We start from the raw sequence: 144179 nt of genomic DNA, 5'->3' as shown, positions 1-144179 counted from the left end.
CATGCTAATATCATACAAATAATGGCCACAATCTGCATACTTCTCCGTTTAATTCTCTTGAAATAAATCATTGATTTATTCCTCCTTCAAAATCTTGTATTGTTTACTTTGTGCTTTGTTTGTCAGGCCATCATGTTAGTCGTGAGCTTTTAGTGTAATTAGGAAACATACCTCCAATGTTGTAACAAATGAAATGATGACTATTGGAAATACTGGATTGAATTAAAATATTTTGAGTTTTTTAAAATTTATATTTATAAGTCGACAATTGAGACCGTTGGTTGGATCATCTGTAAAAAATTTTGCAATCTTAATTTATGAGGGTAGGATAACTATCAAATATAAAGTTTTTTTTGTGTGCTAAAAACCGAAAGATACGGTGCTTTTGTTCTATAAAGAAATGAAAGTATCTCTTTTTTAAAAAATACATTGGTCACCTCGTTCATTATTAAATTGAAAGACAACTATGATATATGATTTCTACCATTTCCTTAAATATAAAAAAATGAAAATTGATTTGTGGTATAAATTATTTTTTTATTTTTTTCATAATAAATCTTGAATCGCTCTTTAGATTATGTTATAATTGTTTTGCTTTTCTCTCTTCATTGTGCAAGACAAAAACAGACCTTTTTGCATTAAGATATTTGATATATTACTAAACGTAATAAATAAAACAAACAACACATAGCTTGTAGGTGACAAAGAAAAGCTTGAGATGAGATTTTTATTCAAACAACAACATGAAGTAAAACAATTATAATAGGTGGTCACTATGGGCTATAGAGAGTTGAGGGATGACAATTTTTTTGGCAAAGCTCCCATGCTATATAACACCTTTGATCATATTGACAACATACGCATGCAAAACCACCTTTACATTTAAATTTCAAGCATGGAATTGCCACTATTTTGTTTTCCTTTTCCATCCTTTCAATATCCCGACCTTTACTTTTTGGACAACAAAAAACAAAACCAAATTAGTATAAGAAAAATATTTTATTTTTTTTTTTTTTTAAGATGAGATTAGCAAGTATTGTCGTTCATCATCTTTTAAATTATATTTGCGTCGTTTGACGAAAGGAGCATATTAAGACCACTTAACTACTTGTTCAATTTTAATTTAATTAAAATAAAAAATTCAAGAGTGTCCAAAAATAATTAACACAATGATGCTTACCATGACTAAGAGTATACAGACTTCCAAGTATTGCTAGCATAAAAACGAAGCATGTGGCTACCATCTTGAGTAAATGAAGTTTAAAGATTCCTATTGAGCCTTTTTATATAGACTTTTTGAATGTTTAGGATTAAAGAAACTTATGATTTCGTTAAAAATTAATTGAATGTAAATCAAAACAATCCATCCACCTTTTTTATAGGAAATTGATGATATATGATAACCATATTAAGCAGTCCATTATGCCTCATATAGGTTTTTGTTTTACCGAACCCTCATGGTGAGAATTTAAAAAGATCTTTAATTTAACCTAGTTATATTGGTTGAAAATCTAAATATTGTATTTCAATATATCTATTAGAGTTTTACATAATTTGGAATTACTTATTTTAGCTACTGGGAAATAATTAGCTATCATCTAGGGCGAAGATTGAATTCTATCAACTTTGATTGTGGTTAATTATTTTAATATGCTTTGATCTATTTGTAGTTTACTAAGGTCTCGTTACTTAATAATATTTAGATATGGAGAAAAGTAGGTGTCCTTGTGTTATATTAGAAAGGAAACCACCCAAACATAATCCAATTAAAAAGATAGATAAATGTTGGTGAATTAAAGTAAGTTTAGATCATATTTTCAAATTTTATCCTAGTCAAGTATATCATACAAGTAAGAATCACTATCATTACTCCCCTAGAGACTTTATAATAAACCATTGTTGAGTCATGTTTTTTTAGCATAAGAAAATTTTTACATTTTGAGCTAGCCATATAGCAAAAAAGTTTCTTAGCTTGAATGACATTGTCATGTTTATTTGTACCTGAGATAAAATAATTTTATGTTTACTTACCAACTTATTTTTTAAAAAAATTATTCTTTGATAAAAAATCTTAGCCAAGAGTTGTAATATGGTATCATATAGAGTCATGGAACAAAATGAGTCATCCTAAAAGCTAATCATTTTTTTGAAGTAATGAAAACAATGATAACTTTACCTTGTTTTGATATAATTTACGATCATTATAGTTTATATTAAATGCATCGATGATGTTCATATTGATATTTTTCCTACAACTATAAAAGAATTTAATAAAGAATATGTCATGTCTAGGTTTTTATATTTTCTATTTGTTTAAAAACCATTAAAATTTCATAACAAATTTTGAACAAATATCGATCCATATTTAATTATTTCAAAAATTATTTTGACTCAATTATCAATAATTTTTTAAAAACAAAGCATTAGTCTTTTCAACTCATCAATTGAGTTATTCTTCATCATGAAAATTTAGGTTTCATCAGTATTAAGAATCATTGAAACAGGACCTAGAAAGCAAAGAAGCTTTTTAGTGTAAGTATTGATTCTATACTCATTGCTAAAAAATATTCAACATTATATTGTGTATATTTACAAAGTGGAGAATGGATCTACCAACTTGATGACCAATTTTGCAAAGAGCAATACATATACATTACAAAATTTTGGAGCAATATATTAATGTTTTTCTTTCGAAGGAAAGTTGCATGGAGAATTAAGGGAGATGATTATCATCAATTGTCCACCTAACATTCAATGTAGAATTTTTTTCAATATGCTTCTTTCTCTATATACATTTTATAAAACTTATAGTTTTTTTTATCCCTCACCTTTAAAGTAATGAATTCCTTGTCATGAAATTTTATTTTATTAGCATTTAGTTGTGGCATTTTAAATTATACAAACTTTTTTACTTTGGACAACTTTCTATCAAAGGGAAAAAAATATAATTATCAGAAACAACAATACCTCTAGCAACATATATTTATATTTCCATTCTAGAAATATTATATGGCACACAAAAAAATTTTTAATTGCATAACTCCATCATACATGATAAAATAAAAAAATTCTTTTTCATACCCAACATTAGGAGAAGCCTTGTGCATTGGGTTCGTCCATTTTATTAGTTATATTATCAAAATATATAAATTGATTAATGATTTATGTTTTATAGAATTTAAACCCCAAGAAAGGAAAAGGTTGGATATTAGTGCTGTAAAGGTCGTGAGCAATGAAACTAAAATAAATAGTCTTCATTCCTCATGTGAAGAAGAGTTGGAACTCTTTAATAATCCTTTATCCTTTCTAAAGTTTGGAAAATGTGGAGAAGAGACCAACTTGCAAGTTAAGGTGGGAGATATTTCAAGCAAAACACATTGTCTATTATACTGACTACTTTTACATGCCAATATCATTCAAACAATGGCCATAATTTGCACACTTTTCCGTTTAATTCTCTTGAAATAAATCATTGATTTCTTCCTCCTTCCAAATCTTATATTGTTTACTTTATGCTTTGTTTGTCAGGCCATCATATAAGTCATGGGCTTTTAGTGTAATTAGGAAACATACCTCCAATGCTATAACAAATGAAATGATGATTATTAGAAATGCTGGATTGAATTAAAATATTTTGATTTTTTACAAGAATTGTATTTATAAGTCGACAATTGAGATCATCGGTTGGATCATTTGTAAAAAAATTTGCAATCTTAATTTATGAGGGTAGGATAACTATCAAATATAAAGTTTTTTTGTGTGCTAACAACCAAAAGATATGATACTTTTGTTCATAAAGAAATGAACTTATCTCTTTTTAAAAAAATATATTGGTCTCCTCGTTCATTATTAAATTGAAAGACAACTATGATATATGATTTCTATCATTTCCTTTAATATAAAAAAATGAAAATTGATTTGTGGTATAAATTATTTTTTATTTTTTCATAATAAATCTTGAATCGCTCTTTAGATTATGTTATAATTCTTTGGCTTTTCTCTCTTCATTGTGCAAGACAAAAACAAACCTTTTTGCACTATGATATTTGATATATTACTAGACGTAATAAATAAAACAAACAACACATAGCTTGGAGATGAAGAAAAAAAGTTTGAGATGAGATTTTTATTCAAACAACAACATAAAGTAAAACAATTATAGAGAGCTGGGGGATGACAATTTTTTTGGCAAAGCTCCCATGCTATATAACTCCTTTGATCATATAGACAACATACTTATTCAAAACCACCTTCACATTTAAATTTCAAGCATGGAATTGCCACTATTTTGTTTCCCTCTTCCATCCTTTCAATATCCCGACCTTTAAATTTAGGACATCAAAAAGCAAAACCATATTAGTAGAAGAAAAAATATTTTATTTATTTATTTTGTTCAGATGAGATTAGCAAATATTATCATTGATCATTTTTCAAATTATATTTACATTATTTGACAAAAGGAGCATATTATGACCACTTAACTACTTGTTAAATTTTAATTTAATTAAAATAAAAAATGTAAGAGTGTCCAAAAACAATTAACACAATGATACTTACCATGACTAAGAGTATGTAGACATCCGAGGATTGCTAGCATGAAAACCATGTAGCTACCATTTTGAGTGAATAAGGTTTAAAAATTTCAATTGAGCCTTTTTATATAAGCTTTTTGAATGTTCAAATATAGTATGAAAGAAACTTGTGATTTCGTTAAAAATTAATGGAATAGAAATCAAAACAATTCATCCACCTTTTTATAGGAAATCGATGATATATGATAACCATATTAAGTAGTCCAATGTGCCGCATATAGGTTTTTGTTTTACCGAACACTCATGGTGAGAATTAAAAAAGATATTTAATTTAACCTAGTTAACAAAGAGGTTAAAAATCTAAATATTGTATTTCAATGTATCTATTAGAGTTTTACATAATTTATAATTACTTATTTTAGCTACTTGGAAATAATTAGCTATCATCTAGTGCGAAGATTGAATTCTTTCGACTTTGATTATGGTTAATTATTTCAAAATATGTTTTGATCTATTTGATGTTTCCTAAGGTCTCATTACTTAATAATATTTAGATATGGAGAAAAGTGTGTGTCCTTGTGTAATATCAGAAAGGAAACCACCCAGAGATAATCCAATTAAAAAGATAGATAAATATTGGTGAATTAATGCAAGTTCAGATAATATTTTTAAATTTTATCTTAGTTAAGCATATCATACAAGTAAGAATCACTATCATGACTCCCCTAGAGACTTTATAATAAACCATTGCTGAGTCATATTTTTTTAGCATAAGAAAATTTTTACATTTTGAGCTAACCATATAGCAAAAAAGTTTATTAGCTTGAAAGATGTTGTCATGTTTATTTGTACTTGAGACAAAATAATTTTATGTATACTTACCAACTTATTTTTAAAAAAAATTATTCTCGGAGCTAAAATCTTAACCAAGAGTTGTAATATTGTATCATATAGAGTCATGGAACAAAATGAGTTATCCCAAAAGCTAAACATTTTTTTGAAGTAATGAAAACATTGATAACTTTACCTTGTTTTGATATAAGCTTACTATCTTTATAAATTCTATTAAATGCATCGACGATGTTCATATTAATATTTTTCCTACAATTGTAAAAGAATTCAAAAGAGAATACATCATGTCTAGGTTTTTATATTTTCTATTTGTTTAAAAACCACTAAAATTTCGTAGAGAATAGTGAATAAATATCAATCCATATTTAATTATTTTGACTCAATTATCAATAATTTTTCATAAACAAAGCATTAGTCTTTTTAACTAATCAATTGAGTTATTCTTCATCATGAAAATTTAGGTTTCATCAGTATTAAGAATTTTTGAAACAGGACCTAGATAGCAAGGAAGCTTTTTAGATGACCAATTCTGCAATAAATTGATTCTATACTCATTGCTAAAAAATATTCAACATAATATTGTGCATATTTACAAAGTATTGAATGGATCAACCAAATAGATGACCAATTTTGCAAAGAGTAATACATCTACATTACATAATTTTGGAGTAATATATTGTTGTTTTTCTTTCGAAGGAAAGTTAAGCGAAGAATTAAGGGAAATGATTATTATCAATTGTCCACCTTACATTCAATGTAGAATTTTTTTCAATATTCTTTTCTTACATACATTTTATAATACTTATAATTTATTTTATCCCTCACCTTTAAAGTAATGAATTCATTGTAATGAAATTTTACTTTTTTAGCATTTAATTGTGGTATTTTAAATTATACGAACTTTTTACATTGGACAACTTTCTATCAGAGGAAAAAAATAATAATTTTCAGAAACAATAATACCTCTAGCAAAATATCTTTATATTTCCATTCTAGAAATATTATATGGCACACCAAAAAATTTTTAATTGCATAACTCCATCATACATTGTATAATATAAAAATTCTTTTTCATACCCGACATTTTGAGAAGCCTTGTGCATTGAGTACGTCCATTTTATTGGTTATATTATCAAAATATATAAATTAATTAATGATGTATGTTTTATATAAATTAAACCTCAAGAAAGGAAAAGGTTGGATATTAGTGCTGTAAAGGTCGTGAGCAATGAAACTGAAATAAATAGTCTTCATTCCTTATCTGAAGAAGAGTTGGAATCTCTTTAATCCTTTATCCTTTCTAAAGTTTGGAAGATGTGGAACAGAGTTCAACTTGCTATCTACGGTGGGAGATATTTCAAACAAAACGTATTGACTATTATACTAACTACTTTTACAAGCCAATATCATCCAAACAATGGCCACAATCTGCACACTTTTCCATTTAATTCTCTTGAAATAAATCATTGATTTCTTCCTCCTTCCAAATCTTGTATTGTTTACTTTGTGTTTTGTTTGTCAAGCCATCATATAAGTAGCGGGCTTTTAGTGTAATTAGGAAAAATACCTCCCAATGCTGTTACAAATGAAATGATGATTATTGGAAATACTAGATTAAATTAAAATATTTTGAGTTTTTTTAAGTATTGTATTTATATGTCGACAATTGAGATCATCGGTTGGATCATCTGTAAAAAATTTTACAATCTTAATTTATGAGGGTAGGATAATTATCAAATATAAAATTTTTTTATGTGCTAACAACCAAAAGATATGATACTTTTGTTCTATAAAGAAATGAATGTATCTCTTTATAAAAAAATACATTGGTAATCTCGTTCATTATTAAATTGAAAGGCAACTATGATATATGATTTCTATCATTTCCTTTGAATATAAAAAAATGAAAATTGATTTATGGTATAAATTATTTTTTATTTTTTCATAATAAATATTGAATCGCTCTATAGATTATGTTATAATTATTTGTCTTTTCTCTCTTCAATGTGCAAGACAAAAACAGACCTTTTCGCAAATTATATTTCATATATTACTAAACGTAATAAATAAATCAAACAACATATAGGTTGGAGGTGAAGAAGAAAAGCTTGAGAAGAGATTTTTATTCAAACAACAACATGAAGTAAAACAATTATAATAGGTGGTCACTATGGGCTATATAGAGCTGGGGGATGACAATTTTTTTGGCAAAGCTCCTATGCTATATAACACCTTTGATCATATAGACAACATACACATTCAAAACCACATTCACATTTAAATTTCAAGCATGGAATTGCCACTATTTTGTTTCCCTCTTCCATCCTTTTAATATCCCGACCATTAATTTTAGGATAACAAAAAGTAAAGCCAAATTAGTTGAAGAAAAATATTTTATTTTCTTTTTTGGTTAAGATGAGATTAGCAAGTATTGTCATTGATCATCTTTTAAATTATATTTGCGTCGTTTGACGAAAGGAGCATATTAAGACCACTTAACTACTTGTTTAATTTTAATTTAATTAAAATAAAAAATACAAGAGTGTCAAAAAATAATTCAAATAAGGATGCTAACCATGACTAATAGTATACAAACATCAAAGGATTGCTAGCATGATAACCAAGCCTGTGGCTAATATCTTAAGTAAATGATGTTTAAAGATTCCAATTGAGCCTTTTTATATAGACTTTTTGAATGTTCAAATATAGTATGAAATAAACTTATGATTTTATTAAAAATTAATGGAATGAAAATCAAAACAATTTGTCTACCTTTTTATAGGAAATCGATGATATATGATAACCATATTAAGCAGTCCAATGTGCCACATATAGGTTTTTGTTTTACCGAACCCTCATGGTGAGAATTAAAAAAGATCTTTAATTTAACCTAGTTAACAGAGAGGTTGAAAATCTAAATATTGTATTTCAATGTATCTATTAGAGTTTTACATAATTTGGAATTACTTATTTTAGCTACTTGGAAATAATTAGCTATCATCTAGTGCGAAGTTTGAATTCTTTCGACTTTGATTGTGGTTAATTATTTCAAAATATGTTTTGATCTATTTAAAGTTTCCTAAGGTCTTGTTACTAAATAATATTTAGATATGGAGAAAATTGGGTGTCCTTGTGTAATATCAGAATGGAAACCACCCAGATATAATCCAATTATAAAGATAGATAAATGTTGGTGAATTAATGTAAGTTCAGATAATATTTTTAAATTTTATCTTAGTCAAGTATATCATACAAGTAAGAATCACTATCATAACTCCCCTAGAGACTTTATAATAAACCATTGCTGAGCCATATTTTTTTAGTATAAGAAAATTTTTATATTTTGAGCTAACAATATAGCAAAAAAGTTTATTAGCTTGAATGATGTTGTCATGTTTATTTGTACCAGAGAGAAAATAATTTTATGTTTACTTACCAACTTATTAAAAAAAAAATTTATTCTCGGAGCTAAAATCTTAGCCATAAGTTGTAATATGGTATCATATAGAGTCATGCAACAAAATGAGTCATCCCAAAAGCTATATATTTTTTTGAAGTAATGAAAACATTGATAATTTTACCTTGTTTTGATATAAGCTTACAATCTTTATAAATTCTATTAAATGCATCGGCGATGTTCATTTTAATATTTTTCCTACAACTGAGAAAGAATTTAATAAAGAATACATCATGTCTAGGTTTTTATATTTTCTATTTGTTTAAAAACAACTAAAATTTCGTAAAAAATAGTGAACAAATATCAATCCATATTTAATTATTTCAAAAATTATTTTGACTCCATTATCAATAATTTTTCATAAATAAAGTATTAGTCTTTTCGACTCATCAATTGAGTTATTTTTCATCGTGAAAATTTAGGATTCATCACTATTAAGAATATTTGAAACATGACCTAGAAAGCAAGGAAGCTTTTTAGTTTAAGTATTGATTCTATACTCATTGCTAAAAAATATTCAATATAATATTATATATATTTACAAAGTGGTGAATATATCTGCCAACTAGATGACCAATTTTGCAAAAAGTAATACATCTACCTTACATAATTTTGGAGTAATATATTGATGTTTGTCTTTTGAAGGAAATTTGAGTGAAGAATTAATGGAGATGATTATTATCAATTGTCCACCTTAATTCAGTGTAGAATTTTTTTCAATATGCTTTTTTTCTCTACATACATTTTATAATACTTATAATTTTTTTTATCCCTCACCTTTAAAGTAATGAATTATGTGTCATGAAATTTTATTTTATTAGCATTTAATTGTGGTGTCTTAAATTATATGAACTTTATTAAATTGGACAACTTTCTATCAAAGGAAAAAAAATATAATTATTAGAAACAACAATACCTCTAGCAACATATCTTTATATTTCCATTCTAGAAATATTATATGGCTCACAAAATTTTTTTTAATTACATAACTCCATAATACATGATATAATAAAAAAATTCTTTTTCATACCAGACATTAGGAGAAGCCTTGTGCATTGAGTTCGTACATTTTATTGGTTATATTATCAAAATATATAAATGGATTAATGATTTATGTTTTATAGAAATTAAACCTCAAGTAAGGAAAAGGTTGGATATTAGTGCTGTAAAGGTCGTGAGCAATGAAATTGAAATAAATAGTCTCATTCCTTATGTGAAAAAGAGTTCGAACCTCTTTAATCCTTTATCCTTTCTAAAGTTTGGAAGATGTGGAGCAAAGACCAACTTGCTAGCTAAGGTGGGAGATATTTCAAGCAAAACGCATTGTCTATTATACTAACTACTTCATACAAACAACGACCACAATCTGTACACTTTTCCGTTTAATTATCTTGAAATAAATAATTGATATCTTCCTCCTTCCAAATCTTGTATTGTATTCCTTATTCTTTTTTATCAGGCCATCATATAAGTAGTGGGCTTTTTGTGTAATCAGAAAACAAACCTCCAATGCTATAACAAATGAAATGATGATTATTGGAAATATTAGATTTAATTAAAATTTTTGAGTTTTTTAAAGAATTATATTTATAAGTCGATAATTGAGATCATCGGTTGGATTATCTGTAAAAAATTTTGAAATCTTAATTTATGAGGGGAGGATAACTGTCAAATATAAAGTTTTTTTTGTGTGCTAATAACCAAAAGATATGATGCTTTTGTTCTCTAAAAAAATGAAAGTATCTTTTAAAAAAAAAAAACATTGGTCACCTCATTCATTATTAAATTGAAAGACAACTATGATATATGATTTCTATCATTTCCTTGAAGATAAAAAAATAAAATTGATTTTTTGTAGAAATTATATTTTATTTTTTCATAATAAATCGTGATTGTGGTTAATTATTTCAATATGCTTTGATCTATTAGAAGTTTACTAAGGTCTCGTTACTTAATAATATTTAGATATGGAGAAAAGTGGGTGTCCTTTTGTAATATCATAAAGGAAACCACCCAGACATAATCTAATTAAAAAGATAGATAAATATTGGTGAATTAATGCAAGTTTAGATCATATTTTCAAATTATATCTTAGTCAAGTATATCACACAAGTAGAAGTTTTCTATCATGACTCCCCTAGAGACTTTATCATAAACCTTTGTTGAGTCATTTTTTTTTAGCATAAGAAAATTTTTACATTTTGAGCTAGCCATTTTGCAAAAAAGTTTAGTAACTTGAGATGTTGTCATATTTATTTGTACCTGAGACAAAAAAATTTTATGTTTACTTACCAACTTATTTAAAAGAAAATTTGTTCTCGGAGCTAAAATCTTAGCCAAGAGTTGTAATATTGTATCATATAGTCATGGAACAAAATGAGTGATCCCAAAAGTTAGCTAAGGTGTAATATTTTAAGTTTATTAAATTAGAAATATTTTGAGTTTATTAAAAATTATATTTATAAGTCGATAATTGAGATCATCGGTTGGATCATCTGTAAAAAATTTGGCAATCTTAATATATTAGGAGAAGATAACTATCAAATATGAAGTTTTTTTTGTGTGCTAACAACCAAAAGATACGATGCTTTTGTTCTCTAAAAAAACGAAAGTATCTCTTTAAAAAAAAAAACATTGGTCACCTCGTTCATTATTAAATTGAAAGACAACTATAATATAAAATTAATATCATTTCCTTGAAGATAAAAAAATGAAAATTGATTTGTGGTATAAATTATTTTTTATTTTTTCATAATAAATCTTGATTCGCTCTTAAGATTATGTTATAATTTTTTGGCTTTTCTCTCTTCATTGTGCAAGACAAAAATAGACCTTTTCGTACTATGATATTTGATATATTAGTAAACGTAATAAATAAAACAAACAACACAGAGCTTGGAGGTGAAGAAAAAAAGCTTGAGATGAGATTTTTATTTAAACTACAACATGAAGTAAAACAATTAAAATAGGTTGTCACTATGGGCTATAGAGAGCTGGGGGATGACAATTTTTTTGGCAAAGCTCCCATGCTATATAACACCTTTGATCATATAGACAACATACGCATTTAAAACCACCTTCACATTTAAATTTCAAGCATGGAATTGCCACTATTTTGTTTCCCTCTTCCATCCATTCAATATCCCAACCTTTAATTTTAGGGCAACAAAAAGAAAAACCAAATTAGTAGAAGAAAAATATTTCATTTTCTTTTTTTGTTAAGATGAGATTAACAAGTATTGTCATTGATCATCTTTTAAATTATATTTGCTTCGTTTGATGAAAGGAGAATGTTAAGACCAATTAACTGCTTGTTCAATTTTAATTTAATTAAAATGAAAAATGCAAGAGTGTCTAAAAATAATTAACACAACGATGCTTACCATGACTAAGAGTATACAGACATCCAAGGATTGCTAACATAATAACCAAGCGTGTGGCTTCCATCTTAAGTGAATGATGATTGAAGATTCCAATTGAGCCTTTTCATATTGACTTTTTGAATGTATCTATTATTGTTTTACATAATTTGGAATTACTTATTTTAGCTACTTGGAAATATTTAGCTATCATCTAGTGCAAAGATTGAATTCTATGGACTTTGATTGTGGTTAATTATTTCAGTATTCTTTGATCTATTTGAAGTTTACTAAGGTCTCGTTACTTAATAATATTTAGATATGGCGAAAAGTGGGTGTCCTTGTGTAATAATACAAAGGAAACCACCCAGACATAATTCAATTAAAAATATAGATAAATGATGGTGAATTAATGGAAGTTCAGATCATATTTTCAAATTTTATCTTAGTCAAATATATCATACAAGTACAAATCACTATCATGACTCCCCTAGAGACTTTATCATAAACCTTTGTTGAGTCATGTTTTTTTAGCATAAGAAAATTTTTACACTTTAAGCTAGACATATTGTATAAAAGTTTATTAGCTTGAATGATGTTGTCATGTTTATTTGTACCTGAGACAAAAGAATTTTATATTTACTTACCAACTTATTTTAAAAAAAATTTATTCTTGGATCTAAAATCTTAGCCAAGAGTTTTAATATGGTATCATATAGTCATGGAACAAAATGAGTCATCCCAAAAGATAATCATTTTTTTGAAGTAATGAAAACAATCATAACTTTACCTCATTTTGATATAAGCTTACGATCTTCATAAATTCTATTAAATTCATCGATGATGTTCATATTGATATTTTTCTTACAATTATGAAAGAATTTAATAGAGAATATGTCATGCCTAGGTTTTTATATTTTCTGTTTGTTTAAAAACCACTACAATTTCATATAGAATAGTGAACAAATATCAATCTATATTAATTATTTCAAAAATTATTTTGACTCAATTATCAATAATTTTTCACAAACAAAGCATTAGTCTTTTCAACTCATCAATTAAGTTATTCTTCCTCATAAAAATTTAGATTTAATCAGTATGAAGAATCTTTAAAACAGGACCTAGAAAGTAAGGAAGCTTTTTAGTGTAAGTATTGATTCTATGCACTCATTGCTATAAAATATTCAACATAATATTGTCTATATTTATAAATTGGTGAATGGATTTGCCAACTAGATGACCAATTTTGCAAAGAGTAATACATCTTCATTACATTATTTCAAAGTAATATATTGATATTTTTCTTTTGAAGGAAAGTTGAGTGGAGAATTAATGGAGATGATTATAATCAATTGTCCACCTTCAATTCAGTTAGAATTTTTTTAATATGCTTTTTTAATCTACATACATTTTATAATACATATAATTTTTTTTATCCCTCACCATTAAAGTAATGAATTCCTAGTCATGAAATTTTATTTTATTAGCATTTAATTCTTGTATCTTATATTATATAAACTTTTTTACATTGGACAACTTTCTATTAGAGGAAAAAAATATAATAATTAGAAACAACAATATCTCTAGCAACATATGTTTATATGTCAATTCTAGAAATATTATGTGGCACTCAAAAAAATTTTTAATTGCAAAAATCCATAATACATGATATAATAAAAAAATTCTTTTTCATACCCGACATTAGAAGAAGCCTTATGCATTGAGTTTGTCCATTTTATTGGTTATATTATCAAAATATATAAATTGATTAATGATTTATGTTTTATAGAAATTAAACCTCAAGAACGAAAAAGGTTGGATATTAGTGCTGTAAAGGTCATGAGCAATGAAACTGAAATAAATATTCTACATTCCTTGTGTGAAAAAGAGTTGGAACATCTTTAATCCTTTATCCTTTCTAAAGTTTGGAAGATTTGGAGCAGAGTCCAACTTGCTAGCTAAGGTGGGAGATATTTCAAGCAAAACGCATTGTCTATTATACTGACTACTTTTACATCCCAATATCACACAAACTATGGCCACAATCTGCACACTTTTCCATTTAATTCCCTTGAAATAAATCATTGATTTCTTCCTCCTTCCAAATCTTGTATTGTTTACTTTGTGTTTTGTTTGTCAAGCCATCATATTAGTAGCGGGCTTTTAGTGTAATTAGGAAACATACCTCCAATGCTGTAACAAATGAAATGATGATTATTTGAAATATTAGTTTGAATTAGAAATATTTTGAATTTATTAAAGAATTGTGTTTATAAGTAGACAATTAAGATCATCGGTTGGATCATTTGTAAAAAAATTTGTAATCTTAATTTATGAGGGGAGGATATCTGTCAATTATAAAGTTTTTTTTTTGTGCTAACAGCCAAAAGATATGATGCTTTTGTTCTCTAAAGAAATGAAAGTTTCTTTTAAAAAAAAAAACATTAGTCACCTCGTTCATTATTAAATTGAAAGACAACTATGATATATGATTTCTATCATTTCCTTGAAGATAAAAAAATGAAATTGATTTGTGGTATAAATTATATTTTAATTTTTCATAATAAATCTTGAATCACTCTTAAGATTATTTTACAATTGTTTGGCTTTTCTTTCTTCATTGTGCAAGACAAAAATAGACCTTTTCGCACTACGATATTTGATATATTATTAAACTTAATAAATAAAATAAACAACACATATCATAGAGATGAAGAAGAAAAGCTTAAGATGAGATTTTTATTCAAACAATAACATGAAGTAAAACTCACATTGGGCTATAAAGAGCCGGGGGATGATAATTTTTTTGGCAAAACTCACATGCTATATAATACCTTTGATCATATAGACAACATATGCATTCAAAACCACATTCACGTTTAAATATCAAGCATAGAATTGCCACTATTTTGTTTCCCTATTCCATCCTTTTAATATCCCAACCTTTAATTTTAGGAAACAAAAAGTAAAACCAAATTAGTAGAAGAAAAATATTTTATTTATTTATTTTTTATTAAGATGAGATTAGCAAGTATTATCACTGATTATCTTAAATTATATTTGCTTCTTTTGATGAAAGGAGCATGTTAAGACCAGTTAACTACTTGTTCAATTTTAATTTAATTAAAATAAAAAATACAAGAGTTTCAAAAAATAATTAACACAAGGATGCTTACTATGACTAAGAGAAAATAGATATCCAAGGATTGCTAGTATGATAACCAAACATGTGGCTACCAAATTGAGTGAATGATGTTTAAAGATTTCATTTGAACCTTTTTATATAGGCTTTTTGAATGTTCAAATATAGTATGAAAGAAACTTATGATTTCGTTAAAAATTAATGAAATGGAAATCAAAACAATTCATCCACCTTTTTAAAGGAAATAGATGATATATGATAACCATATTAAGCAGTCCATGGTGCCACATATAGGTTTTTGTTTTATTGAACACTCATGGTGAGAATTAAAAAAGATTTTTGATTTAACCTGGTTAACAAATAGGTTGAAAATCCAAATATTGTATATCAATGTATCTATTAGTGTTTTATATAATTTTGAATTACTTATTTTAGCTACTTGGAAAAAATTAGCTATCATCTAGTGCAAAGATTGAATTCTATGGACTTTGATTGTGGTTAATTATTTCAATATGCTTTGATATATTAGAACTTTCCTAGGTCTTGTTATTTAATAATATTTAGATATGGAGAAAAGTGGGTGTCCTTATGTAATATCAAAAAGGACACCACCTAGACACAATCCAATTAAAAAGATAGATAAATGTTGGTGAATTAATGCAAGTTCAGATCATATTTTCAAATTTTATCTTAGTCAAGGATATCATACAAGTAAGAATCACTATCAAGACACCCCTAGAGACTTTATCATAAACCTTTGCTGAGTCATACTTTTTTTGCAAAAGAAATTTTTTACATTTTGAGCTAGCCATATAGCAAAAAAGTTTATTAGCTTGAATGATGTTGTCACGTTTATTTGTACCTGAGACAAAAGAATTTTATGTTTACTTGCCAACTTATTAAAAAAAAAATTTATTCTCGGAGTTAAAATCTTAACCAAGAGTTGTAATATGGTATCATATAGAGTCATAGAACAAAATGAGTCATCGCAAAAGCTAATCATTTTTTTAAAGTAATGAAAACAATGATAACTTTACCTTATTTTGATATAAGCTTACTATCTTTATAAATTCTATTAAATGCATCGACGATGTTCATATTAATATTTTTCCTACAATTGTAAAAGAATTCAATAGAGAATACATCATGTCTAGGTTTTTATATTTTCTATTTGTTTAAAAACCACTAAAATTTCGTAGAGAATAGTGAACAAATATCAATCCATATTTAATTTTTTTGACTCAATTATCAATAATTTTTCACAAACAAAGCATTAGTCTTTTCAACTAATCTATTGAGTTATTCTTCTTCATGAAAATTTAGGTTTAATCAGTATTAAGAATCTTTGAAACACGACCAAGAAAGCAAGGAAGTTTTTTAGTGTAAGTATTGATTCTATGGACTCATTGTTAAAAAATATTCAACATAATATTGTGTATATTTACAAAGTGGTGAATGGATCTGCTAAGTAGATGACCAATTTTGCAAAGAGTAATACATCTACATTACATAATTTTGGAATAATATATTGATGTTTTTCTTTTAAAGGAAAGTTGAGTGGAGAATTAAGGGAGTTTATTATTATCTTTTGTCCACCTTACATTTAGTGTAGAATTTTTTCAATATGCATCTTTTCTCTACATACATTTTATAATACTTATAATTTTTTTTATCCCTTACCTTTATAGTAATGAATTCCTTGTCATTAAATTTTATTTTAATAGCATTTAATTGTGGAATCTTAAATTATATGAACTTTTTTACATTGAGCAACTCTCTATCAGAGGGAAAAAAAAAATTATTAGAAACAACAATATCTCTAGCAACATATGATTATATTTCCATTCTCGAAATATTATATGGCACAAAAAATAATTTTAATTGCATAACTCCATCATACATGATATAATAAAAAAATTCTTTTTTCATACCCAAAATTAGGAGAAGCCTTGTGCATTGAGTTTATCCCTTTTATTGGTCAAATTATCAAAATATATAAATTAGTTAATGATTTATGTTTTATAGAAATTAAACCTCAAGAAAGGAAAAGATTGGATATTAGTGATGTAAAGGATGTGAGCAAAGAAACTGAAATAAATAGTCTTCATTCATTGTTTAAAGAAGAGTTGGAACCTTTTTAATCCTTTATCCTTTCTAAAGTTTGGAAGATGTGGAGTAGAGACCAACTTGCTAGCTAAGGTGGGAGATATTTCAAACAAAACGCATTGTCTATTATACTAACTACTTTGACATGCCAATATCATACAAACAATGGCCACAATATAAGTATTGTTGACTTTGTGCTTTGTTTGACAGGCCATCATATAAGTAGCGGGCTTTTAGTGTAATTAGGAAACATACCTCCAACGCATTGTCTATTACTTTGTGCTTTTAGCATCAATGATTTTGACGTCAAAATTCTTCCTAAAAACTGTTAGGATCGGAGCGGCACTAAGAGGGGGGGGTGAATTAGTGCAGCGGATTAAAACTTCGATTTTAACAAAATCTTTCGTACGTTAAGAATGAAACTTGAGAAATTTAACTTGAAGGCATATTCTTAAAGTTGCGCAGCAAGAGTAATAAGGAACTAAAGCAGTAAGAAGATTTGCAGTAATGTAAATGACAATAATAAAAAGCAAACCAGAGATTACGCCGATTTTTAGAGTGGTTCGGTCAAATGACCTACTCCACTTGCGAGGCCCCTCTTCGATGAGGCTCCCACCTTCCACTAGCAAGTCCCTTGAAATGGAAGGGTAAACACCCCTCTTACAACCTTTTACAAGCAGCTCAACCTCTTACAAATTTTCAATAAGAAAGAAGGAGGAGAACTCTCTAGCAAATTGAAAACAAGACTTGCTAAGACTTTCTAAGACTTTTCTCTCAATCAAAATGCTTCTCAAAAGTTGTAACCTCAGCTGAGATTTGAGGGGTATTTATAGGCCTCAAGAGGATTCAAATTTTGGGCTCCAAAATTTGAATTCTCTTAGGGTTCCCGGTGCTGGCGGTTCCACCGCCCAGCCAGGCGGTGCCACCGCCCAGCGCTCGGGTGCTGGACGGTGCAACCGCCCAGCCAAGGAGGTGTCACCGCCCAGCACTCGGGTGCTGGGCGGTGCCACCGCCCAGTTAGGCGGTGCCACCGCCTACAGTGTTTTCAGCCCGACTACAGTGTTTTCAGCCACTAGTTGGGCTTCAATCTTAGCTCTCTAGTTCGCTGGTTTAGCCTAAACCAACTCTGACTTTGGGCCCAGTTGGCCCCTAACCAGGATATAGGATTATCTCTTAATCCTAATCCTAATTACAAGTGGACTACATAACCAAAACACATCCTAAGCAAATTTTCAACCGCGAACGTCGAGTCTTGTTCTGGCGAGCTTTCCGACGAACTTTCTGCCGACGGGCTTCTAGCAAGCTCCCGAACTTGTGATGACTTTAATGAGTAGCCGAGCCTTCTCGGTGATCTCCGTGAACCTCCAACGATCTCTTTGGCGAACTTCCGAAAATTCCGACAGGTTCCCGATTTCTTCTCGGTTGGTTCTGGCAGCATCTCCGACGATTCTTCGGACTCTTAAACGTCCATCGAACTTGACTCCGGTATTCTCGCTTTGTGTTTTCTGGTTATCGTAGTTAATCCTGCACACTTAACTCAATAATATGGATTAGATCAAATAACCCATCAATTGATTTTATCATCAAAATCCGAGATTCAACAATCTCCCCCTTTTTGATGATGACAATCAATTGATGACGGAGTTAAACGTAACTCCCCCTATCTATATGCCATATTATGAGAAGATAAAACATTTGAATTTCATCATTGAATTCAAGTATAAACCTATAAGCTCTAACCGTAGAACTTATCGTTATTCTCATTAAGCATAATGTAAATGCGAAACTTTGATGAAAATCTTTTTCAAGTCGAAAGATAAGAGACAAATTTTACTATGACAAGAGATAAAGATTTTCAACTTGAATTGCATGATTATACATTTTAGACATGCATTCAATATGATCAATCAATCTTACAATATTTTCAAGGATTTTGCAAGGCATATAAGATAATCATCGATCGATCACTTTTCTCAAGGATTTTGCAATTCATATTTTGTCATGCTATTAAGAATGATATAAGTCATCACTTTTCTCCCCCTTTGTCATCAACAAAAAGGAAAATGAGACTTGAAGCACATATTTTGTCATACAACGATTTTATCATTGAAAATTAAGTATGCAAAAATATTTACGCAGAGTTCATTTTAGAGGAAAATTCAGCATGCATTCATATTATCTAATCTCTTCTTCCTATGAATAACAGAAATTGTAGATGTATAAGAGAGAGATTGGGATAAGAAAAAAATTCAAGTAGTAATTTCACGAAGTCAAGATCATAATTCGAATACAAACTCATTCAAATCGTTAAATTCATGAAAATCTCAACATTACTTTTTAATCATCACATAAGGCATTTAAAGAATTTTTGAAACATAGGAGAATGATTAATTTAAGCATACAATGTTTCAATCAAATTCAAGTCATGAATGCCAATACTTTCATATTTGTAAGTATCAATTCATGAATGCCAAAAGATATTATTTGTGATTCCAATTTTGCAAGATCAAGATTATGATTTAGATAAAACTTATTTAAATCAAATCGCTAACTTGAAATTCATTATCAAGTCATCAAAGTCGATTTCGAGATTTCACAACATGTCATATGGAATGAGAGATGGAAAGAAGATGAAAAACTTTACGGAAAATCCAATCAAACAAGTTTATTGTTTAGGGACAATTTAACATACCTAATTCCCTTCTAATGAATTCAAATTGGTCTTCATTCAAGGCTTTTGTGAATATATCCGCTAATTGATGCTTTGTGTCAATGAATTCTAGAACAATATTATTGTTAAGGACATGATCGCGTATGAAATGATGCCTAACGTCGATGTGCTTAGTTCTAGAATGCTGAATTGGATTTTTAGTAAGACATATGGCACTAGTATTATCACATTTTATGGGAATATTTTTAAAGTGAATTCCATAGTCTTCTAATGTATTTTTCATCCAAATGACTTGTGCACAACATGCACTTGCAGCTATGTATTCGGCTTCTGCCGTAGATAGTGCAACTGAATTTTGTTTCTTGGAAGTCCAAGAAACAAGTGCATGTCCTAAAAATTGGCATGTTCCGGATGTACTTTTTCTATCTATTCTGCATCCGCCAAAATCGGCATCCGCATAGGCTATTAAATCAAAATTTTCAGATTTTGGATACCACAATCCTAAATTTGAAGTTCCTTTAAGATACCTAAATATTCTTTTAACACTCTTAAGATGAGATAATTTAGGATTAGATTGAAACCTAGCGCAAAGTCCTACACTAAACATAATATCCGGTCTAGTCGCAGTGAGGTAGAGTAGACTACCTATCATTCCCCTATATGTTTTTTGATCGAAACTTTCACCATTTTCATCCATATCTAACTTAGTCGCAGTACTCATAGGGGTGTTTATTGCTTTTGAATTATCCATGTTAAATCGTTTTAACAATTCTAATGTATATTTGGATTGGTTAAGAAATATACCATCACTAAGTTGTTTGATTTGTAATCCCAAAAAGAAAGTTAATTCACCCATTAAACTCATTTCAAATTCAAGACTCATACATTTGGCAAATGATTCACATAGTGATTCATCCGAAGAGCCAAACACAATATCGTCAACATAAATTTGCACAATAAGAAAATTATTTTCAAAATGTTTAATAAACAATGTAGTATCAACCTTGCCTTTGGTAAAATTATTTAAAATAAGAAAGGAACTAAGCCTTTCATACCAAGCTCTAGGAGCTTGTTTTAAGCCATAGAGAGCTTTAGTCAATTTGAATACATGATTAGGAAGAAGAGAATTTTCAAATCCGGGAGGTTGTTCGACAAATACTTCTTCGGAAATAAAACCATTCAAGAAAGCACTTTTAACATCCATTTGAAATAGTTTAAAATTATTACTACTAGCATAGGCAAGGAGCATCCTTATGGCTTCTAATCGAGCCACGGGAGCGAAGGTTTCTTCGTAATCGATACCTTCTTCTTGGTTGAAACCTTTGGCCACTAATCTAGCCTTGTTTCTAACCACAATACCATTTTCGTCTTGCTTGTTTCTAAAGACCCACTTAGTACCTATGACTAAGTGGTCACTTGGTCTAGGAACAAGCTTCCATACCTCATTCCTCTCAAATTGGTTCAATTCTTCTTGCATTGCAATGATCCAAAAATCATCTTTTAAGGCTTCGTCAATGCATTTAGGTTCAATTTGAGAAAGGAAGGCGGCGTTAGCACAAAAATTTTTGAAAGAAGAACGAGTTTGAACCCCTTTTGATGTATCTCCTATAATTTGCTCTTTTGGATGAGCATCTACATACTTCCATTCTTTTGGTAAAGAAATTTCGGAAGAAGATGCATTCAAATGGCTATTTTGAGGAGAGGGTTCATTTAAATTCAAATTATCAAAACCAAGATCATCATCAAAATCATTTTTCTTTAAATCGGAAATTTCATTAAAAACTACATGAATAGACTCTTCAATTACTAAAGTTCTTTTATTAAAAACCCGAAAAGCTTTAGAAACGGAAGAGTAACCAAGAAAGATGCCTTCATCGGATTTAGCATCAAATTTTCCTAAAGCATCCCTTTCATTTAAAATAAAGCATTTACAACCAAAAACTTTAAAATAGGAGATGTTTGGTTTTTTGTTATTCCATAATTCATAGGGAGTTTTGGATAAGGATGGTCTTATTAGGACTCTATTCATAATGTAGCAAGCCGTATTTACAGCTTCGGCCCAAAAGTACTTAGGTAAACTTTGTTCATTCAACATAGTTCTTGCCATTTCTTGTAGGTTTCTATTTTTCCTTTCAACTACTCCATTTTGTTGAGGATTTCTTGGAGTTGAGAAGTTGTGATTGTACCCATTACTTTCGCAAAAATTTTGAAAGTCACGGTTTTGGAATTCACCACCGTGATCACTCCGAATTGATGAAATCATGAAGCCTTTTTCGTTTTGAGTGAGTTTACAAAATTTAGAGAAACACTTGAAGCAATCACTTTTGTGAGCTAAGAAATAGGTCCAAGTGTATCTAGAGTAGTCATCCACAATCACAAAAGCATATTTGCTTCCACCTAGACTTGTTGTATCAATTGGTCCAAATAAGTCCAAATGGATCAATTGTAATGGTCTAGTAGTGCTAATTTGATTTTTTGGTTTGAAGCTTGTTTTTATTTGTTTGCCTAGTTGACATGCATCGCATACTTTGTCCTTAATAAACTTTAAATTTGGAATTCCTCGTACTAATTCTTGAGATGAGATCTTAGATATTGTTTTCATGCTTGCATGGCCTAATCTCCTATGCCAAAGCCAAGCATCATCATTTACGACGGAGAAGCACATTTCATTACTTAGTTCATCAAGATTGATGGTATAGACATTATTTTGTTTTAAAGCAATCATAGTCATGTTATGATTTGGTTTTTCAATAATGCACATATTTGATTCAAACCTAACGATATAACCTTTATCGCATAGTTGACTTATACTTAAGAGATTGTGTTTCAATCCATCAACTAGTAAAACATCATCAATGGAAAAACTAAATTTGTTACCAATAGTTCCCTTGCCAATGATTTTGCCTTTGTTGTTGTCTCCGAAGGTGACGTACCCTTCTTCTTTGCTAGTGAGCATAGAGAAATGAGATGGATCTCCAGTCATATGTCTTGAGCATCCACTATCGAGATACCATCTCTTGCTCCTAGCTTGTGGGTTTTTCTACAAAAGAGGATGATTTTTAGGTACCCATTTGATTTTGGGTGCCTCAAAAATTGACCCACTAACTTTGTTATTTATTATCGAATCCTTTATAGTTCCTTTAGGAACCCATATTAATTTTTGTGAACTCATTTTCCTAAAAGGACATTTGTAGGCAATATGTCCGGATTTGCAACAGAAGTTGCATTGCATATAAGAGGAAACATGTAATGTAGGTCCTTTTATGAAAGTGGTAGGATTTTGATGTAATCCTTTTACAAATCCAATTCCATTTCTATTTGCGATGTGACCCTTGTGTGCAAGGATCATATCTAATCCTTTGCTACCAACCTTAAACTTGTTTAAGGTTTCTTTAAGAAGCAAATTTTCATTTTTTATTGCTTCTAAATGCTCACACTTAGAGCATGGAGGAGTTTGAATATTATCAAACTTATCTTGTAGCAAAGCATGCTCTTTCTTTAAGATACTTAACTTCTTGCTAACAGTTCTACATTCATCAAATAATTCATGAAAAGCGATAGAGAGTTCTTCAAAAGATAAATCTTCATTAAGTAAATCACATACCTCTTCTCCTAAAGCCATTAGCGCGTAATGAGCAACTTGCTCGGTGTTGGACTCCTCTTCTTCGGATGCGCTTGAATCATCCCACGTTGCCTTGAACGCCTTCTTCTTTGATGTCCTCTTTTTGGCTTGAGGACAATCGTTCTTGTAGTGTCCCGGTTTTTTGCATTCATAGCAAATCACTTGGTCCTTCTTTTGTTCAAATTTATTTTTTGTATTATTTTTAAATCTGTTCTTTCTTAAATATTTTTTAAACTTTTGAGTCAAAAGTGCAATGTCATTGTCACTGTCCTCATCACTTGATGTTCCTTTCAAGTGGTCTTCTTGTGATTTGAGTGCCATATCCTTCCTGTTCTTTGGAAGGGGGTTCTCGAGCTCGTCATGAGCTTGACATGTCATTTCGTAGGTCATTAGAGACCCAATGAGTTCTTCAAGAGGGAATGCTTTAAGGTCTTTGGCCTCTTGAATGGCCGTAACTTTTGGATCCCAACTTTTAGGGAGGGATCTTAAGATTTTAGTTACTAGTTCAAAGTTAGTAAAATCTTTACCAAGAGCTTTGAGTCCATTGATGACATCCGTAAACCGGGTGTACATGTCTCCGATGGACTCACTTGGTTTCATTCGGAAAAGTTCGTAAGAGTGCACAAGGATGTTGATTTTGGACTCTTTCACTCGGCTAGTGCCTTCATGAGTGACCTCAAGAGTTCTCCAAATATCAAAAGCCGAATCACACATTGAAACACGATTAAATTCGTTTTTGTCTAGTGCACAAAACAAGGCATTCATAGCCTTTGCATTTAAAGCAAAAACCTTCTTCTCCGATTCATTCCATTCGCTCATCGGAAGAGAAGATTTTTGAAATCCATTCTCGACAATAGACCAAAGCTCAAAGTCCATAGAAATGAGGAAGATTCTCATGCGAGTCTTCCAATATGTGTAATCCGACCCATTAAACAAAGGTGGTCGTGCAATAGAATGGCCCTCTTGCATGCCGGAGTAAGCCATCTCTCTTGAGTATTAAACCAAATATGAGAGATAACCTTGCTCTGATACCACTTGTTAGGATCGGAGCGGCACTAAGAGGGGGGGGTGAATTAGTGCAGCGGATTAAAACTTCGATTTTAACAAAATCTTTCGTACGTTAAGAATGAAACTTGAGAAATTTAACTTGAAGGCGTATTCTTAAAGTTGCGCAGCAAGAGTAATAAGGAACTAAAGCAGTAAGAAGATTTGCAGTAATGTAAATGACAATAATAAAAAGCAAACCAGAGATTACGCCGATTTTTAGAGTGGTTCGGTCAAATGACCTACTCCACTTGCGAGGCCCCTCTTCGATGAGGCTCCCACCTTCCACTAGCAAGTCCCTTGAAATGGAAGGGTAAACACCCCTCTTACAACCTTTTACAAGCAGCTCAACCTCTTACAAATTTTCAATAAGAAAGAAGGAGGAGAACTCTCTAGCAAATTGAAAACAAGACTTGCTAAGACTTTCTAAGACTTTTCTCTCAATCAAAATGCATCTCAAAAGTTGTAACCTCAGCTGAGATTTGAGGGGTATTTATAGGCCTCAAGAGGATTCAAATTTTGGGCTCCAAAATTTGAATTCTCTTAGGGTTCCCGGTGCTGGCGGTTCCACCGCCCAGCCAGGCGGTGCCACCGCCCAGCGCTCGGGTGCTGGACGGTGCAACCGCCCAGCCAAGGAGGTGTCACCGCCCAGCACTCGGGTGCTGGGCGGTGCCACCGCCCAGTTAGGCGGTGCCACCGCCTACAGTGTTTTCAGCCCGACTACAGTGTTTTCAGCCACTAGTTGGGCTTCAATCTTGGCTCTCTAGTTCGCTGGTTTAGCCTAAACCAACTCTGACTTTGGGCCCAGTTGGCCCCTAACCAGGATATAGGATTATCTCTTAATCCTAATCCTAATTACAAGTGGACTACATAACCAAAACACATCCTAAGCAAATTTTCAACCGCGAACGTCGAGTCTTGTTCTGGCGAGCTTTCCGACGAACTTTCTGCCGACGGGCTTCTAGCAAGCTCCCGAACTTGTGATGACTTTAATGAGTAGCCGAGCCTTCTCGGTGATCTCCGTGAACCTCCAACGATCTCTTTGGCGAACTTCCGAAAATTCCGACAGGTTCCCGATTTCTTCTCGGTTGGTTCTGGCAGCATCTCCGACGATTCTTCGGACTCTTAAACGTCCATCGAACTTGACTCCGGTATTCTCGCTTTGTGTTTTCTGGTTATCGTAGTTAATCCTGCACACTTAACTCAATAATATGGATTAGATCAAATAACCCATCAATTGATTTTATCATCAAAATCCGAGATTCAACAAAAACAACACACACAGTTCAAAATCAATCATTCGCACGAACAACCTAGCTCTGATACCACTGTTGAGAAATCTTGGGAGCGACATCAGATGCACACCAGAAGAATAAGAAAACAAAATCCACGATTCCCAAAGAGATGTTCGTCGTCGTGCGAAGATTGGTACGCAAAATCCGCGAAACTGAAAAACTGCGTATAGAGTAGATTGTGTTACCTAGGGAGATCGTATATCGACACTCAATAGCCCTCGAAAGGTCGACTACCACTGCCAATGACCAGTTGTACTAGATCTGGGATAGCCAAACCTATAAGTCTGGTATCAAAGAGTGGAGCACTTATACAGGACATCCTTGGTGTCTCAAGTCTAAGGACTAGATATACCACTAGGACTACGAAATCGCTGTTTGACAATTAGGCATTATCAACCATCCAAGATTCTGTAAGTGGATCAATCAATGAAATCATTCTCCAATGAGCACCTGTACTATATCCCTAGTGTCCCTACATGAGCAGCTATGAGACCAACTGCATCCATCATATGGACGGGTATACAACACACCATTTTGTTCGGTTATCATGATGTCCCTCTTAAGAAACCTATGACCGGGATTATTTAGGATATGTGTTTAAAGGTGAATCGATCTCATTTTCGTGATCTCATCACGATCCGATTCCCATTGCATAAATCCAAGGACATCACAATATATATGTGCATATATTCAATAGTTATAAAGTGATATATGCCAAAATATAATAAGCAAAAAGATTCTGTATCAAGTCATATGTGCCATCACTCATGTGATTGCCATGCTAGGCACCTATGACTAGCACAATGTACCCAAATTAGTCCCAATTAAGGCATAATTAGCCCCTAATTGAGTTAGCATGATTATATTAGGATCAAGAGCGGCACTAAGAGGGGGGGGGGGGGGGGGGCGGATGAATTAGTGCAGTAGAAAATTCTTCGATTTTGTATAAAGTTTATCTCAATTCAAATCGTTTCGGAAAGATATTGTGCTAGTCATAGGTGCCCAGTAAGCCAATCACGTGAGTGATGGCACGTGTGACTTGATACAGAATATTTTTGCTTATTATATTTTAACGTATATCACTTTATAACTATTGCATATGTGCATATATATATATTGTGATGTCCTTGGATTTGTGCAATGGGAATCGGATCGTGATGAGATCACGATAATGAGATCGATTCACCTTTAAACACATATCCTAAATAATCCCGGTCATAGGTTACTCGAGAGGGACATCATGATAACCGGACAGACTGGTGTGCTGTATATCCGTCCATATGATGATTGCAGCTGGTCTCATAGCTGCTCGTGTAGGGACACTAGGGATATAGTACATGTGCTCATTGGAGAATGAGTTCATCGATTGATCCGCTTACGGAATGCTGGATGGTTGATGATGCCTTATTGTCAGACAGCGATTCCGTAGTCCTAGTGGTATATCTGGTCCTTAGACTTGAGACACCAAGGATGTCCTGTATGAGTGCTCCACTCTTTGATACCAGACTTATAGGTTTGGCTGTCCCAGATCTAGTACAGCTGGTCATTGGGAGTGGTAGTCGACCTTACGAGGGCTATTGAGTGTCGATAGAGGATCATCTACTCTCGGCGTCATGAGAGGAATATCCCATGTTTTCTTGCTCAGACAAATTCCTGGCAAGGGTCATTCGGGTTGAGAGAGAAAGAGTTCTCTGAGAGAATCCGATTAGAGTGAGACTCGAGTAGAAACCATATGGGTCTGACAGCACCATGCTCGATATACGGTCTCTGGGATATTAGATGGATGAGGGACTATAGGTACACGGTAATTGAGGACAGATAGGTCTAATAGATTAGATTCTCCTGTATTGTCTGGGGACTACGGCGTAGTGGCCTAGTACGTCCGTAGTCGATGAGTCGAGTGAATTATTACAAAGATAATAATTCACTGAGTTAGAAGGAGTTCTGACAGGTGTGACTCACAGCCAGCTCGATATTGGGCCTAGAGGGTCACACACATATGGTAGGCATTGCGATGAGTAGAGGTTCGGATATGAGATATCCGACGGAGCCATTGTCTTATTGGATGCAGATCCAATACCCACTAGGGGAGGACCCATTAGGGTTTGATAGGGGACCTCTATAAATATGAGGGATTCAGAGCCTCATAGGCTAGAGTCTTTGCTTGCCTTTCCTATTCTCCTCTCCCTCTCCACCTCAGAGCAGGCCTGGAGTTTTGAGGAGCATCGTCGCAACCCTGCTATGTGGATCACCGCTAGAGAGGAGGACGCTTGACCTCCTTCACCCTCTCCTAAGGATATGCAAGGAAACAGGGATATACGATCTCCTTAGGTAACACAATATACTCTATACGCAGTTTTAAGTTTCGCGAATTTTGCGCACCAATCTTCGCACGACGACGAACATCTCTTTGGGAATTGGGGATTTTGTTTTCTTGTTCTTCCGCTGCACATATGATGTCGCCCCCAAGATTTCCCAACAGTGGTATCAGAGCCAGGTTGTTCGTGCGAATGATTGGTTTTGAACTGCGTGTGTTGTGTTTAGGAAGAATTTTGACGTCAAAATCGTTGATGCAAAAACAAGGAAGGGCAGCAACAGTTGCTGCCCTCGATCTGCGTGCGTGCAGCGCAGCCGAAGGCGGACAGCACAGGGGCTGCGTCTGCAGCAGTCGGCTAGCGGCCTGCTTGCCGCAGGCTTGCGTCCGACGGGGTTGGCAGCCTGCGGGCAGATCGGGCGCCTCTGCCCGCAGGGTGAGATCCTGCTCCCACGGGAGAACCCCCCCCCCCCCCCCCCCCCACAGGGGCGGTCGCCCGGCGGGACAGCATCGCCTGCGGGCGTTGCCCCGCCGACAGAACCGCCCGCGGAGGCGGCGGCGCTTGCGGGGGCGCCCACCTGTAGCGGCAGAGCCGCTAGCGGGCGTGCTGCCTGCAGGCGAGGGCAGCGCCCTCGCCTCGCCGCACAGGCCGCCGCCAGCAGGGTGGCGGCGGCGGCAGCAGTAAGAGGGAATTAGGGTTTTGGGCAAAAAGATAGTTTTGCCCCTATGAATTTGAAAAATTCTAGTTTCTGTCTTTTATCCAGATTATGAAAATACCCTTAGGAATTGAGAAATTCCCTATCCCTGATTTCAGAAAATATTAATTAATTAAAAGATTTAGTTGATTATTATTTTAATTATTATCTACTAGTCCTACATGATGATGATTATTTATACATGTGATGTATGATGTGTGGACGGATGATCATGGACCGTGTGATGTGTGTACTTGTGATTATTATTATTGAGGTATGCGAGCCTCCATTATATTTCTCGTTTATTGCCGGGCCTACGTGCCTATGATTAAGTTGTAATCACATGAGGAGGCGCAGCGGGAGTGTGGATGCGATAGCAGGACCCACGAGACAGACGATCGCGATGCATCAAGATGCATCAAAATGTTGACAGAACCGACGAGGACGAGATGGACGATCACAGGGCATGGAGATGCACCGTTGCACACATAGATCTTGATGTGAGTGATTAGGCCTACTGGCTCGGGCCTAATCATATTAGGTTGTGGTCCATGATCATCTGGTGTGATTGCTTATACACATACTAGATATGTATATATATTTGCATGCGATGTAGATATATATTAAATATGTATATGTGTGACATGTCATATTAGGAGACCAAATCATAGAAACATCTCTCGATAATATTAAGTCGGTAAACGTGAGGCAATTAGATTGACCCACGTGGCCTTCCATCGTTATGAGTAGGAACCGATTCCCGGTGTAGGTTGAGTTAGTCGAGTCCCTCGAGACTCACCTATATCGCGATTCGCTATCTTGCTTACGACATAGAGATGTCATCAGTGACCTGAGGGCATGGTATGCTTGGTCGAGTCCCTCGAGGCCATGGTGATTCGGAGGCCGAACAGGACGGGAATCACAAGGAGTTGTGATCGGCAAGAGTTGCCTACCTTTTAGGCTTAGTGTGATTGGTCGAGTCCCCTCGACGTTATACTAAGACGCTAATTAGATCCTGATCCCCACTATAAGTTTGCCGGAGACTTCCGTTTCACGTGTTGAGGGTGTTGCATGACTCGTTAGTAAAATAGTGGGAGCATATTAAGATAGAAGTCCATATCTTGATAGTTTATTTCTTGTAAAATCTGCATGTTATTCATTTCTGCTGCATCTTTATTTTTAGAAAATGTTGCTTTTCAAATCCCTTACGTGGCATACTTGATGTCAACCGCCTCACTGGTCCAAATTATACGGATTGGCTCCGTAACTTGAGAATTGTTCTCACAGCGGAGAAAATCGTGTACGTTCTTGATACAGTGATGCCTACGCCCGAAGAAGGGGCAAACGAGGATGAGATTGCTCGCTACATGAAGTACATTGATGACTCCACTCTTGCTCAGTGCTATATGTTGGGCTCTATGACTCCTGAGTTACAGAGACAACATGAAAAGATGGATGCCAGATTCATTCTCCTACATGTCCGCAAATTGTTTGAGGAACAGGGAAGGACTCAACGATATGAGATATCCAAGAGCCTTTTTCGTGCTAGGATGACTGAGGGGACACCAGTTCAGAACCATGTCCTAAAGATGATTGAGTGGATAGAGAAACTCACAGGTCTAGGAATGGTCCTAGAGGATAACTTATGTGTGGACATTGTGCTTCAGTCCCTACCAGATTCCTTTTCACAGTTCATAATGAATTTTAATATGAACAAGCTTGAGGTGACTCTCCCAGAGCTCCTCTTGAGGGAGGCAAAGAGTACTATTAAGAAAGAGAAGCCAGTTCTCTACACTGGTGAGACTAGAAAGAAAAGGAGAGCAGAAAGGTCCCTTAAGAAGGGAAAGGGCAAGGGCAAACTGTTGAATCTCGGATTTTGATGATAAAATCAATTGATGAGTTAATTGATCTAATCCATATTATTGAGTTAAGTGTGCTGGAGTAACTACGATAACTAGAAAACATAAAGCAAGAATACCGGAGTCAAGTTCGATGGACGTTTAAGAGTCCGAAGAATCGTCGGAGATGCTGCCGGAACCAATCGAGAAGAAATCGAGAACCTGTCGGAATTTTCGAAAGTTCGCCGAAGAGATCGTCGGAGGTTCACGGAGATCACCGAGAAGGCTCGGCTACTCGGTAAAGTCATCACAAGTTTGGGAGCTTGCTGGGAGTTCGTCAGAAGAAGTTCGTCGGAAAGCTCGTCGGAACAAGACTCGATGTTTGCGGTTGAAAACTTGCTTAGGATGTGTTTTGTTATGTAGTTCACTTGTAATTAGGATTAGGATTAAGAGATAATCCTATATCCTAGTTAGGGGCCAATTGGGCCCAAAATTAGACTTGGTTTGGGCTAAATTTGAAGCCCAACAAGTGAACCGAAGGGTCTGGCGGTGGCACCGCCTCGGCTGGGCGGTGGCACCGCCCAACACTGTCAATGTCTGACAGTGACAAGCGGTGGCACCGCCACTGACAGGCGGTGGCACCGCCAGCATCGGGAACCCAAAGAGAATTCAAATTTTGGAGCCCAAATTTGAATCCTCTTGAGGCCTATAAATACCCCTCAAATCTCAGCTGAGATTACAACTTTTTGAGCAGCAAGTGATTGAGAGAAAAGTCTTTGCTAGTCTTGTTTTCAATTTGCTAGTGTTCACCTTCTTCTTTCTTGCTGAAAATCTATAAGAGAGTGAACCGCTTGTAAAAGTTGTAAGATGGGTATTTACCCTTCCCTTTCAAGAGATTTGCGAGTGGAAGGTGGGAGCCTCATCGAAGAGGGGCCTCACAAGTGGATGTAGGTCATTTGACCGAACCACTGTAAAATCGGCGTAATCTCTGGTTTGTATTTACTTATTGTCATTTATATTACTACAAACCATTTTCACTTTAATGCTATACTGCTTTATCTCCGTCTTACTTATCTCTTCAAGTTAAAACGCAATCGAAACAGTTTTAAATGAAAACATTGCTTTTATCGTATGAAGTTTCCGAAAAGTGTTTAAATCGTGAAAAGTTTATTGCACTTCACCGCTGCACTAATTCACCCCTCCCCTCTTAGTGCCGCTCCGATCCTAACACAAACCAGGTAAAGCAAAGGTTGCTAAGAAAGACCCAGCAAAGGACAAAGGCCAATGCTTCCACTATGGTAAAGATGGGCACTGGAAGAGAAACTGCAAAGAGTACCTTGCAGAGAGGGTGAAATAGAAGCTTGGAGAAGCTTCAGGTACATTCATGATCAATCTCCAATTGTCAGATTTTTGTGATAGTGCATTGGTATTGGATACCAGTATTGCTTATCACATCTACAATTTATTGTAAATTCTAGCAATGCCAAGGGGAGATTGACGAGAGGAATATTGCATAAAGGTTTGTTTATACAAGACACTACTCCACATATCATGAATGTAAGTGTCTAAGAGGAAACGAGATGAGGTGAACAGTGCATACCTATGGCATTGTAGGCTAGGTCATATCCATGAGGGAATGATTCAAAAGTTGCTAAATGATGGATATCTAGATCCATTCGACTATGTGTCATATGCAACTTGCGAGCCTTACCTTTGTGGAAAACTGACCAACTCTCCATTTAGTGGAACTAGAGAGAGAGCCACTGAGCTGTTGGAACTCATACATAGTGATGTATGTGGACCCATGTCAACTCATGCCATTGGTGGTTACTCCTACTTCATTACCTTTACTGATGATTTCTCAAGGTATGGATATGTGTACTTAATGAAGTACAAGTCCGAGGCCTTTGAGAAATTCAGAGAGTATAAGAATGAGGTGGAGAACCAGACTGGAAAGAGTATTAAAACTCTTCGATCAGATCGAGGAGGTGAGTACTTAAGTACAGAGTTTACTTAGTTCCTTAAGGACCATGGGATATTATCCCAATCGATACCTTCTTATACACTTGAGCTCAATGGTGTCTCTGAAAGGAGAAATCGTACGTTATTAGATATGGTACAGTCCATGATGAGTTTCACTAACCTACCCATCTCATTCTGGGGATATGCCCTAGAAACCGCAGCTTATGAGATATGGAAAGGGAAGAAGCCTGATCTTAAGATTGTTAAGATTTGGGGCTGCCCTGCCCATATTAAAAGACACAACCCCGATAAGTTAGAATCAAGGACAAAGCGATGCAAATTTGTGGGATACCCCAAGGAAACTTGTGGGTATTATTTCTATCATCTCGAGGACCAAAAGGTCTTTGTAGCTAAGAGAGTATTGTTCCTTGAGAAGGAACACATTCTTGGCGGAGACAGTGGGAGAATGATAGAGTTGAGCGAGGTTGGAGAACCAAGCTCAAGCACCACTCTACAGCCCAAGTCTGTTCAGGTACCTAATACATAAGTTTCAACTTTACGCAGGTCTGATAGAGTATCCCATCCTCCTGAGAGATATGTGGGACATATTAGAGGAGAGGATGTTGAGGATATTGATCCTCAGACCTACAAGGAGGTTATTATGAGTATAGACTCCGGGAAGTGGCAAGAAGCTATGAATTCTGAGATGGATTCTATGTACTCCAATAAGGTTTGGAACCTAGTTGATGCGCCCGAAGGTATTGTACCCATCGGTTGCAAGTGGATCTTTAAGAAAAAGATCGAAGTAGATGGAAAGGTAGAGACCTATAAAGCAAGGCTAGTGGCTAAGGGGTATCGTCAAAGGCAAGGTGTTGACTACGACGAAACCTTCTCACCCGTAGCAATGCTAAAATCCATCAGAATTCTATTGGCTATTGCAGCACACTATGATTATGAGATCTGGCAGATGGATGTAAAAACCACATTCCTCAATGGGAACCTCGAGGAGGAGGTGTATATGATGCAACCTGAGGGATTCGTGTCAAAAAACTGCCCAGATAAGGTGTGTAGGTTGCTTAGATCCATTTATGGACTAAAGCAAGCTTCCCGAAGTTGGAACATAAGATTTGATGAGGCAATTAGATCTTATGACTTTGTTAAGAACGAAGATGAGCCTTGTGTGTACAGGAAGGTAAGTGTGAGTGCTATTACCTTTTTTGGTGTTATATGTGGATGACATCCTCATCATTGGGAACGACGTAGGAATGCTATCCATAGTAAAGGCTTGGTTATCTAGACACTTCTCCACGAATGACTTAGGGGAAGCATCCTATATCTTGGGGATTAGAATCTATAGAGATAGATCCAAGAGGATGCTTGGCTTGTCCCAGTCCAGGTACATAGAAACCATTATCAAAAGGTTTGGCATGGAAAATTCCAAGAGAGGTCTCATACCGATGAGACATGGGATATCGCTTTCTACGAGTATGTCCCCAAAGACTCCAGAAGAAAGGGCGAACATGAATATGATACCTTATGCCTCAGCAATAGGGTCTATCATGTATGTCATGCTATGTACTAGGCCTGATATAGCGCATGCTCTGAGTGTCACGAGCAGGTATCAGGTGGATCTAGACTTGGAGCATTGGAAAGCAGTAAAGTATATCCTTAAGTACTTGAGAAGGACTAAGGATCTTTTACTAGTATATGGAGGTAATAGCCTTAAGGTTGAAGGCTACACTGACTCAAGTTTTCAGTCTGATGTCGATGATAGCAAGTCGAATTCAGGGTATGTGTACACCTTGAATGGAGGAGTAGTGCGTTAGAAGAGTTCCAAGCAAGATACTACTACTGACTCTACCACAGAGGCGGAGTACATTGCTGTATCAGATGCAGCAAAGGAGGGAGTCTGGTTGAAGAAGTTCGTTACAGATTTGGGAGTCATTCCGGATAGCGAGAAGTCGACTTCCTTATATTGCGACAACTATGGGGCGATTACTCAAATTAGGGAACCCGGGTCTCATCAGAAGTGTTCTGAGGAGGTTCTAGCTTATCAGAGAGATCGTAACCCGAGGAGATGTAGCAGTGGAAAGAATTCCATCCGAAGATAACATTGCAGATCCACTGACAAAGCCGTTGTCTCGGATTGTCTTTGAGCGTCACAGGGGCCTGATGGGGATCAGACACATAGGCGATTGGCTTTAGGTCAAGTGGGAGATTGCTAGTCATAGGTGCCCAGCAAGCCAATCACGTGAGTGATGGCACGTGTGACTTGATACAGAATCTTTTTGCTTATTATATTTTGGCGTATATCACTTTATAACTATTGCATATGTGCATATATATATTGTGATGTCCTTAGATTTGTGCAATGGGAATCGGATCGTGATGAGATCACGATAATGAGATCGATTCACCTTTAAACACATATCCTAAATAATCCCAGTCATAGGTTACTCGAGAGGGACATCGTGATAACCGGACAGACTGGTGTACTGTATACCCGTCCATATGATGGATGCAGCTGGTCTCATAGCTGCTCATGTAGGGACACTAGGGATACAGTATAGGTGCTCATTGGAGAATGAGTTCACTGATTGATCCGCTTACAAAATGCTGGATGGTTGATGATGCCTTATTGTCAGACAGTGATTCCGTAGTCCTAGTGGTATATCTGGTCCTTAGACATGGGACACCAAGGATGTCCTGTATGAGTGCTCCACTCTTTGATACCAGACTTATAGGTTTGGCTGTCCCAGATCTAGTACAGCTGGTCATTGGGAGTGGTAGTCGACCTTAAGAGGGCTATTGAGTGTCGATAGAGGATCATCCACTCTCGGCGTCATGAGAGGAATATCCCATGTGTTCTTGCTCAAATAAATCCTTGGAAAGGGTCATTCGGGTTGAGAGAGAAAGAGTTCTCCGGGAGAATCCGATTAGAGCGAGACTTGAGTAGAAACCGTATGGGTCTGACAACACCATGCTCGATATACGGTCTCTGGGATATTAGATGGATGAGGGACTATAGGTACACGGTAACTGAGGACAGACAAGTCCAATGGATTGGACTCCCCTGTATCGTTTGGGTACTACGGCGTAGTGGCCTAGGACGTTCGTAGTCGATGAGTCGAGTGAATTATTACAGAGATAATAATTCACTGAGTTAGAAGGAGTTCTGACAGGTATGACTCACGGCCAGCTCGATATTGGGCCTAGAGGGTCACACACATATGGTAGGCATTGCGATGAGTAGAGGTTCGGATATGAGATATCCTACGGGGCCCTTGTCTTATTGGATGCAGATCCAATACCCACTAGGGGAGGACCCATTAGGGTTTGACAGGGGACCTCTATAAATATGAGGGATTCAGAGCCTCATAGGCTAGAGTCTTTGCTTGCCTTTCCTATTCTCCTCTCCCTCTCCACCTCAGAGCAGGCTTGGAGTTTTGAGGAGCGTCGTCGCAACCCTGCTGTGTGGATCACTGCTAGAGAGGAGGATGCTTGACCTCCTTCACCCTCTCCTAAGGATCTGCAAGGAAACAAGGATATACGATCTCCCTAGGTAACACAATCTACTCTATACGCAGTTTTAAGTTTCGTGGATTTTGCGCACCAATCTTCGCACGACGACGAACATCTCTTTGGGAATCGGGGATTTTGTTTTCTTGTTCTTCTGCTGCGCATATGATGTCGCCCCCAAGATTTCCCAACATATTGAACGTAAAACTTTCGTAAGAATGTAAGAAGAAGCTCAAGGAGGTTTGTAGTAAAGTAAATTGCATAAAAGAAAAAGCAAACCAGAATTTAAAGTGGTTCGGTTAATGAGACCTACGTCCACTTCGGATTCCTCCTCCATCGATGTCACTGGCATCCACTAAAGGCCTTCCTTCAATAGGCGAAGACCAACCACCTTTTACAGCTCATTCTTCTTTTTTCGGGTTTAGAAGACAACCCTTACAAGTCTCACTCCTCTTTCTTGGATGGTTACAAGGCTAAGAGAGGGAGGAGGAGAACCCTTCTCACTTTTACAACACTTTTCACACCTCAAGCACTTAGAGTTTTTGATATATATAATAGCACTTTGTTACCCTTTCATGCAGAAAAGGGTGGGGTATTTATAGGCCCCAATGACTTTCAAAACTGGAGCCAAAAAGTATCTCATCCCAGATTTCTAGGGTACTAGTGGTACCACCACCATTATTGGGTGGTACTACCACCTGCAGTCTGATAATAGGCAGTACCACTACCTGATAGAGCTAAGAGACCGAGCTATGGCGGTACCACCGCCTGACAAGGGTGGCACCACCGCTTGATAAGGGTGGTGCCACCGCTGGTAGCATTAACTATCGGTGGTACCACCACCCAATCTAGGCGGTACCATCACCCAAACCACCTAGGGGACTGGGTCACCAAGCGGTGCAATTGCCGGCCATGTCTTCAGCGGCTGAATGGACTGTTCAATCCGGCCCAATTAAGCTCTATTAAGGGCCCAATTGGCCCATAATTAAGTTAGTGGGATTACCTCCCAATTCGAACTCAATATACTGTCTAACTATAATAACTAAGACATAATCAAAGCACTCTTGTTTCGGTACGTCAATTGCCCTTCCAGCGAGCTTCCGGCGATCTTCTGACGAACTCTCGGTAATGTTTCGATGGACTCCCATGAAGCTCCCGGACTTTAGGACAAACTTCTTGGCAAGTTCCGATGAGCTTCTTCGGCAGGCTCCTAGACTTCTCGGTTGGTTCTGGCAGAACTTCCGATGAATGTTCGAACTTCCGATGAACTCTCGAACTCCCAACGAAGTCTTGATCTTGACTTCGGTACAACACCTGCTTTATGTCTTACTGCTGTCGTAGTTAATCTTGCACACTTTTCCCAACATATAGATTAGATCAAATAATTTATAATTGATTTCATCATCAAAATCTGAGATTTAACAATCTCCCCCTTTTTGATGATGACAATCAATTGATGACGGAGTTAACCTTAACTCCCCCTATCTATATGCCATATTTGAGAAAATACATTCTTGAATTCAAGGCCTTTGAATTCAAGTATCAAACTAATAAGTTAAGTTCATTTAAACTTATCATCTTGCATATCATGATACTTATTATGATTTACCAATTCGAAATACGATGCTACATATTTATGAAAATGATGTCAAGACATGACATCCATTTTCAAGTCCATTGATAATCAATCATTATTTACAAATTTCGAATTTAAATTTTAACAAGATGACAATTCTTGATAAAAGATAACAATTTATCAATCCATGATAAGATATCAATTGTAAATAGCAAGTTGTGTGTTAGGACCCTTTTTCTAAGCTTTTGTATAATGTTTATTGAGTCTATTTGGTCTAGTTGTTTATTGAGTCGGTTTGGTTCAGTTAGAGTCAAGTAGAGGTTTATTTAATATTTATTTATTATTAGAGTTCAAGTCCTGATGAACTCTGGGTGGAACTCTATAAATAAGGATGTAACTGCTTCTTTTCAGTAATCTATGAAAAATACTATTCTGTCTTTTGACAAACCCTAGGAGGCCGATCCCCTCGAAGTGATCAAGGAGGGCCGATCCCCTCGAAGCGATCAAGGAGGGTCGATCCCCTCGAAGCGATCAAGGAGGCCGATCCCCTCGAAGTGATCATTATCATCCCCATTTCTCCCATTTCTTCCACGATAAGACCTTAGGGTCTTATCATTTGGTATCATAGCCTACGATAAGACTTTAGGGTCTTATCATTTGGTATCAGAGCATTCTCATTTCTTCCATTTCTTCTACGATAAGATCATAGGGTCTTATCATTTGGTATCAGAGCCTACGATAAGACTTTAGGGTCTTACCATTTGGTATCAGAGCCTACGATAAGACTTTAGGATCTTATCATTTGGTATCAGAGCGACGATAAGACTTTAGGGTCTTATCATTTGGTATCAGAGCATTCTCATTTCTTCTATTTCTTCTATAATAAGATCATAGGGTCTTATCATTGGGCTTATGATATCTTAACATAATGAAAGACATTTATCAAGTATATATAATGCAATACATTTAACACATTGTTTAGTATGTCAAGTTGTCATCAATTTGCCATATTTCTCACCATGGCAAGATATCAATTGTTAATAGCAAGTTAAGCTTATGATATCTTAACATAATCAAAGACATTTATCAAGTATCTATAATGCAATACATTTTACACATTGTTTGATATGTCAAGTTGTCATCAATTTGCCATATTTCTCCTCCTTTGTCATCAACAAAAAGGAGAACAATTCAACAATGCAAGTGTGGTAAAAATTCAAGCAAGTTTCATAATGAATGTATACAAGCAATAAATGAAGGCAAGCAAAACTTTGGTTCTTTGAATAAGCTAACATTTTTACTCAAGGGCTTTTTGGTTCTTTTTTAGTCATGCAAGTCTCTTTCTTCCTTTGTCATAAGAACAAGAAATGGAAGAAGGGTAAGGAAGGAATCCACGAAGACCCAAATTCATGAAAGGATTTTAACTATGTCAAATTTAAAACAATAAATGAGTTTCATCAACTCATGCTTCAATTTTAACAAAAAGAAGGATCAAGTGTATCAACATAAATCAAGTCCGTTACACACTCAATCAAATCCGTTACATACTAAATCAAATCATCATTCTTGCAAGTAATCATTACACACTAAAAATTCATAAAACCTCTTATTTTATGAGAGAAGGTAGAGTTCATGAGAAAGGATAAAAAATAGGTCCATGAATATAATCTGTTTCACAATAAGAATTCATAATAATGAAATCCATGAAAGATGCACTAGTCAATAAGTTCAATGGGTGAAGAGACTAAGTGTATCAAACATCATTACATGATAGAGTAAGGGTATGGAATAAACTTGATACGACATAAATTCATGAAAGCTCCATTCATGAAATACATAAAGATAGTCTGAAAAAAAAATATAACAACTCGTGCATTCGGACATTTTAACATGCCTATTTCTTTTCTAATGAAATCAAATTATTCTTCTTTTAAGTGTTTTGTAAAGATATCAGCCAATTGATACTTTGTATCAATGAATTCTAATATTATATCATGATTATTAACTTGATCTCTTATGAAATGATACCTAATATCAATATGTTTAGTTCTAGAGTATTGAATAAGATTTTTCGTTAAACATATTATACTTGTGTTATCACATTTTATGAGAATATTCTTAAGATAAATTTTATAATCTTTTGATGTGTTTTTCATCCAAACGACATGTACACAATATGCACTAGCAGTTATGTATTCGGCTTCAGTTGTAGATAGTGCAACCGAGTTTTATTTCTTGAAAGACCAAGAGACAAGTGCATGACCTAAGAATTGACAGGTTCCGGATGTGCTTTTTCTTTCCAATCTATATATACCAAAATCCGCATCAACATAAGCAATTAACTCAAAGTTTTTAGATTTTGGATACTATAATCATAGATTAGTGGTTCCTTTAAGATATCTAAAGATTCTTTTAACTGCTTTAAGATGAGATATCTTAGGATTAGATTGAAACCTAGCATAAAGTCTTATGCTAAACATATCTGGTCTTAATAGCCTTTGAGCTATCCATATTAAACCATTTTAGCAAGTCTAATACATATTTTATTTGACTAAGAAAAGTACTGTTTGATTTGTAAACCTAAAAAGAAGGTTAGTTCACCTATTGACTCATTTTAAACGCTTAACTCATGCTTTTGGCAAACGATTCACATAATGATTCATTTGTGGAACTAAAAATAATGTCATCAACATAAATTTGAACAATAAGAAAATCATTTTAAATTTTTTTTATAAATAATGTAGTATCGACCTTGCCTTTAGAGAAATTATTTTGAATAAGAAAAGAGTTAAGTTTCTCATACCAAGCCCTTCGGGCTTGTATTAAATCATAGAGAGCTTTAGTCAATTTATACACATGATTGGGGAACTTATCATTTTCAAATCTAGGAGGTTGTTCAACATAAACTTCTTTGGAAATAAAGCCATTAAGAAAAGCACTTTTAACATCCATTTGAAATAACTTAAAATTATTACTACTAGCATATACAAAGAGCATCCTTATGGCTTCTAATCGTGCCACAAGAGCGAAGGTTTCATCATAATCGATACCTTCTTCGTGGTTAAAACCTTTGGCCACTAATATAACCCTATTTCTAACCACGATACCAAATTCATCTTGCTTGTTTCTAAAGACCCATTTAGTACCTATAACTAAATGGTCATTTGGCCTTGGAACAAGCTTCCATACCTCATTTTTCTCAAATTGATTTAACTCTTTTTGTATTGTGATAGCCCGTGAATCATCTTTCAAGGCCTTATCAATGTATTTAGGTTTAATTTGGAAGAGAAAAGCGATATTTGCACAAAAATTCATAAGAGAGGAATGAGTTTAAACCTCTCTTGATGTGTCTTCTATGATTAGCTCTTTAGGATGAACATCTATGTACTTCCATTCCTTAGGTAAGGATGTTTTGGAAGAAGATGCATCCAAGTTGTTATTTGGAGGAAGGGTTTCATTTAAATTCAAAGCATCAAAATCAATATCATCATCAAGTTCATTTTTCTTAAATTCGGAAACTTCATTAAAAATAGCATGAATAGAATCTTCTATAACCAAAGTTCTTTTGTTAAAAATACGAAAGGCCTTAGAAATAGAGGAATAGCCAAGAAAAATTTTTTCATCCGATTTTGTATCAAATTTACTTAAGGCATCTTTTTTATTTAAGATAAAGCATTTACATCCGAAAATTTTAAAATATAAAACATTGGGTTTTTTGTTATTCCATAACTTATAAGGAGTTTTGGAAAGTAATGGTCTTACTCGAACCCTATTTATGACATAGTATGCTATATTTACGGCTTCAGCCCAAAAATATTTAGGTAGGCTATGTTCGTGGAACATGGTTCTTGCCATTTCTTATAAGTTTATATTATTTCTTTCTACTACTCCATTTTGTTGAGGATTTCTTGAAGTAGGGAAATTATGGTTATATCCATTGGATTCACAAAATTTTTGAAAATTATGGCTTTGAAATTCACTACCGTGATCACTTCGAATTGACAAAATCATAAAACCCTTTTCATTTTGAATAAGTTTACAAAACTGAGAAAAATACTTAAAGCAATCATTTTTGTGTGCTAAAAAGTAAGTCCAAGTGTATCTACTATAATCATCCAAGATGATAAAGGCATATTTGCTACCTCCTAGGCTTAATGTAGCAATTGGTCCGAACAAGTCCATATGGATCAATTGTAATGGTCTAGAGGTGCTTATTTGGTTCTTTGGTTTGAAACTACCTTTTATTTGCTTTCCTAGTTGACATGCATCATACACATTGTCTTTAATGAACTTAATGTTAGGATCAAGAGTGGCACTAAGAGGGGGGTGAATTAGTGCAGTGTAAAACTTTCGCGATTTCAGAAAATTGTTCGTTTCGTTTAAAACCGATTCTGACGAAAATGGTTTTGATTCAATCTGTTTCAGAGAGAAGTAGAACTTGAAAGCTTTCATAAAAGTATAAGAGAAGATTAAGGAGGTTTGTAGTAAAGTAAATTGCACAAATGAAAGGCAAACTGGAATTTAGAGTGGTTCGATCAAGGTGACCTACATCCACTTTCGGATTCCTCCTCCGATGAGGTCACCGGCGTACACTAAAGGCCTTCCTTCAATAGGTGAAGACCGAACACCTCTTTACATCACTATCTCCTTTTCCCAAGTTTAGGAGACAACCCTTACAAGTCTCACTCCTCTTTCTTAGATGGTTACAAGCCAATACTTTCGTGCCTTTCCATATAAAAAAGGGTGGAGATTTTATAGGCCCTAATGGCTTCAAAATTAGAGCAAAAAAGTGTCACATCCCGAGAATCTGAGGCATTGGCGGTACCACTATTGTTACTAGGTGGTACTACCACTACTAATTTGACTTTGGATAGTACCACCACCGAACAGGGACGGTACCACCGCCCAGAAATCCAGGGGCATTGCCTTCCAAGCGGTGCCACCGCCGGCCATATTTTTAGGGGCTGAATTGGGTGTTCAATTCAGCCCAATTCAGCCCTATTAAGGGCCTAGTTGGCCCCTAATTAAGTTAGTGAGATCACTTCCTAATTCTAACTTAATTTATACTCTAACCATGATAATTAAGACATAATTTACGGTGCTTCTTATTCCGATGCGTCAATTGCTCTTCCGGCGTACTTCTAGCGAACATCCGACAAACTCTCAAAAATGTTCCGACGGACTCCCGGCAAGCTCCTGGACTTTATGATGATCTTCTTGGCGAGTTCCGATGAGCTTTTATGGCAAGCTTTTAGACTTATCAGTTGGTTCCGGTAGAACTTCCGACGAACATTCGGACTTCCGTCAAACTCTCGAACTCTCAATGAGATCTCAATCTTAACTCCAGCACAACACCTGCTTTATGTCTTACTGCTATCGTAGTTAATCCTGTATACTTTTCTCAATATATAGATTAGATCAAACAAATTACAATTGACTTCATCATCAAAATCTGAGATTCAACAGTCTCCCCCTTTTTGATAATAACAATCAATTGATGACGGAGTTAACCTTAACACCCCCTATCTATATGCCATATATGAGAAAAGACATTTTTGAATTCAAGGCCTTGGAATTCAAGAAACAAACCGATAAGATAAGTTAATTAAACTTATCAATATGCACATCATGATTCCTATCATGATCTATCATTCTCAAAATATGATGCCAAGTATTTCTCAAAATGACGTCAATGCATGACATCCATTTCCAAGTATGATATTTCAAAATATGAATGATGACAAAGATAGCAATTCATCATTCTATGGCAAGATATCAATTACTAAATAGTAAGTTAAGCTCTAGATATCTTTTCATAATGAAAGAAATTTATCAAGCAAATATTTCAAGTATATATGATGAAATATATTGCATATATTGTCATCAGTTTACCACAGTTTGGTATTATTTCTCCTCCTTTGTCATCAACAAAAAGGAGAACAATTAAACAATACAAGTGTGGTAAAAAAAATCAAGCAAGTTTCACACTCAAAAGTTCTCATCATTAAATGTTATCAACTTTAAAGTGATAGATTCCAACAACTTCTCCCCCTTTGTCATCACAATTTTGCATGAAGAGGAGAAAAGAAGGTAAGGAATCCATTAAGAACTAAATTTGTGAAATGATTTGAATCAAGTCAAAAATGATAAAGAAGTTTTCGTTAAAACATGCTTTCATTTTGACGAAGAGAAGGGATTCATGAAAAGGATCGAGATATCCATATGAAATCAATTCCCTATGAAAATTATCACATAAATGCTTTCATTATCACACATGAGAATTCTTCATCTTTCAAGAATTAATATATCCATTGGAATTCCTTCAATTTTCATGAGAACAATTCATGAGAGAGGAGTATCACATGAAGGAGAAATTCACGAATAAAACTTCATAGTGAGAAAAGCATTACATCAAATTCATTTCTCATTAAAAATTCATAAGAGTGAAATCCGTGAGAGATGCATTTGTTTCTATGTATTAAACATTAAGAGATGTATAAACACTTCATGTATTTATAAAATGTTTTATCATAGCCTTTCATCACTACTTGCATGAGGTAATATCATTAGTGCTTGTAGCACTCAAAAGTTAAGAATCCAATATATGATTAAAACTTCTCAATATTTAGTAGAAATCATAATCATCAAAGTAAACATGATATTGCATCATTGTATGATAACATGCTCATCATTTAAAGAGATCACAACATCATAGAAACTTTCAGCATCAAAGCACAAAATTCCAACATCAAAGTAAACATTTTATTGAAGCACACAACATTATCATCGTATAAAATTCTCATCATAAAATTATCAGCACAGAATTTAAGTGAGTGATCAAGAAATTCCAAAAACGAAATTGAACAAATTCATGTATTCAGACAAATTAACATTCTTAATTCTCTTCTAATAAAATTAAATTATTCTTCACTTAAGGGTTTTGTAAAAATATCGGCTAATTGGTGTTTTGTATCAATAAACTCTAAGATTACATCATGATTATTAACATGATCTCGTATAAAGTGATGTCTAATATCAATATGTTTAGTTCTAGAGTGTTGAATGAGATTTTTTGTTAAACATATTGCACTTGTGTTATCATATTTTATGGGAATATTTTTAAGATGAATCTTATAATCCTCTAAAGTGTTTTTCATCCACACAACATGCACTAGCTGCAATGTACTCAGTTTTAGGTATGGTTAGTGCAACCAAATTTTATTTCTTAGAAGACCAAGAAACAAGTCCATATCCTAAAATCTTTTTAGAGCATATAGTAGAGGTGCAACTAAGCTTTTTCGACTTTCATCAATTTCTAACTTAGTGGAGGTGCTTATAGGAGTGTTGATAGCCTTTGAGCTATCCATATTAAATCTTTTTAGCAAATCTAGAGTATATTTTGTTTGACTAAGAAAAATACCATTACTTAATTGTTTGATTTGTAAGCCTAAAAAGAAAGTTAATTTGTCCATCAAACTTATTTCAAATTCAAGACTCATACTTTTAACAAATGACTCACATAGAGATTCATTCGTAAAATAGAAATAATATCATCAACATAAATTTGAATAATAAAAAAATTATTTTCAAAATTTTTGATAAATAATGTAGTATCGACCTTGCCTTTTGAAAAATTATTTTTGATAAAAAATGAGCTAAGTCTCTCATACTAAGCGTTTGGAATTTATTTCAATTCATAGAGAGCTTTAGTCAATTTAAACACATGATTAGGGAGATTATCATTCTCAAATCCGGGAGGCTGTTCAATATAAACTTCTTCAGAAATAAAGCCATTAAGAAAAGCACTTTTAACATCTATTTAAAACAACTTAAAATTATTACTACTAGCATAGGCAAGGAGCATCCTTATGGCTTCTAATTGTGCCACAGGAGCGAAAGTCTCTTCATAATCGATCCCTTCTTCTTAGATGAAACCTTTGGCCATCAATCTAGCCTTGTTTCTAGCCACAATACCAAATTCATCTTGCTTGTTTCTAAAGACCCATTTAGTACAAATAACTAAATGGTCATTTGGCCTAGGAACAAGCTTCCACACCTCATTTTTCTCAAATTGATTTAACTCATCATGTATTGTGATGACCCATGAATCATCTTTCAATGTCTCATGAATGTTTTTAGGTTCAATTTGGGAGAGAAAAGTGGTGTTTGCATAAAAATTCTTAAAAGAGGAACGAGTTTGAACCCCTTTAGATGTGTCTCCTATGATTAACTCCTTAGGATGAGTAAGGATGTTTCGGAAGATGTATCCAAGTTGCTAGATAGAGAAAGGGTTTCAATTAAATTCAAAGCATCAAAATTAACACCATAATCAAAATCATTTTTATTAACTTCGGAAACTTCATTAAACACAACATAAATAGATTCTTTATAATCAAAGTTCTTTTATTAAAGATACGAAATGTTTTAGAAATAGAAGAATAGCTAAGAAAAATTCCTTCCTCGGATTTAGCATCAAAATTTCCTTAGGCATCTTTTTTATTCAAGATAAAACACTTACACCCAAAAACTTTAAAATATAAAACATTGGGTTTTTTTGTGGATCCACAACTTATAAGGAGTTTTGGTGAGTAAGGGTCTTAGTAGAACTCTATTCATGACATAGCATATCGTGTTTACGGCTTCGGCCCAAAAATATTTGGGTAGGCTATGTTTATTCAACATGGTTATTGCCATTTCTTATAAGTTTCTATTCTTTCTTTCTACTACTTCATTTTGCTGAGGATTTCTTGGAGTAGAAAAGTTGTGGTTGTATCCATTAGATTCACGAAATTCTTGGGAATCACGATTTTGAAATTCACCACCGTGATCACTTCGAAATGATGAAATCATAAAACCCTTTTCATTTTGAACAAGTTTACAAAACTTAGAGAAATACTTATAGCATTCACTTTTGTGCGCCAAAAAATAAATCCATGTGTATCTACTATAATCATCCACGATGACAAATGCATACTTGCTACCTCCTTGGCTTGATGTAACAATTGGTTTGAACAAGTCTATATAGATCAATTGCAAAGGTCTAGAGGTGCTTATTTGGTTCTTAGGTTTGAAGCTACCTTTTATTTGTTTTCCTAGTTGACATGCATCACACACATTATCTTTGACGAACTTGATATAAGGAATTCCTCTTACAAGTTCTTTAGATGAAATTTAAGTGATTAGTTTCATGCTAGAATGACCTAATCTCCAATGCCAAAGCCAAGCATCCTCATTTAAAATCGAAAAACACATCTCATTGCAAAGATCATTAATGTCAATAGTGTATACGTTATTTTCTTTTAGGGCAATAATAGATATGTTTTTGTATGGTTTTTCAATAATACAAGCATTAGATTCAAATTTAATAATGTATCCTTTATCACACAATTGACTAATGCTCAAAAGGATATGCTTTAAACCATCAACTAACAACACATCTTCAATAGAAAAGGTGGATTTGTTACATATGGTTCCTTTGTCAATGATTTTACCCTTGTTATTTTCTCCGAAGGTGACATATCCTTCATCTATGCTAGTAAGCTTAGAAAATTGAGATGGATCTCCAGTTATATGCCTTGAGCATCCACTATCAAGGTACCATCTCTTGCTTCTAGCCTGTGATGATAAATATTTCTACAAAAAAAGCTAATTTTAGGTACCCATTTGACCTTAGGTGCCTCAAAAATCGATCTACATAGCTTATCATGTTGCATTGAGTCATTTGAGGTTCTTTTAGGAACCTAAATCAATTTGTATGGACTACATTTCTTAAATAGATAATGATAAGCTACATGCCCAAATTTATAATAAAAGTTACATTTTTTTGGTGGTGAAACATGTAAAGTAGGGCCTTTAACAAAGGTGGTTGGATTTTGGTGAGAGCTACTCACAAATCCAATTCCATATTTTCTATGAACGTGACCCTTGTTAGCAAGGATCATGTTGAAGGATTTGCTACCAACCTCAAACTTTTCTAAGGTTTTCTTAAGTAGCAAGTTTTCTTTTTGAAGTAATTCTAGTTCATCACATTTCGTACATGAAGCTAGACTATCATTGTGCTCAACTTTTAATCTATCAAAATTGCTAATAAGAAAAGCGTGTTCCTTTTTTAAAGAGTTATATTTTTTACTCAAGATTCTACATTCATCAAATAATTAATGAAAAGCACTTGAAAGCTCATCGAAAGTTAAATTTGCGTCTAATGAACTTGTTACCTTATCTCCAATAGCCATTAGTGCATAGTGAGCAACTTGCTCGGTGTTGATTGGCTCCTCTTTTTTGGAAGCACTCGAGTTATCCCATGTAGCTTTGAGAACCTTCTTCTTTAGTTGCCTCCTCTTTGCTTGCGGACATTCACTCTTGAAGTGTCCCGGCTTCTTGCATTCATAACATATCACTTATTCTTTCTTCGATTCAAATTTATTTTTAGTATCATTTTTAAATTTATTTCTTTTTATGAATCTTTTGAACTTCTTTGTTAAGAGTGTCATATCATCATCAAAGTCCTCATCACTTGAGTTTTCTTTCAAGTGATCTTCTTGTGTTCTTAATGCCATATCTTTCCTGTTCTTTGGAAGGGTGTCCTTAAGCTCTTCATGAGCTTTACATGTCCTTTCAAAGGTCATTAGTGATCCAATTAGTTCTTAAAGAGGAAAATTATTTAGATCTTTGACCTCTTGAATGTCGGTTACTTTAGGGTCCCAACTTTTTGGAAGGGATCTTAAAATCTTATTAACGAGTTCAAAATCTAAGAAACTTTTACCAAGTCCTTTTAGACCATTGACGACATCCATAAATTAAGTGTATATGTCTCCGATGGTCTCACTCGATTTCATTAGAAACAACTCATAAGAATGCACTAAAAGATTAATTTTTGACTCCTTCACTCTACTAGTGCCTTCATGAGTCACTTCGAATATGTGCCAAATGTCAAAAGCCGTTTCACAAATCGATACTCGATTAAACTTGTTTTTATCTAATGCACAAAATAAGACATTCATAGCCTTTGTATTTAAAGCGAAAGTCTTCTTCTCTAACTCATTCCAATCGTTCATTGGAAGATAAGACTTTTGAAAGCCATTTTCTACAATATTCCATAGTTTGAAATCCATTGAAATTAGGAAGATCCTCATTCTAGTCTTCCAATATGTGTAATCTGTCCCATTGAACATGGGCGGACATGTAATTGAATGGCCCTCTAGGTTGCTAGCAAATGCCATCTCTCTTGGGTTTAAAACCAAATGAGAGTGAACCTTGCTCTGATACCAATTGTTAGGATCAAGAGCGATACTAAGAGGGGGTGTGAATTAGTGCAGCGGAAAACTTTCGTGATTTCAGAAAATTATTCGTTTCATTTAAAACTGATTCCAACGAAAATGGTTTCGATTCAATCTGTTTTAGAGACAAGTAGAACTTGAAATCTTTTGTCAAAGTGCAAAAGAAGATTAATGAGGTTTGTAGTAAAGTAAATTGCACAAATGAAAAGCAAACTGGAATTTAGAGTGGTTCGGTCAAGATGACCTACATCCACTTTCGGATTCCTCCTCCGATGAGGTTACCGGCGTCCACTAAAGGCCTTCCTTCAGACTCGGTTGAAGGACCAAAATGGAGTTATTGGCCAGTTCATCAGACTCGGGTCGTGACAAATTGCAAAGGTCCAAAGGTGCTTATTTGGTTATTAGGTTTGAAGCTACCTTTTATTTGTTTTCCTTGTTGACATGCATCACACACATTATCTTCGATGAACTTGATATGAGGAATTCCTCTTACAAGTTCTTTAGATGAGATTTGAGAGATTAGTTTCATGCTAGCATGACCTAATCTCCTATGCCAAAGTCAAGCATCATCATTCAAAATCGAAAAACATATTTCATTATAAAGTTCATCAATGTCAATAGTGTATACATTATTTTGTTTTAGGGCAATCATAGATATGTTTTTATGTGCTTTCTCAATAATGCAAGCATTGAATTCAAATCTAATGATGTATCCTTTATCACACAATTGACTAATGCTCAAAAAGTTATGCTTTAAGCTATCAACTAATAACACATCTTCAATAAAGAAGTTGGATTTGTTATCTATGGTTCCTTTGCTAATGATTTTACCCTTGTTGTTATCTCCGAATGTGACATATCCTTCATCTAGGCTAGTGAGCTTAGAGAATTAAGATGGATCTCCAATCATATGCCTTGAGCATCCACTATCAAGGTACCATCTCTTACTCCTAGCTTGTGATGATATATTTTTCTACAAAAAAAAGATGATTTTTAGGTACCCATTTGACCTTGGGTGCCTCAAAAATCGATCTGCATAGCTTATCATGTTGCATTGACTCATTTGAGATTCTTTTAGGAACCCAAATTAATTTATATAGACTATATCTCTTAAGTGGATATTTATAGACAATATGTCCAAGTTTGCAATAAAAGTTACATTTGGTGTGAGGTGATACATGCAAGGTAGGGCCCTTAACAAAGGTGGTCAGATTTGGTGAGAGTTACTCACAAATCTGATTCTGCCTCTCCTATGAACGTGACCCTTATGGCAAGGATCATGTTCAAGGACATCTACCAACATTAAATTTTTCTAAGGTTTCCTTAAGTAGCAAGTTTTCTTTTTGAAGTATTTTTAGTTTATCACATTTCGTACATGGAGCTAAACTATCATTATGTTCAACTTTTAACCTATCAACATCACTAATAAGAGAAGAATTCTCTTTTTTCAACAATTTATATTTTTTACTAATTAATTTGTATTCATTAAATAAATCATGAAAAACATTTAATAGTTCATCAAAGGATAAATTTGCATTAAATGAACTACTCACCTCATCTCCAATAGCCATTAGCACATAGTGAGCAACTTGCTCGGTGTTGGTTGGCTCTTCTTCTTCGGATGCACTTGAGTCATCTCAAGTTGCTTTTAGAGCCCTCTTCTTCTTTGGTTGCTTCCTCTTTGTTTGGGGACATTCACTCTTGAAGTGTCCTAGTTTTTTGCATTCATAGCATATCACTTATTCTTTCTTGGGTTCAAATTTATTTTTAGTATCATTTTTAAATTTAATCCTTTTTATGAATTTTTTAAACTTTCTTGTCAAGAGTGCTAAGTCATCATCAAAGTCCCCATCGACTTTGCCTTTAGAGAAATTATTTTCAATAAGAAATGAACTAAATCTCTCATACCAAGCCCTTGGGGCTTGTTTTAAACCATAGAGAGCTTTAATCAATTTCAACACATGATTAGAGAGACTATCATTCTCAAATCCGGGAGATTGTTTAACATAAGCATCTTCGAAAATAAAGCCATTAAGAAAAGTACTTTTAACATCCATTTGAAATAACTTAAAATTATTACTACTAGCATAGGCGAGTATCATTATGGCTTCTAATTGAGCCATAGGAGCGAATGTCTCTTCATAATCAATACCTTCTTCTTGGTTGAAACCTTTGGCCACTAATCTAACCTTGTTTCGATCCATGATACCAAATTTATCTTGCTTGTTTCTAAAGACCCATTTAGTACCAATAACTAAATGGTGATTTGGTCTAGGAACAAGCTTCATACCTCATTTCTCTCAAATTGATTTAACTTTTCTTGCATTGCATTGACCCATGAATCATCTTTAATGGCCTTGTCAATGCATTTAGGTTCAATTTGGGAGAGAAAAATGATGTTGGCACAAAAATTTTTAAGAGAAGAACGAGTTTGAACCCCTTTCGATGTTTCTCTTATAATTAGCTCCTTAGGATGAGCATCTACATACTTCCATTCCTTCTGTAAAACAGGTTGGAAGAAGATGCATCCAATTTGCTATTTGAAGAAGGGATTTCATTTAAATTCAATGCGTCAAAATCAACATCATCATCAAGTTCATTTTTCTTAACTTCAAAAATTTCATTAAAAACAATATGAATGGATTCTTCTATAATCAAAGTTCATTTGTTAAAGATACGAAATACTTTCGAAACCAAAGAATAGCCAAGAAAAATTCCTTCATCAGATTTTGCATCAAATTTACCTAAGGCATATTTTTCATTTAAAATAAAAATATTTGCATCTAAAAACTTTAAAGTATGAAATGTTGGGTTTTTTGTTGTTCCACAACTCATAAGGAGTCTTAGAAAGTAGTGGTCTTACTAGAACCATATTCATAACATAGCATGCTGTATTTACGACTTCGGCCCAAAAATATTTGGGTAGGCTATGTTCGTTGAACATGGTTCTTACCATTTCTTGCAAGTTTCTATTTTTTCTTTCTACTACTCCATTTTGTTGAGGATTTCTTGGAGTAGAGAAGTTGTGGTTGCATCCATTAGATTTACAAAATTCTTGAAAATCATGGTTTTGAAATTCACCACCGTGATCACTTCGAATTGACGAAATCATAAAACTCTTTTCATTTTGAATAAGTTTACAGAACTTAGAGAAATACCTAAAGCATTAACTTTTGTGTGCCAAAAAATAAGTCCATGTATATCTACTATAATCATCCATGATAACAAATGTGTATTTGCTACCTCCTTGGATGATGTAGCAATTGGTCTGAACAAGTCCATATAGATCAAACAAAGGTCTAGAGGTGCTTATTTGGTTCTTAGGTTTGAAGCTACCTTTTATTTGTTTTCCTAGTTGACATGCATCACACACATTATCTTCGATGAACTTGTTATGAGGAATTCCTCTTACAAGTTCTTTAGATGAAATTTGAGAGATTAGTTTCATGCTAGCATGACATAATCTCCTATGCCAAAGCCAAGCTTCGTCATTCAAAACCGAAAAGCACATTTTATTACAAAGATCATTAATCTCGATAGTGTATACATTATTTTGTTTTAGGGAAATCATAGATGTGTGTTTGTATGGTTTTTCAATAATACAAACACTAGATTCAAATCTAACAATATATCCTTTAACATATAATTGACTAATACTTAAAAGGTCATGCTTTAAACTATCAACTAACACTGCATCTTCAATAAGAAGGTTGGATTTGTTACCTATGATTCCTTTGTGAATAATTTACCCTTGTTGTTGTCTCCAAAGGTGACATATCCTTCGTCTAGGCTAGTGAGCTTAGAGAAATGAGATGGATCTCTAGTCATATGCCTTGAGCATCTACTATCAAGGTACAATCTCTTGCTCCTAGCTTGTGATGATACATTTTTCTATAAAAAGAGATGATTTTTAGGTACCCATTTGACCTTAAGTGCCTCAAAAATCGATTTACATAGCTTATATCATGTTGTATTGAGTCACATGAGGTTATTTTAGGAATCTAAATCAATCTATATCAATTACATTTCTTGAATGGACAATGATAAGCTATATGCCCAAATTTGTAACAAAAGTTGCATTTGTTTTGGGGTGAGACATGTGAAGTAGGGCCTTTAATAAAGGTGGTTGGATTTTGGTGAGAGCTGTTGAATCTCGTATTTTGATGATGAAACCACTTGATATGTGTTTATAATTTAAACTGCATTTTGAGTGATGCAGGTCTACTCGATCAGGATTAGACAGTTAACACAGGAGGAATTGACGTTGCGCTGGAAGAGATCACGTCAGGATATTGGATGGCTGAATGCTTCGGACGTCGGGCATCGGGCCAAGGAGAGCGAAATTACGCCAAGGATATCGAGGTTGCGGAGGTTAACCGCCAATTGGGCAACAAGCCGCAAGAGAGGACGATGCACCGAAGAATCGGACGAAGCGCCAACCAATGACGTGCCGGGCAATAGAATGTTAATTCGCGTTGTAATAATTGTCTAGATCGGAGTTGAGTTTTGGTTTGTGTGTGCAGGATTAACTATGATAATGATGAAGACATAAAGCGAAACAAAGTGCCGGAGTCAAGCGCGAAGGATTCGTTGGGAGTTCGAGAGTTTGACGGAAGTCCGAAGGTTCGTCGGGAATGTTGCCGGAACTAGCCGAGAATGAGTAGGGAGCTTGTCGAAGGGTTTTTCGGAAGCTCGCCGGAAGGTTCGTTGGAAGTTCACGGAGCTCACCGAGAAAGATCGGAGCTTGCTGAAGAAGCTCGTTGGAACTCGCCAAGATCAAATCGTGAAGTCTAGGAGCTTGCCGGGAGTCCGCAGAATGGTTTCCGAGAGTTTATCGGAAGACCGTCGGAAGTTCGCCGGAAGCTCGTCGGAAGAAGTCTTGATTTACGGACTTTGTAATAGCTTAGAAAATGTCTTTAAATTCATAGTTAGCACGTTAATTAGGGTTAGGATTAGGTGTTAATCCTATAACCCAAGTAGGGGCCAATTGGGCTCGAGTTCGGACTGGTTTGGGCCAAGTTTGGAGCCCAACCAGTGAGCTGAATTGGCCTAGGCGGTGGCACCGCCTAGACTGGGCGGTGGCACTACCCAGCACCCGATTGCTGGGTGGTGGCACCGCTTGGCTGGGCGGTGGCACCGCCAGTCCACTGTCTGTCACACTAACAGGCGGTGGCACCGCCACTGACAGGCGGTGGCACCGCCGGCCTCGGAAACCAAAGAGAATTCAAATTTTGGAGCCCAAATTTGAATCCTCTTGAGGCCTATAAATACCCCTCATTTCTCAGTAGAGAATACAACCTTTTGGAGAAGCTAGAAGTTGAGAAAAGCTTTAGGAAAAGTCTTGTTTTCAATAGCTGAGTGTTCACCTCCTTTCTTTTCATTGAAATCTTTGTAAAAGGGTGAACCACTTGTAAGAGGTTGTAAGAGGGTGTAAGAAGGAGGTTGATCTTCGCCTAGTAAGAGAAGATCATAAGTGGATGCCGGTGGCCTCGATGGAAGAGGAATCGGAGGAGCGGATGTAGGTCACGATTGACCGAACCACTATAAACTACCGTCTTCTCTAGTTTGCATTTATCTTATTGTCATTTATATTACTGCAAACCATCTTCATTTTGATGCTCGACTTCTTTGTCTCCTTCTTACATATGCCTTCAAGTTAAAACGCAATCGAAATGGTTTCAAACAAAATGTTGCTTTTATCGTACGAAGTTTCCGTAAGTGTTTAAATCGTCGAAAGTTTATCATACTTTACCATTGCACTAATTCACCCCCCCCTCTTAGTGCTGCTCCGGTCCTAACAATTGGTATCAAAGCCCGGTATTTCTCGTTTCGGATTTACACCCGAGAGAAATGGCTCTTCATGGCTTTCAAGAGGGCTTATCGGTTTTTCGTCCACCGTTGTATAACGGATTGGACTACACTTATTGAAAAACTCGAATGAGAGTTTTCTTGATTTCTATGAATTTGGATTTGTGGAATATCATTGAAAATGGTTTTCAACTTCCCTCTAAACCGATGAACGAATGGTCGGATTTGGAGAAGAAGTATTTTTCTTTAAACGCAAAGGCTATGAATGCCTTATTTTGCGCTTTGGACAAAAATGAGTTCAATCGGATTTCTATGTGCGAAATGGCTTTTGATATTTGGCGAACACTTGAAATCACGCACGAGGGAACTAGTAGAGTCAAAGACTCGAAAGTTAACATTTTAATGCATGATTTCGAGCTTTTTCGAATGAAGCCGAGCGAAACTATTGTTGACATGTACACCTGTTTTACGGATGTCATCAATGGTTTACAAGCTCTTGGCAAATGTTTCTCAAATTTTGAACTTGTTAGTAAAGTTTTACGATCACTTTCTAAAGCTTGGGAATCAAAAGCAACGGCAATACAAGAAACAAAAGATTTAAATATTTTTCCACTTGAAGAACTTATCGGCTCATTGATGACATATGAAATGGTGCGCAATGCATATGATAAACACAATGAACACTTGAACCACCTTCCAAAGAACAGGAAGGATTTGGAACCCCGGACAAATGAATACCACTTGAGCGATGACTCAAGTGATGAGGACAATGATGAACTTGAACTTCGAACACTAAATCTTAATAAGTTTATTAAACAAAAATCTAAAATAAACAATGAACTTAAACGGAGGAAGAGGCCAAAGAAGAGGAAGACAACCAAGGATGAATCAAGAACTTCCAAAGGTGAAACGGTGAATTGGGCTTTGACGGGCTTCAACTATAAGGTAAGTAACTCAACTCTCTTGAATTATTTTGAAATTACTTGAAGTTTTTCATGAGTACTTAATTTAGATAGTAGGAATAGGAAATAAAAAATTATTTTTCAAAAATTATATCATGTTTTTCTTTTTAGCATCTTTAAAAAAATTAAAAATTTGATCATGAAAAATATATTGCTATGGTTTCATGCATGTTATGTTTTGAAATGTTGAATGATGTATGCAACATTATGGATGATAGTTATATGATATGTGATAATGCTTAGGATTAATCCATGCATGTGTATTTTGATGATTTTATGTCATGCATGAGTTTTTGAAGTAAATGTTAATTTGATACTCTCATTTTGGATTAACATGTTTTTGGTTTAATCATTTTTATGACGAATTAAGATGACATTCTCATGACATATTAAGATGGCATAGTGTATGTACATCTATGTATGAATTTCTTGATAGTCTTTTGATGATAGATGTGATATCATGATGTTTTATTTTTGATGTGTTTGGTCTTGACGGTTTTATGACGAAACTTATGTTTTGACTTTAAATGATGATACAATGTTTTCACAAAAAGACTTGAACACCCTCACATGAAATCAATTGTATGAAATGGAAATGAATTTTATATCCTATTGAGATTAATGAATTTATTTTACCAATCTTGTGAATCTCATGAAAATAAACATGATGAATATTTTGAAAATAAATGAGTGTATCATGCATTTGGTCTTAATGATTTCTCTTGAACATACTTTTTGAAATCATACTTGATAATGAATATCAAGATATTAAAAGGATGTTATCATGGAATCATGCTTGATAATTTATTTTACGAAATTTACCTTTCTATCTTGAATGTTGACATTTTTTTTTAAAAGCAAAGGCATGCTCATAAGAAGCAAATCACATGAATAGAAATTTATAAAAATGAAATGTAATCCTCTATCTTATTGATTTTTCAATAAATCTATGCTTGTCATATATGAATTTATTGAATGTAATTTTGAGGATGATTTCGGATTTGACAAATGCTTGATTCGTATTTACGACATAAGATACATTTTAAATATGAATCATACTTCAATCATGTTAAATGCTTCAATCATTTTCTATCTCTAGAGTTCTCGATTTTGATGAAATATAAGTGATAAATTCATTTATGATATCTTGTAAATCACTTGAATTATAAATAAGTTTTTTTTATGATGTGTTAAAAGAATCACTTAAAAAGAAAATGTTTTTCCCATCTTATCGAGATTAATGATTTCATGATATTGTGTGAATCTCAAAATTGAGTTTGATGAAATAGTAATAACGTTATTCATGTTATGAATCTCAAAAATGATGATTTGATTATAATTTTTTTTGAATTAACTTGAATGAAATTTTGTTTTAACCGAATCATGAACTTTCCCTTGACTTCTTGACTTAAGAATTTTGAAGAAACTTGATGATTACTTGATATTTGATTCTTGAAATTTCTTGTAAAATGTGATCTTGATAAGAATGTTTCAATTTGCTCTTTGTGCTATATCTTTTCAAATGAATCATGAGCCTTGATATCATAATATAGAAATAACAAGATTTCTTTGCCTTGTATGTCTTGTGTGATGATTGTACATCAATTTGCTTTATTATGAATTATATGAATCTTGATCGTGAACTTGTTAAGAAGAATTTTAATGAACCATGAATCATATCTTTGGTATTCACGAATTGATCCTAATTGATATCTTTTATTGATATGATAAATTATCATCTCATGATATATCGCATAATTATATCATACTTTGCGATTGTATCATGTGATCTTTGCTGAATTTTCACATTGATATCCTTTATGACATGATTTCTTTGCATTATTGTCTTGTATGCTTCATGTGATAATATGAATACATGAAACACTTATGATATGATTTTTATACAATTCCGAGTATTCATAAAATATTTATCTCATCACCCAATAACTCTTCTTGATATTCCTTATGAGATGAAATGAAATAATGCATGAAATACAAATGAGAAGTCAATGATCATGCATGATAGGATGTAATGAATTTTGACATTTATATACCATCATTTGAATAGCTATGATCATGTTGCTAAAATGATATATCATGAATGCTTGAATATCATGTTTAATATGCTCATAATGATGATTTCGTATCGTGCATAAAAAAAAAAAGAAATTTAATGTTAATGAATTTGTGCATTGAAACTATCATGATGCACAAAAAGAATGATTACTTACCTTTGTCATGATTTAAAAATTGATGTAAAGGGTTTTTCCCTTCTTTTTGACAATGACAAAGGGGGAGATAGATTACTAGCACAATTCAAGAAAAAAGCAAAAATTACACTTCTCAAAAGAGAAGAAATTGCTATCTTGAACATCACCGAGAATTGCTAGCTTGAAACATCAAGAAAATGCAAAAATGTGCTATCATGCCTATCTCAAGAAAAGCAAATATGCCAACTTGTATATATTTGAATTTGCTAGCTTATAAAAATTACATATTTCAAGAAGTAAGAGTTGCTTTCTTGAACATCTCTAAATTGCTAGCTTGCAAGTTCTAAAACATTGTAAATTGCTAGATTGCATGATAATAAAAATTTAATATTATGTTTTTCATGCAATGAGTTGAACCCATATAACAAACACTTGATTGTGGTACTTCTCCTTTTTGTTGATGACAAAGGGGGAGAAGTATGTTGATGACATGACATATGATGCATAAGTTTATGCATATGTTCATGATGATGTGTTGCAAGTATTCATGATGAATATTGCAATGACTTAAATTCTGTTTGAATTCAAGGTTCTATCAATATGGCATATTGATAAGGGGAGTTTGTTTAAACTCCGGGAGTTAAGGTTAACTCTGTCATCAAGTGGTTGTCATCATCAAAAATGGGGAGATTGTTGAATCTCATATTTTGATGATGAAACCACTTGATATGTGTTTACAATTTAAACTGTATTTTGAGTGATGCAGGTCTACTCGATCAGGATTAGACAGTTAACACAGGAGGAATTGACGTTGCGCCGGAAGAGATCACGTCAGGATATTGGATGGCTGAACGCTTCGGACGTCGGGCATCGGGCCAAGGAGAGCGAAATTGCGCCAAGGATATCGGGGTTGCGGAGGTCAACCGCCGATTGGGCAACAAGCTGTAAGAGAGGATGATGCACCGAAGAATCGGACGAAGCGCCAACCAATGACGTGCCGGGCAACAAAATGTCAATTCGCGTTGTAATAATTATCTAGATCGGAGTTGAGTTTTGGTTTGTGTGTGCAGGATTAACTATGATAATGATGAAGACATAAAGCGAAACAAAGTGCCGGAGTCAAGCGCGTAGGATTCATTGGGAGTTCGATAGTTCGACGGAAGTCCGAAGGTTCGTTGGGAATGTTGCCGGAACTAGCCGAGAATGAGTAGGGAGCTTGCCGAAGGGTTTTTCGGAAGCTCGCCGGAAGGTTCGTTGGAAGTTCGCGGAGCTCACCGAGAAAGATCGGAGCTTGCCGAAGAAGCTCGTTGGAACTCGCCAAGATCAAATCGTGAAGTCTAGGAGCTTGCCGGGAGTCCGCAGAATGGTTTCCGAGAGTTTATCGGAAGACCGTCGGAAGTTCGCCGGAAGCTCGCCGGAAGAAGTCTTGACTTACGGACTTTGTAATAGCTTAGAAAATGTCTTTAAATTCATAGTTAGCACGTTAATTAGGGTTAGGATTAGGTGTTAATCCTATAACCCAAGTAGGGGCCAAATGGGCCCGAGTTCGGACTGGTTTGGGCGAAGTTTGGAGCCCAACCAGTGAGCTGAATTGGCCTAGGCGGTGGCACCGCCCAGCACCCGAGAGTTGGGCGGTGGCACCGCCAGTCCACTGTCAGTGTCAGACACTGACAGACGGTGGCACCGCCGGCCTCGAAAACCAAAGAGAATTCAAATTTTGGAGCCCAAATTTGAATCCTCTTGAGGCCTATAAATACCTCTCATTTCTCAGCAGAGAATACAACCTTTTGGAGAAGTTAGAAGTTAAGAAAAGCTTTAGGAAAAGTCTTGTTTTCAATAGCTTGAGTGTTCATCTCCTTTCTTTTCATTGAAATCTTTGTAAAAGGGTGAACCACTTGTAAGAGGTTGTAAGAGGGGTGTAAGAAGGAGGTTGATCTTTGCCTAGTAAAGGAAGATCATTAGTGGATGCCGGTGGCCTTGACGGAAGAGGAATCGGAGGAGTGGATGTAGGTCACGATTGACCGAACCACTATAAACTACCGTCTTCTCTGGTTTGCATTTAACTTATTGTCATTTATATTACTGCAAACCATCTTCATTTTGATGCTCTACTTCTTTGTCTCCTTCTTACATATGCCTTCAAGTTAAAACGCAATCGAAACGGTTTCAAACAAAACGTTGCTTTTATCGTACGAAGTTTCCGTAAGTGTTTAAATCGTCAAAAGTTTATCATACTTTACCATTGCACTAATTCACCCCCCCCTCTTAGTGCTGCTCCGGTCCTAACAATTGGTATCAAAGCCCGGTATTTCTCGTTTCGGATTTACACCCGAGAGAAATGGCTCTTCATGGCTTTCAAGAGGGCTTATCGGTTTTTCGTCCACCGTTGTATAACGGATTGGACTACACTTATTGAAAAACTCGAATGAGAGTTTTCTTGATTTCTATGAATTTGGATTTGTGGAATATCATTGAAAATGGTTTTCAACTTCCCTCTAAACCGATGAACGAATGGTCGGATTTGGAGAAGAAGTATTTTTCTTTAAACGCAAAGGCTATGAATGCCTTATTTTGTGCTTTGGACAAAAATGAGTTCAATCGGATTTCTATGTGCGAAATGGCTTTTGATATTTGGCGAACACTTGAAATCACGCACGAGGGAACTAGTAGAGTCAAAGACTCGAAAGTTAACATTTTAATGCATGATTTCGAGCTTTTTCGAATGAAGCCGAGCGAAACTATTGTTGACATGTACACCCGTTTTACGGATGTCATCAATGGTTTACAAGCTCTTGGCAAATGTTTCTCAAATTTTGAACTTGTTAGTAAAGTTTTACGATCACTTTCTAAAGCTTGGGAATCAAAAGTAACGGCAATACAAGAAACAAAAGATTTAAATATTTTTCCACTTGAAGAACTTATCGGCTCATTGATGACATATGAAATGGTGCGCAATGCATATGATAAACACAATGAACACTTGAACCACCTTCCAAAGAACAGGAAGGATTTGGAACCCCGGACAAATGAATACCACTTGAGCGATGACTCAAGTGATGAGGACAATGATGAACTTGAACTTCGAACACTAAATCTTAATAAGTTTATTAAACAAAAATCTAAAATAAACAATGAACTTAAACGGAGGAAGAGGCCAAAGAAGAGGAAGAAAACCAAGGATGAATCAAGAACTTCCAAAGGTGAAACGGTGAATTGGGCTTTGACGGGCTTCAACTATAAGGTAAGTAACTCAACTCTCTTGAATTATTTTGAAATTACTTGAAGTTTTTCATGAGTACTTAATTTAGATAGTAGGAATAGGAAATAAAAAATTATTTTTCAAAAATTATATCATGTTTTTCTTTTTAGCATCTTTAAAAAAATTAAAAATTTGATCATGAAAAATATATTGCTATGGTTTCATGCATGTTATGTTTTGAAATGTTGAATGATGTATGCAACATTATGGATGATAGTTATATGATATGTGATAATGCTTAGGATTAATCCATGCATGTGTATTTTGATGATTTTATGTCATGCATGAGTTTTTGAAGTAAATGTTGATTTGATACTCTCATTTTGGATTAACATGTTTTTGGTTTAATCATTTTTATGACGAATTAAGATGACATTCTCATGACATATTAAGATGGCATAGTGTATGTACATCTATGTATGAATTTCTTGATAGTCTTTTGATGATAGATGTGATATCATGATGTTTTATTTTTGATGTGTTTGGTCTTGACGGTTTTATGACGAAACTTATGTTTTGACTTTAAATGATGATACAATGTTTTCACAAAAAGACTTGAACACCCTCACATGAAATCAATTGTATGAAATGGAAATGAATTTTATATCCTATTGAGATTAATGAATTTATTTTACCAATCTTGTGAATCTCATGAAAATAAACATGATGAATATTTTGAAAATAAATGAGTGTATCATGCATTTGGTCTTAATGATTTCTCTTGAACATACTTTTTGAAATCATACTTGATAATGAATATCAAGATATTAAAAGGATGTTATCATGGAATCATGCTTGATAATTTATTTTACGAAATTTACCTTTCTATCTTGAATGTTGACATTTTTTTTTAAAAGCAAAGGCATGCTCATAAGAAGCAAATCACATGAATAGAAATTTATAAAAATGAAATGTAATCCTCTATCTTATTGATTTTTCAATAAATCTATGCTTGTCATATATGAATTTATTGAATGTAATTTTGAGGATGATTTCGGATTTGACAAATGCTTGATTCGTATTTACGACATAAGATACATTTTAAATATGAATCATGCTTCAATCATGTTAAATGCTTCAATCATTTTCTATCTCTAGAGTTCTCGATTTTGATGAAATATAAGTGATAAATTCATTTATGATATCTTGTAAATCACTTGAATTATAAATAAGTTTTTTTTATGATGTGTTAAAAGAATCACTTAAAAAGAAAATGTTTTTCCCATCTTATCGAGATTAATGATTTCATGATATTGTGTGAATCTCAAAATTGAGTTTGATGAAATAGTAATAACGTTATTCATGTTATGAATCTCAAAAATGATGATTTGATTATAATTTTTTTTGAATTAACTTGAATGAAATTTTGTTTTAACCGAATCATGAACTTTCCCTTGACTTCTTGACTTAAGAATTTTGAAGAAACTTGATGATTACTTGATATTTGATTCTTGAAATTTCTTGTAAAATGTGATCTTGATAAGAATGTTTCAATTTGCTCTTTGTGCTATATCTTTTCAAATGAATCATGAGCCTTGATATCATAATATAGAAATAACAAGATTTCTTTGCCTTGTATGTCTTGTGTGATGATTGTACATCAATTTGCTTTATTATGAATTATATGAATCTTGATCGTGAACTTGTTAAGAAGAATTTTAATGAACCATGAATCATATCTTTGGTATTCACGAATTGATCCTAATTGATATCTTTTATTGATATGATAAATTATCATCTCATGATATATCGCATAATTATATCATACTTTGCGATTGTATCATGTGATCTTTGCTGAATTTTCACATTGATATCCTTTATGACATGATTTCTTTGCATTATTGTCTTGTATGCTTCATGTGATAATATGAATACATGAAACACTTATGATATGATTTTTATACAATTCCGAGTATTCATAAAATATTTATCTCATCACCCAATAACTCTTCTTGATATTCCTTATGAGATGAAATGAAATAATGCATGAAATACAAATGAGAAGTCAATGATCATGCATGATAGGATGTAATGAATTTTGACATTTATATACCATCATTTGAATAGCTATGATCATGTTGCTAAAATGATATATCATGAATGCTTGAATATCATGTTTAATATGCTCATAATGATGATTTCGTATCGTGCATAAAAAAAAAAAGAAATTTAATGTTAATGAATTTGTGCATTGAAACTATCATGATGCACAAAAAGAATGATTACTTACCTTTGTCATGATTTAAAAATTGATGTAAAGGGTTTTTCCCTTCTTTTTGACAATGACAAAGGGGGAGATAGATTACTAGCACAATTCAAGAAAAAAGCAAAAATTACACTTCTCAAAAGAGAAGAAATTGCTATCTTGAACATCACCGAGAATTGCTAGCTTGAAACATCAAGAAAATGCAAAAATGTGCTATCATGCCTATCTCAAGAAAAGCAAATATGCCAACTTGTATATATTTGAATTTGCTAGCTTATAAAAATTACATATTTCAAGAAGTAAGAGTTGCTTTCTTGAACATCTCTAAATTGCTAGCTTGCAAGTTCTAAAACATTGTAAATTGCTAGATTGCATGATAATAAAAATTTAATATTATGTTTTTCATGCAATGAGTTGAACCCATATAACAAACACTTGATTGTGGTACTTCTCCTTTTTGTTGATGACAAAGGGGGAGAAGTATGTTGATGACATGACATATGATGCATAAGTTTATGCATATGTTCATGATGATGTGTTGCAAGTATTCATGATGAATATTGCAATGACTTAAATTCTGTTTGAATTCAAGGTTCTATCAATATGGCATATTGATAAGGGGAGTTTGTTTAAACTCCGGGAGTTAAGGTTAACTCTGTCATCAAGTGGTTGTCATCATCAAAAATGGGGAGATTGTTGAATCTCATATTTTGATGATGAAACCACTTGATATGTGTTTACAATTTAAACTGTATTTTGAGTGATGCAGGTCTACTCGATCAGGATTAGACAGTTAACACAGGAGGAATTGACGTTGCGCCGGAAGAGATCACGTCAGGATATTGGATGGCTGAACGCTTCGGACGTCGGGCATCGGGCCAAGGAGAGCGAAATTGCGCCAAGGATATCGGGGTTGCGGAGGTCAACCGCCGATTGGGCAACAAGCCGCAAGAGAGGACGATGCACCGAAGAATCGGACGAAGCGCCAACCAATGACGTGCCGGGCAACAAAATGTCAATTTGCGTTATAATAATTGTCTAGATCAGAGTAGAGTGTTTGTTTGTGTGTGCAGGATTAACTACGATAACGATGAAGACATAAAACGAAACAAAGTGCTGGAGTCAAGCGCGAAGGATTCGTTGGGAGTTCGAGAGTTCGACGGAAGTCCGAAGGTTCGTCGGGAATGCTGCCGGAACTAGCCGAGAATGAGTAGGGAGCTTGCCGAAGGGTTTTTCGGAAGCTCGCCGGAAGGTTCGTTGTAAGTTCGCGGAGCTCGCCGAGAAAGATCGGAGCTTACCAAAGAAGCTCGTTGGAACTCGCCAAGATCAAATCGTGAAGTCTAGGAGCTTGCCGGGAGTCCGCAGAATGGTTTCCGAGAGTTTATCGGAAGACCGTCGGAAGTTCGCTGGAAGCTCGCCGGAAGAAGTCTTGACTTGCGGACTTTGTAATAGCTTAGAAAATGTCTTTAAATTCGTAGTTAGCACGTTAATTAGGGTTAGGATTAGGTGTTAATCCTATAACCCAAGTAGGGGCCAATTGGGCCCAAGTTCGGACTAGTTTGGGGCAAGATTGAAGCCTAACTAGTGGGCTGAAAACACTGTAGGCGGTGGCACCGCCTGGGCTGGGCGGTGGCACCGCCCAGCACCCGAGAGCTGGGCGGTGACACCTCCTGGCTGGGCGGTGGAACCACCCAGCACCCGAGCGTTGGGCGGTGGCACCGCTTGGGTAGGCGGTGGCACCTCCAACAGCGGGAACCCAAAGAGAATTCAAATTTTGAAGCCCAAATTTGAATCCTCTTGAGGCCTATAAATACCCCTCAAATCTCAGCTGAGAGAACAACTTTTTGAGCAGCAAGTGTTTGAGAGAAAAGCCTTAGAAAAGTGTTAGCTTGTCTTGTTTTCAATTTGCTAGTGTTCACCTCCTTCTTTCTTGTTGAAAATCTGTAAGAGAGTGAACCGCTTGTAAAAGTTGTAAGAGGGGTATTTACCCTTCCATTTCAAGAGACTTGCTAGTGGAAGGTGGGAGCCTCATCGAAGAGGGGCCTCGCAAGTGGAGTAGGTCATTTGACCGAACCACTCTAAAATCGGCGTGATTCTTGGTTTGCATTTCATTATTGCTATTTACATTATTGCAAACCTTCTTATATGCTTTAAGTTCCTTATTACTTTTGCTGCACATATTTAAGAATACGTTTTCAAGATTAAAGCTTTTCAAGTTCCGTTCTTATCGTACGAAAGTTTTTATTAAAACCAAAGTTTTAATCCGCTGCACTAATTCACCCCCCCTCTTAGTGCCGCTCCGATCCTAACAATTGGTATCAGAGCCACGGTTTTCTACTTTGGTTTAACACCTAAATAGAAATGGCTCTTTATGGCTTTCAAGAGGGTCATTCTCTCATTCGTCCTCCCTTTTTCAATGGGACGGACTACACTTGTTGGAAAACTCAAATGAGAGTTTTCTTACTTTCTTTGGATTTGAATTTATGGCACATAGTCGAAAATGGATTTGAAATGTCTTCTCTCCCAATGAACCATTGGAATGATTTGGAGAAGAAGATGTTTTCTCTAAATGCAAAGGCTATGAATGCCTTATATTGTGCACTTGACAAAAATGAATTTAATCGTGTTTCGATGTGTGACTCGGCTTTTGATATTTGGAGAACTCTAGAGGTCACTCATGAAGGCACTAGCCGAGTGAAAGAGTCCAAAATCAATATTCTTGTGCATTCTTACGAACTTTTCCGGATGAAACCAAGTGAGTCCATCGGAGACATGTACACCCGGTTCACGGATGTCATCAATGGACTCAAAGCTCTTGGTAAAAGTTTTTCTAATTTTGAACTAGTCACTAAAATCTTAAGATCCCTTCCAAAAAGTTGGGATCCAAAAGTTACGGCCATTCAAGAGGCCAAGGACCTTAAAACATTCCCTCTCGAAGAACTTATTGGGTCTCTAATGACCTACGAAATGAACAATGTGACAAAAAAGAAACTCGAGAACAACCTTCCAAATGATAGGAAGGATTTGGGACATAGAACACATGAAGACCACTCGAGCATAAGCTCAAGTGATGGTGAACTTAAACTACTAATGAAACAAAAATTAAAAAGCAAAAAGAATGGAACTACTTGCTTTGAACGCAAGAAGAACAAAAGTTGGGATGAATTGAGCTCTTCCGAAGACGAGGAGAAAATCAAGAAAGGCGAGGTGGCAAACTATGCCTCACCCTCTTTCAACAATGAGGTAATCAAAATCCCACTAATTTATTTCGAAATTACATAATACTTTCTTGAGTTATTTTTAATTTAGTTTAGGATTAATTTTCTTGAAAATTGCTTGTGTTATGTTAATGCAATAAAATGTTAGATATAAATATAATGCTTATACACCTAGTAAGATTAATCTTATATATGTGCTTGAGAAGCAAGAATTTGTACTTTGACGATTTCCATATTGATTTTCAATGACGATGCATGACTTTTGAATGGAAGGTTTGATGATTTTTTTATGAACCTTATCTTTGGTTTTCAAACATGATGTATAGTTTTGACATAAGAACAAAAATTTGAAGCATGCTAATATAAAGTCAATCATATAAAGTAAAACTAAAGAAATTTTAAATATCTATAAGAATCATTCAAAATTATGTTCAATAAAACCTTACTTGATGTTGTAATGAAACTATTGAAAGTTTTGATGCTATGATTTGATAATTTTATGCATGAGATTGTAAAGTTATACATGATGATTTTTTGGTCTTGATGGTTTTTATGACAAAATTCATTTTTCGATCCTAAATGTTGATGCACATTTTTATCTAGCATAAATGACATGAATTTAAATAACTAAAAAGAGAAAAGCATTGTTCTTGAAAATTATTTTTCTCTATCTTGTTGATTTATATGAATCCCTTGAAAATGATTTTGGTTTGATGATTTGAATTACAAATGAGTTATATCAAAATCATGATATTGATTTGACTTGAAGTAATGAGTTGAAATCATTTTTTTTTGGAATTATGTGTTGCACTTTTTTATCTTGATGATCTTTGATTTTTTTTTGTTTTAAAACGATGATGCATGGATTTGAAAGAAAAGGAGATGCATGCATGGAATCAATCAATAAGTTGAAACAAAAGGAGGAAAGATTTTTTATTGAAAATTTTCTTTTTCTCTATCTTATTGATTTATACCTAAGAGACCAATAAAATTATTTATGTCATTTTGAATCTCTTGAAAGAAATGTTGAGATTTTGATGATTTAGACGATTTGAATTTGAATGAGTTTTATCTAAAATCATGATCTTGATTCTGTGATATTTACAAATTAAGATTTATTATGAATCAAGATTTTTCATTAATCGATCTCCTAAGATTTTCTTTTGATTATTAATGAGTAGGTTTTTCAAAAAGAAATCATGTCTTCTGGTATTCACATGTTCTAATCCTTCATGATAAAATTTTTATGTAATTCCTTATATTCATGAAATGTTTATCTCATCACCAATTATTTTCTTCTTGAGATTCCTTATTTGGTGATATAAAATCGTGCATGAAATACTCTTGAGATTATTTTGATGCATACAAATGAAAAGTTATGATCATGCATGGTAGGATGCAATTTGACAAATTAATACCATTATGATTTGAAATATTTATAATTTGGAATGATGCATGCAATACTTATGCCTTTTATTATGATAATATATGTGATGTATTGCATATGATGTGAATCATGAATGCTTTAAATGATAAATGTCTTGATATCATGATTGATGATTTTGTTCTATGCATAAGATTTTTAAAATTATGCATAATGAATCTTGTAATTTACAGATTATCGATTTTCTTTTTACCATAATGAAAGTGCCTTATTGATCCTTGTCATAATAAATCTAGCACTTTCGGTTTTAAACATGATACATGTTTTTATTTGACATAAAAAAAAAAGGGAGGCATGCTTGAATGAAATAAATCACATGAATTGAAGCAACTAAAAGAGAAGAACATTTTTCTTCTTGAAAATTATTTTTTCTATATTATTGATTTTGATGAATCTATTTGTATTATTTTTATGAATCTCATGGATTATGAAAATGATTTGAATTTAATGGATTTTATTGAAATCATGATCTTGATTTCTCACAATTTTCTATTGAATGAATCAAGTTTGTTTTCTATTTAAAAGGATATTTATCAAAATTTTCATGGTCTTTTAGTATTCATGATATTGATAATTATATTTTGAAACTCTATGTAAATCAAGATTCTTCATCATGATTCTCTCGTTTTATAAAAGAGGAGATGTTCTATGTGAATCATAAGATTTTATATGCATGAATTGAGATTCTTTTTGCTATTAACTAGCAAGAAACTTGTTTTTGTAAACCATGACATGCTACTTGACATCTTGATAATTTATAACTTGAGTTTTCTTTTTGAATCAAGATTGTTTCCTATCATGTTTTCTATCTACAAAAGAAGAAATTTGTCAAAAATGATATATGTCTTTTGACATTCATTTTTCATCTTTATTATTTACCCTTATCATGATTTGAATATTATAGTAAAGAGAAATGAATTACATGATTGTATTGTTATTCCCTTCTATTTGACACTGACAAAGGGGGAGCAAAACTTGCTAGATAGCAAATTTGCTAGCTTGCACAATTTGAAAAGAGGCAAAATAGTCCATCTTGCACATCTCAAAAGATGTAAAATTTTGCTAACTTTTTATGTGCAAAAGTTGATAGCTTGTATACTATAAATTTGCATACCAAAAATACAATCTTGTTTATCTCAAGATGCAAAACATACTAACTTGCACTTTGCAACGGAAGCAAAATTGCTAGCTCAAACATTGCAAAGGAAGCAAAAATTTGCTAGCTTACAATTTGCATATTTCAAGAAGCAAGAGTTGCTTTCTTGAACATCTCAATATTGCTAGCTTGCATGATGTAGAACTTGCTATCTTGAACATTACCAAAAGTGCTATCTTATATGCTATAAAACTTGTATATCTAAAACTTGATAGCTTGAATGTCCCAAGCATGATGCATTACTTGCTAAATTTTCTATCTTCAAAATTGCATGATGATAAAAATTTAATATTATGTTTTTCATGCAATGGTTTGAACCCATATAATAAACACATAAGAGTAGCTACTTCTCCTTTTTGTTGATGACATAGGGGGAGAAGTATATTGATGACTTCATGCATTGAATTAAATATTTTATATATTTGCATGATAGTTTAAATGTTTTTCATAACATGTGATGAATGTTACTTGGATTTGGGATAATCCAAGTGTTCTATCAATGGCATATTGATAGGGGGAGTTTAGTTAAACTCCGGGGAGTTAAGGTTAACTCCGTTAGTCATCAATTAGTTGTCATCATCAAAAAGGGGGAGATTGTTGAATCTCGGATTTTGATGATGAAACTAATTGATTGTGTTTAAATGTTTGACTACATTTTGAGTGATACAGGACTACTCGATCAGGATTAGACAATTAACGCAGGAGGAATTGACGTTGCGTCGGAGGAGATCACGTCAGGATATTGGATGGCAGAAGGCTTCGGGCGTCGGGCATCGAGCCAAGGAGAGCGAAATTGCGCCAAGGATATCGGGGTTGCGGAGGTCAACCGCCGATTGGGCAACAAGCCGCAAGAGAGGACGATGCACCGAAGAATCGGACGAAGCGCCAACCAATGACGTGCCGGGCAACAAAATGTCAATTTGCGTTATAATAATTGTCTAGATCAGAGTAGAGTGTTTGTTTGTGTGTGCAGGATTAACTACGATAACGATGAAGACATAAAACGAAACAAAGTGCTGGAGTCAAGCGCGAAGGATTCGTTGGGAGTTCGAGAGTTCGACGGAAGTCCGAAGGTTCGTCGGGAATGCTGCCGGAACTAGCCGAGAATGAGTAGGGAGCTTGCCGAAGGGTTTTTCGGAAGCTCGCCGGAAGGTTCGTTGTAAGTTCGCGGAGCTCGCCGAGAAAGATCGGAGCTTACCAAAGAAGCTCGTTGGAACTCGCCAAGATCAAATCGTGAAGTCTAGGAGCTTGCCGGGAGTCCGCAGAATGGTTTCCGAGAGTTTATCGGAAGACCGTCGGAAGTTCGCTGGAAGCTCGCCGGAAGAAGTCTTGACTTGCGGACTTTGTAATAGCTTAGAAAATGTCTTTAAATTCGTAGTTAGCACGTTAATTAGGGTTAGGATTAGGTGTTAATCCTATAACCCAAGTAGGGGCCAATTGGGCCCAAGTTCGGACTAGTTTGGGGCAAGATTGAAGCCTAACTAGTGGGCTGAAAACACTGTAGGCGGTGGCACCGCCTGGGCTGGGCGGTGGCACCGCCCAGCACCCGAGAGCTGGGCGGTGACACCTCCTGGCTGGGCGGTGGAACCACCCAGCACCCGAGCGTTGGGCGGTGGCACCGCTTGGGTAGGCGGTGGCACCTCCAACAGCGGGAGCCCAAAGAGAATTCAAATTTTGAAGCACAAATTTGAATCCTCTTGAGGCCTATAAATACCCCTCAAATCTCAGCTGAGAGAACAACTTTTTGAGCAGCAAGTGTTTGAGAGAAAAGCCTTAGAAAAGTGTTAGCTTGTCTTGTTTTCAATTTGCTAGTGTTCACCTCCTTCTTTCTTGTTGAAAATCTGTAAGAGAGTGAACCGCTTGTAAAAGTTGTAAGAGGGGTATTTACCCTTCCATTTCAAGAGACTTGCTAGTGGAAGGTGGGAGCCTCATCGAAGAGGGGCCTCGCAAGTGGAGTAGGTCATTTGACCGAACCACTCTAAAATCGGCGTGATTCTTGGTTTGCATTTCATTATTGCTATTTACATTATTGCAAACCTTCTTATATGCTTTAAGTTCCTTATTACTTTTGCTGCACATATTTAAGAATACGTTTTCAAGATTAAAGCTTTTCAAGTTCCGTTCTTATCGTACGAAAGTTTTTATTAAAACCAAAGTTTTAATCCGCTGCACTAATTCACCCCCCCTCTTAGTGCCGCTCCGATCCTAACAATTGGTATCAGAGCCACGGTTTTCTACTTTGGTTTAACACCTAAATAGAAATGGCTCTTTATGGCTTTCAAGAGGGTCATTCTCTCATTCGTCCTCCCTTTTTCAATGGGACGGACTACACTTGTTGGAAAACTCAAATGAGAGTTTTCTTACTTTCTTTGGATTTGAATTTATGGCACATAGTCGAAAATGGATTTGAAATGTCTTCTCTCCCAATGAACCATTGGAATGATTTGGAGAAGAAGATGTTTTCTCTAAATGCAAAGGCTATGAATGCCTTATATTGTGCACTTGACAAAAATGAATTTAATCGTGTTTCGATGTGTGACTCGGCTTTTGATATTTGGAGAACTCTAGAGGTCACTCATGAAGGCACTAGCCGAGTGAAAGAGTCCAAAATCAATATTCTTGTGCATTCTTACGAACTTTTCCGGATGAAACCAAGTGAGTCCATCGGAGACATGTACACCCGGTTCACGGATGTCATCAATGGACTCAAAGCTCTTGGTAAAAGTTTTTCTAATTTTGAACTAGTCACTAAAATCTTAAGATCCCTTCCAAAAAGTTGGGATCCAAAAGTTACGGCCATTCAAGAGGCCAAGGACCTTAAAACATTCCCTCTCGAAGAACTTATTGGGTCTCTAATGACCTACGAAATGAACAATGTGACAAAAAAGAAACTCGAGAACAACCTTCCAAATGATAGGAAGGATTTGGGACATAGAACACATGAAGACCACTCGAGCATAAGCTCAAGTGATGGTGAACTTAAACTACTAATGAAACAAAAATTAAAAAGCAAAAAGAATGGAACTACTTGCTTTGAACGCAAGAAGAACAAAAGTTGGGATGAATTGAGCTCTTCCGAAGACGAGGAGAAAATCAAGAAAGGCGAGGTGGCAAACTATGCCTCACCCTCTTTCAACAATGAGGTAATCAAAATCCCACTAATTTATTTCGAAATTACATAATACTTTCTTGAGTTATTTTTAATTTAGTTTAGGATTAATTTTCTTGAAAATTGCTTGTGTTATGTTAATGCAATAAAATGTTAGATATAAATATAATGCTTATACACCTAGTAAGATTAATCTTATATATGTGCTTGAGAAGCAAGAATTTGTACTTTGACGATTTCCATATTGATTTTCAATGACGATGCATGACTTTTGAATGGAAGGTTTGATGATTTTTTTATGAACCTTATCTTTGGTTTTCAAACATGATGTATAGTTTTGACATAAGAACAAAAATTTGAAGCATGCTAATATAAAGTCAATCATATAAAGTAAAACTAAAGAAATTTTAAATATCTATAAGAATCATTCAAAATTATGTTCAATAAAACCTTACTTGATGTTGTAATGAAACTATTGAAAGTTTTGATGCTATGATTTGATAATTTTATGCATGAGATTGTAAAGTTATACATGATGATTTTTTGGTCTTGATGGTTTTTATGACAAAATTCATTTTTCGATCCTAAATGTTGATGCACATTTTTATCTAGCATAAATGACATGAATTTAAATAACTAAAAAGAGAAAAGCATTGTTCTTGAAAATTATTTTTCTCTATCTTGTTGATTTATATGAATCCCTTGAAAATGATTTTGGTTTGATGATTTGAATTACAAATGAGTTATATCAAAATCATGATATTGATTTGACTTGAAGTAATGAGTTGAAATCATTTTTTTTTGGAATTATGTGTTGCACTTTTTTATCTTGATGATCTTTGATTTTTTTTTGTTTTAAAACGATGATGCATGGATTTGAAAGAAAAGGAGATGCATGCATGGAATCAATCAATAAGTTGAAACAAAAGGAGGAAAGATTTTTTATTGAAAATTTTCTTTTTCTCTATCTTATTGATTTATACCTAAGAGACCAATAAAATTATTTATGTCATTTTGAATCTCTTGAAAGAAATGTTGAGATTTTGATGATTTAGACGATTTGAATTTGAATGAGTTTTATCTAAAATCATGATCTTGATTCTGTGATATTTACAAATTAAGATTTATTATGAATCAAGATTTTTCATTAATCGATCTCCTAAGATTTTCTTTTGATTATTAATGAGTAGGTTTTTCAAAAAGAAATCATGTCTTCTGGTATTCACATGTTCTAATCCTTCATGATAAAATTTTTATGTAATTCCTTATATTCATGAAATGTTTATCTCATCACCAATTATTTTCTTCTTGAGATTCCTTATTTGGTGATATAAAATCGTGCATGAAATACTCTTGAGATTATTTTGATGCATACAAATGAAAAGTTATGATCATGCATGGTAGGATGCAATTTGACAAATTAATACCATTATGATTTGAAATATTTATAATTTGGAATGATGCATGCAATACTTATGCCTTTTATTATGATAATATATGTGATGTATTGCATATGATGTGAATCATGAATGCTTTAAATGATAAATGTCTTGATATCATGATTGATGATTTTGTTCTATGCATAAGATTTTTAAAATTATGCATAATGAATCTTGTAATTTACAGATTATCGATTTTCTTTTTACCATAATGAAAGTGCCTTATTGATCCTTGTCATAATAAATCTAGCACTTTCGGTTTTAAACATGATACATGTTTTTATTTGACATAAAAAAAAAAGGGAGGCATGCTTGAATGAAATAAATCACATGAATTGAAGCAACTAAAAGAGAAGAACATTTTTCTTCTTGAAAATTATTTTTTCTATATTATTGATTTTGATGAATCTATTTGTATTATTTTTATGAATCTCATGGATTATGAAAATGATTTGAATTTAATGGATTTTATTGAAATCATGATCTTGATTTCTCACAATTTTCTATTGAATGAATCAAGTTTGTTTTCTATTTAAAAGGATATTTATCAAAATTTTCATGGTCTTTTAGTATTCATGATATTGATAATTATATTTTGAAACTCTATGTAAATCAAGATTCTTCATCATGATTCTCTCGTTTTATAAAAGAGGAGATGTTCTATGTGAATCATAAGATTTTATATGCATGAATTGAGATTCTTTTTGCTATTAACTAGCAAGAAACTTGTTTTTGTAAACCATGACATGCTACTTGACATCTTGATAATTTATAACTTGAGTTTTCTTTTTGAATCAAGATTGTTTCCTATCATGTTTTCTATCTACAAAAGAAGAAATTTGTCAAAAATGATATATGTCTTTTGACATTCATTTTTCATCTTTATTATTTACCCTTATCATGATTTGAATATTATAGTAAAGAGAAATGAATTACATGATTGTATTGTTATTCCCTTCTATTTGACACTGACAAAGGGGGAGCAAAACTTGCTAGATAGCAAATTTGCTAGCTTGCACAATTTGAAAAGAGGCAAAATAGTCCATCTTGCACATCTCAAAAGATGTAAAATTTTGCTAACTTTTTATGTGCAAAAGTTGATAGCTTGTATACTATAAATTTGCATACCAAAAATACAATCTTGTTTATCTCAAGATGCAAAACATACTAACTTGCACTTTGCAACGGAAGCAAAATTGCTAGCTCAAACATTGCAAAGGAAGCAAAAATTTGCTAGCTTACAATTTGCATATTTCAAGAAGCAAGAGTTGCTTTCTTGAACATCTCAATATTGCTAGCTTGCATGATGTAGAACTTGCTATCTTGAACATTACCAAAAGTGCTATCTTATATGCTATAAAACTTGTATATCTAAAACTTGATAGCTTGAATGTCCCAAGCATGATGCATTACTTGCTAAATTTTCTATCTTCAAAATTGCATGATGATAAAAATTTAATATTATGTTTTTCATGCAATGGTTTGAACCCATATAATAAACACATAAGAGTAGCTACTTCTCCTTTTTGTTGATGACATAGGGGGAGAAGTATATTGATGACTTCATGCATTGAATTAAATATTTTATATATTTGCATGATAGTTTAAATGTTTTTCATAACATGTGATGAATGTTACTTGGATTTGGGATAATCCAAGTGTTCTATCAATGGCATATTGATAGGGGGAGTTTAGTTAAACTCCGGGGAGTTAAGGTTAACTCCGTTAGTCATCAATTAGTTGTCATCATCAAAAAGGGGGAGATTGTTGAATCTCGGATTTTGATGATGAAACTAATTGATTGTGTTTAAATGTTTGACTACATTTTGAGTGATACAGGACTACTCGATCAGGATTAGACAATTAACGCAGGAGGAATTGACGTTGCGTCGGAGGAGATCACGTCAGGATATTGGATGGCAGAAGGCTTCGGGCGTCGGGCATCGAGCCAAGGAGAGCGAAATTGCGCCAAGGATATCGGGGTTGCGGAGGTCAACCGCCGATTGGGCAACAAGCCGCAAGAGAGGACGATGCACCGAAGAATCGGACGAAGCGCCAACCAATGACGTGCCGGGCAACAAAATGTCAATTTGCGTTATAATAATTGTCTAGATCAGAGTAGAGTGTTTGTTTGTGTGTGCAGGATTAACTACGATAACGATGAAGACATAAAACGAAACAAAGTGCTGGAGTCAAGCGCGAAGGATTCGTTGGGAGTTCGAGAGTTCGACGGAAGTCCGAAGGTTCGTCGGGAATGCTGCCGGAACTAGCCGAGAATGAGTAGGGAGCTTGCCGAAGGGTTTTTCGGAAGCTCGCCGGAAGGTTCGTTGTAAGTTCGCGGAGCTCGCCGAGAAAGATCGGAGCTTACCAAAGAAGCTCGTTGGAACTCGCCAAGATCAAATCGTGAAGTCTAGGAGCTTGCCGGGAGTCCGCAGAATGGTTTCCGAGAGTTTATCGGAAGACCATCGGAAGTTCGCTGGAAGCTCGCCGGAAGAAGTCTTGACTTGCGGACTTTGTAATAGCTTAGAAAATGTCTTTAAATTCGTAGTTAGCACGTTAATTAGGGTTAGGATTAGGTGTTAATCCTATAACCCAAGTAGGGGCCAATTGGGCCCAAGTTCGGACTAGTTTGGGGCAAGATTGAAGCCTAACTAGTGGGCTGAAAACACTGTAGGCGGTGGCACCGCCTGGGCTGGGCGGTGGCACCGCCCAGCACCCGAGAGCTGGGCGGTGACACCTCCTGGCTGGGCGGTGGAACCACCCAGCACCCGAGCGTTGGGCGGTGGCACCGCTTGGGTAGGCGGTGGCACCTCCAACAGCGGGAGCCCAAAGAGAATTCAAATTTTGAAGCCCAAATTTGAATCCTCTTGAGGCCTATAAATACCCCTCAAATCTCAGCTGAGAGAACAACTTTTTGAGCAGCAAGTGTTTGAGAGAAAAGCCTTAGAAAAGTGTTAGCTTGTCTTGTTTTCAATTTGCTAGTGTTCACCTCCTTCTTTCTTGTTGAAAATCTGTAAGAGAGTGAACCGCTTGTAAAAGTTGTAAGAGGGGTATTTACCCTTCCATTTCAAGAGACTTGCTAGTGGAAGGTGGGAGCCTCATCGAAGAGGGGCCTCGCAAGTGGAGTAGGTCATTTGACCGAACCACTCTAAAATCGGCGTGATTCTTGGTTTGCATTTCATTATTGCTATTTACATTATTGCAAACCTTCTTATATGCTTTAAGTTCCTTATTACTTTTGCTGCACATATTTAAGAATACGTTTTCAAGATTAAAGCTTTTCAAGTTCCGTTCTTATCGTACGAAAGTTTTTATTAAAACCAAAGTTTTAATCCGCTGCACTAATTCACCCCCCCTCTTAGTGCCGCTCCGATCCTAACAATTGGTATCAGAGCCACGGTTTTCTACTTTGGTTTAACACCTAAATAGAAATGGCTCTTTATGGCTTTCAAGAGGGTCATTCTCTCATTCGTCCTCCCTTTTTCAATGGGACGGACTACACTTGTTGGAAAACTCAAATGAGAGTTTTCTTACTTTCTTTGGATTTGAATTTATGGCACATAGTCGAAAATGGATTTGAAATGTCTTCTCTCCCAATGAACCATTGGAATGATTTGGAGAAGAAGATGTTTTCTCTAAATGCAAAGGCTATGAATGCCTTATATTGTGCACTTGACAAAAATGAATTTAATCGTGTTTCGATGTGTGACTCGGCTTTTGATATTTGGAGAACTCTAGAGGTCACTCATGAAGGCACTAGCCGAGTGAAAGAGTCCAAAATCAATATTCTTGTGCATTCTTACGAACTTTTCCGGATGAAACCAAGTGAGTCCATCGGAGACATGTACACCCGGTTCACGGATGTCATCAATGGACTCAAAGCTCTTGGTAAAAGTTTTTCTAATTTTGAACTAGTCACTAAAATCTTAAGATCCCTTCCAAAAAGTTGGGATCCAAAAGTTACGGCCATTCAAGAGGCCAAGGACCTTAAAACATTCCCTCTCGAAGAACTTATTGGGTCTCTAATGACCTACGAAATGAACAATGTGACAAAAAAGAAACTCGAGAACAACCTTCCAAATGATAGGAAGGATTTGGGACATAGAACACATGAAGACCACTCGAGCATAAGCTCAAGTGATGGTGAACTTAAACTACTAATGAAACAAAAATTAAAAAGCAAAAAGAATGGAACTACTTGCTTTGAACGCAAGAAGAACAAAAGTTGGGATGAATTGAGCTCTTCCGAAGACGAGGAGAAAATCAAGAAAGGCGAGGTGGCAAACTATGCCTCACCCTCTTTCAACAATGAGGTAATCAAAATCCCACTAATTTATTTCGAAATTACATAATACTTTCTTGAGTTATTTTTAATTTAGTTTAGGATTAATTTTCTTGAAAATTGCTTGTGTTATGTTAATGCAATAAAATGTTAGATATAAATATAATGCTTATACACCTAGTAAGATTAATCTTATATATGTGCTTGAGAAGCAAGAATTTGTACTTTGACGATTTCCATATTGATTTTCAATGACGATGCATGACTTTTGAATGGAAGGTTTGATGATTTTTTTATGAACCTTATCTTTGGTTTTCAAACATGATGTATAGTTTTGACATAAGAACAAAAATTTGAAGCATGCTAATATAAAGTCAATCATATAAAGTAAAACTAAAGAAATTTTAAATATCTATAAGAATCATTCAAAATTATGTTCAATAAAACCTTACTTGATGTTGTAATGAAACTATTGAAAGTTTTGATGCTATGATTTGATAATTTTATGCATGAGATTGTAAAGTTATACATGATGATTTTTTGGTCTTGATGGTTTTTATGACAAAATTCATTTTTCGATCCTAAATGTTGATGCACATTTTTATCTAGCATAAATGACATGAATTTAAATAACTAAAAAGAGAAAAGCATTGTTCTTGAAAATTATTTTTCTCTATCTTGTTGATTTATATGAATCCCTTGAAAATGATTTTGGTTTGATGATTTGAATTACAAATGAGTTATATCAAAATCATGATATTGATTTGACTTGAAGTAATGAGTTGAAATCATTTTTTTTTGGAATTATGTGTTGCACTTTTTTATCTTGATGATCTTTGATTTTTTTTTGTTTTAAAACGATGATGCATGGATTTGAAAGAAAAGGAGATGCATGCATGGAATCAATCAATAAGTTGAAACAAAAGGAGGAAAGATTTTTTATTGAAAATTTTCTTTTTCTCTATCTTATTGATTTATACCTAAGAGACCAATAAAATTATTTATGTCATTTTGAATCTCTTGAAAGAAATGTTGAGATTTTGATGATTTAGACGATTTGAATTTGAATGAGTTTTATCTAAAATCATGATCTTGATTCTGTGATATTTACAAATTAAGATTTATTATGAATCAAGATTTTTCATTAATCGATCTCCTAAGATTTTCTTTTGATTATTAATGAGTAGGTTTTTCAAAAAGAAATCATGTCTTCTGGTATTCACATGTTCTAATCCTTCATGATAAAATTTTTATGTAATTCCTTATATTCATGAAATGTTTATCTCATCACCAATTATTTTCTTCTTGAGATTCCTTATTTGGTGATATAAAATCGTGCATGAAATACTCTTGAGATTATTTTGATGCATACAAATGAAAAGTTATGATCATGCATGGTAGGATGCAATTTGACAAATTAATACCATTATGATTTGAAATATTTATAATTTGGAATGATGCATGCAATACTTATGCCTTTTATTATGATAATATATGTGATGTATTGCATATGATGTGAATCATGAATGCTTTAAATGATAAATGTCTTGATATCATGATTGATGATTTTGTTCTATGCATAAGATTTTTAAAATTATGCATAATGAATCTTGTAATTTACAGATTATCGATTTTCTTTTTACCATAATGAAAGTGCCTTATTGATCCTTGTCATAATAAATCTAGCACTTTCGGTTTTAAACATGATACATGTTTTTATTTGACATAAAAAAAAAAGGGAGGCATGCTTGAATGAAATAAATCACATGAATTGAAGCAACTAAAAGAGAAGAACATTTTTCTTCTTGAAAATTATTTTTTCTATATTATTGATTTTGATGAATCTATTTGTATTATTTTTATGAATCTCATGGATTATGAAAATGATTTGAATTTAATGGATTTTATTGAAATCATGATCTTGATTTCTCACAATTTTCTATTGAATGAATCAAGTTTGTTTTCTATTTAAAAGGATATTTATCAAAATTTTCATGGTCTTTTAGTATTCATGATATTGATAATTATATTTTGAAACTCTATGTAAATCAAGATTCTTCATCATGATTCTCTCGTTTTATAAAAGAGGAGATGTTCTATGTGAATCATAAGATTTTATATGCATGAATTGAGATTCTTTTTGCTATTAACTAGCAAGAAACTTGTTTTTGTAAACCATGACATGCTACTTGACATCTTGATAATTTATAACTTGAGTTTTCTTTTTGAATCAAGATTGTTTCCTATCATGTTTTCTATCTACAAAAGAAGAAATTTGTCAAAAATGATATATGTCTTTTGACATTCATTTTTCATCTTTATTATTTACCCTTATCATGATTTGAATATTATAGTAAAGAGAAATGAATTACATGATTGTATTGTTATTCCCTTCTATTTGACACTGACAAAGGGGGAGCAAAACTTGCTAGATAGCAAATTTGCTAGCTTGCACAATTTGAAAAGAGGCAAAATAGTCCATCTTGCACATCTCAAAAGATGTAAAATTTTGCTAACTTTTTATGTGCAAAAGTTGATAGCTTGTATACTATAAATTTGCATACCAAAAATACAATCTTGTTTATCTCAAGATGCAAAACATACTAACTTGCACTTTGCAACGGAAGCAAAATTGCTAGCTCAAACATTGCAAAGGAAGCAAAAATTTGCTAGCTTACAATTTGCATATTTCAAGAAGCAAGAGTTGCTTTCTTGAACATCTCAATATTGCTAGCTTGCATGATGTAGAACTTGCTATCTTGAACATTACCAAAAGTGCTATCTTATATGCTATAAAACTTGTATATCTAAAACTTGATAGCTTGAATGTCCCAAGCATGATGCATTACTTGCTAAATTTTCTATCTTCAAAATTGCATGATGATAAAAATTTAATATTATGTTTTTCATGCAATGGTTTGAACCCATATAATAAACACATAAGAGTAGCTACTTCTCCTTTTTGTTGATGACATAGGGGGAGAAGTATATTGATGACTTCATGCATTGAATTAAATATTTTATATATTTGCATGATAGTTTAAATGTTTTTCATAACATGTGATGAATGTTACTTGGATTTGGGATAATCCAAGTGTTCTATCAATGGCATATTGATAGGGGGAGTTTAGTTAAACTCCGGGGAGTTAAGGTTAACTCCGTTAGTCATCAATTAGTTGTCATCATCAAAAAGGGGGAGATTGTTGAATCTCGGATTTTGATGATGAAACTAATTGATTGTGTTTAAATGTTTGACTACATTTTGAGTGATACAGGACTACTCGATCAGGATTAGACAATTAACGCAGGAGGAATTGACGTTGCGTCGGAGGAGATCACGTCAGGATATTGGATGGCAGAAGGCTTCGGGCGTCGGGCATCGAGCCAAGGAGAGCGAAATTGCGCCAAGGATATCGGGGTTGCGGAGGTCAACCGCCGATTGGGCAACAAGCCGCAAGAGAGGACGATGCACCGAAGAATCGGACGAAGCGCCAACCAATGACGTGCCGGGCAACAAAATGTCAATTTGCGTTATAATAATTGTCTAGATCAGAGTAGAGTGTTTGTTTGTGTGTGCAGGATTAACTACGATAACGATGAAGACATAAAACGAAACAAAGTGCTGGAGTCAAGCGCGAAGGATTCGTTGGGAGTTCGAGAGTTCGACGGAAGTCCGAAGGTTCGTCGGGAATGCTGCCGGAACTAGCCGAGAATGAGTAGGGAGCTTGCCGAAGGGTTTTTCGGAAGCTCGCCGGAAGGTTCGTTGTAAGTTCGCGGAGCTCGCCGAGAAAGATCGGAGCTTACCAAAGAAGCTCGTTGGAACTCGCCAAGATCAAATCGTGAAGTCTAGGAGCTTGCCGGGAGTCCGCAGAATGGTTTCCGAGAGTTTATCGGAAGACCATCGGAAGTTCGCTGGAAGCTCGCCGGAAGAAGTCTTGACTTGCGGACTTTGTAATAGCTTAGAAAATGTCTTTAAATTCGTAGTTAGCACGTTAATTAGGGTTAGGATTAGGTGTTAATCCTATAACCCAAGTAGGGGCCAATTGGGCCCAAGTTCGGACTAGTTTGGGGCAAGATTGAAGCCTAACTAGTGGGCTGAAAACACTGTAGGCGGTGGCACCGCCTGGGCTGGGCGGTGGCACCGCCCAGCACCCGAGAGCTGGGCGGTGACACCTCCTGGCTGGGCGGTGGAACCACCCAGCACCCGAGCGTTGGGCGGTGGCACCGCTTGGGTAGGCGGTGGCACCTCCAACAGCGGGAGCCCAAAGAGAATTCAAATTTTGAAGCCCAAATTTGAATCCTCTTGAGGCCTATAAATACCCCTCAAATCTCAGCTGAGAGAACAACTTTTTGAGCAGCAAGTGTTTGAGAGAAAAGCCTTAGAAAAGTGTTAGCTTGTCTTGTTTTCAATTTGCTAGTGTTCACCTCCTTCTTTCTTGTTGAAAATCTGTAAGAGAGTGAACCGCTTGTAAAAGTTGTAAGAGGGGTATTTACCCTTCCATTTCAAGAGACTTGCTAGTGGAAGGTGGGAGCCTCATCGAAGAGGGGCCTCGCAAGTGGAGTAGGTCATTTGACCGAACCACTCTAAAATCGGCGTGATTCTTGGTTTGCATTTCATTATTGCTATTTACATTATTGCAAACCTTCTTATATGCTTTAAGTTCCTTATTACTTTTGCTGCACATATTTAAGAATACGTTTTCAAGATTAAAGCTTTTCAAGTTCCGTTCTTATCGTACGAAAGTTTTTATTAAAACCAAAGTTTTAATCCGCTGCACTAATTCACCCCCCCTCTTAGTGCCGCTCCGATCCTAACAATTGGTATCAGAGCCACGGTTTTCTACTTTGGTTTAACACCTAAATAGAAATGGCTCTTTATGGCTTTCAAGAGGGTCATTCTCTCATTCGTCCTCCCTTTTTCAATGGGACGGACTACACTTGTTGGAAAACTCAAATGAGAGTTTTCTTACTTTCTTTGGATTTGAATTTATGGCACATAGTCGAAAATGGATTTGAAATGTCTTCTCTCCCAATGAACCATTGGAATGATTTGGAGAAGAAGATGTTTTCTCTAAATGCAAAGGCTATGAATGCCTTATATTGTGCACTTGACAAAAATGAATTTAATCGTGTTTCGATGTGTGACTCGGCTTTTGATATTTGGAGAACTCTAGAGGTCACTCATGAAGGCACTAGCCGAGTGAAAGAGTCCAAAATCAATATTCTTGTGCATTCTTACGAACTTTTCCGGATGAAACCAAGTGAGTCCATCGGAGACATGTACACCCGGTTCACGGATGTCATCAATGGACTCAAAGCTCTTGGTAAAAGTTTTTCTAATTTTGAACTAGTCACTAAAATCTTAAGATCCCTTCCAAAAAGTTGGGATCCAAAAGTTACGGCCATTCAAGAGGCCAAGGACCTTAAAACATTCCCTCTCGAAGAACTTATTGGGTCTCTAATGACCTACGAAATGAACAATGTGACAAAAAAGAAACTCGAGAACAACCTTCCAAATGATAGGAAGGATTTGGGACATAGAACACATGAAGACCACTCGAGCATAAGCTCAAGTGATGGTGAACTTAAACTACTAATGAAACAAAAATTAAAAAGCAAAAAGAATGGAACTACTTGCTTTGAACGCAAGAAGAACAAAAGTTGGGATGAATTGAGCTCTTCCGAAGACGAGGAGAAAATCAAGAAAGGCGAGGTGGCAAACTATGCCTCACCCTCTTTCAACAATGAGGTAATCAAAATCCCACTAATTTATTTCGAAATTACATAATACTTTCTTGAGTTATTTTTAATTTAGTTTAGGATTAATTTTCTTGAAAATTGCTTGTGTTATGTTAATGCAATAAAATGTTAGATATAAATATAATGCTTATACACCTAGTAAGATTAATCTTATATATGTGCTTGAGAAGCAAGAATTTGTACTTTGACGATTTCCATATTGATTTTCAATGACGATGCATGACTTTTGAATGGAAGGTTTGATGATTTTTTTATGAACCTTATCTTTGGTTTTCAAACATGATGTATAGTTTTGACATAAGAACAAAAATTTGAAGCATGCTAATATAAAGTCAATCATATAAAGTAAAACTAAAGAAATTTTAAATATCTATAAGAATCATTCAAAATTATGTTCAATAAAACCTTACTTGATGTTGTAATGAAACTATTGAAAGTTTTGATGCTATGATTTGATAATTTTATGCATGAGATTGTAAAGTTATACATGATGATTTTTTGGTCTTGATGGTTTTTATGACAAAATTCATTTTTCGATCCTAAATGTTGATGCACATTTTTATCTAGCATAAATGACATGAATTTAAATAACTAAAAAGAGAAAAGCATTGTTCTTGAAAATTATTTTTCTCTATCTTGTTGATTTATATGAATCCCTTGAAAATGATTTTGGTTTGATGATTTGAATTACAAATGAGTTATATCAAAATCATGATATTGATTTGACTTGAAGTAATGAGTTGAAATCATTTTTTTTTGGAATTATGTGTTGCACTTTTTTATCTTGATGATCTTTGATTTTTTTTTGTTTTAAAACGATGATGCATGGATTTGAAAGAAAAGGAGATGCATGCATGGAATCAATCAATAAGTTGAAACAAAAGGAGGAAAGATTTTTTATTGAAAATTTTCTTTTTCTCTATCTTATTGATTTATACCTAAGAGACCAATAAAATTATTTATGTCATTTTGAATCTCTTGAAAGAAATGTTGAGATTTTGATGATTTAGACGATTTGAATTTGAATGAGTTTTATCTAAAATCATGATCTTGATTCTGTGATATTTACAAATTAAGATTTATTATGAATCAAGATTTTTCATTAATCGATCTCCTAAGATTTTCTTTTGATTATTAATGAGTAGGTTTTTCAAAAAGAAATCATGTCTTCTGGTATTCACATGTTCTAATCCTTCATGATAAAATTTTTATGTAATTCCTTATATTCATGAAATGTTTATCTCATCACCAATTATTTTCTTCTTGAGATTCCTTATTTGGTGATATAAAATCGTGCATGAAATACTCTTGAGATTATTTTGATGCATACAAATGAAAAGTTATGATCATGCATGGTAGGATGCAATTTGACAAATTAATACCATTATGATTTGAAATATTTATAATTTGGAATGATGCATGCAATACTTATGCCTTTTATTATGATAATATATGTGATGTATTGCATATGATGTGAATCATGAATGCTTTAAATGATAAATGTCTTGATATCATGATTGATGATTTTGTTCTATGCATAAGATTTTTAAAATTATGCATAATGAATCTTGTAATTTACAGATTATCGATTTTCTTTTTACCATAATGAAAGTGCCTTATTGATCCTTGTCATAATAAATCTAGCACTTTCGGTTTTAAACATGATACATGTTTTTATTTGACATAAAAAAAAAAGGGAGGCATGCTTGAATGAAATAAATCACATGAATTGAAGCAACTAAAAGAGAAGAACATTTTTCTTCTTGAAAATTATTTTTTCTATATTATTGATTTTGATGAATCTATTTGTATTATTTTTATGAATCTCATGGATTATGAAAATGATTTGAATTTAATGGATTTTATTGAAATCATGATCTTGATTTCTCACAATTTTCTATTGAATGAATCAAGTTTGTTTTCTATTTAAAAGGATATTTATCAAAATTTTCATGGTCTTTTAGTATTCATGATATTGATAATTATATTTTGAAACTCTATGTAAATCAAGATTCTTCATCATGATTCTCTCGTTTTATAAAAGAGGAGATGTTCTATGTGAATCATAAGATTTTATATGCATGAATTGAGATTCTTTTTGCTATTAACTAGCAAGAAACTTGTTTTTGTAAACCATGACATGCTACTTGACATCTTGATAATTTATAACTTGAGTTTTCTTTTTGAATCAAGATTGTTTCCTATCATGTTTTCTATCTACAAAAGAAGAAATTTGTCAAAAATGATATATGTCTTTTGACATTCATTTTTCATCTTTATTATTTACCCTTATCATGATTTGAATATTATAGTAAAGAGAAATGAATTACATGATTGTATTGTTATTCCCTTCTATTTGACACTGACAAAGGGGGAGCAAAACTTGCTAGATAGCAAATTTGCTAGCTTGCACAATTTGAAAAGAGGCAAAATAGTCCATCTTGCACATCTCAAAAGATGTAAAATTTTGCTAACTTTTTATGTGCAAAAGTTGATAGCTTGTATACTATAAATTTGCATACCAAAAATACAATCTTGTTTATCTCAAGATGCAAAACATACTAACTTGCACTTTGCAACGGAAGCAAAATTGCTAGCTCAAACATTGCAAAGGAAGCAAAAATTTGCTAGCTTACAATTTGCATATTTCAAGAAGCAAGAGTTGCTTTCTTGAACATCTCAATATTGCTAGCTTGCATGATGTAGAACTTGCTATCTTGAACATTACCAAAAGTGCTATCTTATATGCTATAAAACTTGTATATCTAAAACTTGATAGCTTGAATGTCCCAAGCATGATGCATTACTTGCTAAATTTTCTATCTTCAAAATTGCATGATGATAAAAATTTAATATTATGTTTTTCATGCAATGGTTTGAACCCATATAATAAACACATAAGAGTAGCTACTTCTCCTTTTTGTTGATGACATAGGGGGAGAAGTATATTGATGACTTCATGCATTGAATTAAATATTTTATATATTTGCATGATAGTTTAAATGTTTTTCATAACATGTGATGAATGTTACTTGGATTTGGGATAATCCAAGTGTTCTATCAATGGCATATTGATAGGGGGAGTTTAGTTAAACTCCGGGGAGTTAAGGTTAACTCCGTTAGTCATCAATTAGTTGTCATCATCAAAAAGGGGGAGATTGTTGAATCTCGGATTTTGATGATGAAACTAATTGATTGTGTTTAAATGTTTGACTACATTTTGAGTGATACAGGACTACTCGATCAGGATTAGACAATTAACGCAGGAGGAATTGACGTTGCGTCGGAGGAGATCACGTCAGGATATTGGATGGCAGAAGGCTTCGGGCGTCGGGCATCGAGCCAAGGAGAGCGAAATTGCGCCAAGGATATCGGGGTTGCGGAGGTCAACCGCCGATTGGGCAACAAGCCGCAAGAGAGGACGATGCACCGAAGAATCGGACGAAGCGCCAACCAATGACGTGCCGGGCAACAAAATGTCAATTTGCGTTATAATAATTGTCTAGATCAGAGTAGAGTGTTTGTTTGTGTGTGCAGGATTAACTACGATAACGATGAAGACATAAAACGAAACAAAGTGCTGGAGTCAAGCGCGAAGGATTCGTTGGGAGTTCGAGAGTTCGACGGAAGTCCGAAGGTTCGTCGGGAATGCTGCCGGAACTAGCCGAGAATGAGTAGGGAGCTTGCCGAAGGGTTTTTCGGAAGCTCGCCGGAAGGTTCGTTGTAAGTTCGCGGAGCTCGCCGAGAAAGATCGGAGCTTACCAAAGAAGCTCGTTGGAACTCGCCAAGATCAAATCGTGAAGTCTAGGAGCTTGCCGGGAGTCCGCAGAATGGTTTCCGAGAGTTTATCGGAAGACCGTCGGAAGTTCGCTGGAAGCTCGCCGGAAGAAGTCTTGACTTGCGGACTTTGTAATAGCTTAGAAAATGTCTTTAAATTCGTAGTTAGCACGTTAATTAGGGTTAGGATTAGGTGTTAATCCTATAACCCAAGTAGGGGCCAATTGGGCCCAAGTTCGGACTAGTTTGGGGCAAGATTGAAGCCTAACTAGTGGGCTGAAAACACTGTAGGCGGTGGCACCGCCTGGGCTGGGCGGTGGCACCGCCCAGCACCCGAGAGCTGGGCGGTGACACCTCCTGGCTGGGCGGTGGAACCACCCAGCACCCGAGCGTTGGGCGGTGGCACCGCTTGGGTAGGCGGTGGCACCTCCAACAGCGGGAACCCAAAGAGAATTCAAATTTTGAAGCCCAAATTTGAATCCTCTTGAGGCCTATAAATACCCCTCAAATCTCAGCTGAGAGAACAACTTTTTGAGCAGCAAGTGTTTGAGAGAAAAGCCTTAGAAAAGTGTTAGCTTGTCTTGTTTTCAATTTGCTAGTGTTCACCTCCTTCTTTCTTGTTGAAAATCTGTAAGAGAGTGAACCGCTTGTAAAAGTTGTAAGAGGGGTATTTACCCTTCCATTTCAAGAGACTTGCTAGTGGAAGGTGGGAGCCTCATCGAAGAGGGGCCTCGCAAGTGGAGTAGGTCATTTGACCGAACCACTCTAAAATCGGCGTGATTCTTGGTTTGCATTTCATTATTGCTATTTACATTATTGCAAACCTTCTTATATGCTTTAAGTTCCTTATTACTTTTGCTGCACATATTTAAGAATACGTTTTCAAGATTAAAGCTTTTCAAGTTCCGTTCTTATCGTACGAAAGTTTTTATTAAAACCAAAGTTTTAATCCGCTGCACTAATTCACCCCCCCTCTTAGTGCCGCTCCGATCCTAACAATTGGTATCAGAGCCACGGTTTTCTACTTTGGTTTAACACCTAAATAGAAATGGCTCTTTATGGCTTTCAAGAGGGTCATTCTCTCATTCGTCCTCCCTTTTTCAATGGGACGGACTACACTTGTTGGAAAACTCAAATGAGAGTTTTCTTACTTTCTTTGGATTTGAATTTATGGCACATAGTCGAAAATGGATTTGAAATGTCTTCTCTCCCAATGAACCATTGGAATGATTTGGAGAAGAAGATGTTTTCTCTAAATGCAAAGGCTATGAATGCCTTATATTGTGCACTTGACAAAAATGAATTTAATCGTGTTTCGATGTGTGACTCGGCTTTTGATATTTGGAGAACTCTAGAGGTCACTCATGAAGGCACTAGCCGAGTGAAAGAGTCCAAAATCAATATTCTTGTGCATTCTTACGAACTTTTCCGGATGAAACCAAGTGAGTCCATCGGAGACATGTACACCCGGTTCACGGATGTCATCAATGGACTCAAAGCTCTTGGTAAAAGTTTTTCTAATTTTGAACTAGTCACTAAAATCTTAAGATCCCTTCCAAAAAGTTGGGATCCAAAAGTTACGGCCATTCAAGAGGCCAAGGACCTTAAAACATTCCCTCTCGAAGAACTTATTGGGTCTCTAATGACCTACGAAATGAACAATGTGACAAAAAAGAAACTCGAGAACAACCTTCCAAATGATAGGAAGGATTTGGGACATAGAACACATGAAGACCACTCGAGCATAAGCTCAAGTGATGGTGAACTTAAACTACTAATGAAACAAAAATTAAAAAGCAAAAAAGAATGGAACTACTTGCTTTGAACGCAAGAAGAACAAAAGTTGGGATGAATTGAGCTCTTCCGAAGACGAGGAGAAAATCAAGAAAGGCGAGGTGGCAAACTATGCCTCACCCTCTTTCAACAATGAGGTAATCAAAATCCCACTAATTTATTTCGAAATTACATAATACTTTCTTGAGTTATTTTTAATTTAGTTTAGGATTAATTTTCTTGAAAATTGCTTGTGTTATGTTAATGCAATAAAATGTTAGATATAAATATAATGCTTATACACCTAGTAAGATTAATCTTATATATGTGCTTGAGAAGCAAGAATTTGTACTTTGACGATTTCCATATTGATTTTCAATGACGATGCATGACTTTTGAATGGAAGGTTTGATGATTTTTTTATGAACCTTATCTTTGGTTTTCAAACATGATGTATAGTTTTGACATAAGAACAAAAATTTGAAGCATGCTAATATAAAGTCAATCATATAAAGTAAAACTAAAGAAATTTTAAATATCTATAAGAATCATTCAAAATTATGTTCAATAAAACCTTACTTGATGTTGTAATGAAACTATTGAAAGTTTTGATGCTATGATTTGATAATTTTATGCATGAGATTGTAAAGTTATACATGATGATTTTTTGGTCTTGATGGTTTTTATGACAAAATTCATTTTTCGATCCTAAATGTTGATGCACATTTTTATCTAGCATAAATGACATGAATTTAAATAACTAAAAAGAGAAAAGCATTGTTCTTGAAAATTATTTTTCTCTATCTTGTTGATTTATATGAATCCCTTGAAAATGATTTTGGTTTGATGATTTGAATTACAAATGAGTTATATCAAAATCATGATATTGATTTGACTTGAAGTAATGAGTTGAAATCATTTTTTTTTGGAATTATGTGTTGCACTTTTTTATCTTGATGATCTTTGATTTTTTTTTGTTTTAAAACGATGATGCATGGATTTGAAAGAAAAGGAGATGCATGCATGGAATCAATCAATAAGTTGAAACAAAAGGAGGAAAGATTTTTTATTGAAAATTTTCTTTTTCTCTATCTTATTGATTTATACCTAAGAGACCAATAAAATTATTTATGTCATTTTGAATCTCTTGAAAGAAATGTTGAGATTTTGATGATTTAGACGATTTGAATTTGAATGAGTTTTATCTAAAATCATGATCTTGATTCTGTGATATTTACAAATTAAGATTTATTATGAATCAAGATTTTTCATTAATCGATCTCCTAAGATTTTCTTTTGATTATTAATGAGTAGGTTTTTCAAAAAGAAATCATGTCTTCTGGTATTCACATGTTCTAATCCTTCATGATAAAATTTTTATGTAATTCCTTATATTCATGAAATGTTTATCTCATCACCAATTATTTTCTTCTTGAGATTCCTTATTTGGTGATATAAAATCGTGCATGAAATACTCTTGAGATTATTTTGATGCATACAAATGAAAAGTTATGATCATGCATGGTAGGATGCAATTTGACAAATTAATACCATTATGATTTGAAATATTTATAATTTGGAATGATGCATGCAATACTTATGCCTTTTATTATGATAATATATGTGATGTATTGCATATGATGTGAATCATGAATGCTTTAAATGATAAATGTCTTGATATCATGATTGATGATTTTGTTCTATGCATAAGATTTTTAAAATTATGCATAATGAATCTTGTAATTTACAGATTATCGATTTTCTTTTTACCATAATGAAAGTGCCTTATTGATCCTTGTCATAATAAATCTAGCACTTTCGGTTTTAAACATGATACATGTTTTTATTTGACATAAAAAAAAAAGGGAGGCATGCTTGAATGAAATAAATCACATGAATTGAAGCAACTAAAAGAGAAGAACATTTTTCTTCTTGAAAATTATTTTTTCTATATTATTGATTTTGATGAATCTATTTGTATTATTTTTATGAATCTCATGGATTATGAAAATGATTTGAATTTAATGGATTTTATTGAAATCATGATCTTGATTTCTCACAATTTTCTATTGAATGAATCAAGTTTGTTTTCTATTTAAAAGGATATTTATCAAAATTTTCATGGTCTTTTAGTATTCATGATATTGATAATTATATTTTGAAACTCTATGTAAATCAAGATTCTTCATCATGATTCTCTCGTTTTATAAAAGAGGAGATGTTCTATGTGAATCATAAGATTTTATATGCATGAATTGAGATTCTTTTTGCTATTAACTAGCAAGAAACTTGTTTTTGTAAACCATGACATGCTACTTGACATCTTGATAATTTATAACTTGAGTTTTCTTTTTGAATCAAGATTGTTTCCTATCATGTTTTCTATCTACAAAAGAAGAAATTTGTCAAAAATGATATATGTCTTTTGACATTCATTTTTCATCTTTATTATTTACCCTTATCATGATTTGAATATTATAGTAAAGAGAAATGAATTACATGATTGTATTGTTATTCCCTTCTATTTGACACTGACAAAGGGGGAGCAAAACTTGCTAGATAGCAAATTTGCTAGCTTGCACAATTTGAAAAGAGGCAAAATAGTCCATCTTGCACATCTCAAAAGATGTAAAATTTTGCTAACTTTTTATGTGCAAAAGTTGATAGCTTGTATACTATAAATTTGCATACCAAAAATACAATCTTGTTTATCTCAAGATGCAAAACATACTAACTTGCACTTTGCAACGGAAGCAAAATTGCTAGCTCAAACATTGCAAAGGAAGCAAAAATTTGCTAGCTTACAATTTGCATATTTCAAGAAGCAAGAGTTGCTTTCTTGAACATCTCAATATTGCTAGCTTGCATGATGTAGAACTTGCTATCTTGAACATTACCAAAAGTGCTATCTTATATGCTATAAAACTTGTATATCTAAAACTTGATAGCTTGAATGTCCCAAGCATGATGCATTACTTGCTAAATTTTCTATCTTCAAAATTGCATGATGATAAAAATTTAATATTATGTTTTTCATGCAATGGTTTGAACCCATATAATAAACACATAAGAGTAGCTACTTCTCCTTTTTGTTGATGACATAGGGGGAGAAGTATATTGATGACTTCATGCATTGAATTAAATATTTTATATATTTGCATGATAGTTTAAATGTTTTTCATAACATGTGATGAATGTTACTTGGATTTGGGATAATCCAAGTGTTCTATCAATGGCATATTGATAGGGGGAGTTTAGTTAAACTCCGGGGAGTTAAGGTTAACTCCGTTAGTCATCAATTAGTTGTCATCATCAAAAAGGGGGAGATTGTTGAATCTCGGATTTTGATGATGAAACTAATTGATTGTGTTTAAATGTTTGACTACATTTTGAGTGATACAGGACTACTCGATCAGGATTAGACAATTAACGCAGGAGGAATTGACGTTGCGTCGGAGGAGATCACGTCAGGATATTGGATGGCAGAAGGCTTCGGGCGTCGGGCATCGAGCCAAGGAGAGCGAAATTGCGCCAAGGATATCGGGGTTGCGGAGGTCAACCGCCGATTGGGCAACAAGCCGCAAGAGAGGACGATGCACCGAAGAATCGGACGAAGCGCCAACCAATGACGTGCCGGGCAACAAAATGTCAATTTGCGTTATAATAATTGTCTAGATCAGAGTAGAGTGTTTGTTTGTGTGTGCAGGATTAACTACGATAACGATGAAGACATAAAACGAAACAAAGTGCTGGAGTCAAGCGCGAAGGATTCGTTGGGAGTTCGAGAGTTCGACGGAAGTCCGAAGGTTCGTCGGGAATGCTGCCGGAACTAGCCGAGAATGAGTAGGGAGCTTGCCGAAGGGTTTTTCGGAAGCTCGCCGGAAGGTTCGTTGTAAGTTCGCGGAGCTCGCCGAGAAAGATCGGAGCTTACCAAAGAAGCTCGTTGGAACTCGCCAAGATCAAATCGTGAAGTCTAGGAGCTTGCCGGGAGTCCGCAGAATGGTTTCCGAGAGTTTATCGGAAGACCGTCGGAAGTTCGCTGGAAGCTCGCCGGAAGAAGTCTTGACTTGCGGACTTTGTAATAGCTTAGAAAATGTCTTTAAATTCGTAGTTAGCACGTTAATTAGGGTTAGGATTAGGTGTTAATCCTATAACCCAAGTAGGGGCCAATTGGGCCCAAGTTCGGACTAGTTTGGGGCAAGATTGAAGCCTAACTAGTGGGCTGAAAACACTGTAGGCGGTGGCACCGCCTGGGCTGGGCGGTGGCACCGCCCAGCACCCGAGAGCTGGGCGGTGACACCTCCTGGCTGGGCGGTGGAACCACCCAGCACCCGAGCGTTGGGCGGTGGCACCGCTTGGGTAGGCGGTGGCACCTCCAACAGCGGGAACCCAAAGAGAATTCAAATTTTGAAGCCCAAATTTGAATCCTCTTGAGGCCTATAAATACCCCTCAAATCTCAGCTGAGAGAACAACTTTTTGAGCAGCAAGTGTTTGAGAGAAAAGCCTTAGAAAAGTGTTAGCTTGTCTTGTTTTCAATTTGCTAGTGTTCACCTCCTTCTTTCTTGTTGAAAATCTGTAAGAGAGTGAACCGCTTGTAAAAGTTGTAAGAGGGGTATTTACCCTTCCATTTCAAGAGACTTGCTAGTGGAAGGTGGGAGCCTCATCGAAGAGGGGCCTCGCAAGTGGAGTAGGTCATTTGACCGAACCACTCTAAAATCGGCGTGATTCTTGGTTTGCATTTCATTATTGCTATTTACATTATTGCAAACCTTCTTATATGCTTTAAGTTCCTTATTACTTTTGCTGCACATATTTAAGAATACGTTTTCAAGATTAAAGCTTTTCAAGTTCCGTTCTTATCGTACGAAAGTTTTTATTAAAACCAAAGTTTTAATCCGCTGCACTAATTCACCCCCCCTCTTAGTGCCGCTCCGATCCTAACATAATCATGATTTCAAATTATCATTACGTTATTTCATCTAGCATGATTTCATAAAGCGTTTTTAATCAAAATCATTTTGTTTGTTGTAGTAATGCATTTTCCTTCTTTGCATCAATGATTCAATCATATCTTGAGATATACAAATCATAAATACAAAGGAGTCATGTCATGAAAGATATAAGATCAAAAGTGTAACACATAATTTCAAAACATAAGATTTCAAATCATTATGCATCATTAAATCTACAACATGATCATTTTCAATTAGAATGATTAAGCGAATCTAACTTGTCATACTTAGTGTTAGGAGTTAATATGCAATTGTCATGCTCAATTTTTATTTTTTAAAATCACTAGAAAGATAAGCATGATCCTAAAACTTTTAACATTTTCATTACATTATTAAACATGCAATTTAAAAAAAATTATATATAAATTTTTTAAACTAAATTAAAAAATAACTCATGAAAAGCATCAAGTAATTTCAAAGTAAACTAAGGGGATATTGATTACCTTATCATCGAAAGCCGTTAAGGTGTAGTTTGCCACCTCGCCTTAATTGGTTTTTCTTCATCTTCGGATGAACTCGATTCGTCCCAAGCTACCTTAAGTGTTTTCTTCTTCTTTGTAGCTTCTTCTTTTTATGTTCATTTTTGTTCTTTGATTTTTGTTTTAAGAATATTTTAAACTTTATAGTTAAGAGTTTAAAGTCCTCATCACTTGAGCTTTCGCTGAAGTGGTCTTTATTTGTTCTAAGTGCCAAATCTTTCCTGTTCTTTTGAAGGTTGTTCTCAAGTTCAAGTGCCACATAAGTCATTTCATAGGTCATCAAAGACTCAATAAGTTCTTCAATCAAAAAATAGTTCATGTCCTTTGATTCTTGTATTGCCATTACTTTAGAATCCCAATTTTTAGAAAGTGATCATAAAACTTTATTCACAAGTTTAAGATTTGAAAAACTTTAACCTAGAGCTTTTAGACTATTAACAACATCCGTAAAATGGGTGTACATTTCTCCAATAGTCTCACTTGGTTCCGTACAAAATAACTCAAAATCATGTATCAAAATATTTATTTTACAGTTTTTAACTCTACTAGTGTCTTCTGAGTGTGTGTCAAATGTCAAAAGTCGTTTCACAAGTAGAAACCCGATTAAATTTATTTTTACATAAGGTGCAAAATAAAGCATTTATAGCTCTAGCATTTAAAGAAAAAATCTTCTTCTCCAAATCATTCCAATCGTTCATTAGAAGATAAGATCTTTGAAAACCATTTTTAACAATATTTCATAAATCAAGGTTCAAGGAGAGCAAGAAAACTCTCATCCAAGTTTTCTAATAAGTGTAGTCCATCCCATTGAACATGAGAGGATGAATGAGAGAATGACTCTCTTGAAAGCCTAAAAGAGTCATTTCTCTTGGTTGTTAAAACAAATGAGAAAAACCTTGGCTCTGATGCTAACTATTATGATCGAGTCGGCACTAAGAGTGGGGGGGTGAATTAGTGCAACGGATAAAAATGTCGGTTTTAAAAATCTTTTATACGTTCAATGAAAATCGATATCGGAAATGTGAGTTTAACTTGAAAGCATACGAAAGAGTGTAATGAGAAGGTATAGTAAGTAAGGCAGTTTGCAATGAAAGTAAATAGCTTAAAGTAAATGTAAACTAAGTTTTATAGTGGTTTGGTCATCGTGACCTATATCCACTCTCGATTCTTCTTCCGTCGAGACCACTAGCATCCACTAATAGTTTTCCTTCAATAGGCAAGGACAAACCACCTTCTTATAACTCTATTCTCCTCTTGATAGGCTCAGGAGAGAACCTTTACACCTCTCTTTTAGACCTAGACCTCTCTTCTCCCTTTAGAAGAACTTTCTAAATACTAGGAAGAAGAGACTCTACTCTTCAAGAGAATTTACAATTTTTACTCAAGGATTCTTTCCTCCTTTTTAACTCACTTTCTTACTTTACCAAGCAGGAAAGAGTGGAGTATTTATAGGCCTCAAATGGATTCAAATTTTGAGCTCAAAATTCAAATCCCCGAGATTTTGGGGTACGGGAGGTACCACCGCCTACACTGGGCGGTACCACTGCTTGTAGCCTAACATTGGGCAGTACCACCACCCAGTCTACTAGTACTATTGCCTGGGAGATTGTGTCTGGGTGGTAGTACCGCCCAAACTAGTGGTACCATTGCCTGATAGTCTCGGAGACTGGGTTTTTCGAGTTTTCCAACTCACCAGAGGTTCCACCAATTGTTCTAGTGGTGCCACCGCCTGACCCAACTTTTGGATCACTGAATGAGCCTCCCAATGAGCCCATATCAGTCCCAATTAAGGTCCAATTGGCTCCTAATTGAGTTGGCATGATTATACTGAAAGCTAACTCAATTAGCCCCCTAAACTACTTCGATCTTAAACAAATGATTACAAAGCATGACTCATTTGTCCGACATGTCATTGGTTCATTCGGTGCTCCTCCGATCCTTCGGCGTATTGCCCAATCGACATGTTGACTTATGTAACTTCCGATCTCCTTGGTGCAATATCCGATCATTTGGCCTGATGCCCAAATTCACGGCATGAGCCTTCTACCGATAGGTCGACCGATCCTCTAGCCCGATGTCCAATCTTTTGACATGTTCACTTTAGCCCAATATGATTCTTCCTGCTTTAATTAATTTACCTCTTCTTAATCGAAGCTAGTCCTACATCACTCAAAACACAAATTAGATCATAAACTTATCAATTGATTTCATCACCAAAATCTGAGATTCAACACATTTAATAGATATAGTCTACATAAATTAATTTGGGTTCCTAAAGGAACCTCAAATGACTCAATACAACATGATAAGTTGTGTAGATCGATTTTTGAGGCATCCAAGGTTAAATGGGTACCTAAAAATCACCCTTTTTTGTAGAAATATTTACCACCACAAGCTAGGAGCAAGAATGATAGTTTGATAGTGAATGATCAAGGCTTATGACTAAAGATCCAAAATAACTCATAAAGCTCTCTAGCCAAAATAACAAAGAAAAGATCATTAGAATCAAAACTATCAGTTACAAAATGATACTTATATTCCATAAGATCATATTTGATGACTTGATGATACAATGATTATTTGAAATCTTATGTGATAAACACTTGATCTTGACCTCTCAATATTTGAAACTTGAGAATTCTTATGCATGAGTTCCTTTCTCACAGTTTCCGGATTTTTTGATTTCTCGACATATGAAAATTGAGTCTTCATTTGCTATTATTTCTTCTCATTGCAAAAAGGGAAATCTAATTCATGGAACATTGGTATGATTAGTCTTTTTATGAATTGATAACTTCAATAAAAGTTCTTCCTCCAATTTATAAAAATTAAACTTCATTTTGACTTGATACGATATTTACGCAAATAAGCATTCACACCACAAAATGACTATGATCTTGCTTAAAAAGTAGGCAAGAATTATTAACTATTGAGAAGCAATGATGCTAGATGAAGAAAATGATAAGTTGAGGAAAACAGTGCATCAGCGATGGCACTGCCAGTAGGCACTGGTTGTAGGCAGTGGCATCGCCCGCAACTCTGCCCTATAAAAAGGTTTTTATGGCCGGTGGTAGAACCGACCCCAAGCCCTCCTACATCTCTTCCCCACACCTCTAAACCCCTCTCCACCCCTTATTCTCCTTGCTCCTCCTCTAGAAACTCAAGGAAACCCTTTTCTTCTTCAAATATAAGGATCAATCTCAACCTTTCAAGAAGATCACTACAAGGGTAATTCTTAAACCTTTTCTCTCAATTCATTGATAGATCTTGCCTCTTATATATAGTTCTCTCATTATTTATGTGGTTAGTCTCATGGCTTCTAGAAGATCCTCAAGGGACAAAGGAAAGAGGAGAGTAGATCAAACCTATGACTCCATACTCTTTGATTCTCTTCAACAGGCCCTTAAATTTCTAACTGTAGAGTCTAGAAATGTTCATAAGGGGAAATACATAGATTTAGAGGAATTGGGCAATTTGGAATCAATTCAATAGTTTGCTAACCTACATATCCTCAAAATCCTTCAAATAATTGATCCTATCTACCCTAGACTTGTTAGATTATTTTAAAACCACTTGAATGTGGATGAACACAAGAGGGTCTCCACCTATTTCTTAGGACATCATATACTCATTACGAATAGCGTAATTTGCAACCTCATAGGAATTGCTGAAAAAATGAGAGGTTTACTTTAGAGGACAATGGGATGAAAAATCAGTTGGGATCACTTATTCTGATGTCTTAGGTACAATTTTTGATAATCCAAACTTGTCTATTCTTCAAAAAAGCTGTGAACATTTACTACCCTTCAATACCAAATTACTTTATCACATCTTGATAAGTATTATACTCCCAAAACAATATCATGATGAAGTTAGCCAAATGGAGTTAGGTACGATGTATTGGATTATAAAGGGACATGACAATTGTTTTGGTTACCTAATATAGCAAAACATGATCGAACTATCAAAAAAAGATATGATGCTTCTATATGGTGGCCTGATCACTAGACTAATCCATGCCTATAACATGTCATTCTACCTGACGAATAAATAATGAAACTAGATAGGTTCAACATCATAAATAGAAACCTGCTAAGAAGATTAAGATGTATTGTTAGAAATGGGATATAGACTAGATTACCTAGAAGGACTGACCTCCCCCCACCTGATCAAGAATGTGAAACACCAATATTTAGGGGAAATCAATCTCCTCTTATTGGTCCCTATGAGGCAGCACCTCCAACAGAGCAAGCACCCTCCTCATCTGCCGATCCAATAGTGACTCGACTAGATCAAATTGAACTACGTCAAGATCAAATCTTAACTGAGACATAGCAAATTCATCGGCAACTGAATACTTTGTTTAGGCATTTTGATTTACCACCCCCTGAATGAGTTATATATTTCTTTTTGCTAATAAAAGGGGGTAGAGAACTAAAAAGTACCATGATGAGCTGTACTCTAAGAATTAGACTTGATAAATCTTTTGAATGGATAAATTCCTTGATACATTCTTCAAATTTCTCGGTTTTCTTTCAAGAAATGCTTTTCCTTCTCATGGTATTTAGACTAGAAAAGATTCAACTTTTAGTATTTATAACTTGATGTATTATTTCTCATATGATGATTATTTGTAGAGTTAGGGATATTAAATTGTCCAAATGCATGAGTTTGTTGTATTTCTTTTCCGGACTATCTTTCTCTTAATGTATTTCATGAATGGAGCTTTCATGAATTTATTTTGTTTTTATCTTCCTTGGTATCAAGTTTACTCCATACCCTTGCTCCATCACATAATGATGTTTGATACACATAGTCCCTTCAGCCATTGAATTCATTGATAAATACATCTTTCACGGATTTCACTCTTATGAATTCTTAATGAGAAATTGATTTAATTTATGAAGTTTTATTCATGGATTTCTTTTTATCCTTTCCCATGAATCCTTCCTTGCTCTTCTCACGAAGGAAGAATGTTTATGAATTTTTAGTGTGTAATTATCACGTGCAAGAATGACGATTTGATTTAGTATGTAATGGATTTGATTTAGTGTGTAACGGATTTGATTTATATTGATCCTTTTCATTGTTAAAGTTGAAGCATGATTTAATGAAACTCATTTATTGTTTTGAATTTGACTTGGTTCAAATCCTTTCATGAATTTGGGTCTTCATGGATTCTTTCCTTATCCTTCTTCCTTTTCTTGTTCTTGTGACAAAGGAAGAAAGAAACTTGCATAACTAAAGAAGAACGAAAAAACCCTTGAGTAAAAATGTTAGCTTATCCAAAGAGAAATTATCATGCAAAGTTTTGTTTACCTTCATTTATTGCTTGGATACATTGGTGTGAAACTTGCTTGAACTTTTACCACACTTGCATTGTTGAATTGTTCTTCCTTTTTGTTGATGACAAAGGGGGAGAAATGTGGTAAATTGATGACAAAATGAATGTCTTAGATAAGTGCATAAAATGTATTGTGAATGCTTAAAATATGAGCAAATATAATTGGAATCGTCAAATACATTGCACATACTTGATACATATCAAAATGTATTGCATATAAATATTTAAAATATTTATCATAGTTACCTCAAAATGCATGCATCATATGTATCGTAGATACTTGAAATGTTTCATGAATATTTGATAAATGTCTATCATAATGATAAGGTATCATGAGCTTAACTTACTATTTACAATTGATACCATGCCTCAAAATGATGAATTGTCATCTTTTATCAAGAATTATCATCTTGTTAAATTTCATATTCGAAACTCATCATATTTGAAAATGATGATTGTTTATCATCATTGGACTTGAAAATGGATGTCATGCCTTGACATCATTTTTATTGATAAATACATGGTATCGTATTTTGAATTAAGTATCATGATGTACATGTTGATAAATTTAAATAAAAATAACTTATTAGTTTGATGCTTGAATTCAAAGGCCTTGAATTCAAGAATGTCTTTTCTCAAGCATAGAATATAGATAGGGGGAGTTAAGGTTAACTCCGTCATCATCAAAAAGGGGGAGATTATTGAATCTCATATTTTGATGATGAAATCAATTGGTAAATTGTTTGATCTAATCTATATGTTGTGAGAAGTGTGTAGGATTAACTACGATAGTGGTAAGACATAAAGCAAATGTTGTGTCAGAGTTCAGATTGAGATTTCTTTAGGAGTTTGAAAGTTTCATCAGAAGTCTGGACGTTTGTCGGAAGTTCTACTAGAATTAACTAAGAATTCTAGGAGCTTACCAAAGAAGCTCGTTAGAACTTGTCAAGAAGATTGTCATGAAGTCCAAGAGCTTGTTGGAAGTCCATCAGAACATTACCAAGAGATCGTTGGAAGCTCACTGGAAGAACAATTGATGTACCAAACCAAGAATTCTTTGTTAAATATCTTAATTATCATAGTTAGACATTAAGTTGAGTTAGGATTGGGAGGTAATCTCACTAACTCAGTTAGGGGCCAACTAGGCCCTTAATAGGGCTGAATTGGGCCGGATTGAATAGCCCATTCAACACTTGAAGTCATGGCCGGCGGTGGCACCACTTGGGACTTGGTCTCCCAAGTGTTCTGGGCGGTGGTACTGCATAGTGTCAGAGAGTCAGGTGATGGTACCACCCAATAATGACAATGGTACCGCCAGTACCCTGAAATCCGAGGATGTGACATTTTTTGCTCCAATTCTGAAGCCATTATAATCATCCAAGAAAGAGGAGTGAGGCTTATAAGGGTTATCTCCTAAACCCATGAAAAGGAGAAAGTACTATAATGAGATGGTTGGTCTTTATCTATTGAAGAAGGATCATTAGTAGATGCCAGTGACCTCGATGGAGGAGGAATCGGAAGTGAATGTAGGTCACAACGACCGAACCACTATAAATTCTAGTGTGTTCTTTCCGTATTATAAATTCTCTTTAATACATTCAACTTTACTACATTGCAAATTGCCCAACATTCTCTTCTCTACTTATTCAAAGTGAAACAAATGATTTGAGTCGAAACTGATTTTTATCATACGAAGGCTTTCAAATTGATGTAATTTTTCCGCTACACTAATTCACCCCCCTACTTAGTGTCACTCTTGATCCTAACAACTCAACCAAGCATACCATATCCTTAGGTCACCGGTGATATCTCTATATCATAGGTAAGATAGTAAATCATGATATAGGTGAGCCTCGAGGGACTCGACCAACTCAACCTACATCGAGAATCGGTCCCTACCTATAATGATAGAAGGCCACGTGGGTTAATTTAATTGCCTCACATTTATCGACTTAATATTATCGAGAGAGAGAATTTTGATATGGTCTCCTAATATGACATGTCACACATATATATTTAATATATATTTATATCGCATGCAAATATATATACATATCTAGTAGGTGTATAAGCAATCACACATCAAATGAGCAATTACAACAGATGATCATGGACCACAGCCTAATGTGATTAGGCCCGAGCTAGTGGGCGTAATCACTCACATCAAGATTTATGCATGCAATAGTGCATCTCCATGCCTCGTGATCGTCCATCTCATCCTCGTTGTTGAATCTCATATTTTGATGATGAAACTACTAGATATATGTTTATGATTTAATCTGTGTTTTGAGTGATGCAGGATGCTTCGATCAGGATGAGACAATTAAAGCAGGAAAAATCATGTTGTGTCGGAGGAACATGTCAGAAGATTGGACATCGGGCTGGTGGATCGGTCGACATATCGACAGAAGGCTTCGGGTCATGGACTCGGGCATCGGGCCAAAAAGAGCGGGTATTGTGCCAAGGATATCGGAGTTGCGGAGTCAACTGGCCGATTTGGCAATAGGACACAGGAGAGGACGATGCGCCGAAGAATCGGACGAAGTGTCGAGGGACCAATGACAGGCCGGACAACTTGGTTAATTGCTTAGGATTAATTGTCTCGATCGAAGTTTTGTTTGACATGTGCAGGATTAACTACGATGAAAATAAGATATGCAACAGGAGTTGTGCCGGAGTCAAGACAATGATCACGTTGGGAGTTCGAGAGTTCGACGGAAGTTCGGACAATCATCGGTGGTTCTGCGGGAACAAATTCGAGAAGTCCATGAGCTTGCCAAAGAAGCTCGTTGGAACTCGCCAAGTGGATCGTCGCAAGTCCAGGAGTTTGTCGGAAGTCCGCAGGAGCATCACCGAAGGTTCATCGGATGATCGACGGAAGTTCGTCGGAAGCTCGCCGGAAAAAGCGATTGACGCACCGGAGCAAGTTGCAGTAAATATCTTAGGAAAAATCATAGTTAGCACAATGATTATGTTGAAAATGGGAGGTGATCCCATTAACTTAATCTTGGGGCAATTGGGCCCTTGAAAAACCCAAATTGGGCCGAATGGATCAACCTATTCGGACCCTGATTTCTACCAGGCGGTTGAACCGCCCAAGCCAGGAGGTGGCACCGCCTGGGCTAAGTCTCCGAGCGAGACTGGGCGGTGCAACCTCCCCTGACAGAGATGGCACCGCCTAGGCTTGGTCTCCGAGCTCTGGCTGAGCGGTGCAACCGCCTCAGTCAGGAGGTGGCACCGCTTGAGCTCGGTCTTCGAGCTCTGGCAGGAGGTGCAACCACCCCTGACAGGAGGTGGCACCGCCCAGAGGCTCAGTCTTCGAGCTCTGCCAGGCGGTGCAATCGCTCCAGGCAGGAGGTGCAACCTCCAGATCCCGAAATTTCGGGAATTGACAGTTTTGAGCTCCAAATTCAAACTGGGTTGGGGCCTATAAATACCTCACCCATTCAGCACTGAAAGGGCACAGAATATACACCGAAATCCTGATCTTGTTCTGTGATTTTTAGAGTTCAAAATTGTTGTAAAGGCCAAAAGTTGTTCTCCCTTTTTTCTTCCAAGTTCTGAGCTTTAAAGAGAGGAGAGAAAATTCTGTAAGGGTTGTCTCCTAAGCCCGTCAAAAGGAGTGAAACTGTAAAAGGGTGGTTAGCCTTCGCCTATTGAAGGAAGGCCTCTAGTTGACGTCGGTGACCTTGTCGGTGGAGGAAGCCAAAAGTGGAGTAGGTCAAGATTGACCGAACTACTCTAAATCTCGGTTTGCATTTACTTTGAGCATATTATCTTTACTGCAAACCTCCTCTAAAGCTTACTGCTTTCTGCACATATACAATCGGGTTTCAAGCTTTGCACTTTCCGAATCGGCGTTTAGACGTAAAACAGTTTCATCGTACGATCATCGTATTTCTGTTTGTGTTTACATTTTGATTTGTATCATAACTGTGAACTGCCTTTATATCCTTGCTTAAACTGCATCTCGCTTAATCAAGTGATTTACGAATCAGCATTTAGACGTAAATCAGTTTTTTACGTACGAATATCATATTTCAGTTTGCGCCTACTATCTGATTAGAATCATAACTGCAAACTGCATTTATATCTTTGCTGCATCTCGCTTAAAAAAAAGTTAAAGTGATTTACGAATCAAATTTCTTACCAAAATCACTTTTAACGAACGAACACAGTTTTTATTTTTCGTAGAAGGTTTTCCGCTGCACTAATTCACCCCCCCCCCCCCCCCTCCCTCTTAATGCTCTTGATCCTAACAATTGGTATCAGAGCCCGGTATTTCTCATTTCGGATTTACACCCGAGAGAAATGGCTCTTCATGGCTTTCAAGATGGCTTATCGGTTGTTCGTCCACCGTTGTTTAACGGATTGGATTACACTTATTGGAAAACTCGAATGAGAGTTTTCTTGATTTCTATGAATTTGGATTTATGGAATATCGTTGAAAACGGTTTTCAACTTCCCTCTAAACCGATGAACGAATGGTCAGATTTGGAGAAGAAGTATTTTTCTTTAAATGCAAAGGCTATAAATGCCTTATTTTGCGCTTTGGACAAAAATGAGTTCAATCGGATTTCTACGTGCGAAACGGCTTTTGACATTTGGCGAACACTTGAAATCACACACGAGGGAACTAGTAGAGTCAAAGACTCGAAAGTTAATATTTTATTGCATGATTTTGAGCTTTTTCGAATGCAACCAAGCGAGACTATAGGCGACATGTACACCCGTTTCACGGATGTCGTCAATAGTTTAAGAGCACTTGGAAAATGTTTTTCGGATTTTGAACTCGTAAACAAGATTTTGCGTTCTCTTTCTAAGAAGTGGGATTCAAAAGTAACTGCAATACAAGAAGCTAAAAACCTAAACAACTTACCACTTGAAGAACTAATTGGTTCGTTGATGACATATGAAATGGTGCACAATGCACATGATGAACATGATGAACAAAATCACCTTCCAAAGAACAGGAAGGATTTAGAACTCTGGACAAATGAATACCACTTGAGCGATGACTCAAGTGATGGGAACAATGATGAACTTGAACTTCGAACACTAAATCTTAATAAGTTTATTAAACGAAAATCTAAAATAAACAATAAACTTGAACGAAGGAAGACGCCAAAGAAGAAGAACACAAAGTGGGATGAATCGAGCTCCTCCGAAGACGAGGAGAAAATCAAGAAAGGCGAGGTGGCAAACTACGCCTTAACTGTTTTCAATGATGAGGTAATCGAAATCCCCCTAATTTATTTTGAAATTACTTGATGCTCTCATGATGTATTTTCTTTTTTAGTTTAGAATTAAGTTTAAAAAAAAAATTATGATCATGCTAGTAATTTCGAAAATGATAATATTGCATATTTTATGATAAACAAACAAAATGATTTTGATTGAAAATATGAAATCATGGTTTAGAAGTAATAATGTGTATCATGTTGATGTCCATTGTTATTTCTCGATTTTGAGTATATTAAATCATGTTTAATTTGAAGTTATGATTAATGAGTATATATTTTTGAAATTATGTATGATGATTCTTGGTAATTATGGATTATCGATTTTCATGATAATAATAGTGGCTTTAAAAACTGATGCATGTTTGACATAAATGAAATAGGCATGGTTATATGAAATAGTATAAGTGTCATGCTTGACGATTGTATACTCAATGATGCATAATGATGTAATAAAAACACTAAATGTATGGATACCATGATTTATGATTTTATGCATGAGATTTTAAAGTTATACATGATGATTTTTGTGACTTATTGATCTTGATGGTTTTATGATGAAATTCATTTTACGATCCTAAACGTTGATGCATGTTTTCATTTGACATAAATGAAAAGGCATGCTAACATGAAATCGATCACTTAAGATGAAACACTTTAAAAAGGGGGAAAAATATATTATCAATGAAATCATGAATCTATTTATGTTATAAATTTTGTGAGCCATAAAAATGATTTTGATGATTTAAATTTGAAATGAGTTTTATCAAAATCATGATCATGATTTGTCAAATTGAATGAATTGAAAATGAATGATTGTGACCTGTATTCCTTGTATTCATGATATGATTTTTATGCAATTCTTTGTATTCATGAAAGGTTTATCTCATCGCCCAATTATTTTCTTCTTGATATTCCTTATGTGATGATATAAATACATGAAATATTCATTAATTTATTTTGATGTATACAAATGAAAAGTTATGATCATGCATGGTAGGATATAATTTAACAAAATTGATACCATCATGATATGAAACATTTATGATTTGCAATGATGCACGCAATACTTGAGCTTTTTAATTATGATGTGATGTATTGCATATGATGTGAATCATGATTTAAAATGCTATGAGTTGTTGCTAAAATGAAGTATTATAAATGTTGATTTAATGTCATGAATGCTCTAAATGATGAATGTTTGGTATCATGATCAAAATGAAGTGATAAATACTTAAAAAATATTGATTTAATGTTCGGTATCATGAACACTTTATTATCATACATGAAAATAGTGATAAATACTTTGAAAATAAATGTTTGTATCATATTAGATGGTTTGACATATTGTGCATGATAAGCTATAAAGATGATTGAAACAATGATTGAAATAATAGGAATGATGATTTGGAATCATATAATAATCAGTTTATATGTTTTAAAAATATATAGGATGATAATGATGCATGCAATGATGAAATATTCATGATAAAATAATTGTTTTGACATTCAAGACTTGAATTTTCATCAATGTTATTTACCTTTGTCATAATTTAGAAATTAACGTAAAGGGTCTTCCCTTCTTTTTGACAATGACAAAGGGGGAGCAAAACATGCTTGAAAGCTAATTTGCTAGCTCATATAATTCAAAAAAAAGAGAAAGAAAATAATTACACTTCTCAAAAGAAAAGGAATTGCTATCTTGAACATCACCAAGAAGTGCTATCTTGCAAATCTCAAGATGCACAAATGCAAACATGCAAAATTTGTAATTTTGCACATCATTAAAATTTATGATGCTTTGGTGATAATGCATGTTCTAAAATGTTATAAGATTCACTAGCTTGCATGATGTAGAACTTGCTATATTGAACATCACCAAGGAATGATATCTTGCACAAGCAAAAAGTTAACTTGCACATCTAGCAAAACTTATATTTCAAGAAGCAAGAGTTGCTTTCTTGAACATCTCAAAATTACTAACTTGCGTGTCTTAAAATTGTAAACTTGCCATCGTACTACCATGATGATGAGTATGCCTTATCTTCATGATTGTATTTGAAAAACTATGGCAAAAATACGTCCGAATGATTGAACGTGTTAAAATTATTTTTTGAACTTTCTTGATTGAATGATCAAATCACTTGATTGCCATAATGATTTTACACAATTACATATTGGAAATTATGTGCTTGAATACAAAACTTCCATGATAACAAGCATGCTTTACCTTCATGATTGTAATTGAATATCTATAACAAAACCTTGTCTGAATGCAAGAAAGAGTCAAATTTCATTTTCGGATTCTCTTGATCCTAACAATCAGATTTTCTCGATACATTACTCTCTTCCGAACTTAACAAGCATATGTCATATCAAGTTTAGTTCATATCATTGATTTTTGACATATATAATCAACTAGCAAATACATCTCTCAGACACCTATCATGTGAAAAATATTTGAGAAATGGATTTGATGAATATGGATGAAAGTGTTTTTACAAAATATGAGATTCGATCAATTAACCCATCAATTGATTTTATCATCAAAATATGAGATTCAACAATCCTATAGTTTATTGATATAAAACATCAATTAGCCGATATTTTTATAAAGCCTTTAAGTGAAGAACAATTTGACTTTATTGGAAGAGAATTAGGAATATTAATTTGTCCGAATGCATGAATTTAATGTATATCTTTTCTGGACTATCTTTCACTTAATGTATTCCTTGAATGGAGCTTTCATGAGTCTATGCCATATCAAGTTTACTTCATACCCTTCCTCCATCACTTAATGATTTTTTTTACATGGAATTAATTGATAAATGCATCTCTCACGAGTTTATCTCTTGTAAATTTTTAATGAGAAATGGATTTGATGTGATTTGAATTTCTTTTATTGGAATTTCTTTTATCCTTTATATGATGATTCTTTCACATGAACTCTTTCTTAATGAAAGAAGAATCTTTATTTTTTTATGAGATGAACACTTGCAAGAATGAGGAGTTGATTTCATATGAATATCTTGATCCTTATGAAAATTGAAGCATGATTTAATAAAACTCTGTTATCATTTTTAACTTGATTCAAATCATTTCACAAAGTTGGTTCTTAATAGATTTCCTCCTTACTTTCCTTCTTTCATGCAAAGTTTTGATGATAAAAAAAAGGGGGGGAGAAGTTAATGGAAGCTATCTCTTTAACTTTTAAATGTTGAGAACTTTTGAATGATACCATGAATACTTGAAATATAATTGGAATGAATTTTTACAAATTGAAATGTGGCATGGATTGTTCTCCTTTTTGTTGATGACAAAGGGGGAGAAATAATACCAAAATGTGGTAAATTGATGACAAATGTATGCAATGAATTTCATCATATATACTTGAAATGTATGCTTGATAAATTTCTTTCATTATAATAAGATATCTAGAGCATAACTTACAATTTTATAATGGATATCTTACCATAAAATGATGAATTGCTATCTTTGTCATCTTTCATATTTGAAATATCATACTTGAAAATGGATGTCATGCCTTGGCATCATATTTTAAGAATGTTAGATCATGATAGGAATTATTGTTGAATCTCGTATTTTCATGATGAAACCACTTGATATATGTTTATGATTTAATCTGCATTTTGAGTGACGCAGACAGCTTCGATCAGGATGAGACAATTAAAACAGGAAAATCATGTTGTGCCGGAGGAACATGTCAGAAAATTGGACGTCGGGCCGGTGGATCGGTCAACATATCGACAGAAGGCTTCGAGCCGTGGACTCGGGCATCAAGCTTAGAAGAGCGGGTATTGTGCCAAGGATATCCGAGTTGCGGAGTCAACTGACCGATTGGGCAATAGGCTGCAGGAGAGGACGATGCGCCGAAGAATCGGATGAAGCGTCGAGGGATCAATGACATGCCGGACAACTTGGTTAATTGCTTAGGATTAATTGTCTCGATCAAAGTTTTGTTTTAAGTGTGCAGGATTAACTACGATAGAAGAAAGACATGCAGCAGGAGTTGCGCCGGAGTCAAGACAATGATCACGTTGCGAGTTCGAGAGTTCGACGGAAGTTCGGACAGTCGTCGGATGTTCTGCGGGAACAAATCCGAGAAGTCCATGAGCTTGCCAAAGAAGCTCGTCGGAACTCGCCAAGTGGATCGTCACAAGTCCAGAAGTTTGCCGGAAGTCCGCAGGAGCATCACCGAGGGTTCATCGGATGATCGACGGAAGTTCGCCGGAAGCTCGCCGGAAGAAGCGATTGACGCACCGGAGCAAGTTGCAGTAAATGTCTTAGGGAATATCATAGTTAGCATAATGATTAAGTTGGAAATGGGAGGTGATCCCATTAACTTAATCTTGGGGCAATTGGGCCCCTGAAAAACCCAAATTGGGCCGAATGGATCAACCCATTCGAACCCTGATTTCTGCTAGGCGGTTGAACCGCCCAAGGCAGGACGTTGCACCGCCTGGGCTCGGTCTCCAAGAAAGACTGAGAGGTGCAACCGCTCCAGCCAGGCGGTGGCACCGCTTGGGCTCAGTCTCCGAGCGAGACTGAGCGGTGCAACCTCCCCTGATAGGAGGTGGCACCGCCTAGGCTCGGTCTCCGAGCACTGGCTGAGCGGTGCAACCGCCTCAGTCAGGAGGTGGCACTGCCTGAGCTCGGTCTTCGAGCTCTGGCAGGAGGTGCAACCGCCCCTGACAGGATGTGGCACCGCCTAGAGGCTCAGTCTTCGAGCTCTGCCAGGCGGTGCAACCGCTCCAGTCAGGAGGTGCAACCGCTTGATCCCGGAATTCCGGGAATTGACAGTTTTGAGCTCTAAATTTGAACTGGGTTGGGACCTATAAATACCCCACCCATTCAGCACTGAAAGGGCAATGAACTAACACCGAAATCCTGATCTTGTTCTATGATTTTTAGAGCTCAAAATTATTGTAAAGGCCAAAAGTTCTTCTCCCTCTTTTCTTCCAAGTTCTGAGCTGTAAAGAGAGGAGAGAAAATTCTGTAAGGGTTGTCTCCTAAGCCCGTCAAAAGGAGTGAAACTGTAAAAGGGTGTTGGCCTTCGTCTATTGAAGGAAGGCCTCTAGTTGACGTCGGTGACCTCGTCGGTGGAGGAAGCCAAAAGTGGAGTAGGTCAAGATTGACCAAACCACTCTAAATCTCGGTTTGCATTTACTATGAGAATATTATCTTTATTGTAAACCTCCTCTAAAGCTTACTGCTTTCTGCGCATATACGATCGGGTTTCAAGCTTTGCACTTTCCGAATCAGCGTTTAGACATAAATCTATTTTTTCATACGATCATCATATTTCAATTTGCATTTACGTTTTGATTTCTATCATAACTGCAAACTGCCTTTATATCCTTGCTTAAACTGCATCTCGCCTAATCAAGTGATTTACGAATCAGCATCTAGAGGTAAATCAGTTTTTTCGTACGAATATCATATTTCAGTTTGCGCCTACTATCTGATTAGAATCATAACTGCAAACTGCATTTATATCTTTGCTGCTTCTCGCTTAAACAAAAGTTAAAGTGATTTATGAATCGGCTTTCTTACCAAAATCACTTTAACGAACGAACGCAGTTTTTATTTTTCGTAGAAGGTTTTCCGCTGCACTAATTCACCCCCCCCTCTTAATGCTCTTGATCCTAACAATTGGTATCAGAGCCCGGTATTTCTCATTTCGGATTTACACCCGAGAGAAATGGCTCTTCATGGCTTTCAAGATGGCTTATCGGTTGTTCGTCCACCGTTGTTTAACGGATTGGATTACACTTATTGGAAAACTCGAATGAGAGTTTTCTTGATTTCTATGAATTTGGATTTATGGAATATCGTTGAAAACGGTTTTCAACTTCCCTCTAAACCGATTAACGAATGGTCGGATTTGGAGAAGAAGTATTTTTCTTTAAACGCAAAGGCTGTGAATGCCTTATTTTGCGCTTTGGACAAAAATGAGTTCAATCGGATTTCTATGTGTGAAACGACTTTTGACATTTGGCGAGCACTTGAAATCACGCACGAGGGAACTAGTAGAGTCAAAGACTCGAAAGTTAACATTTTATTGCATGATTTTGAGCTTTTTCGAATGCAACCAAGCGAGACTATAGGCGACATGTACACCCGTTTCACGGATGTCGTCAATAGTTTAAGAGCTCTTGGAAAATATTTTTTGGATTTTGAACTCGTAAACAAGATTTTGTGTTCTCTTTCTAAGAAGTGGAATTCAAAAGTAACTGCAATACAAGAAGCTAAAAACCTAAACAACTTACCACTTGAAGAACTAATTGGTTCGTTGATGACATATGAAATGGTGCACAATGCACATGATGAACATGATGAACAAAATCACCTTCCAAAGAACAAGAAGGATTTGGAACTCCGGACAAATGAATACCACTTGAGCGATGACTCAAGTGATGAGAACAATGATGAACTTGAACTTTGAACACTAAATCTTAATAAGTTTATTAAATAAAAATCTAAAATAAACAATAAACTTGAATGAAGGAAGAGGCCAAAGAAGAAGAACACAAAGTGGGATGAATCGAGCTCCTCCGAAGACGAGGAGAAAATCAAGAAAGGCGAGGTGGCAAACTACGCCTTAACCGCTTTTAATGATGAGGTAATCGAAATCCCCCTAATTTATTTTGAAATTACTTGATGCTTTCATGATGTATTTTCTTTTTTAGTTTAGAATTAATGTTTAAGAAAAAAAATTATGATCATGCTAGTAATTTCGAAAATGATAATATTGCATACTTTATGATAAACAAACAAAATGATTTTGATAGAAAATATGAAATCATGGTTAAGAAGTAATAATGTATCATGTTGATGTCCATTGTTATTTCTCGATTTTGAGTATATTAAATCATGTTTAATTTGAAGTTATGATTAATGAGTATATATCTTTGAAATTATGTATGATGATTCTTGATAATTATGGATTATCGATTTTCATGATAATAACAGTGGCTTTAAAAATTGATGCATGTTTTGATTTGACAAAAATGAAATAGGCATGATTATATGAAATAGTGTAAGTGTCATGCTTGACGATTGTATACTCAATGATGCATAATGATGTAATAAAAACACTAAATGTTTGGATACCATGATTTATGATTTTATGCATGAGATTTTAAAGTTATACATGATGACTTTTGTGACTTATTGGTCTTGATGGTTTTATGATGAAATTCATTTTACGATCCTAAACGTTGATGCATGTTTTCATTTGACATAAATGAAAATGCATGCTAACATGAAATCGATCACTTAAGATGAAACACTTAAAAAAGGGGGGAAAATATATTATCAATGAAATCATGAATCTATTTATGTTATAAATTTTGTGAGCCATAAAAATGATTTTGATGATTTAAATTTGAAATGAGTTTTATCAAAATCATGATTATGATTTGTCAAATTGAATGAATTGAAAATGAATGATGATTTTTCTCTTGAATGATTGTGACCTGTATTCCTTGTATTCATGATATGATTTTTATGCAATTCTTTGTATTCATGAAAGGTTTATCTCATCACCCAATTATTTTCTTCTTGATATTCCTTATGTGATGATATGAATACATGAAATATTCATTAATTTATTTTGATGTATACAAATGAAAAGTTATGATCATGCATAGTAAGATATAATTTAACAAAATTGATACCATCATGATATGAAACATTTATGATTTGCAATGATGCACGCAATACCTGAGCTTTTTAATTATGATGTGATGTATTGCATATGATGTGAATCATGATTTAAAATGCTATGAGTTGTTGCTAAAATGAAGTATTATAAATGTTGATTTAATGTCATGAATGCTCTAAATGATGAATGTTTGGTATCATGATCAAAATGAAGTGATAAATACTTAAAAAATATTGATTTAATGTTCAGTATCATGAACACTTTATTATCATACATGAAAATAGTGATAAATACTTTGAAAATAAATGTTTGTATCATGTTAGATGGTTTGACATATTGTGCATGAAAAGCTATAAAGATGATTGAAACAATGATTGAAATAATAGGAATGATGATTTAGAATCATATAATAATGAGTTTATATGTTTTTAAAATATATATGATGATAATGATGCATGCAATGATGAAATATTCATGATAAAATAATTGTTTTGACATTCAAAACTTGAATTTTTATTAATACTATTTACCTTTGTCATAATTTAGAAATTAACGTAAATGGTCTTCCCTTCTTTATGACAATGACAAAGGGGGAGCAAAACATGCTTGAAAGCTAATTTGCTAGCTCATATAATTCAAAAAAAAGGGAGAAAGAAAATAATTACACTTCTCAAAAGAAAAGGAATTGCTATCTTGAACATCACCAAGAAGTGCTATCTTGCAAATCTCAAGATGCACAAATGCAAACATGCAAAATTTGTAATTTTGCACATCATTAAAATTTATGATGCTTTGGTGATTATGCATGTTCTAAAATGTTATAAGATTCACTAGCTTGCATGATGTAGAACTTGCTATATTGAACATCACCAAGGAATGATATCTTGCATAAGCAAAAAGTTAACTTGCACATCTAGCAAAACTTATATTTCAAGAAACAAGAGTTGCTTTCTTGAACATCTCAAAATTACTAGCTTGAGTGTCTTAAAATTGTAAACTCGCCATCGTGCTACCATGATGATGAGCATGCCTTATCTTCATGATTGTATTTGAAAAACTATGGCAAAAATACGTCTGAATGATTGAACGTGTTAAAATTATTTTTTGAACTTTCTTGATTGAATGATCAAATCACTTGATTGCCATAATGATTTTACACAATTACATGTTGGAAATTATGTGCTTGAATACAAAACTTCCATGATAACAAGCATGCTTTACCTTCATGATTGCAATTGAATATCTATAGCAAAACCTTGTCCGAATGCAAGAAAGAGTCAAATTTCATTTTCGGATTCTCTTGATCCTAACAATGAAGTTTAGTTCATATTTTCTCGATACATTACTCTCTTCCGAACTTAACAAGCATATGTCATATCAAGTTTAGTTCATATCATTGATTTTTGACATATGTAATCAACTAGCAAATACATCTCTCATACACATATCATGTGAAAAATATTTTATTTGAGAAATGGATTTGATGAATATGGATGAAAGTGTTTTTACTTGCAAGGATTTGTTTCACATACATATCTTGATCCTTGTAAAAATGAAGCATGATTTAATCTCTCATCGATTTTAACTTCACTCGAAGTAAACTCACAAATAGCATGTATCACAAATATTCTTCCTCCTTCATGCAAAAAGATAATAACAGATAAAAAAGGAAAAAGTTTTCAAAGCTATCTCCATGTCATGTTTTCCTTGAGATGTTTGTATAATTGATATCCTATCACTCACTGTTGGAAAATGACATGAACCTAGTTATGACATGAATAATTACAAGCACTTATGCTTAAAATTTGCTTATATCGTTCTCCTTTTTGTTGATGACAAAGGGGGAGAAATATATGAATTGATGCTATGAACACTGATGCTATGAATATGCCATGCTTGCATCATCAAGAGATATATGAATTGATGCTATGATTGCCAAATTTGCATTATGCCATGTTTGCATCATGCGTTAAGATATCAAGAACTTGTATCGTAATTTTACACATTGATATCTTACCATGTGATGAAATGCTACAATTGATAAACACTTGAAATGTTTGCGTTATGATATCAAAAGCTTACATCGCAATTTTACATGTTGATATTTGATAATAGCAAACTTGCATGATGATAAAACTTGATATTATGTTTTTAGTTGAACCAATATCACAAACACTTGATTGTGGTACTTCTCCTTTTTGTTGATGACAAAGGGGGAGAAGTATGTTGATGACATGACAGGTTATGCATAAGTTTATGATGACATATTGCTTGGACATTTGAATCCAAGAGTTTCTATCAATATGGCATATTGATAAGGGGAGTTTGTTTAAACTCCGGGAGTTAAGGTTAACTCCGTCATCAAGTAGTTGTCATCATCAAAAAGGGGGAGATTGTTGAATCTCGTATTTTGATGATGAAACCACTAGATATATGTTTATGATTTAATCTACATTTTGAGTGACGCAGACTGCTTCGATCAGGATGAGACAATTAAAACAGGAAAAATCATGTTGTGTCGGAGGAACATGTCAGAAGATTGGACGTCGGGCCGGTGGATCGGTCAACGTATCGACAGAAGGCTTCGGGCCGTGGACTCGGGCATCAGGCCAAGAAGAGCGGGTATTGTGCTAAGGATATCAGAGTTGCAGAGTCAACTGACCGATTGGGCAATAGGCTACAGGAGAGGACGATGCGCCGAAGAATCGGACGAAGCATCGGGGGACCAATGACATGCCGGACAACTTGGTTAATTGCTTAGGATTAATTGTCTCGATCGAAGTTTTGTTTTAAGTTTGCAAGATTAACTATGATAGAAGAAAGACATGCAGCAGGAGTTGCGCCGGAGTCAAGACAATGATCACGTTGGGAGTTCGAGAGTTCGACGGAAGTTCGGACAGTCGTCGGAGGTTATGTGGGAACAAATCCGAGAAGTCCATGAGCTTGCCAAAGAAGCTCGTCGGAACTTGCCAAGTGGATCGTCGCAAATCCAGGAGTTTGTCGAAAGTCCGCAAGAGCATCACCGAGGGTTCATCGGATGATCGACGGAAGTTCGCCGGAAGCTTGCCGGAAGAAGCGATTGACGCACCGAAGCAAGTTGCAATAAATGTCTTAAGGAATATCGTAGTTAGCACAATGATTAAGTTGGAAATGGGAGGTGATCCCATTAACTTAATCTTGGGGCAATTGGGCCCCTGAAAAACCCAAATTGGGCCGAATGGATCAACCCATTCGGACCCTGATTTCTGCCAGGCGATTGAACCGCCCAAGGCAGGAGGTTGCACTGCTTGGGCTCAGTCTCCGAGCGAGACTGGGAGGTGCAACCGCTCCAGCCAGGCGGCCAGCCAAGCGGTGGCACCGCCTGGGCTCAGTCTCCGAGCTAGACTGGGCGGTGCAACCTCCCCTGACAGGAGGTGGCACCGCTTGGGCTCGGTCTCCGAGCACTGGCCTCACGGTGCAACTGCCTCAGTCTGGAGGTGGCACTGCCTGAGCTCGGTCTTCGAGCTCTGGCAGGAGGTGCAACCGCCCCTGACAGGAGGTGGCACCGCCTAGAGGCTTAGTCTTCGAGCTCTGCCAGGCGGTGCAACCGCTCCAGTCAGGAGGTGCAACCGCCTGATCCCGGAATTCCGGGAATTGACAGTTTTGAGCTCCAAATTTGAACTGGGTTGGGGCCTATAAATACCCCACCCATTCAGCACTGAAAGTGCAATGAACTAACACCGAAATCCTGATCTTGTTCTGTGATTTTTAGAGCTCAAAATTGTTGTAAAGGCCAAAAGTTCTTCTCCCTCTTTTCTTCCAAGTTCTGAGTTGTAAAGAGAGGAGAGAAAATTCTGTAAGGGCTGTCTCCTAAGCCCGTCAAAAGGAGTGAAACTGTAAAAGGGTGGTTGGCCTTCGCTTATTAAAGGAAGGCCTCTAGTTGACGTCGGTGACCTCGTCGGTGGAGGAAGCCAAAAGTGGAGTAGGTCAAGATTGACCGAACCACTCTAAATCTCGGTTTGCATTTACTTTGAGCATATTATCTTTACTGCAAACCTCCTCTAAAGCTTACTGCTTTCTGCGCATATACGATCGGGTTTCAAGCTTTGCACTTTCCGAATCAGCGTTTAGACGTAAATCTGTTTTTTCGTACGATCATCATATTTCAGTTTGTGTTTACGTTTTGATTTCTATCATAACTGCAAACTGCCTTTATATCCTTGCTTAAACTGCATCTCGCCTAATCAAGTGATTTACGAATCAGCATTTAGACGTAAATCAATTTTTTCGTACGAATATCATATTTCAGTTTGCGCCTACTATCTTATTAGAATCATAACTGCAAACTGCATTTATATCTTTGCCGCATCTCGCTTAAACAAAAGTTAAAGTGATTTACGAATCGACTTTTTACCAAAATCATTTTAACGAATGAACGCAGTTTTTATTTTTCGTAGAAGGTTTTCCGCTGCACTAATTCACCCCCCCCTCTTAGTGCTCTTGTTCCTAACAATTATGATGTGCATGTTGATAAGTTTAATGAATTTAACTTATCGGTTTTATTCTTGAATTCAAAAGCCTTGAATTCAAGAATGTCTTTTCTCAAGTATGGTATATAGATAGGGGAAGTTCAGTTTAACTCCGTCATCAATTGATGATGAAGTCAATTATAATTTGTTTGATCTAATCCATATGTTAAGAAAAGTGTGCAGAATTAACTATGATAGTAGTAAGACATAAAGCAGGTATTGTGCCCGAGTCAAGATCGAGATCACGTTGGGAGTTCGAGAGTTCGTCGGAAGTCCGGACGTTCGTCGGAAGTTCTGCTAGGACCAACCGAGAAGTCTAGGAGCTTGCCAAAGAAGCTCATCGGAACTTACCAAGAAGATCATCATAAAGTATAGGAGCTTGCAGGGAGTCCATCAGAGCATTGCCGAGAGTTCATCGGATGTTCGCCGAAAGTACGCTAGAAGCTTGCCGGAAGAGCAATTGATGCACCGGAACAAGAAGAGTTGTGATCATGTCTTAATTATCGTAGTTAGAGCATAAATTAAGTTAAGATTTGGAGGTAATCCTACTAACTTAATTAGGGGCCAACTAAGCGCTTAGTATGACTAATTTGGGTCAGATTGAATAGCCCAATCAGCCCTTGAAAACATGGCCGACGATGGCACCGCTCAGAAGGCCTAGTCTCCCAGGAGGTCTGGGCAGTGGTACCACTGGTAGTTATTACTGCCAGCGATGGTACTATCCCTGTCAAGCAGTGGTACCACTAGAGCTCGATCTTTGAGCTTTGTCAAGTGGTAGTACCGCCCAAATTGAGCGGTAGTACTACCCAGTGTTAAGTGTCAAGCGGTGATACCACCAGGACCCCAGAAATCTAGGATTAGACACTTTTTGGCTCCATTTTTGAAGCCATTGGGGCTTATATAAACCAAACCATTTTCTGCATAAAAAGGCACAAAAGCATTGAGATAATCTTGAGTTGTTGAGGTGTAAAAGTGTTGTAAACAAGTGCTAGAGTCCTCCTCCCTTTCTATGTTTTGAGATCATTCAAGAGAGGTGTGAGACTTGTAAGAGTTCTCTACTAAACCCGCGAAAAGGAGAAAACATTGTAAAAGGTGGTTGGTCTTCACCTATTGAAGGAAGGCCTTTAGTGGGCACTGGAGACCTCGTCAGAGGAGAAATTCGAACGTGGATGTAGGTCACGTTGGTCGAACCACTCTAAATTCTTTTTTGCTTTTCATTAGTGCAATTTAATTTAATTGCAAATCATTTCATAGCAAACTACTTCTCCTACTCATCTTGCTTACGCTCTCATACCTTTCAAGTTGCTATCCTTCCAATTCGGTTTTCATTGAATATATGAAATATTTTATATGAAAATCGAAGAATTTTTCACTGCACTAATCCACCCCCCCCCCTCTTAGTGCTGCTCTTGATCCTAACAAAGATGAGATTAGCAAGTATTGTTATTGATAATCTTTTAAATTATATTAGCTTCATTTGACTAAAGGAGCATGTTAAGACCACTTAACCGCTTGATCAATTTAAATTTAATTAAAATAAAAAATACAAGAGTATCCAAAAATAAATGACACAAGGATTCTTACTATGACTAAGAGTATAAAGATATCTAAGGATTGCTAGCATGATAACCAAGCGTGTGGCTGCCATCTTGCGTGAATGATGTTTAAATATTCCAATTGAGCCTTTTTATATAGACTTTTTGAATGTTCAAATATAGTATAAAAGAAACTTGTGATTTAGTTAAAAATTATTGGAATAGAAATCACAATAATTCATCCACTTTTTTTTATAGGAAATCAATGATATAGGATAACCATATTAAGTAGTCTATTGTATCACATATAGGTTTTTGTTTTACCTAACCCTCATGGTAAGAATTAAAAAAGATCTTTATTTTACCGAACCCTCATAGCAAAAATTGTTAGTCTTAGGTGCCTTGCAAGCTAATCACATGAGTGATGCCATGTGTGACATGACACGCACTCTTTTTTATTTTTTAATTATTTAGTATTTTATCACTTTATTTTGTTTGTTACGTGAATATATTATGATGTCCATGGATCTATGAATTAGGAATCGGATGGTTATGAGATTACGATAATGAGATCAATTCACCATTAAACATAGACCCCAAATAATCCCGGTCATAGGTTACTCAAAAGGGATATCGGACAGACTAGTGTACTATATACCCATCCATATGATATAGGTAGCTGGTCTCATAGGTACTTATGTGGGGACACTAGGGATACAGTTTAGATGCTCATTAGAGAATGGGTTCACTGATTGATTTGCTCATGAAATGCTGGATGGTTGATGATGCCTTATTGTCAGATAGTGATTCCGTCATCCCAATGGTGTATCTGGTCCTTAGACTTGAGATACCAAGGATGTCTTGTATAAGTACTCTACTCTTTGATGCTGGACTTATTGGTCTAGAAGTTACAGATCTAACACAACTAGTCATCGGGAGTGGAAGCCAATCTTACGAGGGTTATTAAGTATCGATAAAGGATTATCCGATCTCGGTGTTATTAGAGGAATATCCCATGTGTTTATGCTCAGACAAATCCCTAGCTAGAGTCATTTAGTTTGAGAGAGAAAGAGTTCTCTGAGAGAATCCAATTAGAGCGAAATTTGAGTCGAAACCGTATAGGCTTGATAGCACTATACCTGGTATACAGTCTCTAGGATATTAGATAGGCGAGGGACTATAGATACATGATAACTGAGAATAGATGGGTCCAACAAATTGGATTCCCTTGTATCTTTAGGGACTACGACGTAGTGGCCTAGTATGTCTATCATCAATGAGTCGAGTGAATTATTGTGGAGATAATAATTCATTGAGCCATAATGAGTTCTGATATATATAACTCACGGTGAGCTCGATTATTGGGCCTGGAGGGTCAAACATATATGGTAGGTGTTATGACTAGTAGAGATTCAGATATGAGATATTCAATAGAGCCCCTTTCTTATTGGATATCCAATAAGCCCCTGAATTATTAGATCTTATGGATGAGATCCAATAAGAGCCAATAAGAATTTATTGGGTAGAGACCCACTAATCTAAGAGGCTTGGGTAGTTGGATGGAGATCTAGTATCCAATATGACAAGATCCATTAGGGTTAAGTTGACAAGGGGCCTATATAAATAGGAGGGAATCAAAGGGCCATGAGCTAGGCTTTTTTGGTTTCCATCTCCTATTCTCCTTGCTCCTTCTCCTCCTCAACCTATAACCCCTATTTCGGGTGTGTGGATAACAAGAAGGGGTAGCCCTTTCTTGATTTCGTAATGCATGTGATAAGGAGATTTGGGCAGCAATTTAAGAAGCATTTTTGTACCCCCGCTATATGGATCACCGCTAGAGAGGAGGACAGTTATCCTCATTCATTCTCTCCCATAGATCTATAGGTCTTCAAGGATATACAATCTCCCTTGGTCTTTCTTATATACATAGTTTTCGATTTCTGGGGGTTTTGTGCACCAATTTTTGCACGATGATAAAACTTTCTTTTATGTGAAAAATTTTATGATTTTTATTTTCTGTTCTTTCACTACATATGTGATGTCACTCGATATTTCACAACAAAAGTTGTGTTCTTTAATGGTAACCTTGAGGAGGATGTATATATAATATAGCCTGAGGTATTCATGTCCAAAGAAAGTCCAAGTAAGGTGTGTAGGTTGCTTAAGTCCATCTATAGACTAAAGCAAGCTTCCCAAAATTAGAACATAAGATTTGATGAGGCGATCAGATCTTATGATTTCATTAAGAATGAAGATAAGCTATTACCTTCTTGGTGCTATATATGGATGACATCTTGATTATTGGGAATGATGTAGGAATGCTCTCCATAGTAAAGGCTTGGCTATCGAGACATTTCTCCTATATCTTAGGGATTCAAATCTATAGAGATAGATCCAAGAGGATGCTTAGCTTTTCCTATATATAGACACCATTATCAAAAGATTTGGCATGAAAAATTCTAAGAGAGATCTCATACTGATGAGATAAGAGATATCATTTTCTAGGAGTACAACCCCAGAGACTCTTGAGGAAAGGGCAGACATGGATAGGATATCTTATGCTTTAGCAATAGGATCTATCATGTATGTTATGCTATATATTAAGCTTGATATAGTGCATGCTCTAAATGTTATAAGCAGATATAGGGCGGATCCAAGTTTGAAATACTGAAAGATAGTAAAGTGTATCCCTTAGTACTTGAAAAGCATTAAGGATCTTTTACTACTATATAAAGGAAGTAGCCTTAGGATTGAGAGTTACACATGTTGAATCTCAGATTTTGATGATGAAACCAATTGATAATGTTATGATCTAATTAGCATTTTGAGTGACGTAGGACTAGCTTTAATCAGGAGAGATGAATTGATTAAAGTAGGAAGAATAAGAAGTTGGGCCAGAATTGAACATGTTAGAAGATTGAATGTCAGACCGGAGGAATGGTCGACGTATCGGCAGAAGGCTTTGTGTCATGAGTTCAGGCATCAGGCCAAAGGATCGGACATTGCGCCAAGGAGATCAGGTGTTGCGGAGGTCAACTTGTTAATTGGGTAATACACCGCAAGAGAGGATGATGTATAGAAGGTTTAGACGAAGCGTTGGATGAACCAATGACCTATCGGACAACTTAGTATTCTTGCTTGTAATAATTTGTCTAAGATAAAAGTAGTTTAGGGGGCTAATTGAGTTAGTTTTTGGTGTAATCATGCTAACTCAATTAGGGGCCAATTGGGCCTTAATTAGGACTGATTTAGACTCATTGGGAGGCCCATTCAGTGACCCAAAAGTTGGGTCAGGCGATGGCACTACTAGAACATATGGTGGAACCACCTATGAGTTGGAAAACTCAAAAAACCCGGTCTCTGAGGCTATCAAGCGATGGTACCACCAGATTGGGTGGTGGTACCGCCTATTGATAGTGTGTTAGGTGGTAGTACCACTAGATTGGGCGATGGTACTGCCTAGTATCAGGTTGTAGGCGATGATACTGCCCAGTATTGGCGGTGGTACCACCAGTACCCCGACAATCCGGGATGAGATCGTTTTGGCTTCAAATTTGAATCCATTTGAGGCTTATAAAAACCTAAGATGAGATTGTTTTGGCTCTCAAGCTCTAAGTATTGGGTAAAGTTTAGGAGATGGGTGAGTGGTTGTAAAGGCTATCTCCTAAACTCGTGAAAAGGAGAAAAGGGGTATAAAAGGGTAGTTTATCTTTGCCTATTGAAAGAAGATCAGGTAGTGGAAGCTGGTGGCCCCGAGTGAAGAGGAAACAGGAGTGGATGTAGGTCACAACAATCGAACCACTATAAACTCGGTTTTCATTTCTGTTTTATTGTTTACCTTTATTGCAAACTGTTTTACTTCCTCATTACTTTCACTATGCTTACGAACATGCTTTCAAGTTAAACTATTTACGGATATCATTTTTCATCGAATTAAAGTTTCAAATTGACTTGATTTTATCGTAAGCACTAATTCACCCCCCGCCCTCCCCTCTTAATGCTGACTCGATCCCAACAGTTAGTATCAGACCCATGTTTTTCTCATTTGGTTTAACACCCAAGAGAAATGGTTTTTTTTTTATTTCAAGAGGGTCACTCATTTGTTATCTTATGTTCAATGGGATGGACTACATATTGAAAAACTTGAATGAGAATTTTTTTACTTTCTTTAGATTTTAATTTATGAAATATCATTGAAAATAGATTTCAAAAGTCTTCTCTTCCAATGAACGAATGGAATGATTTGGAGAAGAAGACTTTCTCTTTGAATGCCAAAGCTATGAATGCTTTGTTTTGTGCCTTGGATAAAAATGAATTCAATCGAGTTTCTATTTACAAAATGACTTATGAAATTTAGCACATACTTGAAATCACACATGAAGGCACCACTAAAGTTAAAGATTCTTAAATTAACCTTTTGATGCATGATTTTGAATTGTTTCGTATGAAGCCAAGCGAAACTATTATTGATATATACACCCATTTTACATATGTCGTCAATAGTTTAAAAGCTCTTGGCAAATATTTTTCGAATCTTGAACTTGTTAATAAAGTTTTACAATCTCTTTTTAAAAATTGGGATTCAAAAGTAACTGCAATAAAAGAGGCAAAAGCCTTAAACAAGTTTCTGTTAGTCATAGGTGCACTACAAGCCAATCACGTGAGTGATGGCACATGTGACTTGACACGCAATTTTTATGCTTATTATGATGTCTATGGATCTGTGCAATAAGAATCAGATCGTGATGAGATCACAATAATGAGATCGATTCACATTTAAACATAAACCCTAAATAATCTCGGTCATAGGTTATTCGAGAGGGACATCGAGATAACCAGATAGATTGGTGTGTTATATACTCGTCTATATGATGGATGCAGCTGGTCTCATAGCTGCTCATGTGGGGACACTAGGGATATAGTATAGGTGCTCATTGGAGAATAAGTTCACTGATTGATCTACTTACGGAATGCTGGATGGTTGATGATGCCTTATTGTTATACAATAATTTTGTAGCCCTAGTGATGCATTTAGTCCTTAGACTTGAGACACTAAGGATGTCCTGTATGAGTCCTCCACTCTTTGATACCGGACTTATATGTTTAGAGGTTTCAGATCTCATAAAGCCGGTCATTGCGAGTAGTAGCTAACATTACGAGGACTATTGAGTGTTGATAGAGGATCATGTTAGAACCCTTACGGATTCTAAGCTTGGGGTTGATCTCTTTAGGGGATCGGCCTCCTTGAAACTCTATAGAGGTTCCTTCCTCCAAGTTGCTACTCAAAGGCTGCTAAAAAGATTCATCTATTTCTTATCAAAAGAGGATGAATACATGACTATTTATAGGACTTCTAAACCCCAACTCCTAATTGGACTCCTACTTCTGACCAACTCCTAATGCTTCTCTAAGAAGCAACCTCCAAACTAATCCTATCCTTAACCGGCCTCTTTACCTCTTTAATAGGGGTCGGCTAGGTAGATTTTACATGAATGCCCCTTTCAATTAGGACTCTCCTGTTGAATCTCGGATTTTGATGATGAAATCAATTGATGGGTTAATTGATCTAATCCATATTATTGAGTTAAGTGTGCAGGATTAACTACAATAACCAGAAAACACAAAGCAAGAATACCGGAGTCAAGATCGATGGACGTTTAAGAGTCCGAAGAATCGTCGGGGATGCTGCCGGAACCAACCGAGAAGAAATCGGGAACCTATCGGAATTTTCGGAAGTTCGCCGAAGAGATCGTCGGAGGTTCACGGAGATCACCGAGAAGGCTCGGCTACTCGTTAAAGTCATCAAAAGATCGGGAGCTTGTTGGGAGTCCGTCGGAAGAAGTTCGTCGGAAAGCTCGCCGAAACAAGACTCGACGTTCGCGGTTGAAAGCTTGCTTAGGATGTGTTTTTTGTTATGTAGTTCACTTGTAATTAGGATTAGGATTAAGAGATAATCCTATATCCTGGTTAGGGGCTAACTGGGCCCAAAGTCAGATATGGTTTGGGCTAAAATTAAGCCAAACCAGTGAAATCGAAGAGCCAGGCGGTGGCACCGCCCAGCACCCGAGAGCTGGGCGGTGACACCTCCTTGGCTGGGCGGTTGCACCGTCCAGCACCCGAGCGCTCGGCGGTGGCACCTCCAGCACCGGGAACCCAAAGAGAATTCAAATTTTGGAGCCCAAAATTTGAATCCTCTTGAGGCCTATAAATAACCCTCAAATCTCAGCTGAGAGAACAACTTTTGAGAAGCATTTTGATTGAGAGAAAAGTCTTAGAAAGTCTTAGCAAGTCTTGTTTTCAATTTGCTAGAGAGTTCTCCTCCTTCTTTCTTATTGAAAATTTGTAAGAGGTTGAGCTGCTTGTAAAAGGTTGTAAGAGGGGTGTTTACCCTTCCATTTCAAGAGACTAGTGGAAGGTGGGAGCCTCATCGAAGAGGGGCCTCGCAAGTGGATGTAGGTCATTTGACCGAACCACTCTAAAATCGACGTAATCTCTGGTTTGCATTTTATTATTGTCATTTACATTACTGCATACCTTCTTACTGCTTTAGTTTCTTATTACCCTTGCTGCGCAACTTTAAGAATACGCTTTCAAGTTAAACTTTTCAAGTTCCATTCTTATCGTACGAAAGATTTTTCTAAAACCGAAGTTTTAATCTGCTGCACTAATTCACCCCCCCCTCTTAGTGCCGCTCCGATCCTAACAAGTGGTATTAGAGCAAGGTTATCTCTCATATTTGGTTTAATACCCAAAAGAGATGGCTTACTCCGGCATGCAAGAGGGCCATTCTATTGCACGACCACCTTTATTTAATGGGTCGGATTACACATATTAGAAGACTCGCATGAGGATCTTCCTCATTTCTATGGACTTTGAGCTTTGGTCTATTGTCGAGAATGGATTTCAAAGATCTTCTCTTCCGATGAGCGAATGGAATGAATCGGAGAAGAAGGTTTTTGCTTTAAATGCAAAGGCTATGAATGCCTTGTTTTGTGCATTAGACAAAAACGAATTTAATCGTGTTTCAATGTGTGATTCGGCTTTTGATATTTGGAGAACTCTTGAGGTCACTCATGAAGGCACTAGCCGAGTGAAAGAGTCCAAAATCAACATCCTTGTGCACTCTTACGAACTTTTCCGAATGAAACCAAGTGAGTCCATCGGAGACATGTACACCCGGTTTACGGATGTCATCAATGGACTCAAAGCTCTTGGTAAAGATTTTACTAACTTTGAACTAGTAACTAAAATCTTAAGATCCCTCCCTAAAAGTTGGGATCCAAAAGTTACGGTCATTCAAGAGGCCAAAGACCTTAAAGCATTCCCTCTTGAAGAACTCATTGGGTCTCTAATGACCTACGAAATGACATGTCAAGCTCATGACGAGCTCGAGAACCCCCTTCCAAAGAACAGGAAGGATATGGCACTCAAATCACAAGAAGACCACTTGAAAGGAACATCAAGTGATGAGGACAGTGACAATGACATTGCACTTTTGACTCAAAAATTTAAAAAATATTTAAGAAAGAACAAATTTAAAAATAATATAAAAAATAAATTTGAACAAAAGAAAGACCAAGTGATTTGCTATGAATGCAAAAAACCGGGACACTACAAGAACGATTGTCCTCAAGCCAAAAAGAGGACATCAAAGAAGAAGGCGCTCAAGGCAACATGGGATGATTCAAGCGCGTCCGAAGAAGAGGAGTCCAACACCGAACCAGTTGCTCATTACGCGCTAATGGCTTTAGGAGAAGAGGTATGTGATTTATTTAATGAAGATTTATCTTTTGAAGAACTCTCTATCGCTTTTCATGAATTATTTGATGAATGTAGAACTGTTAGCAAGAAGTTAAGTATCTTAAAGAAAGAGCATGCTTTGCTACAAGATAAGTTTGATAGTCTTCAAACTCCTCCATGCTCTAAGTGTGAGCATTTAGAAGCAATAAAAAATGAAATTTTGCTTCTTAAGGAAACCTTAAACAAGTTTAAGGTTGGTAGCAAAGGATTAGATATGATCCTTGCACACAAGGGTCAAATCGCAAATAGAAATGGAATTGGATTTGTAAAAGGATTACATCAAAATCCTACCACTTTCATAAAAGGACCTACATTACATGTTTCCTCTTATATGAAATGCAACTTCTGTTGCAAATCCGGACATATTGCCTACAAATGTCCATTTAGGAAAATTAGTTCACAAAAATTAATATGGGTTCCTAAAGGAACTATAAAGGATTCAAAAATAAATAACAAGGTTAGTGGATCAATTTTTGAGGCACCCAAAATCAAATGGGTACCTAAAAATAATCCTCTTTTGTAGACAAACCCACAAGCTAGGAGCAAGAGATGGTATCTCGATAGTGGATGCTCAAGACATATGACTGGAGATCTATCTCATTTCTCTATGCTCACTAGCAAAGAAGAAGGGTACGTCACCTTCGGAGACAACAACAAAGACAAAATCATTGGCAAGGGAACTATTGGTAACAAATTTAGTTTTTCCATTGATGATGTTTTACTAGTTGATGGATTGAAACATAATCTCTTGAGTATTAGTCAACTATGCGATAAAGGTTATATCGTTAGATTTGAATCAAATATGTGCATTATTGAAAAACCAAATCATAACATGACTATGATTGCTTTAAAGCAAAATAATGTCTATACCATCAATCTTGATGAACTAAGTAATGAAATGTGTTTCTCCGCCGTAAATGATGATGCTTGGCTTTGGCATAGGAGATTAGGCCATGCAAGCATGAAAACAATATCTAAAATCTCATCTCAAGAATTAGTACGAGGGATTCCGAATATAAAGTTTATTAAGGATAAGGTATGCGATGCATGTCAACTAGGCAAACAAATAAAAACAAGCTTCAAACCAAAAAATCAAATTAGCACCACTAGACCGTTACAATTGATCCATTTGGACTTATTTGGACCAATTGATACAACAAGTCTAGGTAGAAGCAAATATGCTTTTGTGATTGTGGATGACTACTCTAGATACACTTGAACCTATTTCTTAGTTCACAAAAGTGATTGCTTCAAGTGCTTCTCTAAATTTTGTAAACTCACTCAAAACGAAAAAGGTTTCATGATTTCATCAATTCGGAGTGATCACGGTGGCGAATTTCAAAACCGTGACTTTCAAAATTTTTGTGAAGTTAATGGATACAATCACAACTTCTCCACTCCAAGGAATCCCCAACAAAATGGAGTAGTTGAAAGAAAAAATAGAAACCTACAAGAAATGGCAAATGAACATAGTTTACCTAAGTATTTTTGGGCCGAAGCCGTAAATACGACTTGCTACATCATGAATAGAGTCCTATTAAGACCATCCTTATCAAAAACTCCCTATGAATTGTGGAATAACAAAAAACCAAATATTTCCTATTTTAAAGTTTTTGGTTGTAAATGCTTTATTTTGAATGAAAGAGATGTCTTAGGAAAATTTGATGCTAAATCCGATGAAGGCATCTTTCTTGGTTACTCTTCCGTTTCTAAGGCTTTTCGGGTTTTTAACAAAAGAACGTTAGTAATAGAAGAGTCTATTCATGTAGTTTTTAATGAAATTTCTAATTTAAAGAAAAATAATTTTGATGATGATCTTGGTTTTGATAATTTGAATTTAAATGAACCTCCTCCTCAAAATAGCAACTTGGATGCAACTTCTTCCGAAATTTCCTTACCTAAGGAATGGAAGTATATAGATGCTCATCCGAAGGAGCTAATTATAGGAGATACATCAAAAGGGGTTCAAACTCGTTCCTCTTTCAAGAATTTTTGTGCTAATGCCGCCTTCCTTTCTCAAATTGAACCTAAATGCATTGACGAGGCCATAAAAGATGATTTTTGGGTTATTGCAATGCAAGAGGAATTGAATCAATTTGAGAGGAATAAGGTATGGAAGCTTGTTCCTAGACCAAGTGACCACTTAGTCATAGGTACTAAGTGGGTCTTTAGAAACAAGCAAGACGAAAATGGTATCGTGGTTAGAAACAAGGCTAGATTAGTGGCCAAAGGTTTCAACCAAGAAGAAGGTATCGATTACGAAGAAACCTTCGCTCTCGTGGCTCGATTAGAAGCCATAAGGATGCTCCTTGCCTATGCTAGTAGTAATAATTTTAAACTATTTCAAATGGATGTCAAAAGTGCTTTCTTGAATGGTTTTATTTCCGAAGAAATATATGTCGAACAACCTCCCGAATTTGAAAATTCTCTACTTCCTAATCATGTATTCAAATTGACTAAAGCTCTCTATGGCTTGAAACAAGCTCCTAGAGCTTGGTATGAAAGGCTTAGTTCCTTTCTTATTTTAAATAATTTTACCAAAGGCAAGGTTGATACTACATTGTTTATTAAACATTTTGAAAATAATTTTCTTATTGTGCAAATTTATGTTGACGATATTATTTTTGGCTCTTCGGATGAATCACTATGTGAATCATTTGCCAAATGTATGAGTCTTAAATTTGAAATGAGTTTAATGGGTGAATTAACTTTCTTTTTGGGATTACAAATCAAACAACTTAGTGATGGTATATTTCTTAACCAATCTAAATATACATTAGAATTATTAAAACGATTTAACATGGATAATTTAAAAGCATTAAACACCCCTATGAGCACTGCGACTAAGTTAGATATGGATGAAAATAGTGAAAATTTCGATCAAAAAACATATAGGGGAATGATAGGTAGTCTACTCTACCTCACCGCGACTAGACCGGATATTATGTTTAGTATAGGACTTTGTGCTAGGTTTCAATCTAAACCTAAATTATCTCATCTTAAGAGTGTTAAAAGAATATTTAGGTATCTTAAAGGAACTCCAAATTTAGGATTGTGGTATCCAAAATCTGAAAAATTCGATCTAATAGCTTATGTAGATGCCGATTTTGGCGGATGCAGGATAGATAGAAAAAGTACATCCGGAACATGCCAATTTTTAGGACATGCACTTGTTTCTTGGACTTCCAAGAAACAAAATTCAGTTGCACTATCTACGGCGGAAGCCGAATACATTGCTGCAAGTGCATGTTGTGCACAAGTTGTTTGGATGAAAAATATATTAGAAGACTATGGAATTCACTTTAAAAACATTCCCATAAAATGTGATAATACTAATGCCATATGTCTTACTAAAAATCCAATTCAGCACTCTAGAACTAAGCACATCGACGTTAGGCATCATTTCATACGCGATCATGTCCTTAACAATGATGTTGTTCTGGAATTCATTGACACAAAGCATCAATTAGCAGATATATTTACAAAAGCTTTGAACGAAGATCAATTTGAATTCATTAGAAGGGAATTAGGTATGTTAAATTGTCCCAAAGAATAAATGTGTTTGAATGGATTTTCCGTAAAGTTTTTCATTCTCTCTGATCAAGATTTTATGAATCTCGAAATTGATTTTGATGGCTTCATCAAGATTAATGATTTTATGAATCTCGAAATTGATTTTGATGGCTTGATCAAGATTAATGATTTTATGAATCTCGAAATTGATTTTGATGGCTTGATTATGAGTTTCAAGTTGACAATTTGAATGAGTTTGTATTCGAATTATGATCTTGACTTATTGGAGTTACTACTTGAATTTTTTAATCACGATCTCTTCCTTGTACACCTACAATTTTTTATTATAGAAAGAAGAGATTTGATAAAATGGATGAATGTTGAATTTTCCTTTATGATGATCTCGACATAAACATTTTAGCATACTTAATTTTGGATGATAAAATTTTTGTATGATCAATGTTATAATCACAAATTATGTGCTTCAAGTCTCATTCCCTTTTTGTTGATGACAAAGGGGGAGAAAAGTGATGACTTGTACCATTTTGATAGCATGACTTATATAAAAATTGATTGATCCTTGAGAATGTCTTATATGCCTTGCAAAATCCGTGAGAATATCACAAGATTGATTGATCATATTGAAAGCATGCCTTACATCTATATCATGAAATTCATGTTGAAAATCTTTATCTCCTATCGTAGTAAAAATTGTCCCATATCATTTGACTTATGATTTTCATCGAAGTTTCGCATTTACTATTGCTTAATGAGAATAGCGATAAGTTCTATGGTTAGAACTTATCGGTTTATGCTTGAATTCAATGGATGAAATTCAAGTGTTTTCATCTTCTCATAATATGGCATATAGATAGGGGGAGTTATGTTTAACTCCGTCATCAATTGATTGTCATCATCAAAAAGGGGGAGATTGTTGAATCTCGGATTTTGATGATGAAATCAATTGATGGGTTAATTGATCTAATCCATATTATTGAGTTAAGTGTGCAGGATTAACTACGATAACCAGAAAACACAAAGCAAGAAAACCGGAGTCAAGATCGATGGACGTTTAAGAGTCCGAAGAATCGTCGGAGATGCTGCCGGAACCAACCGAGAAGAAATCGGGAACCTATCGGAATTTTCGGAAGTTCGCCGAAGAGATCGTCGGAGGTTCACGGAGATCACCGAGAAGGCTCGGCTACTCGTTAAAGTCATCACAAGATCGGGAGCTTGCTAGGAGTCCGTCGGAAGAAGTTCGTCGGAAAGCTCGCCGAAACAAGACTCGACGTTCGCGGTTGAAAGCTTGCTTAGGATGTGTTTTTTGTTATGTAGTTCACTTGTAATTAGGATTAGGATTAAGAGATAATCCTATATCCTAGTTAGGGGCCAACTGGGCCCAAAGTCAGATATGGTTTGGGCTAAAATTAAGCCAAACCAGTGAAATCGAAGAGCCAGGCAGTGGCACCGCCTGGCTGGGCGGTGGCACCGCCCAGCACCCGAGAGCTGGGCGGTGACACCTCCTTGGCTGGGCGGTTGCACCGTCCAGCACCCGAGCGCTGGGCGGTGGCACCGCTTGGCTGGGCGGTGGCACCTCCAGCACCGGGAACCCAAAGAGAATTCAAATTTTGGAGCCCAAAATTTGAATCCTCTTGAGGCCTATAAATACCCCTCAAATCTCAACTGAGAGAACAACTTTTGAGAAGCATTTTGATTGAGAGAAAAGTCTTAGAAAGTCTTAGCAAGTCTTGTTTTCAATTTGCTAGAGAGTTCTCCTCCTTCTTTCTTATTGAAAATTTGTAAGAGGTTGAGCTGCTTGTAAAAGGTTGTAAGAGGGGTGTTTACCCTTCCATTTCAAGAGACTTACTAGTGGAAGGTGGGAGCCTCATCGAAGAGGGGCCTCGCAAGTGGATGTAGGTAATTTGACCGAACCACTCTAAAATCGGCGTAATCTCTGGTTTGCATTTTATTATTGTCATTTACATTACTGCATACCTTCTTACTGCTTTAGTTTCTTATTACCCTTGCTGCACAACTTTAAGAATATGCTTTCAAGTTAAACTTTTCAAGTTCCATTCTTATCGTACGAAAGATTTTTCTAAAACCGAAGTTTTAATCCGCGGTACTAATTCACCCCCCCCTCTTAGTGCCGCTCCGATCCTAACATCTCCTAGCTAGAGTCCTAACAGACCCGCCCTCTTCAAATCAACCTTGTTCTCGAGGCTGACGATCCATGAATTCTAAGAATTTGATCTTCAAGTCGTCATATTTCTCCCAAGTGGAATCTTTTGCTGATAGGTTCACCCACTATATTAGTACTTCAATAGTGGGTCGTTGTCATCGAGTCACGATCTGTCGATCAATAATGGCACTCAGCTGGGTCTGGAGTTCTTCTTGGGTGTCATATTTGGTCGATGGCTTTGGGCTGTCTTGTTTTGTCCCAACTTGAGCTTTAAACATAACACATGGAAGACTGGATAGATTTGGGAGCTGGCGAGTAAGTCCAATATGTATGGTACCACTCTGATGCACTCTAAAATTTGGTAGGGTCCATAGAACCGAGGTGAAAGCTTCATAGATGCTCTAGTCTGAATTGATGTTTGCTTGTATGGCTAGAACCGTAGGATGACTCAATCTCTTATAAAATTCTATTTCACCTTTGTGTTGATCATATTGCTATTTCATCCTTGCTTGAGCTACAGTGAAATTATCTTTTAGTAACTTCAGCATTTTGTCTCTATCCTATAGTTCCCTATCTACTTGTTCTACTTTAGAGGTGCCCAACACATATTTTGGGATCATAGGGGAAGGTTGGCCATACATAGCCTCATAGGGAGTACATTTTGTGGATAAATGATAAGTTGTATTATACCACTACTCGACCCAAGGAAGTCACTTTGTCCACTCTTTTGGCCAGTCACTAGTGAAACATCTGAGGTATGTCTCCAAGAACCTATTCACCACTTCAGTCTGGCCGTCGGTTTGTGGGTGATACGCCATACTCATTTTCAATTTAGTGCCTTGCATCTAGAATAATTGTGTCCAAAATCTGCTCGTGAAGATCCTATCATGATCACTTACAATAGATCTAGGCATCCCATACAATTTTACAATATTCTCTATAAAGATTCGAGCAATACTAGAAGCAATATAGGGATTACGAACAGCGCAAAAGTGAGCATACTTTATAAGGCGATCCACCACGATAAAAATTGTACATTTTCCTTCTGATGAGGGAAGCCCTTCAATGAAGTCCATTGATATATCAGTCACTATTGTGTCTGGGATGGGAAAAGGTTGTAGCTTTCCAAGACTTGCCACTATCTCACCTTTATGTCGCTGACATACATCACATTGTGCCACAAATTTAGCAATAATATTTTTCATCCCTATCCAATAAAAATTTTACTTAATTCTCTTATAGGTTCTAAGAAACTCGGAGTGCCCAGCTGTAGGTGTGGAATGCATCTCTTGAAGGATGGTCTTTATGCAAGTAGAATTTGGCACAAACACAATGCGTCCCTTATAGTGAAATTCTTTTGAGTCCTAACTGTAATGAGCCACGGAGCTTGGTGTTTCCTCCAATTTTTTTATGATCTTATTGGTCTCTAGATTATCCTGTCATTCCCTCTTAATATCTTCAAGAAAGTCACTGGTCGAAAGTGAAACAGCTGAAAATTCAGCTTGCTCGAGTAGCCGCGAAAGAGTATCTACAACAACATTTTCTTTCCCCTTATTGTAAGTTATTTCATAATCATATCCAAGAAGCTTTGTTACCCATTTTTGCTGCTCAAGGGAAGATATCTTCTGCTCCAAAAAATATTTTAGGCTTTTATGATCGGTCTTGATTTGAAAGCATCGCCCGATTAAGTACGGTCTCCATTTGGCCACTGCATGCACAATTGCAAGCATCTCCTTATCGTAAATAGTCATCTTGAGATGGGAAGGAAATAATACCTTACTGGTATAAGCGAGAGGGCAGCCATCTTGCATTAGTACAGCACCAATTCCGACTCTGGAGGCATCGTCTTCAATAACAAAAGTCTTGGCGAAGTCGGGTAGCGCTAGTATGGGCGTTGTCGTCATTGCGGCTTTAAGTTCATCGAAGGCAATGGTGGCTTTGTCTGACCATTGAAAAGCATCTTTTTTCAGTAAGGAAGTAAGGGGTGCACTAATCTTTCTATAGTTTTTCACTAACTTGCGATCGTAGCCTGGTAAACCGAGAAAGCCACATAGCGATTTTATGTTCCTCGAGGTCGGCCAGTTCTGTATTGCTTCAATTTTAGAGGGGTCCCCCACCATACCTTCCGCTAATATGATATACCCAAGATATTCCATATTTTGTTAAAAAAAGCTATACTTCAATTTTTTGACAAAAAGAATATGTTCTCGTAAAATCGTCAAAACAAGTCATAAGTGCTGAAAATGACTTTCAAGAGAAGGGCTGTAAATAAGGATATCGTCGAAGAAAATCAGCACAAACTTACAAAGATAATTTCAAAAAATATCATTCATAAGGCTCTAGAAGGTGGAGGGAGCATTGGTGAGACCAAAGGGCATTACCAAAAATTTGTAGTGGTTGTTGTGTGTTCGAAGGTGATTTTCAATATGTTTTCTTCACACACTTGTATTTGATGATACCCGAATCGAAGGCTAGCTTTATAAAGACTCGAGCTCCCTTTAATCCATCAAGAAATTCATATACTACTAGAATAGGATATTTGTCCTTGATGGTTATGTCATTGAGAGCTCAGTAATCAACGCACATTCGTCATGTTCCATCCTTCTTTCGTACGAGGAGCACCGGTGAAGAGAAGGGGCTACAACTTGGCCAAAAAACTCCTATTTCGAGCATCTCTTTTACAATCCTTTCTATTTCATCCTTCTAGAGATATGGATACTATTATGGCCAAGTATTTGCTAGAGATATGCCTGGAAGAATCGGTATACAATGATCATGCCGATAGGTAGGAGGTAGGTTGTGTGGTTCGTCAAATATATCTGAAAATTCAGCAAGCAAAGGAAGTAGGTTTGGGTCTTCAAATTATGTTGGCTCTCCCTTAGTTTGCTGCTCAAGTTTTACCAAAAAGCTGCTGCATACTTTATGCAAAACCTTCTCCATTCGTTGTGTGTAAATCATCGTTACGTCGCCCTCATGTTTCCAATGCAATATCACCTGTTTCCCCTTACTATAAAATTTCATAATTAGTTTCACAAAGTTTCAGGAAACATCTCCTAATATTGTCAGCCATTCAATGCTGAGTATGGCCTCATAATCATCAAGAGAGAGGAGGAAGAAATATGCAATTATCTCTTAGTCCTACAGCAATAGTTTCACCCGCGGGCACCTATGATCACACTTCAAAATTCGTCCGTTGGCGACCTTAACATCAAACCCACTGCAATTATCAATAGATAAGGCCATCCAAACAGCAACCTTACTATTCATAAAATTATTAGTGCTCCCGATGTCAATAAGAATGGTGATAGGTTGTTGCTTCAGAAGTCCTCCCACTTTCATCGTTTGCGGGTTCACATAACCGGCAAGGGAATGCATCGTAAAATCAACCGGCTGCTATTCTTCATCTGTGACCTCTTCCTCATACTCTTGGGCCTCCTCCTCCATATCTTCAAGAGGTTCGATCAGTAGGAGGTGGCCCTTTTTGCAGCGATGATCGTGGTTCCATGGCTCATCACAATGCCAACAAAGACCCTTTGCTGATCAGTCACATAGTTCTTCTCTTGTTAATTTTTTTGGTAGCGAAGGACGGCTGGGAGCAGAAGGTGGTTTATATGCCATGGGCCTAGGAGAGGTTCTCATCCTCCATGCATCTTGGTTGAGCCGTTCTTCTTGTATTCGGGCAAAGAAATCGTAACTATTACGGTATGGGGCTGCTGCGCCTTAACGTCCCCTTTTATCTCTGGCTTGAGTCCTTTGATGAATGTTCCTAACAATTGATGGTCTTTCCAATCATGTGTAAGATAGAATAGCTTCTCAAACCTAGTTTGGTACTTTTGAATTATAGAGGTTTGTCGAATCTTTGCGAGTTGGCCATCGATATTTTTATACTCCGTAGGTCCGAAATGATTCAGTAGTGTGTTCTTAAATTGATTCCATGTCGGAGCCCCATGATTGTATTCCACCCAATTGTACCATTAAATAGCATCTCCTTTAAGGTGGATGACAGCAATTTCCACCATAGCATCATTCGATGTTTGGTAGTAGCGAAAGTAACGTTCGGCGTGCGAAATCCACCCCTAATGGGTTATTGGATGCAGATCCAATACCCACTAGGGGAGGATCCATTAGGTTTTGACAAGGGACCTCTATAAATATGAGGGATTCATAGCCTCATAGGCTAGAGCCTTTGCTTGCCTCTCCTATTCTTCTTCCCCTCTCCACCTCAGAGCAGGCTTGGAGTTTTGAGGAGCGTCGTCGTAGCCCTACTGTGTGGATCACCGCTAGAGAGGAGAACGCTTGACCTCCTTCACCCTCTCCTAAAGATCTGCAAGGAAACATGGATATACGATCTCCCTAGGTAACACAATCTACTCTATATGTAGTTTTTCAGTTTCGCGGATTTTGCGCACCAATCTTCGCACGACGATGAATATCTCTTTGGGAATCGGGGATTTTTGTTTTCTTGTTCTTCCGCTGCGCATGTGATGTCACCCCCAAGATTTCCCAACAGCGGTATCAGAGCCAGGTTGTTCATGTGAATGATTGGTTTTGAACTGCGTGTGTTGTGTTTAGGAAGAATTTTGACGTCAAAATCGTTGACGCAAAAACAAAGAAGGGCAGCAACAATTGTTGCCCTCAATCTGCGTGCTTACAGCCACCTGTAGCGGCAGCCGCAGCCAGGCAGCACAGCGCCGGCACATGTACAAGCACTGTGCCTGCAGCAGGCTTGCGGCCAGCGGGGCTGGCAACCAGCGGGCAGAGGTACCGCAGGGCAGCGGCGCCTATGGCCGCTGTTCACGTGGGGTGACGCGCCGTAGGGCAGCGGCGCTTGTGGCTACTGCTCCCGCGGGCAAAAACCCTAGCGAAGCAGCACCGCCTACGGGCACTGCCTCGCGGGCAGAACCGCTCGCGGAAGGGGCAGCGCCTACAGGGGTGCCCGCCCGCGGGGGCAGCGCTACCCGCTGGGGCGCCCACCTGTAGGGGCGGCGCCTCGACCCTATTGCACCTACCGCCGCCGGCAGGGTGGCGGCGACAGTAGCAATAGTGAAGAGGGAGAGGGGCTTAGGGTTTTGGGGCAAAAAGATAATTTTGCCCTTGTGAATTTGAGAAATTTCAGTTTCCGTCTTTTATCCAAATTATGAAAATACCCCTATGAATTCAGAAATTCCTTATATGTCCCTGATTTCATAAAATACTAATTAATTAAAAAGTTTAGTTGATTATTATTTTTATCATTATCTAGTAGTCCTACATGATGATGATTATTTATACATGTGATGTATGATGTGTGGACGGATGATCATGGACCGTGTGATTTGTGTACTTGTGATTATTATTATTGGAGTCTGCGAGCCTCCATTATATTTCTCGTTTATTGTCGGGCCTGTGTACCTATGATTAAGTTGTAGTCACATGAGGAGGTGCAGCGGGAGCGTAGATGCGATAGTGGGACCCACGAGATCGACGATCGCGATGCATGAAGATGTATCGAGATGTCGACGGAACCGACGAGGACGAGATGAATGATCACAGGGCATGGAGATGCACTATTACACACATAGATCTTGATGTGAGTGATTAGGCCTACTCGCTCTGTCCTAATCACATTAGGTTATGGTCCATGATCATTTGGTGTGATTGCTTATACACATACTAGATATGTATATATATTTGCATGCGATGTAGATATATATTAAATATATATGTGTGACATGTCTTATTAGGAGACCAAATTATAGAAACATCTCTCTCAATAATATTAAGTCGGTAAACGTGAGGCAATTAGATTGACCCACATAGCCTTCCATCGTTATAAGTAGGAACCGATTCCCGGTGTAGGTTGAGTTGGTCGAGTCCCTCGAGACTCACCTATATCGCGATTCACTATCTTGCTTATGATATAGAGATGTCACCGGTGACCTGAGGATATGGTATGCTTGGTCGAGTCCCTCGAGGGTATATCATCAAATCAAACTCATCTTGTAACGAAGGTGTTGAATTAATCGAGCATCATGGTTGGTCGAGTCCCTCGAGACCATAGTGATTCGGAGGCCGAACAGGATGGGAATCATAAGGAGTTGTGATCGGCAAGAGTTGCCTACCTTTTAGGCTTAGTGTGATTGGTCGAGTCCCTCGAGGTTACACTAAGATGCTGATTGGATCCTGATCCCCATTAGAAGTCTGCTAGAGATTTTCGTTTCACGTGCTGAGGGTGTCGCGTGACTTGTTAGTAAAATAGTGGCAGCATATTAAGATAGAAGTCCATATCTTGATAGTTTATTTCTTACAAGATTTGCATATTATTCATTTCTACTGCATTTTTATTTTCAGAAAATGTTGCTTTCAAATCCCTTACGTGGCATACTTGATGTCAACCGCCTCACTGGTCCAAATTATACGGATTGGCTCCGTAACTTGAGAATTGTTCTCACGATAGAGAAAATCGTGTACGTCCTTGATACAGTGATGCCTACGCCCGAAGAAGGGGCAAGCGAGGATGAGATCGCTCGCTACGTGAAGTACATTGATGACTCCACTCTTGCTCAGTGCTATATGTTGGGCTCTATGACTCTTGAGTTACAGAAACAACATGAAATGATGGATGTCATATCCATTCTCCTATATGTTCGTAAATTGTTTGAGGAATAGGGAAGGACTCAGTGATATGAGATATCCAAGAGCCTCTTCCGCGCTAGGATGACTGAGGGGACACCGGTTCAAAACCATGTCCTAAAGATGATTGAGTGGATAGAGAAACTCACAGGTCTAGGAATGGTCCTAGAGGATAACTTGTATATGAACATTGTGCTTCAGTCCCTACCAGATTCCTTTTCACAATTCATAATGAATTTTAATATGAACAAGCTTGAGGTGACTCTCCCAAAGCTCCTCAATATGTTGAGGGAGGTAGAGAGTACTATTAAGAAAGAGAAGCCAATTCTCTACACTAGTGAGACCAGAAAGAAAAAAAAAAGTAGAAAAGTCCCTTAAGAAGGGCAAGAGCAAGGGTAGACCTTACAGAGAGGGCGAAATAGAAGCTTGGAGAAGCTTCAGATATATTTATGATCAATCTCCAATTGTCATATTTTTGTGACAGTGCATTGGTATTGGATACCAGTATTGCTTATCACATCTACAATTTATTATAAATTCTAGCAAAGCTGAGGGGAGATTGGCGAGAGGAATATTGCATAAAGGTTTATTTATGCTAGACACTATACATATCATGAATGTAAGTGTGTCTAAGAGGAAACGAGATGAGGTGAACAGTGCATACCTATGGCATTGTAGGCTAGGTCACATCCATGAGGAATGATTCAAAAGTTACTAAATGATGGATATCTAGATCCATTAGACTATGAGTCATATGCAACTTGCGAGCCTTGCCTTCGTGAAAAACTAATCAACTCTCAATTTAGTGGAACTAGAGAGAGAGCCACTGAGTTGCTGGAACTCATACATAGTGATGTATGTGGAATAATGTCAACACATGCCATTGGTGGATACTCCTACTTCATTACCTTTACTGATGATTTCTTAAGATATGGATATGTGTACTTAATGAAGTACAAGTCCGAGGCCTTTGAGAAATTTAGAGAGTATAAGAATGAGGTGGAGAACCAGATTGGAAAGAGTATCAAAACTCTTCGATCAGATCGAGGAGGTGAGTACTTAAGTACAGAGTTTACTCAGTTCCTCGAGGACCATGGGATATTATCCCAATGTACACCTCCTTATACATCTCAGCTCAATGGTGTCTATGGAAGGAGGAATCATACGCTGTTCGATATGGTACGGTCTATGATGAGTTTCGCTGACCTACCCATCTCATTCTAGGGATATGCCCTAAAGACCGCAGCTTACCTTCTGAATAGAGTTCCAACTAAGTCGGTAGTGTCTACACCATATAAGATATGGAAAGAGAAGAAGCCTGATCTTAAGGTTGTTAAGATTTGGGGCTGCCCTGCCCACGTTAAAAGACATAACCCCGATAAGTTAGAATCAAGGACAGAGCGATGCAAATTTGTGGGATACCCCAAGAAAACTTGTGGGTATTATTTTTATCATCTCGAGGACCAAAAGGTCTTTGTAGCTAAGAGAGCAGTGTTCCTTGAGAAGGAACACATTCTTGGCAGAGATAGTGGGAGAATGATAGAGTTGAGCGAGGTTAGAGAACCAAGCTCAAGCACCACTCTACAGCCCGAGTCTGTTCAGGTACCTAATACACAAGTTTCAACTTTACGTAGGTCTGATATAGTACCCCATCCTCCTGAGAGATATGTGGGACATATTAGAGGAGAGGATGTTAAGGATATTGATTCTTAGACCTACGAGGAGGCTATTATGAGTATAGACTTCGGGAAGTGGCAAGGAGCCATGAATTCTGAGATGGATTCTATGTACTCCAATAAGGTTTAGAACCTAGTTGATGCGCCCGAAGGTATTGTACCCATCGGTTGCAAGTGGATCTTTAAGAAAATGATCGGAGTAGATGGAAAGGTAGAGACCTATAAAGCAAAGCTAGTGGCTAAGGGGTATCGTCAAAGGCAAGGTGTTGACTATGACGAAACTTTCTCACCCGTAGCAATGCTAAAATCCATCAGAATTCTATTGGCTATTGCAATATACTATGATTATGAGATCTAGCAGATGGATGTGAAAATAGTATTCCTCAATGGGAACCTCGAGAAGGAGGTGTATATGATGCAACCTGAGGGATTCGTGTCTAAGAACTGCCCAGATAATGTGTGTAGGTTGCTTAGATCCATTTATGTACTAAAGCAAGCTTTCCAAAGTTGGAACATAAGATTTGATGAGGCAATCAGATCTTATGACTTCGTTAAGAACGAAGATGAGCCTTGTGTGTACAGGAAGGTAAGTGGGAGCGCTATCACCTTTTTGGTGTTATATGTGGATGACATCCTGATCATTAGGAATGACATAGGAATGCTATCCATAGTAAAGGCTTGGTTATCTAGGCACTTCTCCATGAAGGACTTAGGGGAAGCATCCTATATCTTGGGGATTAAAATCTATAGAGATAGATCTAAGAGGATGCTTAGCTTGTCCCAATCCAGGTACATAGAAACCATTGTCAAAAGGTTTGGCATAGAAAATTCTAAGAGAGGTCTCATACCGATGAGACATGGGATATCGCTTTCTATGAGTATGTCCCCAAAGACTCCAAAAGAAAGGGCGAACATTGATATGATACCTTATACCTCAGCAATAGGGTCTATCATGTATACCATGCTATGTACTAGACCTGATATAGTGCATGCTCTGAATGTCACAAGTAGGTATCAGGCGGATCCAAGCTTGAAGCACTGGAAAGCAGTAAAGTGTATCCTTAAGTACTTGAGAAGGACTAAGGATCTTTTACTAGTATATGGAGGTAATAGCCTTAAGGTTGAATGCTACACGGACTTAAGTTTTCAGTCTGATGTCGATGATAGCAAGTCGAATTCAGGGTATGTGTACACCTTGAATGGAGGAGTAGTGTGCCGGAAGAGTTCCAAGCAAGATACTACTGCTGACTCGACCACAGAGGCGGAGTACATTGCTGCATCAGATGAAGCAAAGGAGGGAGTCTGGTTGAAGAAGTTCATCACAGATTTGGGAGTCGTGCCGGGTAGCGAGGAGTCGATCTCCTTATATTGCGACAACAACGGAGCGATTACTCAAGCGAAGGAACCTAGGTCTCATCAGAAATCTAAGCATGTTCTGAGGAGGTTCCACCTTATTAGAGAGATCGTAACCCGAGGAGATGTAGCAATGGAAAGAGTTCCATCCAAAGATAACATTACAGATCCACTTATAAAGTCATTGTCTCAGATTGTTTTTGAGCATCACAGGGGTCTGATGGGGATCAAACATATAGGTGATTGGCTTTAGGTCAAGTGGGAGATTGCTAGTCATAGGTGCCCAGCAAGCCAATCACGTGAGTGATGGCACGTGTGACTTGATACAGAATCTTTTTGCTTATTATATTTTGGCATATATCACTTTATAACTATTGCATATATGCACATATATATTGTGATGTCCTTGGATTTATGCAATGTGAATCGGATCATGATGAGATCATGAAAATGAGATCGATTTACCTTTAAACACATATCCTAAATAATCCCGGTCATAGGTTACTCGAGAGGGACATCGTGATAACCGGACAAACTGGTGTGCTATATACCCATCCATATGATGGATGTAGCTGGTCTCATAGCTGCTCGTGTAGGGACACTAGGGATACAGTACAGGTGCTCATTGGAGAATGAGTTCACTGATTGATCCACTTACGAAATGCTGGATGGTTGATGATGCCTTATTGTCAGACAGCGATTTCGTAGTCCTAGTGGTATATCTGGTCCTTAGACTTGAGACACCAAGGATGTCCTATATGAGTGCTCGACTCTTTGATACTAGACTTATAGGTTTGGCTGTCCCAGATCTAGAACAGTTGGTCATTCGAAGTGGTAGTCGACCTTACGAGAGCTATTGAGTGTCGATAGAGGATCATCCACTCTTGGCATCATGAGAGGAATATCCCATGTATTCTTGCTCAGACAAATCTCTGGCCAGGGTCATTCGGGTTGAGAGAGAAAGAGTTCTCCGGAAGAATCCGATTAGAGAAAGACTCGAGTAGAAACTGTATGGGTCTGATGCACCATGCTCGATATACGGTCTTTGGGATATTAGATGGATGAGGGACTATAAGTACACGGTAACTGAGGACAGATAGGTCCAATGGATTGGATTCCCCTGTATTGTTTGGGGACTACGGCGTAGTGGCCTAGTACGTCCGTAGTCGATGAGTCGAGTGAATTATTACAGAGATAATAATTCACTGAGTTAGAAGGAGTTCTGATAGGTATAACTCACGGCCAGCTTGATATTAGGCCTAGAGGGTCATATACATATGGTAGGCATTACGATGAGTAGAGGTTCGAATATGAGATATCCGACGGAGCCCTTGTGTTAGAACCCTTGCAGATTCTAAACTTGGGGTTGATCTCTTTAGGGGATCGACCTCCTTGGAACTCTATAGGGGTTCCTCCCTCCAAGTTGCTGCTCAAAGGCTGCAGAAAAGATTCATCTATTGCTTCTCAAAAGAGGAGGAATACATGACTATTTATAGGGCTTCTAAACCCTAACTCCTAATATGACTCCTACTTAAAACTCTTACTTCTAACCAACTCCTAATATGACTCCTACT

This window comes from Musa acuminata, chromosome BXJ2-5, assembly GCF_036884655.1.
Source record: "Musa acuminata AAA Group cultivar baxijiao chromosome BXJ2-5, Cavendish_Baxijiao_AAA, whole genome shotgun sequence".
Classification (NCBI taxonomy): Eukaryota; Viridiplantae; Streptophyta; class Magnoliopsida; order Zingiberales; family Musaceae; genus Musa; species Musa acuminata.
This window is presented reverse-complemented; position numbering follows the sequence as displayed.